The 144,179-nt window shown below is 38.2% G+C and overlaps 3 protein-coding genes and 1 long non-coding RNA gene across 9 annotated transcripts; 2 read left to right on the plus strand and 2 right to left on the minus strand.

Annotated features, from left to right (window-relative positions):
• Positions 1-9,648: 9,648 nt before the first annotated feature.
• On the minus strand, positions 9,649-81,809 carry AP3S1 (adaptor related protein complex 3 subunit sigma 1). Of its 6 annotated transcripts, XM_033181499.1 has the most exons (7): positions 81,346-81,621; positions 51,760-51,851; positions 48,476-48,587; positions 28,956-29,027; positions 21,030-21,137; positions 17,199-17,239; positions 11,602-11,650 (listed from the first exon to the last, which is right to left on the minus strand). In XM_033181499.1, the coding sequence occupies exons 1-6, from the start codon at positions 81,412-81,414 to the stop codon at positions 17,204-17,206; spliced, it is 489 nt and encodes a 162-aa protein (XP_033037390.1). In that variant the 5' UTR covers positions 81,415-81,621; the 3' UTR covers positions 11,602-11,650; positions 17,199-17,203. The 6 variants fall into 6 exon arrangements, with proteins under 6 accessions (XP_033037385.1, XP_033037388.1, XP_033037386.1 ...); XM_033181494.1 differs by lacking the exons at positions 11,602-11,650; positions 17,199-17,239 and adding an exon at positions 9,649-10,369 and having other exon boundaries at positions 81,346-81,809; XM_033181495.1 differs by lacking the exon at positions 17,199-17,239 and having other exon boundaries at positions 10,376-11,650.
• Positions 81,748-92,307, plus strand: ATG12 (autophagy related 12). Its single transcript, XM_033181501.1, is given in 5 exon segments — positions 81,748-81,839; positions 81,841-82,063; positions 85,699-85,835; positions 90,708-90,770; positions 91,811-92,307. Coding segments are annotated over 5 exon segments (564 nt in total). The 5' UTR covers positions 81,748-81,758; the 3' UTR covers positions 91,871-92,307.
• Positions 91,332-103,924, minus strand: LOC117065996. The gene is made up of 3 exons (XR_004430129.1): positions 103,841-103,924; positions 101,897-102,020; positions 91,332-91,426 (listed from the first exon to the last, which is right to left on the minus strand). It is a non-coding gene; the product is annotated as an uncharacterized LOC117065996 (long non-coding RNA).
• A 144-nt stretch (positions 103,925-104,068) lies between these two features.
• Positions 104,069-116,179, plus strand: CDO1 (cysteine dioxygenase type 1). The gene is made up of 5 exons (XM_033181493.1): positions 104,069-104,786; positions 107,718-107,795; positions 109,647-109,801; positions 114,396-114,565; positions 115,447-116,179. Exons 1-5 carry the CDS (start codon positions 104,617-104,619, stop codon positions 115,474-115,476), a joined length of 603 nt encoding a protein of 200 aa, XP_033037384.1. The 5' UTR covers positions 104,069-104,616; the 3' UTR covers positions 115,477-116,179.
• The last annotated feature ends 28,000 nt before the right edge of the window (positions 116,180-144,179 follow it).

Genomic DNA, 144,179 nt, shown 5'->3' on the forward strand with positions numbered 1-144,179 from the left:
AGATTCCACTTAGTATTCCTTTCTACTATATCTCTTATCCCACAGACTAGGGAACCACTGTAAGGTTTTACCAAACACTCATACCAGTTAGATATATTCGAGGATAAGGAGAATATCATAACCATGAGGTAGACCTGTAGACTCAATATAAACTAGACCTGGGCCAGGACTGAATGTATTACCTAGCCCTCATATGTTCCCAGTGTAATGGGGGAAGGGGCGATGACGAGGCTTGGTCCCTGGGAATCAATGGCAGCTTGGAAACTGTGCCCAGTAATTCCTAAAACATTGGGTTTTCCATTACCCAGTGCACAGTTACCCAAGTAAGTCCCTTTAGGGGAAGCCCTGGGAAAATAATTAGCTTGCGCATTTGGGTGGTAGTGCAGGGCCCTTCCTCCTGGAGATGTAGCATTTCTGGTAATCAATGAGTTCTGGATCTGAGAACTGGCTCAGAACCAGACACTAGAAAAGAGTTCATGACTTTTTATTGCAGCAGCTGCTCTCAGCCTCCTGATGATCCATTCTTGATTTCTTTTGGTTGTACAGAGCAGGCAATGTCTTTACTGGCTGCCCATCTATCTTACATCTACTGAAGCCATGTTCCATTAAACATCTCTATAGCAAACTACAGACCATAACACATGACTGACACTCTGACCTTGCAATTCATTAAGATAACTTATCCACTTTGCTCCCAGCAGCGAAGTGCACAACCTGACCTCTGTTATTTCAGGATCCCATCATCCCTAGTATTATCAGGGCACCCAGTTCTGTAACATTTCCCACCCTCAAACCCGGCCTTCAGAGGACAGCCACTTCTGAGCTTCAGAATGATGCTGATGCCCCTTTAAATAGTACGTTCTTTATTGTTTTGGTAAATAGTCACCTCTGGGCCTTCCTGCCTTACACAGCATATTCACTGTAGCACACATACCTCTCTGAGCCTTTTGATCCCTTGGCTGCATTGGTAGTTCTGGTTATACTTCACTTAGCTGGGCCAAACTAAGTGGCTCAGGCTTTCTCCAAGCTTCCCAAAATTACCCTAGCCACGGGTTAGCACTGTCTTCCCAGAGTATTATATCTTTTATCATTGGAAAGTGCTTAAATATAAATAACCTCTCATCCAACTTTATGTTCCTTCCCCATTGACCCAGAGCCCTCAGGATCCAGGCCCACTTATACTCTTCCAGCTCCTCCAGGTTCGCTTTGACAAAGTTCTGCAGTCAAACTTGAGCCCTGGGGCTGCTCCTCAGCCTTTCCTGTCCTCCAGCTGCAGGAGATCAGAGTTCTCATATGCTGCCAAGGAGGCCCTCTGGCCTTCATACATGGCCTTACTTGGTGATTAATTACTGTCAGCATTTCTCTATACAGTGATTACCCAGGATAGCCATCCAATCCCATGCTCTTTATAATTACTGCTTCCCTTGGACTTCTCAAATGCCTGAAACATTGTATCAGGGTCTTCCCACTATCCCATCCCAACTCACCACCAGTGAAAGTTTCCACAATTATATTGTTATAGCATGCAAATGGTTTTACTGCCATCAGTAATAGGGTCCTCCATTGCCAGCCTGCCAATGCCGTTCCAGCTCCAAAATGTCATTTTAAAAATCTGCTTCTGGCCGGGCGTGGTGGTTCATGCCTGTAATCCCAGTACTTTGGGAGGCCAAGGTGGGTGGATCACCTGAGGTCGAGAGTTCGAGACTAGCTTGATCAACATGGTGAAATCCTGCCTCTACTGAAAATACAAAATTAGCTGGGCGTGGTGGCGCATGCCTGTAATCCCAGCTACTACGGAGGCTGCAGGATAATCACTTGAACTTGGGAGGCAGAGGTTAGGGTGAGCCGAGATCACGCCATTGCACTCCAGCCTGGGCAACAAGAGCAAAACTCCGTTTAAAAAAATTTGCTTCTTCAGACCATTCTTGGCAATAACTGCTTTGATGAGCTTCCCTGAGAAACAGACTGAGGTGGATTTATGTGCCCATTTACTAGAGTATGCCACTGGGATCAAAGTCTGTGAGAGTCTGAAGGAAGTAGGATAGAGCAGAGGAGGAGTTAAATTGCAGTGCAGTCACAATGAAGGCCTCAGCTGATCCCATGGGTAGCACTGGAGCTGATGGAATGGCCTTTCAGAGCTGTTGTGCCTTAGCCAAAGGTGCCAAGCTTTTAGTACTTGGATACGGGATGTCCTTGTGAGGAGCCATGGCTTTGAGTGAAGCAGTTCTTTCTAGCTGGTGGCAGTTCTCAGAGCAACTCAACTGAGTGCTCACTGCCAGCAGCTGAAGAAATGAGTGCCTCAGTCCTGACAGATGCGCGTAAGAGCATCCACTACAGGTGCCAACATACTTTCTCCTTAGTTTACCCCACGATCCACATACTCAGCCTCAGAAGAAAAAATATCACACACATGATGATTACTGAAAACAATTTAATTTTCAGGGGTGTGGACGGCAGGTATTTCGTGTTGTATTGTCAAGTGTTTTAGAGTTATGTGAAATCGTTCCCTCTGGATCATTATGCCACAACTCATGGCATAGTTCAACACATGTGCTCTGCTTTCAATTTTTAGAGGGTACATTTTCAAAATTTAAATTGTATGTTACTAAGTATGTAAAATATTTACATGGTTCCAAAACAAAGTACATTCAGACAAATCTAGATTCTATCCCCAACCTTCTGTCCTGTTTCTTCCCTCTTATACATTTAAAAAAATATGTACAGTTGGCCGGGCATGGTGGCTCATACCTGTAATCCCAGAACTTCAGGAGGCTGAGGTGGGTGGATTGCTTTGAGCTCAGGAATTCGAGACCAGTCTGGGCAACAAGGCGAAACTCCATCTCTACAAAAAATACAAAAATTAGCTGGGCATGGTGGCAGGCGCCTGAAGTCCCAGCTACTCAGGAGGCTGAGGTGGGAGGATTGCTTGAGCCTGGGAGGTAGAGGCTGCAGTGCGCTAAGATCATGCCACTTTACTCCAGCCTGAGTGACAGAGTGAGAACCTGTCTCCCCTCACCCCCCGCAAAAAGTATAGTTTATCTTTCCATGTAAAAAATATACAAAACATACATACTCATTCTCCCTTTTTCTTTATTGAAAGCACATTGTGATGGTTAATTTCATCGTTAACTTAAATGAGCCATGGGGTATCCAGATATTTCGCCAAACAGTTTTTCTGGGTGTTTCTGTTGAGTGTGTTTTTGGATGAGATTAAAATTTAAATTGGTGGACTGAGTAAAGCTGATTCCCCTCCCTAGTGTGGGTGAGCCGCACCCAATCAGTTGAAGGCCTGATTAGAACAAAAGGTCCGGCCTTCCTAATCCTTCCCAGAGTAAGAGATAATTCTTTCTTCTTCACTGCTTTTGAACTGGGGCACTGACATTTTCCTGGCTTTGGACAGGAACTGAAATAGTGGCTCTTCCTGAGTTTCCAGCCTGCTGGCCTTGACTGGGAATGCATCATCAGCGATTCTGGGTCTTCAGCTTGCTGACTCAACCTCAGATCTTGGGACTTGTCAACCTACTTAATCATGTGACCCAATTTCTTATATTTATAAGTTATATATATATATGTATGTATGTATATACATAACCTATAAAGAAGTATATATATTTCTATATATATCTTTTCTCTGGAGAGCCCTAATATGCATTCTATATGTACTCTCCTTCCTCTTTGCTTTTTTAACCTAACACTATATTCTAGGAATCACTTTGTAGCAATATAAAGAGATATTTCTCATTCCTTTTGGTAGCTCCATAGGACTCCATAATATGGATGTAATCTAGCTTTTCCATCAGTCTCCTTCTGACAGACATTTAAGTCATTCCAGTTGTTTGCTATTGCAACTAGTGTGGTAGTTACTACAATTTATTCAACTATTTCCACACTGGTGGGCATTTAATATATCTCCAGGTTATTTATTTATTTTTTTACTTTACAAAAAATTTCATATAATAAATGCCTTTCTATACAAATAAATCAAGAAGTGCTATATAGAGTTCCCAAATGAGGTCATGGGTTATGTGTGATATGTGTATTTTTAATTTTGTTAAATTTTTGCAGAACTTGACTTTTTAAAAAAAAGTAGTAGTACATTACATTCCCACTATCAAAATATGAGAGTTCACATTATCCCATTATCTTTTCTAGTACTGGATGTTGTCACCTCTGCTAGTTTTTGTCAATATGACAGGAGAAAATAAAATCTAATTGTTCATTTGCATTCCTTGACTACTAGTGAGGTTAAGTATCTCCACATATTTATTGGCCACTGAGATTTAGTTTCCTATGACTTGCCTATTTCTATCCTTAGCATATTATTAGATTGTCTTTTTCTAATTTGTGAGCCCTTGGTATATCAGAAATACCAACCTTCCTTTTCAAATTATACTAATTAGTATGCGGGCCCACAAAAAGTATCTTAAACCTTGCTATATACTATGGCAAGATAAAGCTCGCTCTTTTTGGGCATTCTACGTATGCTTAAAAGGCTGTGAAGTGAACTTCTAAAAGCTACAGTATCTGGTTTGTATTTATCCTGACATTCAATAAGCCTAGCTGTCTTAAAATATACATTTCTGAAAGGAAGAGCCTCCCTCTCACCTCAATTTTATTATATCAAACATTGAAGTTATTTTCAAGTAAAAAGCTATTTTCACTAATATAAAGATTGAAATTACAGTTGCCCCTTGAACACGGGTTTGAATTGCACAGATACACTTATACATGGGTTTTCTTCCACCTCTGCCACCCCTAAGACAGCAAGACTCCTCTCCTCCTCAGCCTGTTCAATATAAAGTCAATGAGGATGGAGATCTTTACCATGATCCACTTCCACTTAGTGAATAGTAAATATATTAATATATTTTCTCCTTCTTATGATTTTCTCAATGCTTTCTTTTCTCTAGATTATTATTGTAAGAATACAGTATATAATACATTTAACAAACAAAATATATGTTAATCAATTGCTTATGTTATTGGCAAGTCTCTGGTCCGGTAGGCCATTAGTTATTTTCGAGGAGTCAAAAGTACATGCAAATTTTAGGCTGTGTGGGGGTCAGTGCCCCTAATGCCCATGTTGTTCAAAGGTCAACTATCAATAAACTTACAAAATAATCAAGATAAATAATAATGTAAACCTACATTATATTTCTCAAATGTACTAAAATGTGTGTGTGTATTTATTTTGAGACGGAGTCTAGCTCTGTCGCCCAGGCTGGAGTACAGTAGCACGATCGTGGCTCACTGCAACCTCCACCTCCTGGGTTCATGAGATTCTCCTGCTTCAGCCTCTCAAATAGTTGGAATTGCAGACGTGTGCCACCACACCTGGCTAATTTTTTGCATTTTTGCTAGAGACGAGGTTTCACCACGTTGCCCAGGCTTGTCTCATATTCCTGACCTCAAGTGATCTGCCCCCGTTGGCCTCCCAAAGTGCTGAAATTACAAGCGTGAGCCACCCCACCTGGCCATGTTCTTTTTTAAAGAGCCATCTTTCCTTGAACTTTTCACTTTCCTGTTTCAATCTAGGCTAATTGCCCATTAGGTATGCCATAAAACTATGGTTCTAAGATTCACCAACATCCTGTGACTTTCCTTCATCTTTCTCCTGTGCTGTACATATTGGTTACTGGATCTCTTGATTTTTAAAAATAATGTATTCCTTTACTTTGGTGGTGCCAATCTTTCAGTAGCTTTCTGAGAAAGAGGGCATGAGAAATGCATCTTTTGAGACTTTGCATGTATGAAAACATACTCATTATAACTACATATATACCTGAATATTTGTCTGGCACACAATTTTGGGTTTAAATGATTTATCCTCAGAATTTTGAAGTCATTTCTTTCTCCTTGTCTTTTGGCTTCAAACGTTGATTCTTGATCCTCTGTGACTTGCTTTTTCCCTCCCTCGCCACAGATTTTAAAATCTTTTAGAATCACAGTGATGTCCCTTTGTGCTATAGTCTGAATGTGCGTGTCCCTCAAAATCTGTATGTTGTATCCTAATCTCCAATGCAATAGTACTAAGAAGTGGAACCTTTAGGATGTAATTAGGTCATAAGATTAGAGCCCTCATGAATGAGATTATATTGCCCTTATAAAAGAGGCCTGAGGGAGCTCATGTGCCCCTTCCCCATGTGAGAATGCAACAATAAAATGCCTTCTGTAAGAAATGCGCCTCACCAGGCACTGCTGGTGCCTTGATCTTGAATTTCCACCCTACAGAACTGTGAGATATAAATTTCTGTTGTTTATAAGCTACCTAGTCTATGATATTTTGTTATAGCAGCCAAAATGGACTACTAGACACTTGGTATGGTTCTTTTTTTCATTCATTGCTAGGCAGCCTAATGGGCCCTTCAATCTGAAAACTCATGCTCTTATGATCTAAGCAATCTTTAAAAAATTTTTTCAGGGGAAAATTTTCTTCCCTGTATCTTCTGTGTTGCTCCCATCCCTCCCCCTGAATTTCTACTGGTCACTTATGGAATTACCTGAAGTGATCCTTTAATTTTACCTTTTATTTTCCATCCATTTGTCTTTTTATTCTTTTTGGAAATCCTCCCAACTTTGTCTTCCAATCTTCCCATTAAATATTCAATTTTATAATATTTTATATTATATCCAAAAACTTCATTTAGTTCCTCAGATGTTCCTTTTTTTGCTCTTATTCTTGATCTTTTATTTCCCTGGGTGTCGCTCAGGCTGGGTTTCCTGAAAGCAGAGCCTGTGACAAAGGCTTATGCACAGAGAATTTTTGGGAAATGCACACCCAGGAAGGTGTACAGGATATGAACTAAACAGAGAAGGGAGAATTTTTTTTTTAAAAATGACATATTAGGGAGTTGGTTACTGCTCCAGGCAACTAGCCTTCAATCCCATGGGACTTACTGAGGACTACTTTTGAAATACTCTCAACTGTGTGCTAAGGTATAAAACAGAAGTATTTATTGCACTCACAGGAGTCAGAATGGTGTTAAATTTCCCTCATCTCCAAATTGTACATACATAAGTACCAAAAGGTTTCCTACATTTCAGCTGGGGTGAAGAGAACGTCCAAGGCAGGAAGTAGGTTATCGCTTGGGCCAAAAAACAAGGCAATATCCAGTTGTAGTTGAGCAAAGCTGGTCAAGACTATGAAGAATTAGTTACTACACCAGTGGTTGAAGTGGTGGGCCAAGAAGATTCTCAAGATAAGAGGTGTCTAATATAGTGGGGGATAAGTGATAACTTTTAATTTTAAAATGTTTTTTCTATTAGTTTATGTTGTTTGTTTTGGCCTCTACCTTTCACGTTAGAAGCTCTCCTCAAATGTTTGGTGATTTTTGGCTTTCTGCTCATGTGTGAGGCTCCTAAACACCTGACTGGAAGCTCTGGGTGCAAGGGAGAAGCTTTTCAACGAGGGGCGTTAGTGGAGGATGATACGGACGGTCCACATCAATGGGCAAGCTTAAAACATCATTAACTGTAGGTCTTTTCCCTTGGGCTAATCTCCCTAGGGAAGAATATGCTAGAATCTCCTGCTTGTGGACAGGGTAGAGTGTAAGCCTGGCTACTAACAGTCTAGGAGCTGAGACAAAGTAGGCTGAGTTCCCACCACTGAGAAGGTATTTGGGGTAATTTCCAGGCTCTTAGTTCAGGGGTGAATGAGAGACAATTGCTAAAGTCTGTGATATGGTGAAGGGGATCTGAGAGTCTACCTGCTTTGATATATACGACAATTTGATAACTGATAATTCTATCCAGTTTCATTAGTACCTCTACTTCCTTATGTCTTTCTGGATTCTGTGGTGCAAATCCACATGCTTTCATGATTATTCCACTGCTAACCTAAATTCCAGTTTTCTCAGGTTTGCTCAGTCATATACTACATATTCACAAGCTTTCTAGCTTCGAATATTTTGTAGCTGTTATCACCTGTCTGATCCTTTTTGTGCATTTGGGTCCTTTAACACAAACTCTTTACTGTCAGTCTAGTGTGGTTTGAAAGAGTACAAATGTGAGTAAGTGTTTAACAATGTATGTTTAACCAGAAGTTTCTGCCTTGTTACTTTCCAAAGTATCAAAAAGTTTAAAAGCTAATATCCCTTATTGTGTATTGCCCATGAATAAACATTATGAGAGACGGACAACAGGAACATTAAAAAGCTCACTTTCCCTCTTGCCCATTTTGCTATTGGCTCCTTGCTGTTTCTCAAACATCCCAAGCATGCCCCTGCCTCTGGGCCCTGCCATCTGTTACTTGCTAAGTGGATTTACTCTTGCTCCACAAGTTCCCATGATGCCTTCCCTACCTCCTTCAGGTTTTTGTTCAAATGTTACCTCATCGGAGATGCCTCCTCCTACCCATTCTATAAATCACAGCAACAGCCCAACTCCTACCCCGCAACCCTACTACTCCCTATCTTTTACCCAGGTTTACTTTTCTCCATGGCACTTATCACCTCCTGACATATCATACATTTATTGTTGCACCCCACACGGATATAAGTTCCAACAGAATCTAGTTTGTTCCCTGCTCTATCCTAGTGCCCAGAACAATGCCTGGCACATAGCTAATGTTCAGTAAGTATTTGCTGCAGGAAAGAAAAGAGGGAGGGAGGGAAGATGAGAGAATGGAGGGGGAGGAAGGATGGTTGGTTGTTGGGGCATTGTATGTGATAGAATATAATGGGAGATAAAACACGTTTGACTGTTTTTTGAAGTTAAAGTATGGCCCAGAGGTTTCCTTACTTTTGGCATATCCTAACCAAACCAACACTTAACCTTCCCATAATTTGTTTCCCCCAAAACAAAGAGAAAAGGAAAAGGGTGGGGTGGTGGTGAGGGGAGGAGGTACTGCTAGGCACTCTGTGTTACTGCATATTGCTCCATAAAGACAGGGACTTGGGGGCACACAGTAAACACTTAATAAACATTGTCAAATGACTAAAGACCAGGTATCTCCTGAAATGTGCCACTTTGCATAACCTTTCTCTAGGACTTTTGCATATTTCTGAGCTGATGGCAATCCCAATAATCACAGATTAAATTTCCTGTTATCGTAACACGCTGGAGAGCTTAGAGACAGATTAATTTTATTTAGAAAAAATAAAGTAACTTTTCTTATATCTTAGGGTTCTTGGAGTAAAATTCATACATGCTACAAGTTTATGGAGTGTTTCAAAGAGAACATTTGAGGAAGGAGAACTAGAACTGTAAGGAAAACTTTAGTCTAACTGGAAAAGTAACCTCACTCACAGTTCATGGAAGACCAAATAAAATGTGGGCCAATTATGAGAAACTAGAATAAGTGAGTGTTAGGACTTAAGAAAACATTTGTTTAACTTTACTTTAGGATGAAACAGACAAGTAGAGCCCCAAGGGTTTTTGTATTCAAAATCAATTAGGTATTTGCTGAAATTATTTACCATCTGGGCAAGAAGGAACAAGAGGCAAGGCTTAAAGCTATTTGTATAAAAAAGATTTTACATTTTCTCAATATACATTTTAGAAAGACTGTCGCCTCCCACTCCAGATCTCATCTTGCACAATATGCATAAGACAGACTGCTCCTGGTTTGTGAAATAATTTTCAGAATAATTTACTGAGTTTCTGAATATTAAAAACATAAGTATAAAATAAATCGACATTAACAGCTGCTTAATAGTGATAAAATATACTTTTATTTACTTTGTTGAGTCAGAGAGTTGTAAAAAAAATTATTGCTAAAGTAGATATCAGGCAAAAACAGAAAGGTGCTTTAGAAGTCCAGTTACCTTGGAGTTTATTTAAACTAAGAGAAAAAAGTCATAATGTTTTCATGCAATACATACTTGGTTCTTTAAATAACAATTGTGTGACAAATAGCAGAAGGAATTGGGGAATGCTGCACTTGTGATCCATACAAAACACCAACATTTTAGGTTGTACATAATTAAAGAAATATCTGAAATACTTTTTAAAACACTGTAGTAGCTAATACATAGAGGCATGCCGTGGGTGGGCACAGGAATGCAGTTTAGAAAAGAAAAAAAAAATCACATAGGAACTACTCAATTTCTTTAAAATCACTGAGCAAGAAAAGCAACATTGAACTTTCATACTGATTTTACACAACTTCTATACAGTACCTTGACTTAAATCCAAGAGCAAAAGTTAAGACTCTCCTCCTCTATTTTTGGTAAACAACTGCATGGTAAACTTAGATGACTCTTCCCCCTGGATTTTACCTGGGAGTGGCCTTTTTACATTTTTATTTAAAAGAGGGCAGGTTTGGCACTTTTATACTGATGTCACCAATGTTAATATTTCTTGGGATCTCAGGAAGATTCATATTCTTTACAGCTGATACAGCACGGGCTGGAGCTCCCGCTAAGCCAGCCTGTATACAGAAGCAAATAAAAGAAAAAGAAAATGTACAACTCAGGTGTAGCTCATCATAAAACACTTACAATGGAAGACAATGATAAAAGATTTTCATATAACAAGCTTAGGGACCAGATGGTAGTTTGAATTGGTATGGAATGGTTACTTTGAAATACTAATCTATAAAGAGAAAACAGTGACACATTAAAAAATACAGTGAACACATGCAATGGTAACAATGTAAAGATTTAAATACAAATTAATGGGCACTACCACACAATATTCACACAATAAGACCTAAATCTTCACTTGTATCTTGATTTAACTGACATATAGCATGAAGCATGATTTACATTAGTTTCCTTATTAAATATCTCTTGCAACGATCATGATATACTTTCTTTTGCTTTTAAAATGGCATTTATTGTCAATATATGCTGTGAAATAAAAATTGTAAGTAATAGATCGTGCTTGTTTAATTTCTTTTCTTAGGGATAAACCCTTAAAACATTTTAAAACAATAAAATTAGTTTTTTAAATTGTGGGGGCTCTTTTAAACTTTTCTAAGAAAGTTCTAGAACATTCAAAAAATAGGCTTTTAAGGAAAGTCTCAATCCAAAGAATATAGTTCTGCTTAAAGATGAAACTACAAGAAGAGGATCATTCCAACCCTTTGATGCATTAGTAAAAATATAATGATTAAAAATATTTTGTCATATAGCATAGATTGAGCAACATATATTCAGCTTACAGTTCACAAATTTAGAGAAAGAAGAGCATAAAAGCAAGAGGTAGTAAATATAAATAAATGAATTCTAAAATTTCCAGTAAGTACCATTAGTGCATAATACTTGGCTTTCCTATTAGTAGGAACATTTATAATTTGTGAAATAATTTTAAAAGAAAATATGCTTACAAATAAAAGAAAAATTTATATATATCATTTTTCTCACCTACATTAACAGCCTTCATATTTAAGGTTTAATTTATATACCAATTACATTTCATTAATTTTTATTCAGGCTATATAATAAAGCAAAGTCAACAAAGACATCTGAGTTCAGTGGCATCATTTTGTACAAAAATAGACAACAAAAACGAATCTTCCACTTTGATTAGATTCTATATAAGGCAATGTCCATCAAATTAGAAACACTAGCTTTAAGGTCCCTTTTCATAATTTTAGTTTTCTTTTCTTATGTAATCCTACCTTTGTTAATTAAAATAAAAATAATAATAAAGCTGTTACCTGAGAAAAATCTTGACTGATACAAAATAGGCCAGTGTAAACTATTTGCTAAATAAAGGATACAAACATTGTTAAGCAATGAAATAAAAGCCATGGATTATCAATTCAGAATTGGAAATAATAGAAAAATTAGTAGAATAGTATTAATAATAAGTATATTCTACACAGGCAATAAGGGTCATACAAATGAATAACTCCATACCCAACTAAATACTGAATAGGGCTGGAGAATTTTTATAATTTAATGGATGTTAGTTATTTTTGATGTACAACTAAAAATGTGATTGACCTCTATACTTATACCTACCTGAAGCAATGAAGTTTTTGTTATCCCCCTTCCTTCCTGCTCCCCCAAAGATGTTGGAGATACAACTAAATAATAATTAAGGCAGCATGTGTCATATTCGAAAGGGTCTTTCATTTGACTCCATTCCAAGTTAAAGGTCTAGCTACCAAAACTGAGAGTGGGTTGGGATCAAAGAAGAATCGAATTCAAAGAGGTTTCCCATCTTTTGGCTTTGTTTTACCAGGAAGTATGTTGACTACTAAGGAAGAAAAATTTACAAAATTGCAGACATCCTGGAGGTAGTATCATTTTTTAGACAGGAGGATTTTGTAATTTTTCTAGTTAAAAGACCAATTTGCCACTGTTTTCACTTTGGAATTTCCATAAAGAAGACAAATGATGAATTGACTATAGAAAAATATTGACAAAATATTTGAGCATAAATATTTAAAAAGGCATTAATTATTAAGGGATTTTACTATTGCAAGAGAAATTCTGTGTATCTGTGTATTTTACTGGACACTATGGTTTACACTTATAAATAGTAAACATAATTTTTTCAGTATTAAATGTACATGAAGCTCTCTTTTCCATAATATCCTGTACCATGAACAGCTAAAGCAAAAAAAAAAAAAATTAAAAAAAATTAAAAAACGCATCCTGTTAAATTTCATTAGACTGACTTGTATCTTTGTGACCAAAGATGGTGTCGACTGTTGGCTGCTAACGAGAATACATAAAGTCAATACAGCAATTGATTTAAATAGCATATTTGTGCTTAATATGTAAAATCAAAAGAAGTTTCTAAGTACAACAAACTACAATTCTTCTAAACATAAGCAGCAAGCCATAGACATGCAAAAGATGGGAACTATTCAGAACACGCAAATGAATTAGGAGAATCAAATTATTTCTCAAGCATGTTCAATACTTTTGTGTAGTATGCCATGAATTTAAATGGTAGGAAATTTTAAAATTGTAATATGTACTTTAAGTTTTAATTAAACTAACATTTTAAAAAGAAATCATTACTATGCAAAATATAAAATGTGAAGAAAATATGATAATGACAATCGATCAATAAGTAGATGTTTAAACCAGCTAGCAATGTTTATATATGAAAATTTAGGGCAAAAAAAGACTTTATGTCACTCAGTCAACACCAGAATGGCTATAAAACAAATTTCATTTTCAGACATTCATGAAAGTGATGCCTGAAAACATTTTTATTAAAACATAAAGTAATTTTCCATTAGGGGATCAGTTTGCTGACACAGAGGTATGAAGTAATTTTCATCTTGGTTAAGATTTTTTTTCTAGTAAGATACATTCAAAGCAACAAAGTAACTTTTACTAACACTTAACTTTTCAATGCTAAAACTTACAGAAATTAAGTTTACCTGACTTGTTAGCAGTACAGTAGTCCCCGCTTACCTGCAATTTCACTTTCCATGGTTTCATTTACCCGTGGTTAACTGTGGTCTGAAAATAGGTGTGTACAGTACAATATTGTGATAGAGAGAGGACTTACTCACATAACTTTTTTTTTTTTTTTTTTAGAGACAGGGTCTGACTCTGTCACCCAGGGTGGAGTGAGTGATGCAAATCATGGCTCACTGCAGCCTTGAACTCCTGGGCTCAAGTGATCTTCCCACCTGTCTCCTGAATAGTTAGAACTATAAGTGTGTTCCCCCATGCCTAGCTAATGTAAAATATATACATATCTTTTTGTAGAGACGGGGTCTCGCTGTGTTGCCCAGACTGGCTCAAACTCCTGGCCTCAAGTAAATCTCCTGCCTTGGCCCCTTAAAGTGTTGGTATTATAGGCGTGAGCCAGTGCACCTGGCCTCACATGACTTTTATTACATTATACTCTTATAACTGTTCTCTTTTATTATTAGTTGTTAATCTCTTACTGTGCCTATTTTAAAAATTAAATTTTATCGTATGTATGTATGTATAGGAAAAAACATAGCATGTATGAGGTTCAGTAGTATCTACAGTTTCAGGCATCCATTGGGTGTGTTGGAATGTATCCAACACAGATAAGAGGGGATTACTGTAAATACATTTTTAAACGTAAAAGTAAGATATTTCTGACAGCACAACATAGTTCTTAAAGATTTAAGATTATATAGTTGACACACAGCAGAAATAAAAAGAATGAAATTCTACTAGAGAAATAACTTGTTTCCATCTATGTTATACTTGAGCACCACCATGGCAGGTAAAACTGCAGCGACTACACCAATAAAAACAAATATATGAATCCAAAGCAGTTAAGAATATGAACTGGATGAAAGAATGAAGTACAGTATATAAAAGAATGATCATGTTTTCTCTCCCATGAGATTAAATAAATTAACATAATTAAGAGAAAGAAAACAAAATGAAGTCTGCAAATATACCAAAATGAGGCCAAACAGATAGAGACTTATACAGACATACTCTTGGAAATTTCAAGCACTTGAATCACAAAGATAGTAATGGATGGATATGGTTTGTTTTTGATTTTGTTTTTAAATTGCCAGACCCAAAAATAAACAAAATATGTGCAAGCAAAACTGAAAAAGCAGCATTACTAAAATATATTTCAAAGACCCTGAAAGCTCCCTTTTCTTCATGCAATAAACAATCAACTTTCTTGAGGGGAAAAGGAAAGTAATAATCTTGTTATTTATTTCATAAAATATCATCCTACCATCTTAAAATGTCTTTTTTTTTTTCAAGTTTGAACTACAGCATAATAAGATGGTAGTTGGAACAATTTGTACATATTAAAACCTTTACCCACCCTTCCTGCTGGAAGTTGCTATATGCACATTCATAATTTTGACCTAACAGCAAAGTGAAAGAACACCAACATTAATAAACACAATATTAAATGGTTTCAGACTCCAAATCATTAACAAAATAATGGCAGATTTTGAAAGCATGTTTTTGAGCAAAAAAGACAATGTCAACAGTTTAAAAAATTTTTCAACATGAGGTAGAATAACTTTTAATCTGGGGATATATAATAGGCTTGTTCTTTGCTTTAATGGCAGTGCTTTAATATTGCAATTATAAACATTTAGATATGCTCATGACAATTCTCTAGTGAGTAATAACTATGGTGTTTTACAGTTTTAACAAAATTAGAATGTTCAAAAATTTAAAAAACCTTCCAAATTATTAGTCATTTTGTACGGATTATCTTCAATTATAGCTTTAACATCAAACATAGGATTTGCCTGCATGAAAAAAAGAGAGCAGACTAATGACTTTCATGGATTTATTATTACTAGTTTTGACCATGACATGTGACCTCAAGGGTTCTCACCATAATTTTTTACAAGTACAAGACAAATGTGTATGTCAAGGTAGAGAGGCAGAACCAACTGATGAGCTGACCGTCCAACATTGGTATTAAAATACCGAGCCACTTTTCTTAGTCTCTACTCTTTGAAAACAGAAATTTGATTTTTTTTTTTTTTTTTAAAGGCCCATTAACAGTTCTAGTAATGAAAGCTAATGGACCCAGGTGATTAGTGGTTCTTGGCTGGAAAATAGCAGTTTAACATACATTATATACTGTACCACAGAAACTGGCAATAATTTTGCCCACTGGTGAGAATGAGACTACTATGTATTCTCTATATGAGGGACAAAATAACATGGATAGAGGGACCAAAAAAGGTACCCCAGTTTTGTGATATAGCCCACAATCTCAAAATAAGATACTATAAAGCCACCTGTATGTTGCTACTTCTCAAACACATCCAGAGAGCAAGTAAAAATTTAGTGGCTAAAAGGCAATGCTTTGTGATATCACCACAATCATCAATTCTCGGTGTTTTTCTAATTAGTAAGGTGCATAATCTAACTTCATAAGTTTACGTATTTTTTTCTCCATAGGACTCAATAAATTACTTTCATTTTGAAATTTTCAATCAGAGACCTTATAAACATTTCTTTTTCTTACATAGTTTTACACAAAAGAGTTGCTCATCACCACATACATGGAACTTTTAAAAAAGTAATTCACACAGTTAATTTATGATGTGAAAAAATATACAGGAAATATCAGAAGAAAAATGAGTTTTGTAAAACTAGAGGTCTAGAGGCCGGGCGCGGTGGCTCAAGCCTGTAATCCCAGCACTTTGGGAGGCCGAGACGGGCGGATCACGAGGTCAGGAGATCGAGACCATCCTGGCTAACACGGTGAAACCCCGTCTCTACTAAAAATACAAAAACTAGCCGGGCGAGATGGCAGGCGCCTGTAGTCCCAGCTACTGGGGAGGCTGAGGCAGGAGAATGGCGTGAACCCGGGAGGCGGAGCTTGCAGTGAGCTGAGACCGGCCACTGCACTCCAGCCTGGGCGACAGAGCGAGACTCCGCCTCAAAAAAAAAAAAAAAACAAAACAAAAAAAAAAAAAAAAAACAAAAAAAAAAAAACTAGAGGTCTATTAAAAACATTTCCAATATTTGCCAATATGCTTTGCAAAAATATTCAGGGTTTTTTAATCAATACTAAAACATTAATGTATTTTTACTGATTCTGATTATGACATGTTTGGATGTCAGAAGGTTTGCTACAATGAAAACCCATTGTATTTTGGTCAATATATTTAATTCCATTTTTCGAGCATTCAAGTTTGAAATACAGTCAAGTTTTATAAGGTTTCTGATCTTATTTTCTGTTGGCCACTGTTAATATGCACCTGAGGGCCAAAACTGTAAAAGCAATTCTGTTAAGACTTTGGAACTGAAAACCATTTGAGGGAAAAAGTACTATTTAACAGTCACTATTCTAAGCCTTCACTGCTTCCCATTTTGTATGCAAAACTCTGAAGGTTCAGCTTTTGGTTTTTAAATTCACAGCTTCCAAAACCCAGCAGGCAATTTTAAGTTAGAATCCTAATTTAGAGATGGAAAAAAAACAAATCTGTGAGAGTTAAATTAAGATTGGTTCTGCTATATGATGCTCAAAATAAATTTTACGTTTTTATACACAAAGTAAATTGTCATTTCTGCAAATGCAATTTGTCAGTTAGATGACAACGTTTTAAAAAAATGTAAACTTTCCTTTTACAAGGCAGGCAGACAAAACAGAACAAACATGACATCAATGATATACTAGTAAAATACACTAAGTCCAATAAAAGATGAAGAAACTACAAGGAGAAACTAGAATGGAAAATAGGCTACAGGGACTATATGGGTTCATTAACACAAAGAATTTTTGAGTCTGGCCTAAATAATTAATTGCCTTTGACATCATTTTGCTTTCCCTTTGTTATAGCACATATTTCTGAAAGTCAGCAATACCTTGTCTACCTGTCCTGTCTGGGAGACTGAAAGATAAAGGTCTGTAAGAGAGAAGAATGGAAAGAGCTAGAAAGATCAGGATGTTCAGAAAAAAAGAGGACTGACTTTCAAAAAGTAGTGACTAAATTCAGACCCATTTATCCATCTTAAGAATAACATGAAATACATAAAAGCTAACAGATCTCCCCAACCCCACCCCTCTACCTCCACCCCCAGGGAGTCCTTTCATTCTTAGGCAGGTTCCTGAGTGCCTCTTATACTTCCCCCGAATCCCATCAACCTCCCAGCTTAAACCCTCCTCTCCCAATATTCCAATGTTACAGTAAACCATTTTTCTATCAAAACAGAAGAGATGGAAATACATTCAGAGTCTATCTTTGCTTCTCTCTTTCAGCATCTGGGAGAGCTTTGCTCCACCTGTCTAGGTATTGGGAATTAAACTGATTCATTTTTTTCCATTACCAGAAATGTACTAACTTTAGACCAACATAATAAAAGCTTTGATTTCTGACAAAGGCCCCTAGATAAATGCATGTTATGTTTAAAAAGCTGTTTCAATTATACCCAGAATGATTTTTAAAGATAAATGATGTTCCTAAAATATTACTTAAATGATGTAAAATATTGATAACCAGTTCTTTTCATCAATCATGACATTCTCGATTTTAAACGAGCCTTTTTTTGTGTTTGCTTTTGGGATGGAGTCTCACTCTGTCACCCAGGCTGGAGTGCAGCAGTGCAATCTCGGCTGACGGCAACCTCCGCCTCCCAGATTCGGGCGATTCTTGTGTCTCAGGCTCCAGAGCAACTGGGATTACAGGCAAGTACCACCATGCCCGGATAATTTTTTCTTTTTGTATTTTTAGTAGAGACGGGGTTTCACCATGTTTGCCAGGCTGGTCTCAAACTCCTGACCTCAGGTGATCTGCCTGCTTTGGCCTCCCAAAGTGCTGGGATTACAGGTGTGAGCCACTGTGCCCAGCCAAACAAGTCTTTAAGTTTGTGCTTATATAAAAAATTTTAACTGAAATTTAGTAAGAAGATTAGTAAAAATTTATACTTTGCTTTCAAGTAATTTTGGATTATTCTGCAGAGTAATATCTCTGGTAAATTTAACCAATTGAAGTAACATGGACATGAAACATATGAAAGCTTTTGACATTTCAATGTTTCTGGAATAAAGCTAGACATCGTTCAAACATACTTAAAATATATGAAAGTTACTGAAAAATTAGTCATCATACTTTTCAGTGCTGTTTTAAAAAGATGATCAGGACTAAATGGCCTCACTTTGATTTGAAATCCGATTTCATAACTAAAATATTACCAGACATTACATGTATAGAAAATATATAATTTTGTGGTTTATCTCCAATCAAACTTAAAACATACGTTCTTGTAAAAGACAAAAAAAAGAGAAACTAATTTGGTACCAGATAACAATTATGTATGATGCAAGATGATCAGGGAATGAAAAATAGAAGTAATCAGCAGTATTCTAAACTATTTTAAATAGCATTATTTCTGTGAATGGATTTTAAGTTACAGTATTCTTATAACTATTTCCACTGAAATGTAAATTACATTTTACTGCTCTTTATAGATAAGAAAAATTGCCTTATTAATGAAGTTTTATTCAACAATCAAAAAGCAAATACCCATTATGCAATAATTAGAGGTCCTTCATGGCTTTCGTCAATATAGCACATTAACCCATTTACGCTGGAGGTTGCAAACTTTTTTTTGTGAAAAATCAGACCTTGGGGATGACCTTGAACAGTAGGATACAAATAACTCCCACAAGCTTAGCATTCCAATAATGGAACACTAGGCATAACTGTGTTAAGTAGCAGAAGAAAAAGAAGGACCACCACCAATGAAAAGGAGTTAAGTACCTGGAAAGGTGAAAATTCCAGACAACTGGTCATATTTTTTATAGATGATTATACAGAATTCACACATTACTAGATACTCATTCATTATACCAGTTATTAAAGGACTGCATCACTGTTTGTCCCTTGGCATTTAAAATCTATAACCATACAGTTTTGCAAAGCAATGTTTAACAAATGACACATATTTTAAGTTCTTTTAAAACTTTAAAAGCAATAGCTCAGGGTTTACAGTAATCTTTTCTTTACTAAATAATATATTGCAAGTCAGTTATACTAAATTAAATTATGAGTCTTTTTCCTTGTCCCAAAACAAAATTTTCTCTATTAACCTAATTTATGTTTTCCACTTTCAAAAGCCAATATTTTAGAAATTGGCTATAGGACAAACAAAATATATAGTTACTTAAGAGAATCTTAGCTCTAAATCACCATTATAAACTTATTCTTTGGGAAACCAACAGGAATGGGAAATTGAGATAAAAATGCAAGACTATTTTAAATTTAAAAGAGAATATTGGAAAATGTTTTTATAAGAAAGCTTCAACTGTTTCTAGATTTCAAATTTATTCTTCATTCTGCATTTTCTTCAATTAAAATGGGCACAGAATTGAGTTAAACTGATCCTTTAAAACGTCAACAAGATAAATTTTTCAGAACTCACCTGTTGTAAATTAATGCCAGTGTATTTTTAATACCTTGATGTTTTCATAGTAATATTTACTTTAAATCAACAGAACATCTGAGCTTAACACTAATAATTATAAATAAAGTTTTTTTTTCCAATCTGAGTTATGACTGAAAATACCAAATGTAAGAGTATCCTCAAACCAGCTGGGTGGTGAATGAGATATCAAAAAATTATTGATTTTTTTTTTTTTGAGATGAAGTTTCACTCTGTCGCCCAGGAGTGCAGTGACGTGATCTTGGCTCACTGCAACCTCCATTTCCGGGGTTCAAGTGATTCTTGTGCCTCAGCCTCCCGAGCAGCTGGGATTACAGGTGCGCTCTACATACCCAGCTAATTTTTTTTTTGTAGAGACAGGGTTTCACCATGTTGGCCAGGCCAGTCTCGAACTCCTGACCTCAAGTGATAAAACTATTGATCTTTCTAAATCTCTGCTAGGGTAATAAACAACCCAAATAATGTGAACCCAGGCGGCTCAGCTACGGCACCTGCTACTGATATTCAGACTAGTGCTTGAGGGAAGAGTCACTAAAATCCTGAAGTAGGGTTTTATACAATGCTAAAGTGCTGGTTGTTCCTCATTTATCCAATCTAAGGTTGAATGTAACAGCAGAAAGTTAGCTAAGTATAACAAACCAATCCTATAGAATGCAATAAAAACCATGGATATATATGTACCAATGTCTAAAATATGTGACTTAACTAACTTGTCAGTGAAATCTTAGGAAAAGATCTAGAATTAAAAGATTAAGGTATTGAATTTCTTTTTTGAATGTGAACTCAAACATGCTAGACATTTATTTATAACTTGAAACATTACTTACTTCCTTATAAGAATTCCATTTCCTGTCCTTGCCCTTTCCAGAAGTAGTTTTGTAACACAAAATTTATATATCTTTAAAATATTAGTTCCAAGACTTCCTTGATAATTACTGACTGATGTTTTACAAAGCAGATATTAGATTCCATTATTCAGATAATTCTTTTAAGCAATAAGATTTGGAAATGTGCTTATTACCCAAGGCAGCTATGACCGTGGCTAAAGAAGAATACACAAAGCTGTTTGGTAGATAATAGTCACAGAACCTTTAGCATACTAATATGTGTATATTCAATTTTTAAAAAACTGAATAAGCATAACTGCTGAACCTAAAGGGTGATACTGAAGGACAAACAGTGAAAGCTACAAATCATGCGTAATCTGTCATCATGCTTAGAACCTTTCTTAACTACAGCATTTTCCATTCTTACCTCAGATTTTTCCAGCTTATTTTGTGCATCAATTTGTGTAACAATCTCATTCATGTTTGTCTCCAATACCATTCCCCCCATCACCATTTCTGCAAGAATATTGTGAACCTAAAGGAAATAAAAGAACATATACCCATAAAGAAAATTGACTAAAAAGAAGTTTCATGATTCACTTTTTGTTTCAAACACCACTTCGTCTATATTAAATGTATGAGCGGTAAAAACAACTTGGAGTAAGGGCTCATAATCCACTTTCATCACTACTGTGAAGTCCTAGGCAGTTATATAATCCCCTTAAGTTAATAGGCTATAAAACATTAAGTTAATGAGCTTAATAGGCTATAAAACAAAAACAATAGTACTAGCTTCATAGGACTGTTGAAAGGAATAAGGTAATCCAATGCAGTACTCAAAACAAAGTAAATGACTAGCAAATATTAACTACCATTCTTATTATTATTATGTCAAATTTAATACTAAAATATGATTTATAAGGGTCTTTTATGCCAGATTCTTAGCCAACAATAATTAGGTTGTTATTTTACACTCATTGTACTTAATGAAGCTATGTAGTACAGTACTTCTAACAGGTTCTAGATTGGAAAAAGGTAGAATTTTTAAATTGTGGGTACTTTTAATAGTGCTTTTACCCCCAAATCCTCTACACATGTAATACTCAGATTTCTTCTCATAAATACATCTTATAATGACTAAAAATGGTGTCTTCTGTTGCGGAGTAAAAATATAACTTCATGTCTTTTCATAAGGTATTATTGGATCAAAAAAATCAACAATTCAGAGCTGAATTACATTTCACAGAAGAATCTACTCTGCTCTATATATATTTTAAAATAATGTGGTAAGGTTAGAAATGGAGACTCCAAAATTAGATAAGCATGAATACTGACTCTTCCACTTATTACTTGTGGCCCTTGAGCAGTTACTTCAGCTCTCTGAGTCTGTTACCTTATTTACAAAACAGAGACAGAAATAATATAGGCACCTCATAGAATTACCATAGCAATTACATAAATAACTCATGTAAGTGCTTAGCACAGAACTACTAAGTATTATAAGGTAATTTATTTTTTTTCAACAAATTCTTTTTAGGAGTTAAATACATATTATTTGATTTAAATTTCTTTGTAAGATTCCATGCAAATTTACTCATAATTTTAAAAATATCGCTGGAGGCTGGGTATGGTGGCTCACACCTGTAATCCCAACACTTTGGGAGGCTGAGGTGGACGGATCACTGGCAATATGGTAAAACCCTGTCTTTACAGAAAATGCAGAAAATTAGCATAGTGCCTCGCGTCTGTACTTCCGGTTACTCGGAAGGCTGACCCAGGAGGACTGCCTGAGCCTGGGAAGCGAAGGGTGCAGTGAGCCAAAATCGCAGCACTGCACTCCAGCCTGGGCAACAGAGTGAGACCCTGTCTCAAAAAAAAAAAAAAAAAAATCATCATTATTTACTATTTTTCATTTTGGAAATATGGACACCTCATGCACAAATTTTGAAGACAAATTTACATAAATTACTTTTCCTAGCCAACTAAACCAAACCAGACATCACAGTGTTTTGAAAACTACCGTAACTTAAAAAAAAAGTAGAATATAGGCAAATGACTAAAAGTTCATACAGAAACTTATGTATGAACAACAACAGTCTCTACCACACTCTGCATCCATTATTAGGTCCCTTTATCCAAAGCTAATCAGTCAGCTATATCTTAGGTATCCTAGAAAACTTGCTGTGCACATACTTGTTATACGTGTGTACATGCATATCTAATTTACACAAATGAGAACATATTATATACGTTAATTTTTGCAGTTCTGCAAGAAAATAAAGAATTGAAAGTTAGAGTCAGGAAAGAATGAGAAATTAAGTTAGGAAAACCATAAAAGAGACTGGTGACAAATGAAACTGTATTGGTAAGAGCAAACGAACAAAAATATAAAAATTTAAAACAGTGAATCAACATTAATTATTAGACATATATTTGTATAATGAGATCTCTCACTGATCTCTGTCAGAGAAGCAAGTTGCAAATATGGAAAATGAGAAAGCCAGAAGAAATTCTATAGTATTGTACTAGATTCTGAGGTATTAAGAAGTGGTCAATGATTTTTAATATACATATCAAGATCGAGAAACAGCTGTGTGTGTATACACACTTCTATTTCCCAGTTCAGTTCACTAAGAACCAGGAGTCATGTCACCCCAGCAACAATGAGCAAACACAGTGCCCAAATCGTCATTTCTAAACATCATTCTCCACTGAAAGAAGCCAGGATTCCTTGGAGAAATGGCTGACTTAAGGGCTGGAGCAGAAAATATATAAGATGCTCTGTTCACTGAAAAGGCCAAGAAACAATGAGCAGCTTCATAATTATGAGCACCTCTAGACTGTGGTTACTATATACTATCTCCAGCACAAAGGAATCAGGGCTCCTACAAAGATGGGCAGCTTGAACATAAAAGAAAATAATGTCTGCAGTTGACTTAAAGCAAATACATTAAAATTTTTATGTCATAGGATACTAAAAAACTTAAATGATCTTTTTTGGTAGATATTAGAAAAGCAACCAGTTATGAAAATTGGTAAATATAAAAAAAAAACACTCTAGAATTTATCTGGCCTTTCCTATATAAGCTGTGCCTTTTATTTAAATCCATCTTTGTCTTCAATGAATTATTTCATTCGGCCGGGCGCGGTGGCTCAAGCCTGTAATCCCAGCACTTTGGGAGGCCGAGACGGGCGGATCACGAGGTCAGGAGATCGAGACCATCCTGGCTAACATGGTGAAACCCCGTCTCTACTAAAAAATACAAAAAAAAAACTAGCCGGGCGACGTGGCGGGCGCCTGTAGTCCCAGCTGCTTGGGAGGCTGAGGCAGGAGAATGGCGTAAACCCAGGAGGCGGAGCTTGCAGTGAGCTGAGACCCGGCCACTGCACTCCAGCCTGGGCGGCAGAGCGAGACTCCGTCTCAAAAAAAAAAAAAAAAAAAAAAAAAGAATTATTTCATTCAATGTGTACTTTTAGGGTACTGAATATTATTTCTACCTTTAATTATACTTTCTCTTTTCTCCCAATATTTCTTAGTTCGATCTAATTTTATTACACTATTCTCTTCCTTTTAAATATGAGACTCTACTGTTTATACTTCCCATTAATAAATATCTCTCCCTCTTAAATGACTTTATTATTATTTATAAAACAAATATCAAGTCTTTCTAGATCACTGAGACCTTGTTTTCCTACTAAAATACTTTAATTATTCCTCATTCTTTTTTCTCTCAACTGGATATGACCCTCCAAGTACTTGTATAATACATGTTAAATGCATCCTTCAAAGTCTCTTATCTTCTTCATATTTTCTATATTTCAGTCTTATGCTTTGAGATTATTTCCTACACTTGATCTTCTACCTTTAATTCAAGCCTCAATTGTGACCCCCGTCTTTAAAACTTTTCAGTCTGAAAAACTCTTTTCAAGCTCAAGAAGACTTTTCCAAATCTTAAGTACTTTTTAAATCATTTTAAAATTTCAAGTGAGGCCAGGTAGTGGCTCACATCTGCAATCCCAATGCTTTGGGAGGCCAAGGCAGGAGGATCACTTGAGGCCAGGAGTTCAAGACCAGCCTGGGTAACATAGCAAGACCCCAGTCATACCAAAATAAATAAATTTTAAAATAATAAAATCTCAAGTGTTACTCTATCTTCTCCAGTACTTCTTTTCCATGGAGCGTAATTTCTGATTGTTCAATGTGTCCATCTCTCTTGTTCAGATGGCAGTGCTTTTTTTCCTATTGGCTTACTGTGCTCAGGGCTGGCCTCCAAGATGTTATTAATGACTAGCTCCTTTATTTGGTGAAAGTAAAAGGAGTTTCTCATTCTGTGCCTGTGGTTAAAGACCAGGCTATCAAAATCCTCAAGAGGGACCAGGTTGGAGGAAAACACTCTGCTCTTAAGTCTTCATTCTCTCAGCCTCAAGGGTAGGAAAGACACTTGGCCCTCCAATCAGATCTCTACACTAATCACTTGTGGAGGCAAGTGGGGGAATGCAGAGAGGAGAACAGAGTATATTAATAGCTGTCATTATCAAAGTCATACATCCTCCAAATCAAGCCCTGCACAGAATCTTTAGCTGTCTCATTTTGCCTTGGATTTGGATGCTTTGTTCCAATACGGGCAACAACACGGGGCCACCCAATTGAACTCATACCATACAGGAAATGGGCAGATAACTCAGCAGCTCCTCCCAGCAACTCCACAATAAACATGTAGTCTAAGTAAGAAACAAACTGAATTATTCATATTTTAGGATTTTAGGGGTAATACACAGCATAACTTAGCTGCACGTGATAAAGGGTCTGACTCCATTTTTGATGTTTCTCTGCTCACAGCCTTCAAGTTCTACTAGTCCCCATTCCTCTTCTGCTTCTTATCTGGGCAAGCTGTTAAGGTCTGGGTGCTCCTTCCTTTACACTAGTGGAAAGTTCAGACTAGCTAAGACCTGGCCCACATGCAGAAATCCTCACCCCATTCCCACCACCAAACCACCAGAAAACCCAAGCCCGGTGTTGTTCTCTGCTTTCTCCAGAAAGCCTCATTATGTGATAAATAAACCTTTTCCAAACCTCTTAGGGCACCTGTGACATTGTTAGTCTCTACATCCAAACCAATTGTGAGTAGGGGCGGGTCTGTCCCACTGCTTCAGGGTGACCACACTAGCCTATGTGATTGATACAGCTATTAGCATGTAAAGATTTATAAAAAGAAACTGGTAACAACCACAATAAAAGAAAATGTGTGACAGTGGTTTATAGGTTGGACGGCTGGCCACATGGAAACTTATATTTGAGGCTAGGAAGTTACTGATGCATGTTTGTAGTGGCAAAATATTTGGTACAATTATCATCTGTGATACCTTGAAAAGCAGATAAATTTACCCAATGAAAACTTTTTTTCTCTCTGACATAGAAACTAACAATGTTCTGGATAGTGGCAGCTCTGTTACCATGGATCCCAAAATGACAGCATGTGGAATACGATAAAAATACTGTGTGAATAGGAAATAACCCTTTTTTGTTTCAAGGGGTTAACATTTTCATGTTTGCTACTGCAGCATAAATTAACTCATCCTGACTGATAACAAAAGGGGTATTCTCTATAACTTTCTCTTTTCATCTACTCAGTTGTGACCCAGAAGCAGTCTGAGGGTTGTGTGCAAACCTCTCTGTCTTGCCTTTAAGAAAATGTGAGCCGTGACTGGGCGTGGTGGCTCACGCCTGTAATCCCAGCACTTTGGGAGGCTGAGGCAGGTGGATCACGAGGTCAGGAAATCAAGACCATCCTGACTAACACTGTGAAATCCCATCTCTACTAAAACAAAAAACAAAAAAATTAGCCAGGTGTGGTGGTGGGTGCCTGTAGTCCCAGCTACTCGGGAGGCTGAGGCAGGAGAATGGCGTGAACCTGGGAGGTGGAGCTTGCAGTGAGCTGAGATCGCGCCACTGCACTCCAACCTGGGCGACAGACTGGAAAGTCCAGAGAGGCTTAAAAGTTGAAATTTAAAAATAAATATATATTTTTTAAGTTGAAAATAATTTTCATCAAAGTGCTGAAAGCAAAGTTAGCATTGTCTTGGAGAATAGAAAGGAAATACTTATTTGATCTCTGACTCTTGGTATCCTAAAACTTTTGTCTCCTTGCCTTGAAAAAATAAAACAAGATCTTAGCCCAGAGAAAAGAGAGACAGTTAATTTTGGCAGGTTCTAAAATAGTGATATAGTGTTGTGTAAAATGAACAGGGTACACAAAATACATATTGTATGATTCCATCTTCATTGTTTTAAAGATGTATTTGTTTAAAGATTATTTGTTTTAAAGATGTAAAATCAAGAAATATATATTTTCTAAAATGTTAACACTAGGCAATCTCTGGGATAGGGATGATTTTCACATATTTTTCTCATCTGTATTTTCTGATTTTTCTAAAATGAATGCATACTAATGAGAAATAAAAGTTTTAAAAACATTTTGTATCATGTATGGAAGTTGCAGATGAGTACAGCTTAATTTTCTTCAAAATTTTTATTCTCTTTCTCTAGTAAAAAAATACAAGAACCTTACTCTTACCACCACATTTCACAACAGAGTCCTCAATTTTCTTAAAAGATGGTAAATGTATTTATATAAGCTAATGATGACCTCTCAGCAGTCATTTTAAAACACAGCTTTCTAAAAATTTTAACCATGTACCAAAACATAAATTTTTTTCTTTTTTGAGACAGGGTCTCACTCCGTCACCCAGGCTGAAGTTCAGTGGCACAATCATGGCTCACTGCAGCCTCAACCTCCCCGGGCTCAGGTGATCCTCCCTCCTTAGCCTCCCAACCAGCTAGGACTACAGTCGCGTAACACCACACCTGGCTAATTTTTGTATTTTTTGTAGAGACTGGGTTTTGCCATTTTGCCCAGGATGGCCTTAAACTCCTGGGCTTAAGCAATCCTCTGGCCTCAGCCTCCCAAAGTACTGGGATTACAGACATGAGCACCTGCACCTGGTCTTCAAAACATAATTTTGAATATTGTGAACCCTAATGACTAAAAATAACAAGAGTCTTTTTAAGTGTGAAAAAGCATTAGACATAGTAATTAGAGAAAAACAGCAGAACACTAAAAACAGACTCATAAATATATCATGTTTAAGTACTCTGTCCAAAGTGAATTAATTTATAAAATCAAATCACTTGGTAAATGAGAGATATGATCTAGAATATTGGCTAAAGAGAAAAGTATTTTTTTGACATTCACAAATAATGAAATTCATTCCTTGTACTTTGATTGTGATGCTGGTTACATGTACTATACACACTTGTCAAATCTTAGTTTGGTAAGCTTAAACTTATTGACTTTTAACACCTGTAAATTATGCCTCAATAAAGCCAATTTTTAAAAATCACACTGCATTTTTTTTTTGCTAAAAATTTCAGACTATCTTATTCAATAGTTGAATCACTCATAAAGAATCTCTTAGATTATACAAACTTAATACAGAATAAAATCCGCACATAGTGCAAGTGGAATCTCTTCCTCCTAAGTTCCGTGTCACAAATATCTACCAATACTGGTAGAAATCTGTCATTCTTTCTCTCACCTCCAGCTTTCAATAAGCCATCAAATCCTATCACTTCTACCTTCTCCCAAACCTCATCTTAGTGTTTTACCTTCTTTCAAACCTCATGGTAGTGTCTTAGTCATTTCTTTCTGGACTACTGCAGTAAACTCTTAATTGACTTCCCCGTGTTTAATTTCTCAACCTATCAATCCAATCTCCATAACACAAGAAAAAATCATTCTATCAAAAAAATATACAAACAAAGCAATAATAATGTCAGTAAAAACCTGTTGAAAAACATTAAATTGCCTCACAATAAAGTTCAAAGGCATGGCATTAATGGTTCTTTTAAATTAGGCCTGTTGATCAATATCAGTCCCTCCTCACAAAAAGGCCTATATGTTGTATCTCTGCCAGTAGGACCATCCTCTCCTTTTCTATGTATGAAATATCTACTAATCCCTTAAAAATCCAGTTTAAATGTACATTCCCCCCTTCACAGTCTCCTAGGGAGAGGTAAGTGGTTCAGCTGTGTCCCCATTAACATCCTGTACATACTATTATTATTTGTTAATGCCATTGTTTCCGCCCTTAGATGTGGACTCCTCTAAGGAAGGAGCTGAATCTTCTCCACCAAGCACAAAGCCTGGCTCATAGTAAAAACAATTTATGAACTGAATAATAAAAGAATAAAATAAAAGAAAAAATAGAATTATTCATTAAAGCCACTTCTGCTATGACAATTATAAGTTAATGTTTTTTTAAAAAAGCTTAGATGTGACAATAGAAATAGTACCTTGTCTACATGGAAAATCAAATCCAGTTCACAGACATTTTCAAAACATTTGTCTAATGTTTCCACAAATACCTATGGAAAAAGAAAAACGGTTTTGAGAACTGTTTAAATTTATTCAAACCTGTTATCTATAAGGAAGGCAATTCTTAATTATGAACTAAAATTTTGTATTATACATTTATCTTTTTCAAACTAAAAATTGTATTAAATGCAAAAAAAGTAAAAAAAGAATAGAGTCCTAAAAATACCAAGTTTAACTACAGATAAACTACTTTTCAATACGTAAATATAGAAAACAAAGTAAACTTTTTTTGAAAACCACTAAAACTAGAAAGTCTTAGCACCATTTCTTACCAAATCACTTAAAAATACTCAACTAAGTCTCCTTATTTTGACATGAGTAGGGGAAGAAAGTTCATTAGGAAATATCTATCAAGAGAGGTGAGGCACAGTCCAACTCCCTACTATATCTAATGTAGCCAGTAACTTTTAATTATCAAATCAGTATAAAAGACCACTAAAAACTACTTATGGAAAAAGCACAGACTTTGGAATCAGACTTAACCTGGGTAGAAACTCTAAACTGAGTAACTTGTATGACCTCGTGTGGAAAAGAGTCATCTCAGCAAACTTGCATTGTTCAAACCTGCACATTCCCATAAATGGACTGTTTTCAGGACTAGCCCTTGGCCAGCTCCTGAGAACTAAGCTCCGACCTTTCAGAAAGTTGTCCGATTAGAGTGTTTTCGTGTGCTGGAGGTCTTGGGTCATGCTGTACCAGTATGAGCAGGTACTTTATGTTAATAATGTTGATTTACAGTGAATATAAGTTTTTTCTCTGAGGATCTGAAGCTTAAGTAGCCAAGGTCAGTCATGCAGGCATGACATACCTATGTGACTGACCCCCCAGGGTAAACTTCCCTGGTTGGGAATACTCTGTACACATTATCACATATTTTGGGGGAAATTAAACATGTCCTGTGTAACTCCAGTAGAAAGGAACACCTGACAGCTTGCAACTGGAGTCTTCCAGACTTCATCCCACGTGCCTTTGCTGACTTTACTTTGTATCCTTTCACTATAATAAACTATAGCATGAATATAGCAACTTCTGAGTCCAGTGCATCCCAGTAAATGATTGAGATGGTCTTGATGATTCCTGATGCAAACCTTCAAAAATCAGTCTCTTAAATTCCACACTGCATAGTTGTCACCAACTATTCGATTCCCATTTCTATTCTCACCACCCCTTTCAGTGGTAATTTCAAATAAAGTGACCATACAATTTATCATCCCAAACAGGGTAGTATTAAAAGTAAAAAGAAACAGCTATTAATACTAAATTATATAATAGGATGCAATATTATCATAATGTAATAACAGCCTGGAACAACAGCTATAAACCAGGACTATCCCTAGTTTATTGAAATGAATAGTCATCCCACTATTCACAGGTGATCTTATGGGGAAAGAAGTAAAATGTACACAAGAGGCTTCTTGCTATAGTTGCTCCTACATAGGGCACCTTTCTACACATCCACAATCCAAGGTTCCTTCCTGGCATCAATGTTAGATGGTTAAGTGGACATGTAACTACAGTTCATCCTTGAACAACATAGAGTTTGGGACTCCAACCCTCCAGGCAGCTGAAAATCCATGCATAACTTTGACTTCCCCAAATCTACTAATAGTTTACTGTGGATGGAAGCCTTACCAATGACATAGTTAATCAACACATATTTCATATTTCACAAAATATGTGAAATAACGTTTTCATGCCTGCTGGGGTACAACTTCATGACATTTCCCAAAAATTTCCTTTTCTTGCTGTTCAACGGTCTGTATGCTGGATCCACTTATCTTGAAATGCAAAGCAACCACAGCTGCAGATCTCAAGTTAAGGGACATACCAAGCGAGTCAACTTTTGCTGGTAATGTCAGGACATTCTCTGCTTCTTGGGGGCACTGTTACCACCACTAGTGGCACTTGGTATGGGAGTTACCATGGTGTTATTCAAGGATTACGATATTGAGTAAACATGATGGAAAATACCTAAGAACCAGGAGAGATTACTTTTTGCTCATGGGGACATAGCAATTAGCAGGACATAGCAATTTAAGCAGATACTCAAAACACTTGACCTCACCACAACGAGGTGACAACAAAATTATTATAGTTAATATATACAGTTAATTTTGTCTAGCTATAATTTATTTTAATTTCTGTGGGTACACAGTAGGTATATATATCTGTGGGGTACATGAGATGTTTTGATCTGTGGGGTACAGGCATGCAATGCACAATAATCACTTCAAGGAAAATGGGGTATCCATTCCCTCAAGCATTTATCCTTTGTGCTACAAACAATCCAATTATACATTTTTACTTATTTTTGAATGTACAATTCAATGATCATTGACTATAATCACCATATTGAGCTATCAAATAGTAGGTCTTATTCATTCTATTTTTTTGTATCCATTAATCATCTCCACCTTTCTCCAACCCCCCACTACCCTTCCAAGTCTCTAGTAACTATCCTTCTACTCTCTATGTCCATGACTTCAATTGTTTTGATTTTTAGATCCTAAAATTTTAAGTAAGAACATACGATATTTGTCTTTCTGTGTCTGGCTTCTTTCACTTAACATAATGATCTCCAGTTCTATCCATCCAATGTTGTTGCAAATGACAATATCATTCTTTTTGCTAGTACTCCATGTGTATTCATCTGCTGATGAACACTTAGGTTGCTTCCAAATCTTGGATATTCTACACAGAGCTGCAACAAATATGGGAGTGCAGACATCTCTCTGATATACTGATTTCTTTTCTTTTGAATATATACCCAGCAGTGAGCTGGATCCTATGGTAGCTCTATTTTTAGTTTTTTGAGGAACCTCCAAACTGCTCCCCATGGTGGTTGTGCTAATTTACGTTCTCACCAAGTGTACAAGGGTTCCCTTTTCTCCACAACCTTGCCAGCATTTATTATTGCCTGACTTTGCATATAAGACATTTTAACTGGGATGAGATGATATCTCACTGCAGTTTTGATTTACATTTCTCTGATGATCAATGATGTTGAGCACCTTTTCACGTGCCTGTTTGGCATTTGTATGTCTTCTTTCGAGAAATGTCTATTCAAATCTTTTGCCCATTTTTTGGTTGAATTATTAGGGTGCATGCAAGTCTGAAATCCAGTGGGGGAGTCAAATCTTAAAGCTCCAAAATGATCTCCTTTGACTCCATATCTTACACCCAGGTCACACTGACGCAAGAGGTGGGCTCCCACGGCCTTGGGCAGCTCCAACCCTGTGGCTTTGCAGGGTACAGCCTCCCTCCTGGCTGCTTTCACAGGCTGGTGTTGAGCGTCTACGGCTTTTCCAGGCACACAGTGCAAGCTGTCAGTGGATCTATCCTTCTGGGGTCTGGAGGATGATGGCCCTCTTCTCACAGCTCCACAAGGCAGTGCCCCAGTACGGACTCTGCGTGGGGGCTCTGACCCCACATTTCCCTTCCACACTGCCCTAGCAGAGGTTCTCCATGAGGGTCCCATCCATCTGTATCCTTTGTAATATTCTTTATAATTTATAATAAGTGGGTAAATGTGTTTCCCTGAGTTCTGTAAAGTGCTCTGGGAAATTAATCGAACTGAGGAGGGGAGTCACAAGAATCCCAATTCACCATCACTCAATCAGAAGTGCAGGTCACAACCTACTACTTGCAGCTGGCATCTGAAGTGGGGGCAGCCTTGTGGGACTGTGTCATGGGATCTGATACTATCCCCACGCAGACACTGTCAGCACTGAATTACAGGACACCTAGCAGGAGAACTGCTTGGTGTGTGGGGAACAAACTCCCACACATCTGGTGTCAGGTGTATTGTACTGAGTGACTGTGGGGGTAGAGGCGAAAAACCATCTTGTATTTTCCTTTTACAACAGGTCAGCCACAAGTGAGATTTTAGTTTAATTTTTTGGTAGGTAAAAAATTAGTATCATTTAGTATCCACCTAAACTCCCAACTTTATTTATTTCTCCTCAAGGCCTTGGTGACATGGTACCTGAAATGACTTTATTCATTCTAACTAATTCAGATACATTTTTCCTCTTTGATACAACAGACTCCTGTTATGAGGACTGAATGGGGTAATGCTGCTTGAACACAGGTAAGCAATGAACAAATATTAACTTTTCGGAGCAAGTCATAATAGGCGTGAAAAGAGGAAAATTCTCGCTGTTACCAGGGCAGTCCTGATGAAATAGCTGAGAAAGTTCTTTTTCTTACTGTTTTGCTTTAGACCCCTATTAATAGGCACATCTGCTTAAAGAAACTAGACAGCCTGGGATGATACCAGGGCTCTGGAAACAACTCAAGTGACTGGTGACATTTCCATTGAGAAAGAAGAAAATATTTACTTTGAAAATAGTCTTTAACTTAGAAATCATTTGAATATTTATTTAGAAAATCATAGTTAAAAGTTATGGAAAATAAAGCCATTGAAGTTCTACCCGCTGCTTAAATTTTTACTTAAGTGTAACATACACATAGAAAAGTACAAAAATCATAACATATAACATAAATTTTCTGTATAATCAACACTCAAATCATGTTTTAACATTACCAGCATTATAGAAGCCTTCTCAGAGTCCATCAGTTACTATCAACCATCAAAGGTAACCAATACCCTACTTTCTAACACTATGAATACATTTTATCTATGTCTGAACCATATTAAAATGAAATCATAGAATATATGCTCTTTTGTGAGTGGCTTCTTCATTGTTATCTTTGTGAGATTTATTCAGGTTATTACATAATACAACAGCTAATCATTCTTAGTTGTAGAGTATGCCATTGAATTAGAATATCACAATGTGTCCATTCTACTGGTGATATAAATTTGGGTTGTTTCCAGTATGGTGCCATTACAATTAGTACTGTTAGGAACATTTCTTACACATCTTTTGGTGAACATATATATATATATACACATAGCTACTGATTGTATACACGGAATAGAACTGCTAGGTCAAAGAGTCGCGTAGGTTAAGCTTTAGTATATAGTGCCAAATAGACTTTCAAAACAATTATGCACACTTAAGACTTTAAACAGCAGTATATGAGAGTTTCTGCAGTTCTATAGCCTTGTCACCACCTTATGTTACCCATCTTTTAACTGTACTCAAGGGTGTGTGGTGGTATATGATGATATTAATTTGTACTTCTCTGATATATGACTGTGTACCATTTCATCTGTATTACCCATTTAGATATCCATTTTCATAATGCCTGTTCAAGACTTCTGTTCATTTTCTATTGGTCTTTTTATCATTATTTTTTCTTAAACATGGTCTCACTATGTTGCCCAGGCTGGTCTCAAACTCCTGGGCTCAAGCAATCTTTCTACCCCAGACGCCTGAGTAGCTGGGATTAAAGTGGTCTGTGTTTTCTTATTGATGTATAGGAATTCTTTATATATTCTAGCTACAGTCTTTTGTCGTATGTATTATAAATATCTTTGCCAGTTCTGTGGCTTGCCTTTTCATTCCAAGAGCAGAAATTTTCCATTCCAATAAAATCCAATTTTTCAGTGTTTTTCCTTATAGTTAATATTGTTTTATGTCCACTTTAAGGAATCTTGGCCTACAGCAAGGTCAGGAAAGGGATTCACTCAGAAGAAAACAAAAGCTTTATTATTTTACTCTTCAAGTTTGGACCAAATTTATCTGAAATTGATTTCTGTGTATGATGTGGAGTGGTCTTACTCGATTTTAAATCATTATTAGATTTACTAATCAGAATACAATTTCCAGTATGCCTTTATTTTTTCTTTCTTAATTTTTCTAATTCCATTGATTACCTATATGTTGCAGTCATCCTTTTTTAACTGTTAGAAGACCATCCTGGTAAAAATGCTGTCTAAATAGTTCCCCTTCACTTACATGTATTTATAAAAGATCAGCAGAACCTACTAAATGTGCAGATTATATTGGGCAAAAAAGAAAAAAAAAGTTTGTGATAGCATTAAGTGTGCCTCTGGTAAACTAGGGAGTGGTAAAAAATATGGGTTGCCTATACAGGCAGTACAGTACTGTGTTGAGGATACATGCTTTGAAACCAGGAAGACACACGTGGCTTCAAATCCCTGCTCTGTGGCCTTAAGTATCATTTAACTCCTTTAAATCTCAGAACTATCAGATAGAGACAAAAGTACCTACTTTTCTGGATTATCATAAAAATTGAGTTAAACAATTTAGAGGGCCCAGCACAGTTCCAAAGACCCATTTAATAAATGGCAGCCGGAATTATTTATCTGGCTGTTCAAATTATGTGATAATTATAAAATTAAAATAGAAATAGAAAATTGTAATTCTGCTGATAAATACTGATATAAAACGAAGATAACTACATGCCACAACCAAGACACTGTGATTTGTTAACTTAGAAAGGAAAAATGCTGTCCACATTTAATCCAGAACAATACCAAGTGTAAAAAAATGTGAATACTATAAAAAAAGTACACCCTGCAGCAAAATGTCATTTTTTATAACTGCATGTTCTTAATTTATGAAAAAAATCTTAAAATTTAAAGCACTCAGATACTATGTTCAGTTTTTAAAAATCAAAAACCTTCTTCAAAAGACTTTCTATTAATTTTCTTTTGATTTAGCAAAAATTATTCGATATAATTAGAAATCTAGAGCCCTAAGGTCCATACACACTGATGATCTGTTACATGGACAAGGCCAACAAAAAACAAATAAACGACCATCTGAAGTGAAGAAATTAGGGGGAAAAACTAGAGTCTTGATGGTTCTAACCATAACAACAACAAAATTGCTGTTGCATTATTATTTCACAAGGAGAAAGATAAAAGGAGCTAAGACCTAGAAGTGTCATAGTAAATAGCACCCTCTTGTGTCTCAATTTTAAAATGATAAAGTTTCAAGACAATTTCAATATAACAGGTATCTAACTACTACTGAGTAGCTATTCAGGTGCCAGGGATATAAAACCAAAGACCTAAACTCTGTCCTCAAGGAATTCAAAAGCTGGTGGGAGAAAAATTACTTCTAATTTACAAAAAAGAATAATATTTTGAATTGTCCTGCATTTTAATTACCTAGTATTCAAAAAATAAATACAAAAAATAAATAGATTCTGAAAAATGCCTCCTCCAAATATTAACAGTTCTCCTTTCCAATGCTATTCTAGTTATAAAACATTCTTGTGTTTTCTTTATCTTTACATTCAAGCCATAAACAGTGACCTACATATCCAGGCTACAAACAGTAACAGGTATCTATTATGTGGCAGCTTAGTACTGAGTACTCAAGAGCACAAACTTTAGCATGTGTATGCTCAAATTCTAGCTTTGCCTCTAACTCTGAGATCCAGGGCAAGTTATTTAACACTAAGCCTCAGTTTCTTATCTGAGCATAATAATGGTATCTATATCATAGAGTTGTTTTAGTGATTAAGTGAATAAATATAAAGGGCTTAAAACAATGTCTCACAAAAAACAATACACATTAGCTAGTATTATAATAACAAACACACGGAAAAATAAAAATGCACACAAGATAAAATAAAAATATCACAAATTACCCTTAAACAATACCACTTATTTGGCAGATCCCCTTTCAAGTTTCTAAGTCAAAAAAAATTTTGTTTCCCGGTTTAGAAATTTCTGTTAAAATTCAGGAGGAACAGATCCTGCTGTTTTGAACCTACAATTATAAATGAAATAAAAAAGGGTTACCCTGACATGTTATAAGATAGGAGAAGTCTTTAGTGCAAAAATAGGAGGCATAAATTTAAGGATACTAATATGCTGAAGCAAAAAAAATTTTTTTTCATCACCAGTAAGATGTTCTAGAGAGAAACATCTTGGTTTAACTCAAACCAATAACTAAAAAATACCATTACAAATACTGAATGTACCAACAGGTCTAGGGAAGGCAAACTGAACTTAAAATCAGATCATTTATCTTTGAAGAACAATTATGAATGTAGCCTAGGTACACTCTCCAATATGTACTACTGCATGTACTATTAAGAATCTTTAAAGTATGGTGTTTAAGATATGTAAATAGCACTTGACTCAACATATGACTGCATTCTGGACTGGATTTCTACTAAACCTCACTTGGACAATCACATGCCAGTGATGACAATGTTAGCAAAAATAGTCATTTAATGTGCATTTACTATGTACCATGCACTTAACACATAATGAACTCTTAATGTCAATATAGAGAAATTAAGAGTTGAAGAAAGGACCATCTATCTTCTGTATAACGTCATAATAATTCTGAAACAGTTTACATTAATGATTCTTTCTCTGTGGTTTATAGAAAGTTAAAGATAGTAACAGCTAGCATTTACTTGGTACAGTTGATCTTTGAACAACAGGGGGGTTGGGATGCTGACTCTCCACACAGTTGAAATATCTCTTTTTAATGCACACACCTACTCTGTGAGTTGGTGTTATTATTATTATCCCTGTTTTGTGGATGAGGAGAGTTAGGGTCAAAGAGGTTAAATAACTTGCCCAAAATTACATAGCTTGTATATGGCAGAGGTGAATGGTTTTAACCACTACAAGATAGTAGATAGCTTTAATTCACAGGTCTTTTCTAACAACCTCATGTCTGTAGGCAACGTGTTGAAACAAGTATACTTTACAGGTAAAAAAAAATTAAGGTCTATAAAGAATAAATAATTTGCTCAATATCATACTAACTTAGCATCAGCAGCCACGAATAAAATAATTCCTGAAAAGGTAGTCTAATGGTACTGTAATAATAACAAATGTTATATATGGAATTCCAGTTTAAATATACATTCTGACAACATGGTCAGAACGTATCTTTCTACACCTAAGAAAAGTTTAGCTGTTAGTTCTCAATTTTGTTGTTTTTTTTTTTTACTAGCTACAGCTGAACAAGACTGATGCTCTGATTACTGTTATATGTGGTACAGAAAACTATAACAGAAATTTGGAATTATTCAGTGAATTTATATGCCTCCATTATCAGCTTGGCATAATAAACTAATTAAGGGCAATATGACTGCTTATAAACAACTCAACCCAACATTAATATTTGATAAACTTTTATTCTCATCCTGTAAATATTTTAACACTTCCAACTTCCAATAACAATATGCTACAACAGAAAGGACTCCTTAAAAAGCTAGCTATTAACTCTCACATACATGGCCGTTAATATCACACTAAAATGGTATATATCAATAACAAAAAATGTCTACCCCTTTTTTCCAAACTTACAAGGAATTTTAAAAAAGAAACAAAAGAAAACAAAAACTGATCATTCATCTGGGTAGCTGGTGTAAATTCTGTGAAACACTGGTGTAAATTCAGTACTGGTGGGACAGTGTGTAAATTTCCTATCGGATTTACTAATAATGCCTTCTCCCAGATTTTATACAAGATACAAACTCATATTTGGGAAAACATAGGCATACCTTAGAGACACTAACTCTCTGTATTAAAATACATGCTTCCAGTTATATGAATGGTATCACTTTAATATTTAAAATATCAAAATTATAAGCATAGGTTTAATAGTTATATGCTGAGTTTTCTTGATCTGTTTTCTAAAAGAATATGCAAGACCAAGAGGTTTTGATGTAAACTCTCTTGGTTTATAATTTTCCACTTTTATTTTTTACATTAAAATTACCTTTCTCCAAACTAGAGGATGAACAAATTAAGAAAATCAGTTCTCTCTGAATAGCTATTTGATGAAACAGAAGCAGAAACAATAAGCTACTCACTTCCATCTTTGTTTATTCAACCAATATTTTTAAAGTGACTGACTCATGTATGCTCAGTACACTCCCTCTTCAGTATTTAACGAACTGTGGTAATTGAAGGGGAAAGATCACAACCAAAGAACTTCCAACATGTTCCTGGTAGTGACAGACATAGTACTTATAAGATGAATTACAGAAATCTTCTTTTTTTGTGACACAATACATCAGCATGAGGTAACTCAGGGGTATTGTAAAAACAGCTCTAGCCTACTCTAGTAATAGGAAAATGACAAAGTCCTCCTGAAATCTTTTCTTCTATATGTTACCTAATATCAAAACAAATGATCAACATGTGAAGCATGTCTAAAAAATTTTGCAAAACACAGAAGACAGTTTCCACTTTCCATGAGTACATGACAGAATTTACTTCAGATATGACATATTAATAGCATGTTTGTTCTTTGAAAACTCGCCATCTAATCCCCTTTGGAGACAGAACTACTTTCTCACAACAAGATCAACCACAGTATCAAAATAATAATCAATGGTGAGGACTTAATCTCAGGACACAAGCATAAAATACTTCCGATCTACCTCTAGGAAAACACACATTTGCTTTGGTCTTTCTTAATTGCAATATTTCTCTTAAATAAGAGACTAAATTTGAAATGGTACACTTTTTCCTGTTTTTCTTCCTATAATTCTAGTGGCTAGGCTCAGGTAAATAAAAACAGTGTTTTGGAACACAGTGTGCATGTCTACCACTCTCTTCAGTCATGGGTAACAGAGAAATAGAAAGCACAGTTCTGCATTAATTTTTTTTTTGTAAAAATATAATGCTCTCTTGACATAAGGATAAAATGAATTAACTACTCCCCTAGGTGGAATAAACTAAGAAATGTAAGAATAAACCAAGTTACAAGGCAATGCAATATATAGTCCTGATCAACCCTTCAATGTTATCAAAAGCAAGATTTGGCTACTTTTTCTTTGCTAGAAAAGCCTTGAGAAAGCAAAACAAAACTTAGCAGTGTTTCTCCAGTAGGCCCCAGGAGGAAAGTGAACCTATGCTCAAGGGATCTCGGGGCACCTTTCCTTCAAGCTCAAAATTTCCTTCAAGTCTCCACTTAGAGCTTTACATATTATTAAAATTTTGTATTCTACCTCATAATATATACATGTTTACTTTCATTTCCTCATTGCCGCCAATCTTCAAAACAAAGAAAAAACATATAGCAGGAACATGTACCACGATTACCTTGTGGCTTCATGTAACTTTGATACCTGGTTCCTCCCAAAAACCCAGTTTAAGAATTATAGATTTAAGAGTAATGTGGCAAATGAATAGATCCATTTATCATTTATCTCCTTTTTTATTTTATTAACAATGTTTTTATTTATATTTTTTTGAGACAGGGTCTCACTCTGTTACCTGGGGTGGAGTGAGTGGCACAATCTCGGCTCACTACAAGCCATTCTCTCTGGCTCCCGCCTCAGCCTCCCGAGTAGCCGGGACTACAGGTGCAGAACAGTATGCCTCGTTCATTTTTGTAGAGATGGGGTTTTGCCATGTTGCCCAGGCTGGTCTCGAACTCCTGGGCTCAAGTGATCTGCTCAGCTCAGCCTCCCAAAGTGCTAGGATTACAGGTGTGAACTACCACACCTGCCACAATATTCTTATTTTTAAAGCCTTAGCCACAGTGCTAAGAATTTATTACCTAAGTTGTCTGCTTGGGTTAATTTCTTGTCTATTCTGTAACACCAACTAGAGCTCAAACCATGCCTCCTTCTTGATAACTTCAAAAGCCAATTTTATCTGTGTACTGGGAAGCAAGGTGCTAAAAGTGCTAGATATTTTAGGAGAGAGGAGACTGTATGAGTAGTCATCTAGAGGTATGGGAGAGTAAATGGACCAGGGAAACAGAAAATGATTCTTGGGTAGCATAAAGGACTCACTGAGCTAAGGGATCATTAATTTAAAGTGAGACTGGTAAATATGGTTACTTTTTTTTTCCTCTAGGTATGTTCAAATGTATGGGTGTGGACAAGGAGTTAAGTGTACACAAGGCTGTATCACTATCATGACTACGAAATTTAAGCTGGATAAGGAAAGTAAGATCAGTAAAATCAGAGACTGAAAAAAAGATAGATTTTTAAAACCGAGGGTTCCATTAGGTCTAAACACCTCAAAACTGTGAAATCGAGATTATGGAGGGGTTACAGGTTAGACAAAGATAAAATATAGAAGTGGGTACATAGTGAGATGAAATGCAGGGCAAAATTTATCGGAAGAGAGGAGTTTCAGGTTTGAAGACACCAGGATATTAGAAGAATTATACATATGAACAATGGAATCACCGAGAATTACAAAACAAGCAGTAGTGGAATGAATGCCAGTAAACCAAGAACCACAATCTATTAGGAGACAATTTTCCATGGATCTTGTGTTTCTGCACACATTGTGAGCAGAGGCATGGACTGTCTTTGCTCTGGGCTATCTTTTTAAGCATGCTTGTATATCAAACAGCCCTGGAAAATAGACAGTGTCTTCTTCCACAGCCAAGGATAGGTTTCCTTACACTCTTGGAAGAGACAGTCTCTTCCTTCCAAACTAGGGCAGACAAGCTTAGTATCCATTATAAAAGATTCCAGTTCCCTAAGCTTGGTGTTCCTCATCTGTCATTTAATCCACGGTGTGTGCAGGTATCATCTGGACCTCTTCGTATCACCCTTTGGGAATTAGAGAATTTCTGCAAACAAATGCTGTCACTTTAGCTAAAGTTTTTGCTATTAGTAATAAGGTCCTTTGTCTCTGGCCCAGAAATCTCCTGTCTTCTGCCAGCATCCATGAAATTATGGCAGGTTAACTTCTTAGCTTACAAGTAAAGCAAATCTCAGACACTTTACAATTCTTAACAAAATCTCCACTGAATGAGAGATGGAGATGAGTGATGACTATAACTAAATGGATAGAAGGTGGTATAGTCTGATAACATAAGATAAAATTTGGAGGTGTTTGAGAAGAAAGAATGGTCTGGAAAATGCAACGAGAAGCTAAGAGTACACCTCCGGGTTCAAAGGCAGAAAGAAGCAGGAGAGAAAATGGCCACTACCTGAAAGGGTTGCAAGTAGTATCATCAGGAAGCAAGATTTAATTTAGAGCAAAATTAAAGTAATATTAACAGAAGAGGCTGAAGATAAAAAGAAATTTGCTGATGACTGACCTTGAGTTCCAGAGACTTTATGAAAGATTTCCAGGAAACAGGGAGAGGTAGGTTGTAGGGTTAGTTTTGGATACATGTGTTAAGAAACCCAGGAGTCTTGAGCTCCTTGCTGTAACTTACATGAGCAAGATAAAAGGTCATGATGAAATTAGTTATGATAGTTTTAATCAGATCAAATGTTTGCTTGTTTCTATGTCCTTTGACCACTTTTACCAACACAATATCTATTATGAAATGCTTTATTTCTTACTAACATCATTTTAGAAAATTTAGAACATATAAGTTTTTAAAAATTTAAATGCCAAACTGTTATTTAAGATAGTAAGAAGCGGGGCAGAGCAAGATGGCCGAATAGGAACAGCTCCAGTCTCCAACTCCCAGCGCGACCGACACAGAAGACTGGTGATTTCTGCATTTTCAACTGAGGTACTGGGGTCATCTCACTAGGGAGTGCCGGATAATCGATGCTGGTCAGCCGCTGCTGCCCGACCAGCGAGACCTGAAGCAGGGCGAGGCATCGTCTCACCTGGGAAGCACAAGGGGGAAGGAAATCCATTTTCCTAGCCAGGGGAACTGAGACACACAACACCTGGAAAATCGGGTAACTCCCATCCTAATACTGCGCTTTAAGCAAAGGGGCACACCAGGAGAATATATCCCACACCTGGCCGGGAGGGTCCCACGGCCACGGAGCCTCCCTCATTGCTAGCACAGCAGTCTGCGATCTAACCCAAAGGGCAGCAGCAAGGCTGGGGGAGGGGCGCCCGCCATTGCTGAGGCTTAAGTAGGTAAACAAAGCCGCTGGGAAGCTCGAACTGGGTGGAGCTCACAGCAGCTCAAGGAAGCCTGCCTGCCTCTGTAGATTCCACCTCTGGGGACAGGGCACAGCTAAACAACAACAACAACAAAAGCAGCAGAAACCTCTGCAGACGCAAACGACTCTGTCTGACAGCTTTGAAGAGAGCAGTGGATCTCCCAACACGGAGGCTGAGATCTGAGAACGGACAGACTGCCTGCTCAAGTGGGTCCCTGACCCCTGAGTAGCCTAACTGGGAGACATTCCCCACTAGGGGCAGTCTGACACCCCACACTGCACAGGGTGGAGTACACCTCTGAGAGGAAGCTTCCAAAGTAAGAATCAGACAGGTACACTCGCTGTTCAGCAATATTCAATCTTCTGCAACCTCTGCTGATGATACCCAGGCAAACAGGATCTGGAGTGGACCTCAAGCAATCTCCAACAGACCTGCAGCTGAGGGTCCTGACTGTTAGAAGGAAAACTATCAAACAGGAAGGACACCTACACCAAAACCCCATCAGTACATCACCATCATCAAAGACCAGAGGCAGATAAAACCATAAAGATGTGGAAAAAGCAGGGCAGAAAAGATGGAAATTCAAAAAATAAGAGCGCATCTCCCCCTGCAAAGGAGCGCAGCTAATCACCAGCAACGGATCAAAGCTGGACGGAGAATGACTTTGACGAGATGAGAGAAGAAGGCTTCAGTCCATCAAACTTCTCAGAGCTAAAGGAGGAATTACGTACCCAGCGCAAAGAAACTAAAAATCTTGAAAAAAAGAGTGGAAGAATTGATAGCTAGAATAATTCATGCAGAGAAGGCCATAAACGAAATGACAGAGATGAAAACCATGACACGAGAAATACGTGACAAATGCACAAGCTTCAGTAACTGACTCGATCAACTGGAAGAAAGAGTATCAGCGATTGAGGATCAAATGAATGAAATGAAGCGAGAAGAGAAACCAAAAGAAAAAAGAAGAAAAAGAAATGAACAAAGCCTGCAAGAAGTATGGGATTATGTAAAAAGACCAAATCTACGTCTGATTGGGGTGCCTGAAAGTGAGGGGGAAAATGGAACCAAGTTGGAAAACACTCTTCAGGATATCATCCAGGAGAATTTCCCCAACCTAGTAGGGCAGGCCAACATTCAAATTCAGGAAATACAGGGAACGCCACAAAGATACTCCTCGAGAAGAGCAACTCCAAGACACATAATTGCCAGATTCACCAAAGCTGAAATGAAGGAAAAAATCTTAAGGTCAGCCAGAGAGAAAGGTCGGGTTACCCACAAAGGGAAGCCCATCAGACTAACAGCAGATCTCTCGGCAGAAACTCTACAAGCCAGAAGAGAGTGGGAGCCAATATTCAACATTCTTAAAGAAAAGAATTTCAACCCAGAATTTCATATCCAGCCAAACTAAGTTTCATAAGTGAAGGAGAAATAAAATCCTTTACAGATAAGCAAATGCTTAGAGATTTTGTCACCACCAGGCCTGCCTTACAAGAGACCCCGAAGGAAGCACTAAACATGGAAAGGAACAACCGGTACCAGCCATTGCAAAAACAGGCCAAAATGTAAAGACCATCGAGGCTAGGAAGAAACTGCATCAACTAACGAGCAAAATAACCAGTTAATATCATAATGGCAGGATCAAGTTCACACATAACAATATTCACCTTAAATGTAAATGGACTAAATGCTCCAATTAAAAGACACAGACTGGCAAACTGGAGAAAGAGTCAAGACCCATCAGTTTGCTGTATTCAGGAGACCCATCTCACATGCAGAGACATACATAGGCTCAAAATAAAGGGATGGAGGAAGATCTACCAAGCAAATGAAGAACAAAAAAAAAGCAGGGGTTGCAATCCTAGTCTCTGATAAAACAGACTTTAAACCATCAAAGATCAAAAGAGACAAAGAAAGCCATTACATAATGGTAAAGGGATCAATTCAATAGGAAGAGCTAACTATGCTAAATATATATGCACCCAATACAGGAGTACCCAGATTCATAAAGCAAGTCCTTAGAGACTTACAAAGAGACTTAGACTCCTATACAATAATAATGGGAGACTTCAACACCCCACTGTCAACATTAGACAGATCAACGAGACAGAAAGTTAACAAGGATATCCAGGAATTGAACTCATCTCTGCAGCAGGCAGACCTAATAGACATCTATAGAACTCTCCACCCCAAATCAACAGAATACACATTCTTCTCAGCACCACATCGCACTTATTCCAAAATTGACCACATAATTGGAAGTAAAGCACTCCTCAGCAAATGTCAAAGAACAGAAATTATAACAAACTGTCTCTCAGACCACAGTGCAATCAAACTAGAACTCAGGACTAAGAAACTCAATCAAAACCGCTCAACTACATGGAAACTGAACAACCTGCTCCTGAATGACTACTGGGTACATAACGAAATGAAGGCAGAAATAAAGATGTTCTTTGAAACCAATGAGAACAAAGATACAACATACCAGAATCTCTGGGACACATTTAAAGCAGTGTGTAGAGGGAAATTTATAGCACTAAATGCCCACAAGAGAAAGCAGGAAAGATCTAAAATTGACACTCTAACATCACAATTAAAAAAACTAGAGAAGCAAGAACAAATACATTCAAAAGCTAGCAGAAGGCAAGAAATAACTAAGATCAGAGTAGAACTGAAGGAGATAGAGACACAAAAAACCCTCCAACAAATCAATGAATCCAGGAGTTGGTTTTTTGAAAAGATCAACAAAATTGACAGACCGCTAGCAAGACTAATAAAGAAAAGAGATAAGAATCAAATAGACGCAATAAAAAATGATAAAGGGGATATCACCACCAACCCCACAGAAATACAAACTACCATCAGAGAATATTATAAACACCTCTACGCAAATCAACTAGAAAATCTAGAAGAAATGGATAATTTCCTGGACACTTACACTCTTCCAAGACTAAACCAGGAAGAAGTTGAATCCCTGAATAGACCAATAGCAGGCTCTGAAATTGAGGCAATAATTAATAGCCTACCAACCAAAAAAGTCCGGGACCAGATGGATTCACAGCTGAATTATACCAGAGGTACAAGGAGGAGCTGGTACCATTCCTTCTGAAACTATTCCAATCAATAGAAAAAGAGGGAATCCTCCCTAACTCATTTTATGAGGCCAACATCATCCTGATACCAAAGCCTGGCAGAGACACATACACAAAAAAAGAGAATTTTAGACCAATATCCCTGATGAACATTGATGCAAAAATCCTCAATAAATACTGGCAAACCGGATTCAGCAGCACATCAAAAAGCTCATCCACCATGATCAAGTGGGCTTCATCCCTGGGATGCAAGGCTGGTTCAACATTCGCAAATCAATAAACGTAATCCAGCACATAAACAGAACCAAAGACAAGAACCACATGATTATCTCAATAGATGCAGAAAAGGCCTTTGACAAAATTCAACAGCCCTTCATGCTAAAAACGCTCAATAAATTCGGTATTGATGGAATGTACCTCAAAATAATAAGAGCAATTTATGACAAACCCACAGCCAATATCATACTGAATGGGCAAAAACTGGAAAAATTCCCTTTGAAAACTGGCACAAGACAGGGATGCCCTCTCTCACCACTCCTATTCAACACAGTGTTGGAAGTTCTGGCTAGGGCAATCAGGCAAGAGAAAGAAATCAAGGGTATTCAGTTAGGAAAAGAAGAAGTCAAATTGTCCCTGTTTGCAGATGACATGAGTGTATATTTAGAAAACCCCATTGTCTCAGCCCAAAATCTCCTTAAGCTGATAAGCAACTTCAGCAAAGTCTCAGGATACAAAATTAATGTGCAAAAATCACAAGCATTCTTATACACCAGTAACAGACAAACAGAGAGCCAAATCATGAATGAACTTCCATTCACAATTGCTTCAAAGAGAATAAAATACCTAGGAATCCAACTTACAAGGGATGTAAAGGACTTCTTCAAGGAGATCTACAAACCACTGCTCAGTGAAATAAAAGAGGACACAAACAAATGGAAGAACATACCATGCTCATGGATAGGAAGAATCAATATCGTGAAAATGGCCATACTGCCCAAGGTAATTTATAGATTCAATGCCATCCCCATCAAGCTACCAATGAGTTTCCTCACAGAATTGGAAAAAATGGCTTTAAAGTTCATATGGAACCAAAAAAGAGCCCGCATTGCCAAGACAATCCTAAGTCAAAAGGACAAAGCTGGAGGCGTCATGCTACCTGACTTCAAACTATACTACAAGGCTACAGTAACCAAAACAGCATGGTACTGGTACCAAAACAGAGATATAGACCAATGGAACAGAACAGAGTCCTCAGAAATAATACCACACATCTACAGCCATCTGATCTTTGACAAACCTGAGAGAAACAAGAAATGGGGAAAGGATTTCCTATTTAATAAATGGGGCTGGGAAAATTGGCTAGCCATAAGTAGAAAGCTGAAACTGGATCCTTTCCTTACTCCTTATACGAAAATTAATTTAAGATGGATTAGAGACTTCAATGTTAGACCTAATACCATCAAAACCCTAGAAGAAAACCTAGGTAGTACCATTCAGGACATAGGCATGGGCAAGGACTTCATGTCTAAAACACCAAAAGCAATGACAACAAAAGCCAAAATGGACAAATGGGATATAATTAAACTAAAGAGCTTCTGCACAGCAAAAGAAACTACCATCAGAGTGAACAGGCAACCTACAGAATGGGAGAACATTTTTGCAATCTACTCATCTGACAAAGGGCTAATACCCAGAATCCACAAAGAACTCAAACAAATTTACAAGAAAAAACAAACAACCCCATCAAAAAGTGGGCAAAGGATATGAACAGACATTTCTCAAAAGAAGACGTTCATACAGCCAAAAGACACATGAAAAAATGCTCATCATCACTGGCCATCAGAGAAATGCAAATCAAAACCACAATGAGATACCATCTCACACCAGTTAGAATGGCAATCATTAAAAAGTCAGGAAACAACAGGTGCCTGAGAGGATGTGGAGAAATAGGAACACTTTTACACTGTTGGTGGGATTGTAAACTAGTTCAACCATTATGGAAAACAGTATGGCGATTCCTCAAGGATCTAGAACTAGAAGTACCATATGACCCAGCCATCCCATTACTGGGTATATACCCAAAGGACCATAAATCATGCTGCTATAAAGACACATGCACACGTATGTTATTGAGGCACTATTCACAATAGCAAAGACTTGGAATCAACCCAAATGTCCATCAGTGACAGACTGGATTAAGAAAATGTGGCACATATACACCATGGAATACTATGCAGCCATAAAAAAGGATGAGTTTGTGTCCTTTGTAGGGACATGGATGCAGCTGGAATCCATCATTCTTAGCAAACTATCACAAGAACAGAAAACCAAACACCACATGTTCTCACTCATAGGTGGGAATTGAACAATGAGATCACTTGGACTTGGGAACATCACACACCGGGGTCTATCATGGGGAGGGGGAGGGGGGAGGGATTGCATTGGGAGTTATACCTGATGTAAATGACGAGTTGATGGGTGCAGCACACTAACATGGCACAAGTATACATATGTAACAAACCTGCACGTTATGCACATGTACCCTAGAACTTAAAGTATAATAATAATAAAAAAAAAAGATAGTAAGAAGCAAGTGTTAACTTACTTGAATTAGATCTAAAATGCCAAGTTCACTTTCTGAGGAATCCACACAGAAGACAAAATATAACGTTGCGTAATGTCTATAAATCAGTTTGTTGTCAGATCCTCCAATTAATCTAAATGACAAAAAAATTGTAATGTTATTGGAAAGAAAATGCAAAACATTTTCATTAGCTCAAGCAAAGTGACAATTTGTTTAAAAACCACTTGTCAAACGAAAGCATTCAATGGCAAAGCATTTAAGTGAACTTATTCAGAGACTAGGTAAATTAAGATGGCTGTTTTCTTCAGCAATATCAAGTAAAAGAAGCCAGTGCTTAATTTCAGTTCATTCATTCATTAAACCATTCTCTGAGTAACTACTGTGTGCCAGGCACTGGTAGTGGGGAAGGAGCAATAAACAAACACATCAGAACATCATCAGATAGTGGCAAGTGTTACACTGAGAATCAAAATACAATGATGATATATTGATGGGTTCCCTATTTCAGGCTGAATATTGAGCAAGAGTGACATTTAAGCTGAGATCTAATGATAAGGAGTTGGCTTGGAAAAAATTTAGAGAAGAGCATTTCAAGCTAAGGTAGTAAGTAATAAATGGCCATTTCATCTAGAACAAAGTATGTATATTCAGGGAAGAGAAAAAAGGCCAGTAGATAAGAAAAGATTAGTAAATGATAAAGTCAGAGAAATAGGCAGAAATTAGATCATGGGGCATTTGTAAGTGCTTACTAGATTTAACTCCATACGTCACAGTAAGTTACACAGCTTAAGACTGATTATCAACTAGAAAAAAAAGAAGAATGACACTTCTTAAGTTTTGGATAGATTCACCATCAAGATCTCTTCCAGAATTACATTGTTTTGAAATATAAATGCAAGAAAATTAAGCTAGGATACTAAATTCTTTAATGAAATATGTTTATTTATAATGACTGGAATTTTAGTATTTTAAAAATAATAATTTAGGAATCATTCCAAACATCTTATAATTTTCTAAATATAGTTTAGCTATTTCATAGTTAAGTTTGCAATAATGAATTCACCTTCTTAAAAGACCCCTAAACACTTAACATAATTTACAATCAAGGTTATATGTAATCAAAAGTAAACTAACATCTATCCCAACAGAATATAGGAAAATGGCATTTCTTTCTCTCTCTCTCTCTCTTTCTTTTTGAGACAGAGTTTCACTCTGTCACCCAGGCTGGAGTGCAGTGGCGCTATCTCAGCTCACTGCAGCCTCTGCCTCCTGGCTTCAAGCCACCAAAGTAGCTGGGATTACAAGCACGCACCACCACACCTGGCTGATTTTTGTACTTTTAGTAGAGATGGGGTTTCACCATGTTGCCCAGGCTGGTCTCGAACTCCTGAGCTTAGGAGATCTGCATGCCTAGGCCTCCCATAATGCTAGGATTACAGGTGTGAGCCACCATGCTCGGCCAGCATCTATTTTTCATACAGTAAAAATAATACTAAACTTATAAGTTCTGTAGAAACAACTTCTCAAGGTATATACTACTTCTATGTCCTCTAATAGCAAAAGCAGAAATGATCTTTGACAAGAATAAAAATTTCCTACTATCCTAGATACTCCTCTAGAGAAGATATTTAATTTAAAAATATCTACATGCAATTTAAAGATTCTGAGAGTGTATTTATAGACTGTGACTGCAATTGTTCCCTGAAAGAGGTAAAAAGAACACAAATAGGAGGCTTCACTTCATTCTGAATCAGCAATTTAGTGATTATCTTAAAACTTTTGCTTTACTTTAAAAGGAGAGCAAACTTCTGAAGAATATAAGTTTCAAAGAGGCCAATAATGCTATTAAAAGCAAGCAAAAATATTAACGTGGCAAGTATATATTTTGCCTTTAAAAATATAATTTTATCTTTAAGCTATAGTATAATACTGATAAAAATTCCTGTACAGAATGCAATACATCATATACAACCACAGGACTGAGAAATCCTGTTAGTTCAAATAACTCATTTTATAGAGGAGAAAACTGAGGCCCAAGAATTTAAGTGACCTGTCCAAGAAAATCAGCCTGTTAGTAACAAAACTAGGATTAAACTAGATGTGTAGCCTCATCTCTGCTGCAATATTTGCTTTCTATTTTTTGTAAGGTTAAAAAAGAACAATCACAATTTCAAGCCACAATTTCTATTTCAAATAGCACCCTAGTTAGATTAATCAGGTTCTTACTTCTAAATGCAGTACACTGTGCTGGGTGGTAAGTTTCCTAGGAGATAAGAAATCAAGAGGCTAGGATGAGAGGAAGTGACAGTAATGTCAAAGACAACTAAAGTTGAATAAATACAAGTAAAATTCAAAAACAGAGGCAGGTACACTTGTCTCAATTATTAAATTAGAAGCCCTGAGTTAACAGCAAAATTTTTAAGTATGTATTGGACATTTAAGGACAGCATGATATAACCTTTCAGGAAACCCAAGTTAAGTGTTCCACATGATAAAAAGTAACTTATGACCATGGATTCCCTGTTATCCAGAGTATTTCTCATCCATCACACACATAAAAATAACAAAAAATTCTAGGTTTCTCTGACTGATTCATGTTTGAGAACAAACTGTTTTCATGGAAGCTATTAGTTTAAAAGTATTTATTTGTAATATCTGTCAATATTCTTATTCATTTTAAAATAGAAAAATCAATTAGCTGATTTAGGTATATTTGAAAAACAGACTTCAGTCTTGTAATAGTGAAATAAAAAATGTAATCTAATTTTTATGCACATTCACACAAAGGAATACTCTGTAGTCATTAAAAAGAATAAGCTTGTCCTAGATGTGTTTATATGCAAAGCTTTTGAACATACTGAGAACCAGCAACATGCAAATGAGCGTACAAGTGTGATCTCACAAATAAAAATTTTAAGGTTGTATGTTAGTCAACACATATAACATACTTTATATGTTAGTCTATACAAACAATTTTCTAGAAGGATACACAAGAAATTGGGTAGAAGGACTAAGGTTGAGAGGTTCTTATTTTACATTTTATAGTTCCCTGTAATGTTGGAATTTTTACCATTAATATATTACCTTTATATAAAATTCCCTTTCAAAATTTTTAAGAGGAAAAAAAGATTTCATATCTTTAAAAAATAATTCTTTAAGTTAGATTTATAGCTAACATAGGTGGCAATTAATTCACCTAATCCAATTAATCAAAATTATAAAACTGTTACCATACACTGATTAAACAGTATATATTTTAATCATATAGTCAAAACTTAGAAATGTCTATGAAATGCTTTACTTACAATCCTCCTTCTAGGAAATTACAAACATTTTCATCTCTCTTAGATACCAAATGGAAAGTCTCCCTGATGATTTGCTGTTGTGTATCTTCACTCTGAGGAAGAATAATTCATATATATTAGGATGGAGGGTATGGGTTTAATAGCATTTTAAGAATTTTTAAAATCAAAGGTAGTAATATCTATCTGGGAAATCCATCTAAGAGAGGGGTCCTTGGAGAAGTGACTTAAATTACACCTTACAGAAGCAAAACCCAACATTTCTTGATGAAAAAGAAAAGAAAAAACCAAGTATTTATATTTACCACTATAATAAAAGTAACATATTTCTAAGTTTCAAAAACCAACAAGAAAAAATATTACATGAATTACATACACTGGTAGAAGGGAAAGTAGATGTTAGTCAAAGCTGATTATCTTACGAATGAGTAAACTGAATCAGAAAGGTAAAGTTATAAATAGCATAGCTAATCTATATTTGAATGGAGAAAAGAAATAGAACTATGGAGCTTCCAATTAAGTTTAACCTTTACTAAATACAGACTGAGGTAAGAGTCCATCCATCTTACTCATCTTTATATAAGCTGATCTAAAGCCAAGGATTGGCTCAATAAATATCTATTAAGCTGGACTAAGCAATTCATATTCCAGTAAGAGTCAGCGTCCTGACGGGCACAGTGTCTCATGCCTGTAATCCCAGCACTTTGAGAGGCCGAGGCGGGCGGATCACAAGGTCAGGAGATTGAGACCATCCTGGCCAACATGGTGAAACCCCATCTCTACTGAAAATACAAAAATAGCTGGGTGTGGTGGCGTGTGCCTGTAATCCCAGCTACTTGGGAGGCTGAGCAGGAGAATCGCTTGAACCCAGGAGGCAGAGATTACAGTGAGCTGAGATCGTGCCGCTGCACTCCAGCCTGGTGACAGAGTGAGAATCCATCTCAAACAAAACAAAACAAAACAAGAGTCAGCTTCCTAAACACTGCAATAGAAAACTGAACAAGAACATGAACACCAATTTCACAGGAAAGGATGTGAATGGTCCACAAAGAAATAAAAAGATACTAAACCTCAGCAGTAATTAAGTGAAATACAAATTAAAACGAGATAGCTCCACATGTACCATATCGGCAAAAGTATAAGAATATGATAGTATAAAATGTTGACAAAGATGTAGAGCCAAAGAAACTCTCATCTCACCAGTGGCAGGGTAAACATAACCAGCACTTTCTCGCCTAGATACTATTCTAAACCATATGAAACCAGTTTTTGAAGATCAAAAACAACTGAGCATTGGCAATTACACAGATAGTTGACCCTTGAACAATGTGGCGGTTAGGGATGCCAATCCCCCATGCATTTGGAAATCTACGTATAAGTTTTGATTCCCCAAAAATGTAACTCAGCTATACTTTTTCTCTTAAAAATCTGTCATCGTGACATTTTAAAAGTCAAACCTCTTTCTATAAGCAACAAACCATCCTTTGCTGGCATTAAATTCTCCAGCTTTAGATCCTTTACCTTCCTTATGCTTTATGTATCATATAATGACTTCACTTTTTCTCAAATCATATTCTACAGGTATGCCTTTCTTACAGCATTCCCGTGCCCACATAAGAGCTGGATTTTCAATACGAGATAAAAAGGGATTTTGCAAAAGGTGCAAAGTTTTCTCACACATTGGCATAGCTATAGCTACAGATTCATGAATATTCTTTTTTTTTTTTTTTTTTTTTAAATAGAGTCTCCCTCTGTTGCCCAGGTTGGATGGAGTGCACTGGTGCAATCTCGGTTCACTGCAACCCACCTCCAGGGTTCAAGCAATTCTCCTGTCTCAGCCTCCAGAGTAGCTGGGATTACAGGTGCCCGCCACCATGCCCAGCTAATTTTTGTATTTTTATTTCTATTTTATTTTATCAAGACAGAGTTTTTGCTCTGTTACCCAGGCTGGAGTGTAATGGCATGATCTCACTCACCGCAACCTCCACCTCCTGGGTTCAAGAGATTCTCCTGCCTCAGCCTCCAAAGTAGCTGGGATTACAGGCGCCCACCACCATGCCCAGCTAATTTCTGTATTTTTAGTAGAGACGAGGTTTCACCATGTTGGCCAGGCTGGTCTTGAACTTGACCTCAGGTGATCCACCCACCTCAGTCTCCCAAAGGGCTAGGATTACAGGTGTGAGCTACCGCGTCCAGCCATAATTTTTGTATTTGTAGTAGAAACGCTGTTTTGCCATGTTGGCCAGGCTGGTCTCGAACTCCTGACCTCAAGTCATCCGCCTGCCTTGGCCTCCCAAAGTGCTGGGATTACAAGCATGAGCCACTGTGCCTGGCCATGAATTTTATTTTCTTTATGATAGTCCTTTTGCTGGATTCATTTATCTTGAAATAGCGGGCAACCACAGCCACAGACTTCTATCTAAGGTACACATCAAGCAATTTAACTTTTTCTTGTAGTGTCATGACATTTCTCTGCTGCTTGGGAGCACTTCCAACATCACTAGTAGCACTTCAAGGTTTATGATATTACAACAAACATGACAATAAATTACACAGGAATTGGGAGAAAGCACTTTTTACTGTGATGTGCAATTTACTAAAGATACAAACTGCTCACCAGGAGATGATTAGCATCACACACCATTTTAAGCAGATTCTCAAAACACCTGAATTTACCACAACAGCAACAGAATGTTGGAATTACTACAGTAGAACAGTAAAAAGTACAGTTAATTTTATAGAGTTATAATTTAATACTGCATCTTTACATTTGTTTACAGTTCTCTCCACTGAGAGTAGCACCACTTACCGAGAGTAGCACCATGTCCAGTCTCTAAGTGTTTGCATAAATTTTGATACATTTTAACTTTTTATGATGGATTTGTATATATTTTATGGTAGTAAATGATAAAATAAGCTAGTATCTACTGTTTTATGCATTGATGACATACCTCCAAACTTAATTTTTTATATATATATTTTTTTTAGGCTATACAATTTGCAAGTTTTTTCAATTTGTCAAAAATCTCCAAAAAATTTCCCAATATACTTACTGAAAAAAACTGCGTGTAAGTGGAGCCTTGAAAGGGTCAACCGTACATAAAAAAATCTCTTAACCTCTGTACCAGGAGACAAACAGAAGAATGTTCATAAAAGCACTGTTTGTAATTAGAAAAGTTGAAAAGGACCCAAATGTCCACCAGTCACACAAGGATAAACTACGGAATGGAATTGTACAATGGAATCCTATAAAAAGTAAGTTAAAGAAAGAACCGAACCACACCCTTAAATATGAATGATTCTCAGTTGTGCACAGTGGTTCACACCTATAATCTCAGCACTCTGGGAGGCCGAGGGGGGATCATCACTTGAGCCCAGAAGTTCAAGATCAGCCTGGGCAACACAGCAAGACCCCATCTCAAAAAAAGAAAAGAAAAGAAAATTTTGGCCTGGTTCAGTGACTCACGTCTGCAATCCCAACACTTTGGGAGGCTAAGATGGGATGATCTCTTGAGTCTAGGAGTTTGAGACCAGCCTGGGCAACATGGCAAAAACCTGTCTCTACAACATATTACCCAGTCATGCTGTAGTCCCAGCTACTTGGGAGCATGTCTGTAGTCCCAGCTACTTGGGAGGCTGAGGTAGGAGGATTGCTTGAGCCTGGGAGGTAGAGATTACAGTGAGCCAAGATCATCCCACTACAATCCAGTCTGGATGACAGAGCAAGACCCTGCCTCAAAAAAATTTTTTTAAATAATAATTTTTAAAAATCCATTCACAATATTATCCCAAACAACACAAAATTAAAAAAAAAAAAACTTAGAAATAAATTTAACCAAAGATGTGTAAGCCATGTTACTTCCTTTCTTAAAGATCTCTAGCTTTTATCTGACCTAAATAAAAACTCCCTACCATGCCATAAGACGTTCTCCAATATCTAAGCCAGACTAATCCCTGAAGTTTCATCATCTCTTTCTTCTCCCCTATATAATCTGCTCCAGCCACACTGAACTTCTTACCATTCACCTTCTTCACATTTTCCCACTTCTGTCTGGGAACAACTTCCTCACTCCATTCTCCAGCAACACCCTTTCTAAGACGCAGCTAGAACATTACGACTTCAATGAAGTCTTTCCTGGCTCTTAATTAAAAGTAGTCCCTTCTTTCTCCATGCTTCCTTGGTATTGTTTCTATTCTTATCATACACTTATAACAATGTGCTCAAATTTCCTTTGTGGTAGTCTGAATTCTAACACCAGAACCTGAGCTTTGTATTTGAAATGCTCAGCAAAGTGGCTGATGTAGAGTAGCCAATAAAAGTGTACTGAATAAATAAATTTGTAATCTAGAAGATCCACATCCATTTATATTGCCCAAAATCTGGGTTACCTTACACACAAAAAAAGAGGCAATACAGTTAAGGCAGTATGGTATAGAAGTTAAAAGTGCAAGCTGTGTTCTAATTAAGATGGTAAATTAAACACACATCTGCATTTGTTGCCTGCCCATACCCCAGCTAAAACAATATTAAAGGGTTTTTTTTAGCAAAGGCATAAACACACAAGGATGAGGAGAATGGGAAAGGAAGACAAGAACAACAAAATCTTGAAAGTGTTTAAATAAGTGTTAAAGTATTCTCAGAAAATTTAATCCTAAATGGTGAGAGGGAAATCATAAAACTAACTCAATTTGTGTCACAAAATAGGCAAAAACTCATGAATTGGTGCTTTTACATATGTCTGGAAGTGAGGATGAAGACAGTAGTGTAAAATAAGGACTAAAAGTTTGTTTAAAAAGCAGAGGATCACTAAATTCCCACTACCATCCCCAAGAAACGTTCTTAATCTTATTACTAGGAATAGATCAAAGGGAGGGCCTTCGGAGAGCCAGTGGTATTGTGGTAGGCAGAAAAATGGCCCACCAAAAAATGACAACACCCTAATCCCCGGAACCTGTAAATATGTGGTTAACATGACAAATGCCTTTGCAGATGGGATTAAGGACTCTGAGATGAAGATATTATCCCAGATTATATAGGTGGGGCTAATTGCATGGCATGGTACTTTAAAATCTGAGAATCTTTCCTAGGCTGTGGTCAGAGGGAGATGTGACTACAGAAGAAGAATCAGAGATATGCTATGCAGCTGGCATGATGAACATGGAGAATGGAAGCCATAAGCAAGGAATGAGGGTGGCCTCTAGGAGCTGGAAAAGACAAGAACATAGATTGGCCCCTAGAGCCTTCAGAAAGGGATGCAGCTATACCAATACCTTGATTTTAGTCCAGTAAAACCCACATCTGACTTCTAACCCAAAGAACCATACAACGATAAGTTTGTGTTGTTTTAAGCCACTAAGTCTGTGGTAATTTGTTACAGTAACATAAAATAAATTCAGGGACCACACTGAAAACATGGGGATTATGTAAATGTACAGATACCACCAGATCCTGTCTAATCAGAGTTCTCAGAATCCCTAGCGCTAGGCCTTCTTCACCGTCTAGGCAGGAGACTGGAACATAACTCTGGAGGAACTCCAACTAGGTCTAAAGTTAATCATAATGGAGATACCAACTATGACAGAAAACTGTTAGCTGCTCACTAAAATCTAGTTCCCTCACTTTCAGGGCACACCATTTCACCCTCCCCTGAATTTAGGTGGAGCCATACAACACAGTTCTGGCCAGCAGAATGTGGCTGGTAGTCTGTGGTATGCCAGAACTGGCATGAAAGCCTATTGGGTGTATCTCTTTCTTCTGCATTTGGTGACATCATGTTGGTAGCTTGAAATTGGTCACGGTGAAGTATTTATACCACAAAGATCAGCAAATGCTATAAATCAGAGCTTTTTTCCTCCCAGATGATCAGGTTGTTAAAAATATACTATCCAAGCCTCACTCATGAAAATTCCTGCAAAATCTTCCATGCTAACTAGATGTAGAAGTTCCTTTGCCCCCTTCTCAAGAATGATTAAAAAAAAAAAAAAAGCCCACATGAAAGGTTCCAGTTGACCAAGAACACCAACGCTGGACTTTATGTAAGTGAGAAACAAACTTTTATTATGTTAAGTCACGAAGATTTGGGGAGTTGTAGTTACAACAATTCCAATTCCTACACGACTTAAATTGCCTAGCTTGATTACCTCAAGTAAAGATTGCATAGGCAACCTCTAATCATGGATTGAGAGCTTCCAATCAGCTTTCAGTACTCTATCCTTAGAAAGGAGCAGTCAATCAAGGATTACTGGACAGTTGAAGACAACTCTAATATAGGTGCAGCAAACCACCATGGCACGTGTATACCTATGTAACAAACCTTCCCATTCTGCACATGTATCCCAGAACTTAAACTATAATAAAAAATAAAAATTAAAAAAAAATTTGTTAAAGAAGTTAAACATAAAACAGGGGAAAAAGCAACTCAGAGGAAACAAACCAAGTAAAGAGAAGAAAAATTTAAAATATGTATCATTAATATGAGAGGTAAGAAAAGATAATACAACTATAAAGTAACAGTATACAATAAAAGAGTGAAATTCAGAAATAAAGAAGCTCATGGGAATTCAAAATATAAGGAGAAATTTTAAAAATTCAGTAGAAAACTGGAAAATAAAGTTGAGAAAATAGAGCCAAAGGGCACAAAGATAGCAAACGAAAGAGAAAGAATAAGAAATGTAGAAGAGTCCAGAGAAATTCAGAGAAACTGAAAAAAGGAGACTGAGAACAGTAAATGAAGAAATGTTTCCAGTACAGGACAAAAGTTTCTACAATCAAAGGACCCATCAAGTACCCAGCACAATAAATGAAAATAGACCCATGGCAAGGGTCTGTGAAACTATAGAAACTCTGTCCCCAAAACAGGAATCTATAACTTTTTGGAAGGTATAAATGATCACACATGAAAGAAAAGTAATCAGAATGCTTCAGACTTTTAGATAGCAACACTGGAAACAAAAAGGTAATGGAGCATATATCAAAGTTCTGAGAAAAAATTCAAACCTAAAATTTTATATGCAGTCAATCTGGAGTCATAAGAATTTTTGGGCATGCATGCCAGGTCACAAAAAATCTACTTCCCATGATCTTTTCTCAAGAAATTACTGGAGGGTATTACTGGCTCCTCCAATGGCAGGATAATAAACAAAGAAACGAAGCAATAGGAGGAAACACAGGAAACAAGCAAAACAAATCCCCTAAAATAATAAAGATCCCTGCATGACTGCCTTACAACCGGTCGGGATTGGTCCTAGTCAAAAGGCTCCAGAAGAGACTTAAAATTTAAGAACATAAAACAGGGGATGCTGGCAAGATGGCCGAATAGGAACAGCTCCAGTCTCCAACTCCCAGCGCGAGCGACACAGAAGACCGGTGATTTCTGCGTTTTCAACTGAGGTACTGGGGTCATCTCGCTAGGGAGTGCCGGACAATCGGTGCTGGTCAGCTGCTGCAGCCTGACCAGCGTGAGCTGAAGCAGGGCAAGGCATCGCCTCACCTGGAAGCGCAAGGGGGACGGAATCCCTTTTTCCTAGCCAGGGGAACTGAGACACACAACACCTGGAAAATCGGGTAACTCCCACCCCAATACTGCGCTTTAAGGAAACAGGCACACCAGGAGAATATATCCCACACCTGGCCGGGAGGGTCCCACGCCCACGGAGCCTCCCTCACTGCTAACACAGCCGTCTGCGGCGATCTATCCGCAAGGCAGCAGCGAGGCTGGGGGAGGGGCGCCCGCCATTGCTGAGGCTTAAGTAGGTAAACAAAGCCGCTGGGAAGCTCGAACTGGGTGGAGCTCACAGCAGCTCAAGGAAGCCTGCCTGTCTCTGTAGACTCTACCTCTGCGGACAGTGCACAGCTGCAGCCCATTAGGGGAAAGAGACGGGGGCGGTGCAGACACGAACGACTCTGTCTGACAGCTTTGGGGAGAGCCGTGGATCTCCTAACGCGGAGGTTGAGATCCGAGAATGGACAGACTGCCTGCTCAGGTGGGTCCCTGACCCCTGAGTAGCCTAGCTGGGAGACATCCCCCACTAGGGGGTCTGACACCCCACACCTCACAGGGTGGCGTCATCCCTGAGAGGAAACTTCCAAAGAAGAATCAGACAGGTACACTCGCTGTTCAGCAATATTCTATCTTCGGCAACTCTGCTGCTGATACCCAGGCAACAGGGTCTGGAGTGGACCTTAAGCAATCTCCAACAGACCAACAGACAGTCCTTCTGACTGTCAGACGGAAAACTATCAAACAGGAAGACACACCTATACCAAAACCCCATCCGTACGTCACCATCATCAAAGTCCAGAGACAGATAAAACCACAAAGATGGGGAGAAGCAGGGCAGAAAAGCTGGAAATTCAAAAAATAAGAGCGCATCTCCCCCTGCAAAGGAGCGCAGCCCATCGCCAGCAACGGATCAAAGCTGGTCAGAGAATGACTTTGACGAGATGAGAGAAGAAGGCTTCACTCCATCAAACCTCTCAGAGCTAAGGAGGAATTACGTACCCAGCGCAAAGAACTAAAATCTTGAAAAAAAAGTGGAAGAATGACAGCTAGATTAATTAATGCAGAGAAGATCATAAACGAAATGACAGAGATGAAAACCATGACACGAGAAATACGTGACAAATGCACAAGCTTCAGTAACCGACTCGATCAACTGGAAGAAAGAGTATCAGCGATTGAGGATCAAATGAATGAAATGAAGCGAGAAGAGAACCAAAAGAAAAAAGAAGAAAAAGAAATGAACAAAATCTGCAAGAAGTATGGGATTATGTAAAAAGACCAAATCTACGTCTGATTGGGGTGCCTGAAAGTGAGGGGAAAATGGAACCAAGTTGGAAAACACTCTTCAGGATATCATCCAGGAGAACTTCCCCAACCTAGTAGGGCAGGCCAACATTCAAATTCAGGAAACAGAGAACGCCACAAAGATACTCCTCCAGAAGAGCAACTCCAAGACACATAATTGCCAGATTCACCAAAGTTGAAATGAAGGAAAAAATCTTAAGGGCAGCCAGAGAGAAAGGTCGGGTTACCCACAGGGAAGCCCATCAGAATACAGCAGACCTCTCGGCAGAAACTCTACAAGCCAGAAGAGAGTGGGGGCCAATATTCAACGTTCTTAAAGAAAAGAATTTTCAACCCAGAATATCATATCCAGCCAAACTAAGCTTCATCAGTGAAGGAGAAATAAAATCCTTTACAGATAAGCAAATGCTTAGAGATTTTGTCACCACCAGGCCTGCCTTACAAGAGACCCTGAAGGAAGCCCTAAACATGGAAGGAACAAGCGGTACCAGCCATTGCAAAAACATGCCAAAATGTAAAGACCATCGAGGCTAGGAAGAAACTGCATCAACTAACGAGCAAATAACCAGTTAATATCATAATGACAGGATCAAGTTCACACATAACAATATTACCTTAATGTCAATGGACTAAATGCTCCAATTAAAAGACACAGACTGGCAAACTGGATCAAGGTCAAGACCCATCAGTCTGCTGTATTCAGGAGACCCATCTCACATGCAGAGACATACATAGGCTCAAAATAAAGGGATGGAGGAAGATCTACCAAGCAAATGGAGAACAAAAAAAAGCAGGGGTTGCAATCCTAGTCTCTGATAAAACAGACTTTAAACCATCAAAGATCAAAAGAGACAAAGAAGGCCATTACATCATGGTAAAGGGATCAATTCAACAGGAAGAGCTAACTCTCCTAAATATATATGCACCCAATACAGGAGCACCCAGATTCATAAAGCAAGTCCTTAGAGACCTACAAAGAGACTTAGACTCCCATACAATAATGGGAGACTTCAACACTCCACTGTCAACATTAGACAGATCAACGAGACAGAAAGTTAACAGGATATCCAGGAATTGAACTCATCTCTGCACCAAGCGGACCTAATAGACATCTATAGAACTCTCCACCCCAAATCAACAGAATATCATTCTTCTCAGCACACATCGCACTTATTCCAAATTGACCACATAATTGGAAGTAAAGCACTCCTCAGCAAATGTACAAGAACAGAAATTAAACAACTGTCTCTCAGACCACAGTGCAATCAAACTAGAACTCAGGACTAAGAAACTCAATCCAAACCGCTCAACTACATGGAAACTGAACAACCTGCTCCTGAATGACTACTGGGTACATAACGAAATGAAAGCAGAATAAAGATGTTCTTTGAAACCAATGAGAACAAAGATACAACATACCAGAATCTCTGGACACATTTAAGCAGTGTGTAGAGGGAAATTTATAGCACTAAATGCCACAAGAGAAAGCAGGAGAGATCTAAAATGGACACTCTAACATCACAATTAAAAGAACTAGAGAGGCAAGAGCAACACATTCAAAAGCTAGCAGAAGGCAAGAAATAACTAAGATCAGAGCAGAACTGAAGGAGATAGAGACACAAAAAACCCTCCAAAAAATCAATGAATCCAGGATTGGAAAAAAGATCAACAAAATTGACAGACCGCTAGCTAGACTAATAAAGAAGAAAAGAGAGAGGAATCAAATAGACGCAATAAAAAATGATAAAGGGGATATCACCACCGACCCCACAGAAATACAAACTACCATCAGAGAATACTATAAACACCTCTACGCAAATCAACTAGAAAATCTAGAAGAAATGGATAATTTCCTGGACACTTACACTCTCCAAGACTAAACCAGGAAGAAGTTGAATCCCTGAATAGACCAATAGCAGGCTCTGAAATTGAGGCAACAATTAATAGCCTACCCACCAAAAAAAGTCCAGGACCAGATGGATTCACAGCTGAATTCTACCAGAGGTACAAGGTGGAGCTGGTACCATTCCTTCTGAAACTATTTCAATCAATAGAAAAAGAGGGAATCCTCCCTAACTCTTTTTATGAGGCCAACATCATCCTGATACCAAAGCCTGGCAGAGACACAACAAAAAGAGAGAATTTTAGACAATATCCCTGATGAACATCGATGCAAAAATCCTCAATAAAATACTGGCAAACCGGATTCAGCAGCACATCAAAAAGCTTATCCACCATGATCAAGTGGCTTCATCCCTGGGATGCAAGGCTGGTTCAACATTCGCAAATCAATAAACATAATCCAGCATATAAACAGAACCAAAGACAGAACCACATGATTATCTCAATAGATGCAGAAAAGGCTTTTGACAAATTCACCAGCCCTTTATGCTAAAACGCTCAATAATTTGGTATTGATGGAACGTACCTCAAAATAATAAGAGCTATTTATGACAAACCCACAGCTAATATCATACTGAATGGGCAAAAAACTGGAAAAATTCCCTTGAAAAGTGGCACAAGACAGGGATGCCCTCTCTCACCACTCCTATTCAACATAGTGTTGGAAGTTCTGGCTAGGGCAATCAGGCAAGAGAAGAAATCAAGGGTATCCAGTTAGGAAAAGAAGAAGTCAAATTGTCCCTGTTTGCAGATGACATGATTGTATATTTAGAAAACCCCATTGTCTCAGCCCAAAATCTGCTTAAGCTGATAAGCAACTTCAGCAAAGTCTCAGGATACAAAATTAATGTGCAAAAATCACAAGCTTCTTATACACCAGTAACAGACAAGCAGAGAGCCAAATCAGGAATCAACTTCCATTCACAATTGCTTCAAAGAGAATCAAATACCTAGGAATCCAGCTTACAAGGGATGTAAAGGACCTCTTCAAGGAGAACTACAAACCACTGCTCAGTGAAATCAAAGAGGACACAAACAAATGGAAGAACATACCATGCTCATGGATAGGAAGAATCAATATCGTGAAAATGGCCATACTGCCCAAGGTGATTTATAGATTCAATGCCATCCCCATCAAGCTACCAATGACTTTCTTCACAGAATTGGAAAAAACGGCTTTAAAGTTCATATGGAACCAAAAAAGAGCCCGCATTGCCAAGACAATCCTAAGTCAAAAGGACAAAGCTGGAGGCGTCACGCTACCTGACTTCAAACTATACTACAAGGCTACAGTAACCAAAACAGCATGGTACTGGTACCACAACAGAGATATAGACCAATGGAACAGAACAGAGTCCTCAGAAATAATACCACACATCTACAGCCATCTGATCTTTGACAAACCTGAGAGAAACAAGAAATGGGGAAAGGATTCCCTATTTAATAAATGGTGCTGGGAAATTGGCTAGCCATAAGTAGAAAGCTGAAACTGGATCCTTTCCTTACCCCTTATACGAAAATTAATTCAAGATGGATTAGAGACTTAAATGTTAGACCTAATACCATAAAAACCCTAGAAGAAAATCTAGGTAGTACCATTCAGGACATAGGCATGGGCAAGGACTTCATGTCTAAAACACCAAAAGCAACGGCAGCAAAAGCAAAAATTGACACATGGGATCTAATTAAACTAAAGAGCTTTTGCACAGCCAAGAAACTACCATCAGAGTGAACAGGCAACCTACAGAATGGGAAAAAATTTTTGCAACCTACTCATCTGACAAAGGGCTAATATCCAGAATCTACCAGAACTCAAACAAATATACAAGAAAAAAGCAAACAACCCCATCAAAAAGTGGGGAAAGGATATGAACAGACATTTCTCAAAAAGACATCCATACAGCCAACAGACACATGAAAAATGCTCATCATCACTGGCCATCAGAGAAATGCAAATCAAAACCACAATGAGATACCATCTCACACCAGTTAGAATGGCAATCATTAAGAAGTCAGGAAACACAGGTGTTGGAGAGGATGTGGAGAAATAGGAACACTTTTACACTGTTGGTGGATTGTAAACTAGTTCAACCATTATGGAAAACAGTATGGCGATTCCTCAAGGATCTAGAACTAGATGTACCATATGACCCAGCCATCCCTACTGGGTATATACCCAAAGGATTATAAATTACTCTACTACAAAGACACATGCACACGTTTGTTTATTGCGGCACTATTCACAATAGCAAAGACTTGGAATCAACCCAAATGTCCATCTGTGACAGACTGATTAAGAAAATGTGGCACATATACACCATGGAATACTATGCAGCCATCAAAAAGGATGAGTTTGCGTCCTTTGTAGGGACATGGATGCAGCTGGAAACCATCATTCTTAGCAAACTATCACAAAGAAGAGAAACAAACCCGCATGTTCTCACTCATAGGTGGGAACTGAACAATGAGATCACTTGGACTCGGGAAGGGGAACATCACACACTGGGGCCTATCATGGGGAGGGGGGAGGAGGGAGGGATTGCATTGGGGAGTTATACATGATATAAACGTCATGCACATGTACCCTAGAACTTAAAGTAATAAAAAAAAAATAAAAAAAAAAAAAATAAAAAAAAAAAAAAAAAAAAAAAAAAAAACAAAACAAAACAAAGAAAGCATAAGATTTAGACAACTGGCAAAGATGTAAATTAGTGATAAGCGCATTAAACACTACATCAAAAGAAAAGACAATTACAACCTTTAAGGAAAATAAAATGTCAGGAAAGAAAAAACAGTACAGTTTACAACATGGCTTGGCTAAAGAAAGTGTTTACATAATAAATTAATGTAAACATCAAAACACTGATCTAACGAAAATTATGAAATAACTATGAGGGGACTGGGAATTAGTTATGGAGGAGAGAACAGCCAAATAATCAATTTTAATAGCAGAATAAATCACGTCTACAAATAAGTCAGGCAGTAAAACAAGTACATTATTTAGACACATGTACATAAACACTGAAAGCAGCTAAAAGTAGTTACTTGTGGAAAAGGAGAAATGAAGGAATGTTATTTTTCATAATAAACCTTATGAAACTATTAGATTCTTTAACCAATATGTATGTATTACTTGAAGAAACAAACTAAAAGAAGGGAAAGAGGAGAGTAAATAATCTGCAACCAGATATATGGGTTTATTCCTGGATGTACTCTTTGTTAACTGTGTGACTCTGAGTAAATTACTTACCCTTTCTGTGCCTGAGTTTTCCTCATTTGTAGCATAGAGAAACCAATAGTATCTACCTCATGGTGGTGTTGTGAGAACTGAGTTCATACACTTACTTTATACATATATGTACATACTCATAGAATGATATCTGGCACATAATAAGCATGCATTAACACTGACTTATTTTTAAGTACTACCTCTGGGCCTTATCTGAAAAGTCAGTTCTAGAATTCTAAGGACAATAAAATCTTATAGGAAGTTTTCTTTTAAGGAATGTTATCTTTCTGCATTATATTACTGCTTATCAAGGAAGAGGTCAACTGTGCTAACCTTTAACTATGTTTCATTATATTGACAGTGAAAGAATTTCTCATAGGAACTTCAACTGCTGCCATCTGGAATTTTCTTAGGATGCTGGCAATACTCAATGAAGAGAATCAGTAGGGTGGTTACCAGAGACTGGTGGTGGGAATAAAAGGAGGAATGGGGAAAGCAAAAATGTTGATCAAATGGTAGTTAGACTGGAGGAATAAGTTTTTGTGATCTACTGAACTGCATGGTGACTGCAGTTAATAATAATGTATATTTTAAAACTTCCAAAAGAATGTATTTTTAACATTCTCCCCACAAAGAAATAACAAGTTGGTGAGATGACAGATACGTTGCTGGGTGCGGTGGCTCACGTTTGTAATCCCAGCACTTTGGGAGGCCAAGGCCAAGGATCACTTGAAGCCAAGAATTTCATACCACCCTAGGCTACAAAGTGAGACTCCATCAAAACAAAACAAAACAAAATGTTTCAAAAACTTAGTTGAGCACGGTGGCGGGCACCTGTAGTCCTGGCTACCAAGGAGGCCGAGCCAAAAGGATCCCTTGAAGCCCTTGAAAAGGTTGAGGCTGCAGTGACCTAATGATCACACCACTGCCCGTCAGCCTGGGCATCAGTGCACTCCAGCCTGGGAGACAGAGCAAGATGATATTACTTAAAAAAAAAAAAAAAGAAGATGCTGGATATATTAACCAGTTTGATTGAATTCTTTTATAATGTATACATAGATCAAAACATCACACTGTACCCCATTAATACGCACAATTATTATGTCAATTAAAAATGAATTTAAAAAATAGGAAAGAATGCCTTAAAATTTTAATCAAACATCCAAAGGCTAAGCTAAACTTAAATAAGTATCTGCTGACATAAAACTATTTCCCTTATTTAACTTAACAGCTTTCATTAAGGAGCCTAGAACTTACTTCAGGCTGATCAGATTTCCTAACAGTATAGTTTCACAACAGAAGTCAAGAGACCTATATTTCAGTTGGTCACAACTCCTAGATTACATCAGTCTAAAGATGACTACAGTTACAAAAAGGCAAAAACTTTTATTATTTTAATATTTAATGCATTAATGAAAAACAAAAATAAACTTTAAAAAATCAGAAACCCACTAATAATATTTTCTGTTTTCCTACGTTTCCCTCCTGTCCTTATGCATATATCACAAAGGCAACTTTAAAACTTCCCTCTAATCATATCAATGTCATTATCCTCATCATTCTTTTAAAAATTTAGAAAAGTATTTTCTTAAAATGCATTCGTTCACTCTGATAGATGTTAAAATATACAGGATTACCAAGATCAAAGACAAACAGCGTATGATCTAATACAAGAAGTAAAACATAAGATATCATTATTTTGAACTTACAGTTTTGTATTTTGCCTTTTTTATATTTCAAAAAAAGAAACAATTCCTCATAATCAATTGGGCGCAGCGGCTCACGCCTATCATCCCAGCACTTTGGGAGGCCAAGGTGGGAGGATCACTTGAGGCCAGGAGTTCCAGACAAGCCTGGGCAACATGGTGAAACTCCATCTCTACAAAAAAATACAAAAATTAGCTGGGCATGATGATGCGTGCCTGTAGTCCCAGTTACTCAGGAGGGTGAGGTAGGAGGATCGCCTGAGCCCAGAGAGATCAAGGCTGCAAGTGAGCTGTGATCATACCACTGGACTCCAGCCTAGGTGGCTGTGAGGTCCTGGTTGAATAAAAATATTAAAATAGGACTGGGCACGGTGGCTCACGCCGTAATCCCTGCACTTTGGGAGGCCAAGGCAAAAAGACCATTTGAGGTCAGGAGTACAAGACTGCCCTGATCAACATGGTGAAACCCCGTCTCTACTAAAAATACAAAAAAAGTGGCCAGGCATGGTGGTGTATGCCTGTAGTCCCAGCTACTCAGGAGACTGAGGCAGGAGAATCGCTTGAACCTGGGAGGTGGAGGCTGCAGTGAGCTGAGATTGCACCACTGCACTCCAGCCTGGGTTACAGAGAGAAACTCCATCTCAAAAACACACACACACACACACACACACACACACACACACACACATCTATATATATAGAGAGAAAATAACTCTTCATAATAAAAGGTGCAGGGCAATTTCTGACATAATAGTAGCACAAATAACATACTGTAAGAAGTCAAGAGGAACAATGATTTTGAGCAGCAATATTGTCATCTTCAAAGAAAAGTGACAGATACTGAGGAAGGGCCTTCAAGAATAGGTAGAATTCAAAAATAAAGAGAATGGGGAGTATGAAGTTACACGAAGGGCAGAAGTAAAAATGTGGACAAAATCACAGAATCAAGAAAATATATGAAGAATAATAAGTTTATGTTGCACTTAAAAAAAAGAGATGTCTGAGGACAAAGCCTCAGAGCACTCCAAACATTTAGGAATCATGAAAAAGAGAAGACCCTAGCAAAGAAAATTCAGTTAGTGTGTTTTCTGCCAATGCCTCTCCTAAGTGAGAAGTCTGGATGGAGACTCTGTGTACATGGGCAGGCCTAACTTCAGCCAGAGTGTGCAAAGAACCAGCAATCAGGATGGCAGGATTCTTAAATCCCAAACAAGAAGAGACTAGGGCACTACAATAGTAACTTAATTAGAACTCTCCAAGATATCTCATTAAATTTCTTCAGAGAAGAATTCTCTCATATTTTCTCTTATAATGTACAAAAAATGCTTAGCACACACAAAAAAGTACTAAACAAATGGCAGGTATGATTAACGCCCTAAACCACCATCAACCATTCTGCTTTGGTTTGAATGTATCCCCCAAAGTTCATGTGTTGGAAATTTAATCTCCAATACAACAGTGTTAAAAGGTAAGACCTTTAAAAGGTGGTAAGGTCATGAGGGCTCTGCTCTCATGAATGAATGAAGGTCATTATTACAGGAGTGGGTTTGTTATCAAAGCGAGTTTGCGCCCACATTTGCCCACATGTGCACACCATGTGATGCCTTCCACCATGTTATGATGTACCAGGAAGGCCCTCACCACATATGGCTCCCTGACCTTGGACTTCCCAGCCTCCAGAACTGTGAACCAAATAAATTTCTGTTCACTATAAATTACCCAGTCTCAAGTATTCTGTTATAGAAGCACAAAATGAACTAAAACACATATTAAAATGTTTCACAGTTTCAGGGGCAAACATTCTATTACTGAAATAACAAAAAGCTGAGAAGGTGACAGACTGAGTTTGAAATATTTAGAGAGTCAACCATGGTGGCAGCTGGAAGGTCTAAGAACGCCAAGAACAAGATAAAATCTGGGAGGAAAACTTGGGGTAAAGTACCAAGACAATTCAATAGGGAGAGAATAACCAACAAATGGTGCTCAAACAACTAAATATCCACATGTAAAAGAATGAAAGTGGATCCCCACCTCATACCATACACAAAACTAACCTGACATGAACCACTGACCTAGGTATAAGAATTAAGGCTACTAAACTCTTGAAAGGAAAAATGGTTACAAGATTTTGACCTTGGAGTAGGCAAAGATTTTTGAGATAGGATACCAAAAGCTCAAGTGAAGAAAAAAGAGATAAGCTAGATGATATCAAAATTCAAAACCACTGTGCTGTAAGTGACAGCAGCAAGAAAGTAAAAAGACAACCTATGGAATGGGAGGAGATACGTGCACAACATACACCTGATAAAGGATTTGCACTTAGAGTATATTAAGAACTCCTACAAGTCAATAATAAAATGACAACTCAACTTAAAAACAGGCAAAGGATTTGAATATATATTCCTTTCAAAGATATATGTAAATGGACGATAATCACATGAAGAGATGTTCAACATCATCTGTCATCGGGAAAATGTAAGTGAAAATCACAATGAGATACTACTTGATACCCATCAGGACAGCTAGAATAAAAATGACTGACAATAAGAATAGTTGGTTAGGACATGAAGAAACTGGAGCCCTCAGACATTGTTGGTGGGAAGGCACAATGGTACAGTCACTTTAGAATATAGTCTGGCATTTTTCCAAATAATTAAACATATTCTTACCATATGATTTGGCAATTTTACTCCCAATTACATACCCAAGAGAAATGAGAACATATAGTCACACAAAAATTCCTACATGAATGCTCATAGCATCATTACTCATAGTAACCAAAAAGTGGAAACAACCCAAATGTCCACCAATTGATCAATGAACAAACAAGATGCAGTGCATATATACCTCTCCATACTAAAATATCATTTGGCTATAAAAAGTAATGAAATATTAATATATGCAACAACATAGGCGAACCCTGAAAGCATCATGTTAAGTAAAAGAAGCGGCCGGGCGCGGTGGCTCAAGCCTGTAATCCCAGCACTTTGGGAGGCCGAGACGGGCGGATCACGAGGTCAGGAGATCGAGACCATCCTGGCTAACACGGTGAAACCCCGTCTCTACTAAAAAAATACAAAAAATTAGCCGGGCGAGATGGCGGGCGCCTGTAGTCCCAGCTACTCGGGAGGCTGAGGCAGGAGAATGGCGTGAACCCGGGAGGCGGAGCTTGCAGTGAGCTGAGATCCGGCCACTGCACTCCAGCCTGGGCGACGGAGCGAGACTCCGTCTCAAAAAAAAAAAAAAAAAGTAAAAGAAGCCAATCACAAGACTGTAATACTTCATGATTCCATTTATATAAAATGTTCAGAATAGAAAAATCTATGGAAACAAAACAGATTAGTGGTTGCCAGGGATGGTGGGGAGTGGGGATTGAAGAGTGACTGCTAATAGGTACTATATTTCATTTAGTTTGATAAAAATGTTCTAAACTTAGATTGTGGCGATGGTTGCACACCATGATATAATTCTAGAAGCCACTGAGATGTTTTTTAAAAAGGTTGGCTAATTCTCAGAGAAAAAGAAAAAAGCTGAGGCAACTTCTATAGCCATACTTTCTCCTATAAAAGTCTTCTTACAGAACTTTTCTGTGGAAGAGTGGGACTTTGCATTTTATAATAGGCAGCAAGGTCATTCTAAAACAGGGCCCACATACTCTGGTTTCTCTTCAGATCTTATAAACCTTTTGCCTTTTACCAAAACAGGGCCCATATAATTTAAACATTGGGGTTTTTGGAAAATAAAATAAAAGAGATCATTCATTCTGAGAAAATACAAAGAGTATTTGAGAACAATCTCTGGTGTGTTCTATGGTCCTATGACTAACTACATGATCTTTCAATTAGAAGTAGGAAGTAACAAGCAGTAATAAAAGTAATCATTATTATTTACACAACAATTACTAAGTCTTTCTATTTCAGGTTCTGCAACCATTCTCTTATTTAATCTCATCAAAAAACCTTACTCAAAATTGAAGTCCACATTGGTTATAGTATACTATACAATGTACTATTATATAGTAATTAAAAAATCATTTTCTGGGTATGATACCAAAAACAAGCACTAGCAACAACAACAACAGCAACAACAACAAAACCCGTAAGTTAAATCTCATTAAAATGTTGTATCAAAGGACACTATCAACAGAGTAAAAAGGCACAGAATTAGAGAAAATATTTGCAAATCATATATACAATAGGAGACTGATATCTAGAATATATTTTTAAAACTCCTACAACTAAACAATAAAAGCAAACAACTGAATATTAAAATGGGCAAAAGACTCAAATAGATATTTTTCCAAAGATACACAAATGGCCAATAAACACATGAAAGGATCCGCAACAGCACTAGTCACCAAAGAAATGCAAATCAAAACCATAACGAGATATCACTTCATAAACATTTAGGATGGCTATTTTCAAAAAACACAAAGTCACGTGGATGTAGAGAAGCTAAACCCTTTGTGCATTGCTGGTGGGAATGTAAAACGGTGCAGCCGCTGTGGAAAATGATGTGGCGCTTCCCCAGAAAAAAGCAAAGCATAAAACCACCATATCATCTAACAATTCCACTTCTAGGTATGTACCTAGAAAAAGTAAAAGCAGGAACTCAAACAGGTATCTGTACATCTATGTTCACAGCAGCATTATTCAGAATAGCCAAACGATGAAGCAACTTAAGTTTCCACTGACAAACGGATCCACAAAATACGGCATTGAGAAAGAAACTTTTATCTGAGGAATGTAAGTCCTTTTAAATGATCTGGCCCAGAAAGGCTTCCAAATGTGACAGCAATCACATCCTACTTCCCTCCTTTGAGCTATGATAAATATTTATCTATTGAAACTGCTTTATACTGCCACAAATAACTAGAAAATAACCTAATAATGCTACACCACACATTATAACCAACTCCCTGTATCTCAACAATGTTAGTCAATCATTAACCAACGTTGTAGCTATAAACTAGTGAGAATTCTTGACAGACAACTTAGTATCATCCCACTCCATGTCCCCTTTATTTAATGCCTGACTCTCCCAGGCAACTGTTCTCATTTTGGCTCAAGTAAACTCTTTGAATACTATTTTGTGCTTGAGCCTCTTCCTTTTAGGTCGATGGTATGTACACACATACAATGAAATATTATTGCATCTTAACAATTAAGGAAGTTTTGATACACGCTACACAACATGAGCGAACTTCGAAGACATACTGAAAGAAAAGCCAGTTTCAAAAAGACAAAAATTCCATGATGCCTCCTATATGAGGTTCTTATAGCAGTCAAATTCATAGAGACACAAAGTAGAATGGTGTTTGCCAGGTACTAGGAGAAGGGGACAATGGGAAGTTAGTGTTTAATGTGTAAGGAGTTTCTTCTGGGAAAGATTAAGTTCTACAGATGGATGGTGGTGATACAACAATGTGAATATACTTCATGCCACAAAACTGTACACTTGGAACTGTTAAAATGATAAATTTTATGTTATATATTTTTACTACAATAAAGTTCATTTTATAACCCTTTCATATCACACTAAGATATATTAATGACAGGAAATAGCAGGATATGTATGCGGTAGAATCAACCGGTACTCTTCCTCAGTAAGTACAAGGTAATCGAAACAATTCGGTGAGTCTGGAATATTAAAAGATAGTCCTTTCCTCCTGAGTAACAAAGAGAACTGTGACTGACAGTAAGTGATTCTTGTAATTACATCAGGATTGCAAGAGTGCAAAAATGTAAATGCTTTTTGGCACAATAGAGGTGGGTCCAGTGGGCTTCACATAAACTCTATTCACATATAATGAAGACAATAAGCTAAGAAAAAAAATCATTTTCCTCTTGAGTTGTGTTACTTTACAGGTGACTTAGGAAAGCTTGATCACAGGTCTCATTGATAGAGAGGCTGCACAGAACTGGAGCACTCATATTTTTTGTTTCTTTTGCTTTTTGGTTTTTGTTTTTTCTTTTTCAGGAGACAGGGGTCCTGCTATGGTTGCCTAGCATGGCCTCAACTCCTGGGCTCAAGCAATCTTCCCACCTTAGCCTCCCAAGTAGCTGGGACTATAGGCACACACCATGCCTGGTTTTGATGCACTGACTTTTATCTTCATTCACTGGCCTAGCAACCCCATCTTTTCAGAGCCTAACAATAACTGGGTAGAGAAGAAAGTAACTAATCAGAGGAGAGCCTCACGGCCCCTTCTGCAGAGGCACAGTTCAAATGGCAAAATACAAGTATGATTTGAAGAGGAGTATCTCCTCTTGTGGAGAACATGCTGGGCATGATGTCATCAAACTGAATGATGTCAAGAAGGGGCATGGTGTGGCATACAGGAATGATCTGTCCCCATCATTCTCTTTAGCTTCATCTCCTGTCTCTCTTCCCTGTGTTTTCTCAGCTTGCCTTCTTGCTTTTCCTGAACACATCAAGTGTGGTCCCATTTGAGGGACACTGCACCTCTTTCTGCCTGAAACATTCTTTTCTTTGCTGTTCTCATAATTCTCCCTCTCTTATCTCATTCAGTTTTCCTCTCAAATGTCAGGTCATCAAAGAGGTATTCCCAATGACCCTATCTAATATAGGCTCTCCTCCGTCAAGCTTTATTCCCTTATACTGTTTCGTTTTTCTTCGGACTAATTACAATCTTAAATAATTTATTGCCTATCTCCTATCACCAGAATGTAAACTCACAGGGCAAGGGTGACATCTGTCTTACTCATCACTGTATTACTAGTGCTTACAATAGGGCCATACAAACAACAAATAAATACTTGAAAGAATATGGACAGGACAAGAGAAGAGTGTAATGGAGAGACAGATCAGCAAGTATCCAGAAAGCTCACTCCTCTTCCCAGAGGCCTATCTCTAGAAGGCCTAGTCAGAGGCCTAACTCTACAGGTGCTTCCTCCACTTGGAGTCTTAAGAAAACAGTTGGTAGCTAGAATTGTTCTTTTTTCACCTCAGTATCCTTCTAAGAGTTGCCTGATTCTTCAGCAAAGAATTCTAACTATATTGTAGTTCAAAGGATTTGATGAGAGGAAAGCTGAAAAGGCAGGATGGGTGAGGAAAGAATGTGTTTAGTTAGCCTAATGTGAGAGTTTTATATAACAAGAGGTTGGAAGGGGACTGGGCCCTCTAGATGGTAACATCTTGAATTATAAACAGCAGTGACAAAATCCATAATCCCCAGGTACAAAGAAGACTCTAAGTACTAAAGGCAAGAATGAACTCTTGACTTTCAAACAAAAATAAGCGAAGATTTCCCTTTAGAATGAAAAAGACAAGGACACTGATAACCGCAGGTTACATAGGTAAGTTTAATTGTATACAAAAGATATACACACATTTCTTAAAACATGCAAATTATTAATATGCTATTAACATATATTGTGTTTTTTAAATTTTAACAATAGAGTGGCTGAACATTAACATACTCAGTTACCTTAAAGCCACAATGTTTAATAAATCCACCATCAGCTTCAAAGCATTTATTTGTGTTATTAATGTCTAAAAGGTATATCCTATTCACTGAGACATTCTGAAAGGAAAAATAAAAACTGGGGGAAATACACTAAGTGTTAATAATTACCTGTGTGTGGTAAAATCAAGAATGACCTTAGTGGCCTTAATACTTAATTTGCCACATAGTCACAAAAAAGAAAGTTACTTAAAATTGAAAACAACTTTGCTAAAGAATATAATATAGGTACGTTATGTAAGGCCTTCTTTTAGAAAAGCCATGAAATGACCTATAACATTGCACTGTTTATAACACTTACCTCAAAACTAAAAATCATTTTAACTTTGGACACTTTATTTCCTCCTTTACAATTAAATATTCAAAAGGTTTCACCTTAATTTTTAAAAAGCAAGTTTTCCAGCATACTTCATATAAAAACTGTGACCGTATCAGCATTTGGGTTTTTCGAGGACACTTTGATATAAGGAAAACCTGAAATTAAGACCTATTGTGACACATGTTCAGTATTGCATATTACAAGGAACCATTCCTGGTATTAATAACCTCAGAAGCAATCTAAAATTACAGAAAACTGATATATATTAAAAGCTAATAAAGAGGGAATAGTGGTGATAGATATGTTAATTAGCTTGATTTACCCATTTCACAATATATACATATACAAAAAGGAAAGTACACTGTAAATATGTGTAATTTTTTTGTCATCTGTACCTTAACAAAAAAATGTTTTTTTTAACTTTTTGAGACTGAGTCTCCTCTGGCACCCAGGCTGGAGTGCAATGGTGCAGTCTCAGCTCACTGCAGCCTCAACCTCCGGAGCTCAAGCAATCCGCTCACCTCAGTCACCTAAGTAGCTAGGACTATAGTTGTGTGCTAATACGACTCGCTAATTTTTGTATTTGTTGCATAGAGACAGGGTTTTGCCACGTTGCCTAGGCTGGTCTTGAACTTCAGAGCTCAAATGATCCTCCCACCTAGGCCTCCCAACATGCTGGGATTACAGGCATGATCCGCCATGCCCGGCCATAAAAATAAATATTTTTTTAAAAGTTTAGAAGAGGAAATAGCAGACCCTTGTTTGCCTCCCACCATCTACTCCTTTCTTTAATCTTTCCAACAGAATATCCATTTCATTCCCGTTTTCACTCTCATCTTCAGCTCCAATCCAAGGTTAGATCTTGATTAGGGTAAGCTATTAATATTATTGGTCTTGGGTGGGTCTAAGCAGAATGAAGAAAAAGACGCAGTCCAGGACTGCAGAAACAGATAGTTGTCTCTTTCTGAATTGAACTGATTACCACCAATTTCAAGGAGAAAAACAGGCTTTGGAAATAGTAATTTTGTGATGAGTAAAGCAGAGAAAGAAAAAGAAACTGGATCTACAAAAAGTCATCGATTTGCTGAATCATTTAAGTTCGGAATCGGTCTACTACTCCGCACTTCCTACAATGCACCTAACGTAGTTCTTTCTAAGCATTTGAGTTTGGAATCGGTCTACTACTCCGCAATTCCTACAACGTACCTAACGTAGTTCTTTCTAAGCATTTGAGTTTGGAATCGGTCTACTACTCCGCAATTCCTACAACGTACCTAACGTAGTTCTTTCTAAGCATTTGAGTTTGGAATCGGTCTACTACTCCGCAATTCCTACAATGCACCTAACGTAGTTCTTTCTAAGCATTTGAGTTTGGAATCGGTCTACTACTCCGCACTTCCTACAATGTACCTAACGTAGTTCTTTCTAAGCATTTGAGTCAGGCTACATAAAACCCAATTTATGTAGACAAATGCATTATAACTAATATGGAAGGAAATCAAATCGTATGGAATTTTCTTCTTAACAAAAAGCTGAAATGCCATGTGTTAATACGTGTTAACACCCTCATACTCAGCAGTGTTGATAATTCTATCTTGATCACAGACTTAAGTTTAATTATCCCATCTGCCACAATGTCTTAATAGTGACTAAAAAAAGACATCAGTGAACATGGATGAATCTTTTTAAGGGACATTTTTAAAAGAAAAAATAAGTTATCTATACTTTCAACACTTTGTATTTTTATGTTAAAATTTTAAAAGAAAAACGGGAAAGAAGAATCTTAGAGTTTCTCCTAAGGCTTGCATTTGGTTAACAGTTTAATTAAATATAGTTTATTAAAAAACTGAGGCAACTCATATAGGTTAACTTGAAACTTTTCCGGCTTGTACTTCATGTATGTGTGGTGTGTACGCACATGCATACATACACACAGTATTTTATATCTGCAGAAACAACTAAGATAATCCACACAAAAGAAAGACATTTCCACTTTATAAAAGCAATTCACAGGCCAGGCATGGCGGCTCAGATCTTTATCCCAGCACTTGGGGAGGCCAAATGTGGAGGACTGCTTGAGGCCAGGAGGTTAAGACCAGCCTAGGCAACCTAGTGAGACCTTTTCTCTATAAAAAAAATGTTTTTAAAGTAATTCACCAGAGGATACATTATGGAATCATAACCCAAGAGATTTTTTTGTTTGATAGCTATGTAAAAATATATTTGGTTTATAAGATACATCTCATTAGTTATTTACAGTAATGCACAAATACTGTCAGGCAAGTATTACAAGACTACAGGTTACTGTTGCCAAGTCGCGGAGGCTAAGCATCAACTTAAAAAGACAAACGAAGAAAAACATTTGAATTTGTGCAGTCATAGACCAAGGATATAGACGGCAAAAACAAAAAGGGAGGCATTCTGAGTACAGACTTGAATTTTTTTTTTTTTTTTTTTTTTTGAGACAGAGTCTCGCTCTGTCACCCAGGCTGGAATGCAATGGCACGATCTCGGCTCACTGTAGCCTCTACCTCCCCAGGTTCAAGCAATTCTCCTACCTCAGCCTCCCGAGTGGCTGCAATTACAGGCGTGCCCTATCATGCCTGGCTAATTTTTGTATTTTTAGTAGAGACGGGGTTTCACCATGTTGGCCAGACTGGTCTTGAACTCCTGACCTCAGGCGATCCGCCTGCCTCAGCCTCCCAAAGTGCTGAGATTACAGGCATGAGCCAAGGCACCTAGCCCACACTTGAATTCGTAATGCCTAACTCTAGCAGAATGAACCAAAACTTCCGTTTAACAGGTGTGCGACTTCATATTTCTCACATATAACAGCTTGGAGCCACAATCGAATCTAACAATCTATTACAGCATGAAATGGAAATGTGCACTGTTAAAGGGCAGAGATGAATATATAAGTTGTTATATTATGAGGGAGATAAATGAGGAATGAAAATGCAATGCAGTAGGATAAACTTGTTGGCCAAGGGTTAAACATTTTTCAAATTGCTTAGTGTTAAACCATTACTGTTGGACTCAAACCTCAGCATCCTGCCAGCATATGGAATCATTAGCTCAGTCACATCCCTAGATACTGTTTAATAAATTAAACTCAAAATTTTTGTTCATATTGGACATACACTTCTTAGAGACCTCTTAAAACAGAAACAGCTGAGTAAGAGGTATTCCATCATTACTTTTATGCTAAAGGCAGAAATTCGTAAAACCTCTAGTTAGTGAAGGACTACATTTTAGAAGACAGACGGAAACTCAGGAAGTCAATTCTAATCCAAACTCTATCCCAAGCTAGGAGATTCTAAATAAATGCATTTAGCAAAGAGTTAGTTTTCTGTGTTCAAGCCTCAGTGTTGACTGCTAAGAATGACACAAATTTATCTAAAATCTGATACGTTCCTTCAAGTATTCTATAGGATGGCTGCCACAAGGAATACAGGCTGTGAACGAGAACATTGTGCCATAACAAAGATAAAAAATAAAATCCTAAAAACCAAGAGGAGCCTTTGAGCAAGATCAAAGGCTTCACCGACTGTTTAGGTGATGTTTGTGCTGGGCCTAGAACAAGGGGTTGAATTTGTACACGTGGCAATGGAAAGGAAGGACGTTCCAGGCAGCAAGAATAGAATGATGCCCTACACAGACACTTTCAACTCATGTTCCCTTACACAGTCTGCTCCCGCTATGTAGAAGTTCCTGGAGTTCTTCCAACAGGCACTCTCTTCAGGGTTTTTGCAGTTGCTGCTCCTTCCACCTGGGATGCTCTTCCCCCAGATATCTGCAAGGCTGCCTTTCTTACCTCCTTCAAGTCTTTGCTCAAATGCCACCTTCTCAGTGAGAACTTACCAGACTACCCTATTTTAAACTGTCATCCTCTCAGTCTCTAAGACTCTTCCGTGCTTTATTTTTTTTCCACAGCACTTAATATTATCTGACATGCTATAATATAGCCTACGTTTCTCACGCAAGGGCGAAAGTTATCTGTTCATCTTCAGATTTTAAAACTGTTTCTGCATATGGTAGGCATGAATTAAATATCCGTTGACAAACTGATGGAATGAACGAATGAAAAAAAATAACTGCCCTCAAAAAGGTCATGGTCTGGTGGAGGAAGCAAATATATAAACAAATAATCTTAAATTATTCCCGAAAGACAAAAAAAACACACTCAGCAAAACCCAACCTACAGAAACCTAATACACAGAAACAACTTTTCATACTCCACTTATACATGGCCCGTGACCACCAGATTCTTCTTTATATATCTTCCAGCCCTCTGCCCTCAGTGGCACTGTCACTCATACAACGGCCAAAAATGCCACCACAGCTGCCACTGCCGCCAGAACTGCCTCTTCCCACATTAACCGTCACTGCTACCTAGTGAGTGATGGTAAACAATACTTCTGTTCCCACTTTTGGACAAGGGAAAGGCAGATTCCTGAGTTTCTAAATTAAATGCATTTTTCAGTAGATAGTTACATTCTACACTACACGAATAGTATACACTGATTATATGGATTAGCCAGGAAACCCAGTTTCGAATATTGCTTAAATTTACATATGGAAAAATAATTTTTTGAATTGTTTTACTATTGCAACATACCTTTTTTACACTGCAAATGGATGACACTGGCAAAATGGTTATGAAAAAGATTCCTTCAATAAAGGCCGGTACTATATTTTAACAAACAGGTAAAGTTAATGGCATTTTTTTCACTCAGGAGGATCAACTAGAATTTAAGCTGGGTTACAGAATGATGTAGAATTTTTAAACAGACCATCAGTATTTAAGTTATAGTAAATTAAAACCACACAGGAGTAGCAGAAAATATTCTTTATAGCTAGCAAAAGCAAAACAACGGAAAAAAAATGAAGAATAAGCTCAAGATTTCTCACTTCAACTAACACCTTCACAGACTGCATTATCATTTTAGGCAAACTGACATTTTCACATTTACTTTGTAATGGCAAGATTGATTTCCATCTGGGACTTATCTGCATAAAAGTGTTAGCCTTGGCACAATTTCAAAATTGAATTGAAAGCTCATTTCTGGCTATAAGCAAAGTGCCACAATACCACACAACAGTTATACCTCACATTAATCCGACCACTGGGAACCCAATTTTACGTGTTTCAGCTAGTGAATTTTGCGCTCAGATGAGCACACACCTCTATAAAACCCTTCCTCGATCATCAATAAATCACTTATCTCTACTACCTTAATGCCTCCTGCACTTGTCCATACTAAACAATATTCACACATCTAAAAGAGAAGTTCTACAAATGCTACTATTCTTCATAAATAGAAAAAAACTATAAACGATGGCAAATTCCCATATGTGGAAAAATGCCAAACCAGAAGCTGAAATCATAACTTTTAGGTATAGAACCACAGTTCCAATCAGTCAACTACAAACGTCGCTGGTTACTTCGAGGGTAAATAATTTGCAGCCAGCTGCTAAAAGGCCTGATAAAAATATTAGGTCCTCACGTATCTTCCTCTTTAATAAGGAGACAACTGAAAGTCACACTGGGCAGTCGGTCACGTATCGAAACATACAGGAGAGAGACTGTACAGAGCGTGCAGTTATCAAACGCAGGAAGCCAAAGTTCCTGCCCTATGAGATGATTACAGTGAAAACCAGTAGCCCATCTGGCCAAAGGACAGAAAGAAGTCCACTTGGAAAGGCTGGGAGCCGGGGGAGGGGGGCGAGAAGAACGAGTTCCGCCCCGTCTTCCTCCTCCCGGGCTAACTGCAGCCGCGGGCGGCACAAGGCAGTCGCGCGGGATTGGCTCTTGGGGCCGGGGCGCAGGGCTGCGGGGCGCGGGTGGGCTGCCGCTGCCCGATCGGCGAGGGCCTCGCCCGCGCAGCCGGGAAGGCACGCAGCCCACCGACGGGCGGAGGAACCGCCCGGGCAAAGCCACGTCGATGGCTGACCGCGCGGCAGGGAGGTGGGCACCCCGTCCACACCCACCGGGAGGCTGACAGCCGGCGAGAGCCAGGCGGCCAGGACGGGAGAAGGGCCGCAGCGCGCCGGAGGGGGTCGCTCTGAGGAAGCCGCGCTGGGCGCTGCCCGTCGCCAACGACTCCCCCTCGCCCGATCAGCAGCAGCTGGATACTCACGTAGGGTTGGTAGAACTTGGAGAGCCGCGGCTTCCCGTGGTTGTTGAAGATTAGGATCGCCTTGATCATGGCTGTGCCGGGCCGACCGGGTGGGCGCTGGGGGCCAGGGCGGGGGCGGGCGCACGATCCTCGCCTGCTAATCTCGCCGGCGATCCTTCCCCACCCGCCCCCTCCCGTACGCACCCGCGCGCGCTCCCGAGTCGCCGGGCGGGGCCCGAGGGGCGGGGCCTGGGCGGGGCAGGCCCTGAGGAAAGCGGAAACATTTCTAGGTCCGAGCCAGCGAGCGGTCTAAGAGGGGAGTGTGCGCGTTCGACCCAGCACGGAGCCCACCTCTCCTTTCCTGAGGTCTGTAGTCGCGGAGAAACGCATGTTGCGTTATTAACGTTCAGAGGTCTGCCACAGCTTCGATTTGAATGACTAGCCAGGAACACCAAGTTTCACTGTGGAATTGGGTTCCCCTACTCCGGCGCCTCCTTAGCGACGCTCTCTGGAGAAAAAGCACACCCGCTGCACGCGCTCAATCGCTACTTCCGCTCTCCAGTCTCTCCAAGCAAGATGGCGGAGGAGCCGCAGTCTCTGTTGCAGCTTCCTCCCTCAAGTGCTGCTGGAGGGGAAGGACTTACGGAGGTCTCCCCAGAAACAACCACCCCGGAGCCCCCGTCTTCCGCTGCAGTTTCCCCGGGAACAGAGGAACCTGCTGGCGACACCAAGAAAAAAAGTAACTGAATTTATTTCCGGGCAGAGAGGCGGGAGGTTCAGATTGCATGCGACTGGGGGTGGCGACCAGTAAAGAAGCAAAATTTAGAGGAGCTCCCGTCCTAGACCTGCATTTTGACCAGTCATCAGAAGAAGTGTACTTTTTGATTTTTAAGGCTTTTGAGTTGAGTGTCAAAATACTATCTCTGTCGGAGTAGGTCCTGATACTTGGCTGCCACACCCCTTTTTATATTGTATTCTTTGAGTTGGCCAGACTGCGAGCTCTTTGAAGAAGGGAGGGAGCTGAGTGGGGGTTCTCGGTAATTCCAGGTACTTAACACAAGAGCTAATTATTTTAATAATGTTTTACGGTGGTAGGGATGGTCACTGGCAAAGCCTGGATTAGCATTCACGCCTTCTGACTTACTCGCTTTTTTGGTTTTTTTCCCCCTCTCAGATGGTTGTGAATTCGCTCCTTAAACCAAAAACCAAATTTTTAACGCAAAATGAAGACTGCTAAGGGAAAGCTAAAGGCATAGATGTTACCTTTTTAAGAAACACATTTTGGAAGCTTTTTGAGTTACTTCATTGCTTGAACCAGCTATCCTCAACCCTTTATTGTTTGAGATGTTTTCCTTTGTAAAAGAGATTGCCAAGGTTACGTGTTCGAAAGCACTCTGTAGAGTTACAGTTGCCTATGAGAAAAGCAGCATATAAGCACCCTCGATTCAGAGAGGCTGATTTTGTCCTTAGACAAGTTTTCCGCGTTCAGTGTTAAGATGACAGTGGTCTCTGGCTGGGCGCGGTGGCTCAGGCCTGTAATCCCAGCACTTTGGGAGGCCGAGGCGGGTGGATCACCTGAGGTCAAGAGTTCGAGACCAGCCTGGCCAACATGGTGAGACTCTGTCTCTACTAAAAATATAAAAATTAGCTGGGAGTGGTGGCGCGCGCCTGTAATCCCAGCTACTCGGGAGGCTGAAGCAGGAGAGTCGCTTGAGCCGGCGCGGCGGAGGTGGCAGTGAGCGGAGGTCGCGCCATTGCACTCCAGCCTAGACAACAAGAGCAAACTCCACCCCCCCCCCCCAAAAAAAGACATTGGTCTCATTGCCTTTTCTTCAACTTCTGCTACTGTGCATTCTCTCCCAGGACTGCCCCCCCCCCTTTAAGTCAGACTCCCATTTTCACGTGATGCACTGTGATTATTTCCATGGATAGCCGCTAAAAAAGAATTCCGCAGGTTTTACAGTTTTTTGTTCCATTTTTTCTTCCAATATACATAGGCAAGAGCGGACTTTCCGAGATTCGTTTTAAGGTCTAACAGTCTTAGTCAAAAGCTTATTACTTGACCCTGATGATAGCTGTGTAAAACAGAAGCAAAAAAAAAAAAAAAAAAAGTGGCTTACAATCTAAATATTGCCCGAGGGCATATTTTCTTGGTCTGAACAGTATTTTTTGCAAGTTGAACTGTCATTTAAGGATCAGATTTTTATCTTCTGGCTCTTGTTAGCATTTGAGTTTGCCTCTCCAATATAAAACTTTCTATTCCTAACCTATTTCTAATTATTCCTACCTTGAGGTTGTCATCATTTGTTGAGGATAATCTGATGAAAGCAGCTTAACTGTTTTGTATCCTCAGCCTTTGTTTTAATCTACAGAAGAAAGATTGTTGAAACAGACCAAGGTTTTGGCACCGGCGGTATGTTAGGTTACCTGGGGAGTAAGTGTTTTCCTAGTTGATTCTAATGTCCGGGGTTCAAAATTACAGGCAAATCACCTTTAAAATTAAAAAGAGAGGGCAACTGTAATTAAATTATTTTCCTTCTCTAGTTTCTCACTGTCTTACACTTCTTCCTTAGGTAGCATAACTCATGATATTTTCTGCTTCACTTTCTGGAAATGTTTAATTGCGTTAATCGATTTACTGATAGCCCCAGGGGATTGAGGGAGCAGTGAAGGGAGGTATGAAAGATAGGATAACTAAAATCCCATGTTATCTCCAAATACATTCCTATTCCCGAGATAACTGGGCCTTAGGATAATTAGTTCTTTAGTAGGAAGATAAAATGTGCATGCATCATGTGTTCTAGATGCCTTCATTCCAGGGGTAAACTTGAATAAATTGACTCTGATCTTTCCGCCCCAGCATTTAATACCAAAAGAATGGAGCAAGAAGGGTGTAGTAGAATAGAGTTAACTTAAGGGGGCAGCAATACACTATTTTGCTTTCAAAGTGTGTTGCTTTTTGACTGCAGATGTGTGTTTTTTTTGTTGTTGTTTGTTTTTTTTTTTTTTTTTTTTTGAGAGGATGTCTCAGTGTGTCACCCAGGCTGGAGTGCAGTGGCGCATCTCGGCTCACTGCAACCTCCGCATCCCGGGTTCAAGTGATTCCCCTGTCTCAGCCTCCCAAGTAGCTGCGATTACAGGCATGCACCACTACCCCTGGCTAATTTTTTGTATTTTTAGTAGGGACGGGGTTTCACCATGTTGGCCAGGCTAGTCTTGAACAAGAAGTTGGAAGGGGACTGGGCCCTCTTGAACTCCTGACCTCAAGTGATCCTCCTTCCTTGACCTCCCAAAGTGCTGAGATTACTGGCGTGAGCCACCGCGCCTGGCCAGATGTTTGTTTGTTTGTTGTTTTTTAGCAAATAACTTTATTCAAGAGACAGATTTATAGGGTTTGGGTTTGCATATCTGTGTTTTGGATCATTGAAACCTTAAGATTTCTCTTTCTGCAACTTCTTTTTGGCCTTTGGTTTTTCTATTATTGTTAATAACTTACTGCTTTCCTTTATTGAAAAGTTTATTACAGAAAATTTGGTAGTTACAAAAAGCATAAGTAAAACCAAGTAACCATTGCCTACAATGTCACTAATGAGAAATAACGTTTTGGTGCATATTCTTCCATATTTATGTTAGTGTGTTTTTGATGGTTTTTAATGCATTTGAGATATTATACATGCTGTTGGAGAGATTAAATATCCACATATATACCCAGCAAATGGCAGAGCCAGGATTTGAACCTCAGGCAGTTTAAAGTGTATGCTGTTTACTACATTCCAGTTAATCAGTCACCTCCAAATACCGTTTGGATATTTAGGTTTACCAGTGTTTCATATAAAAATAAATGCTTAAATGGAGGTGAAATCTTTTTAAGTGAATTTTTACACATCTCATATTTTCTTAGGCTAGATTCCTAGAAGTACTGTTGAATCAAAGTATACCTTTATTGGGATCTGTATTACCATATTGCATTCCACAAAGAGTGTACCATTTTACATTCTCAAAAGTAGTATCATCTACACTGGTAATTATTCTAATTTTAAGTCGTTTGGTGGGTGAAAAGGGACATGACATTATTTTACTTTGCTTTTTGTGAACTTAAATATTGTTTTTGTATTGATCATTTGTATTTCTTCTCTTCGGAATTGCCTGTTAAGATAAAATGCATTTTAAAAATTAGTCCTGTTGGGAGAACTTCGTAGGATCAAGAAAAAAATTATGGAAAAGAATCTAACATTTTTATACCTCTCACATATCTTCAGTATCATAAATACATAAGATGGATGTAGATTAAATATTTCTGATTTCTAAGTCTTTTATATTCCATTCTCTTTAGATGTTTCCATGTAATTGTCAGTAAATTTTATTGTTTTACAGTTGACATTTTGCTAAAGGCTGTGGGAGATACTCCTATTATGAAAACAAAGAAGTGGGCAGTAGAGCGAACCCGAACCATCCAAGGACTCATTGACTTCATCAAAAAGTTTCTTAAACTTGTGGCCTCAGAACAGTTGGTATGAAACCAATGGTGACGTTTTCCTACAAAAATTTGCAGTAGTTCCTAGGCAACGATGAATTAACTGTTGTTTATAGAAATGCATATGGAGCCACATATGTTGCTTTTGTTATGCCCTTTTATCCCTTTATTTTTATTTATTCGTTTTCTTTGAGACAGTCTCGCTCTGTTGCCCAGGCTGGAGTGCGGTGACTCACTGCAACCTTCTCCTGGTTCAAGCGATTCTCCTGCTTCAGCCACCCGAGTACAGGATTACAGGAGTGCACCACCACATCGGGCTAATTTTTGTGTTTTGAGTAGAGACTGGGCCACCTCAGAAGTGCTAGAATTACATGAGTGTGCCACTGTGCCCTGCCTTATCTCTTGTTAGTGGAGTTTATGTAGTTTATCAAAGGATTCTCTGGGGAATTCTGAAATGAAATGTTTTAGATTTACAATGTGAACCAGTTTATTTATGTATTTATTGCCTCCTGTATTGTTTTCCTCAGAAAGTCACTGAATACCCGTGCAGAAAAATCTATCGTAGAGCATTACAGTATCTGTACATTACTACAAAAGTTTTGGATTTTTTTCAATTTGTTTTGATAGCAGTTACTTTTTTCCTGTTTTTCTCGAGGTAAGCAATGTATCTTTGCCAGATATTGTGAGAGAACTAAGAAATACTTCATGTTACGGTACACATTAAGCACTTCACGGGGCAGCTGTAGTAAAGGTTCATTCTTTAAATGCCACTGCATTTTAACTTGGCATTTGACTACAGAAATTTAAATGTCTACATGTATTTGGCATATTGTTTTTTATATATACAGTTTATATCAGACACCTTTATCTACAAATAGATCACAATCTTGGATAGTATTAACTCAGATAGCATGAGTGAATAGGTAGTTGAAGAATCGTATGTATTTTTTAAATAAAATCAGGAATTTTTGTGTGGGGGCGCTGGGGGAAATATTTGCTTCTGAACACAGGCGTGTGCATGGGTAAAGCAAGTGAACTATCATTAAAGCAGGACATGTTGGAATTTCTTTTTGTCAGGGAGGAGCAAAAAACTGACTCTGATCTAGGAGTTTGGCTGCAAGTGCTCTCACAAAGGTGAAGCTAAATGGAAAGGTCAGGGGAATGAGGACATACATTTGAGAGAAATGAGCAGAGGCTATGTATTTACTAAAGAAGCAACATGAAGAGTTGGTAAAAATAAATGTACTGACTAATGCATTAGTTTGAAATACATGGAGATTAAAAGAAGATGAAATGATACTGTGTTCTCTGTTAAGAGTCTTGAAATTTTGTATTGCCTATATTCGTTCAGTAACCTGAAAGGACTGGATTGATACCAATACATAGTAGGTTGAACCACATAAAATTGCCATCATTCAACCATTCTACCCTATGTAAACAATTTCATAAAGGTTAAATTAATGCCTCTGTAGTGAATATGATTATCCTTTCCCATTTAAGCAATAGGAAACATAAAAACTTATTTTGTCATTTTCCTAGATTAAACTAAAACTGATATCTTCTGAGTTTTATCTAGCAAAATGGATGTTAAAGGAAAAAAAGTAATGCTAGGCATTCTGGGAAGATAGTGGTACCAGAAGGCATGCATGAATCTCTCTGAATTCTCACAAAACTTAGTCAACTAGATAGCAAAACCAAAAACCCATGATTAGTATTTGTAACAAAACTAGGTGATAAGATATCCTCATAAGCCCCAAAACACATGTTGGTGGGGGCAAACCACCAGCAACCACAGGACCTGCATGGTATCAGCATCTGTGCTGAAAGAAGCAGTAAGAAACAGGGTTGGCATCTGACAGCACTGAGACAAGAAGAACCTCAAAAGCGCTAATAGATCCTGACTGAGAAGCAAAGTGAGCCAATTTGAGAATACAAGCTGACTGAGAGGAGTTTTGCCCTCTCCTGTAGCACATGATAATGTATTTGCACTAAGGAGGACTTGAAGGGCTCAAGCAATCTCAAAATAGACCCAGGAGGGCTCCAGGACCCCATACTGAGGAGAAATTTTCGGAAGTGAAATGAAAATTGAAAAGGGTAGGGACGTGAGAAAGGAAGGAAAGAGAAAGACCAGATCAAAATGGAGGGGAACAGAACTTAGCTCAAAGCAGGCCTCCATCGTTTTGAACAGTATACAAAAAACAACAGGGGGAGCTCTGTGAAGTTAGAAAAACTACCCTAATTCACCTCATTCTAAAAATTGAGGAAAACTAATTTCACATAGAAACAATAACAAGGTCAAATTCCGTACAGTGTTACAAGAAAAAAGAGATGCGGAAAAGAACAACATCCCTAGAGACGATGAAATCAAGCCAGAAAAATATGCCTATAAGACAAGTCGAAAACTGGAACCTTGTATTTCAAAACGAGCTAAAAACAAGAAGATGGTATAAGACATGAAAGAAAAACAATCATCAGCATTAGTGAAACTAAGAAATGAAGTGACAGAGCTCAGGAAAAGAATTAGAAATAAAAGGAAATTATTTCAGAAATGGAGACTAAAGTAGGAGGAACGTAAACAATGGATAATGGGTTAAGAAAAATAGATGAAAAAAATTTAAAAGTGAGTCAGCCTTTGGACAAGCGTCTGAAGAAAAAAAACAGAGCAAGGGAACAGAAAAAATACTGTAAAAATGTCATTTAAGAGATTTAAAAATACATATTGAAAAAACATCCCAAGTACCTGAGAGTATCAACCCAGAATAATGAACACCAGGATGCATTCTGTTAAAATTACTGGACTTGAAATCATTTGGAAATGTAGGGTTAGGAAAGAAGGCATGACTTAGAAAATTAGGCTGTCATCAAACTTTGACAGCAAAGATACTTAAGGAAAAAGTGAAATCAGGCTTTCATATCCTGCATAACTGACTTAATTAGGGCACAAACTATTAGCAGAAAATGCTATTCCAATGAATCCATGAGGAATCTACCAGACAGAGAGCTTTATAACCAGAATAACTAGAGACATCAATTTAAAGACTGCTGATTTAAAGGTAAAAAGAAAAGCTGATTTAAAGGCAAAGTAATTAATAAAACTAATTCTGTCTGCCCAAGTTCTTATAGTTTGGAAATAATATTTCCATGGAATTTTACTTTCACAAACCTGGAGTAACTACATCTACTTTAAAGGAACAAATTATAAGCCACTTAGCGTTTCTACAGTGGAATTGATGATGTTAACCTGTTACTTATATAGAGCTTTATCTCTTTTAAACGAACTGAATTGCTTTTTAAAATTTCCAGTTAACACCTGTTAAAAAAATCACATTGAATTCCTTCAGTTGGTTCTCTGCTTCATCTAGTCTGCTGTTTTCTGTGAACACCACACCATCTTACTCTTTGTCTCCTTTGCCTACGAAGTCCTAATTACTACTTTCTTCACCTGGTTAAATCCTGCTTATTTCCCACAAAGCCATCCCTGACCCTTTTGCTAGGCTAGACTAGTGTACATTTCTGTATGCTACATACTTCATTAGATGTACTTTTCTCGCCCATATTTATTCATGTGTGTCTGCCTGTCCTATAGATAGATTATAAGCTCATTGAGGGAAGAGGTCACATTAATCTTCATAGTTCCATGTACAATTCTCAGCACATCATCGACACTGATAAACTAAGCTGTTATTGAGAGCCCTTCCCCTCATTTATAACGTACAAGAGTAAAATCTGGATTTGCTTATAAATTGTCAGGCACTGAACACAAATTCTATTTATATTACAAAAAATTCACATTAAAATGCACATTGTTTTCTGTTACAGTTCTGAAATTTTTGTGCCAGAACTCTACTCAGCCGTAACCACGAATTGATATTTCAGCATGAACTATTTAAAGATAATTTAACAATAACATCTCTTGAGTACATACACCAGGCACTGATACTTAGTGCATTATCTCATTTTGTCTTTCCCAGTAGACCCAAGAAGTATAGTTACTATTATTTTCCATATCTTACAAATAAAGAGGATGAGAGATTATTTGTATTTAAAGCCAGGATGCAAGCCCAGATGTGTCTTATTAGAGCCTGTACACTTAATCACCACACTACATTGGCTAAGAGAGATGCGAGCAATATTGATTGTTCATGGTTAGTGATCAAAATAGTGTCTGTCAACCAACTATTCTGATACTTTTTTTTTTGTAATACTAAGTTTAATCCAGGACATTTTAGTCCCAAATTTGGATATTAAAGGAAAACTAAATTTGTTACCTGCATATAATGTTTTGTTTTCCAAAAAGAAAATTATTAGAAGGCACTTGGACACTGTGACTTTTTTTAAGTACTAGAAATATTTTAGTAAAAACAGACTAAACTGAAACATTGAGCAGCGAATCCTTTAAAGAGCAAGGTTATAAGGTTTTAATTTTGTTGCTTTTTTCCTGGTTCATTTGCCTGTAAGTGACTTTATAAAAAACCTAAGTATATATGTCATACATTTACCCAAGGAAAGTGCACAAACTACCTTGAATATTAGACATACTGATTTTTGACTCTGTGTGTGTAATTTTCTTAGGGGAAATTATTTATGGGTAAGTGGGGATATTTTTATGATAATGTAATTTCTTGAATAGCCAGCCCTTCAAAAGCTATTTGTAAAAAATATTTAAAAGTTTCTTAGTTATAAAAAGTTAGGAACCACTGTTCTAGGAACTGGAGTTGTGTTATTTTTATTCCTCTGGAGGAAAAATGAGATCTTCATAAAGATCTCTTTAAATTGACTAGAAAAGTTAGGAGTAGAGCTTTCTTCAGTTGTGAAAACAATACGAAATAGCTAGCTGATTGGAATGCAGAAAAATGCAGATTAATCAGGATACCCTTAAACATCTCTGTTTTTCTCTCCTTTCTTGTAGTTTATTTATGTGAATCAGTCCTTTGCTCCTTCCCCAGACCAAGAAGTTGGAACTCTGTATGAGGTAAAAAAAAAAAAAAAAAAAATTATTGCTTTTTTTTCTTAATGGAGTATGCACATCTGTATAATATGTATATTGTGTAGTATTGTTAATTCACATTTTTATTTCAAGAGATGGCATGCCATTTTTTTTTTTTTTTTTTTTTTTTTGAGACCGAGTCTCGCTCTGTTGCCCAAGCTGGAGTGCAGTGGCATGATCTCGGCTCACTGCAACCTCCGCCTCCGGGGTTCAGGTGATTCTCCTGTCTTGCCCTCCCAAGTAGCTGGGACTACAGGTGTGTGCCACCACACCTGGCTGATTTTTTTTTTTTTATTTTTAGTAGAGACAGGGTTTCACCATGTTTGCCAGGGTGGTCTCGATCTGTAGACCTTGTGAGATCCACTCACCTTGGCCTCCCAAAGTGCTGGGATTACAGGCGTGAGCCACCGCGCCCATCCATCATGCCATTCTTAATTGTCTGGGATAGAAGAAAAGATGACTTTCTTGTTCTGTTATCTAACATCTTGATCATAGTAAGATCTTAATAAATTATACAGTGATTGAAGAACCAAGGAATAAATTATATTTCAAAGTCATCTTTGTAATTCTTAGAAAGTAAGGCTTTTTCTTTATGGTTGATTTCTTCTGCATTGTTCTTATAATCTGTTATCTAAATCTGCCTACAAGAAATTGAAAAAACAGCGTAAGAATGACTTTGTTCAACATCTTACAGTGTCATTGCAAGAGTAATTAGAGTACACCTAGTAGCACCACTACTAGAAAACAGCTGAAATTACATACATTGTGGTTGGAGATGTAGAGAAAGGACAAGATTAAAATACATAAGCTCATTCATGCCTAAGATGCTTAAAGGACAGATTTTATTAAACACCGGATTATTAATATGTGTCTGATAGAAACAGGCATCCTTTGAAAGAGATAGCCTGTAACATAGGTAACGTAATGTACATGTGTGGATATTTATGATACATGTGGCATTTATTTTCTTAGTTTCATCTAAGAATAATAAAGATTGAGTTTGATTTATTGCCTTTTTTTTGTAGTGTTTTGGCAGTGATGGTAAACTGGTTTTACATTACTGCAAGTCTCAAGCATGGGGATGAACCACAAAGAAAATCAACTTGCTACATAAGATGGATTTTCACAGAAGAGACAGCTCTGAAAAGTTTTGCTGCTTGTGGCAAGAGACTTAACAGATGTGATCTATTCAGTATGTGTTTATGTTTATGCATAAGAAAACATCCATAGCATGAATGGACTCAAAAAAAATGTGATTTGTATTAATACACCAATCATCATAAAAGATGGTCATTATAGTACACCCATTGCTCCTACTTGTTACTATTATTGCTGCAGATCTGCCTCCAAGGTTGAAAAGGAGACTAAGACTGTATAAGCATCTTCATTGCCAGTTCTCAAAATGACTGAAATTGTTTTCATGATAAAAGTTAATATACTAAAAGGTTCCTTTTTTTTTAATGTTTACATTTATGTCTGTGTTTACCTTCTTAAATATAGTCACATTGACCTGCTGGCTGAATACCTCAAAGAGTCCAGTAGAGGGCAGCTCACCAGGCAGAAAAGATTAGGCACTTTGGTTTCACATCTTTGCTGAGGAGTAATAAGGGAAACGGGAGTTTTTGCTAATTTTTAGCTAATATCTAGCCAGGAGAGCAAGCACGTTGGACAGACTGAAAGACTGTAATTTTAGACAATACACATGGTTATATTATAATACAAATTCTGGACAAATAAGTCATATACCTGTTTTCAGTACTATCATTTAAGGATTCTTGAGTCCCAATCACCTAACTGTGGTGTTATTCTGTCATTTATAGAAAGCATTCCAGATCAGCCATGGTGGCTTACACCTGTAATCCCAGCACTTTGGAAGGCCGAGGTGTGGGGATTGTGTGAGGCCACAAGTTTGAGACCAGCCTGGATAACAAGGCAATTTCCCCAACTCTACAAAAAAATAAAAATTAAAAAAAAAATTACTAAGCTGCAGAGGCAAGAGGATCCCCTGAGCCTGGGAGTTCAAGGGTATAGTGAGTCATGATTGTACCATGGCATTCCTGCTGGGCAACAGAGTGAGACCCCATCTCAAAAAAAAAAAAAGGCATTCTAGTAAATCAAATGGAATGTGAATGGAATTTCAAAACAGGATCTAAGATGGTATGTAGTAGAATTCCAAGTAATATCATTTTAAAGTTAGATAAGTTGAGTATGGAAAAGATGTGTTCTCTAGTTTTGTCCGCTTCAGTTTACTGAAGGAATTTTTTTATTTTTTTCTAAGAGAAGGAGTTTTGCTCGTCGCCCAGGCTGGACTGTAATGGCGCAATCTCGGCTCATTGCAACCTCTGCCTCCTGGGTTCAAGTGATTCTCCTGCCTCAGCCTTCTGAGTAGCTGGGATTACAGGCGCCTGCCACCACGCCTGCCTAATTTTTTGTTATTTTTAGTGGAGACGGGGTTTCACCATTTTGGCCAGGCTGGTCTCGAATTCCTGACTGACCTCAGGTGATCCACCCACGTTGGCCTCCCAAAGTGCTGGGATTATAGGCGTGAGCCACCCTGTCGGGCCTGGACTTTGTTCTTTTTCAAATCATATTTAATTATTTCTTGATCTTAACTCAAAGAATCATTCTGTGCTAAATTTGCAACATGAAGCAATAATTAAGCCTGGATCTGATAAGTTATTGGGTGACTAGAACCTAAAACACAATTTATTTTTAATGTAGACTCTCAAGTCTTATTAAACTTGGGGGGAAAATTGAACATTCAGGTGATATTTTAAGTTTTCTTTGTGACTAAATAGATGTCAATAATGTCATGCTTTATTTTACTGTACATAGATGACCCATGGCACACAAAGTATATGCATAATATTACAATTTTGTACTTACACCTTTAAAAGTATGCCAGAGACTTCATAATGAATTCACCATATTTAATGAATAAGGCAAATTAATGTTTTATCTGAAATCAAAATGAGATTGGATAGTTCCTGGAATCTGATTTCTATAAGTTTCAATCCTAAAGGGACCTTAAATATCTACTAGAAGTACAGTGTATTCCTCAGATTATATGACATTAGTCAACCAATTTAGTTGTAACACAAACTGGGAAAGTCTTAGGTGTTGAAGGAGTGTGAAAATAAAAATCTCATGCAGTTGCTACTTCATTTTCCAAGGATTATAATGTGCTGAGTAAACTCTTAGCACAAAGGAGGAAGCCAGCTACAGACCACATAATGAAAACTATTCAGAAAACAGTTCAGCAAATATTAGTATTTGAATACAGTTCAAGTCGTATTTATATAAATACTGTTTCCCTACATTATTTAACCCAAACTGGATTATTCACTGTTCTTTCAAGATGCCTTGTGTTTTCTGTTTTCTACTTCTGCTCGTGCAGTTTACTTACACTTTCACCCTTTAAAATCCTAACTCTTCTTCAAGGCCTGATTCGGATTTTAAAGGCTATCTGAATCATTCAAGGAAAAGATACCCTTTCATAAAAACACAGCAAACTACCACTATTACAGCACTTACTGCATACTGCCTCAGAGCCGTGTGCCCAGTTATTCTGGTTTTTATCTGGTACCCACACACACATAATACTACATTTCCTTATACATAAATAATTAGTAATGTAACACATTGAGTGAATGAAATTGTGATTTGCAAAGTATGACAGCTAAAAACAGGAAATTTTGTATAAAATTTTTGTACAGCAGAAGGTAATGGAAAATATTTGCAACATATGACAGTGCTTTTAGTGTCTTAAATATGTGAAGAATTCATTTCAATTGGTAAAAAAAAAAAAAAGACCAACTGAAAAATAGGTTAAACATACCAAATTTCGATTCAGAAAAAAAACAAATGGTCAATAAAACATGAAACACCTTGAACCCTATTGGTTACAAAAAATACAAATAAAAACAATGCTGATAAACATCAATAAAAATAACGTACATCTTGGTATTAGCAGAGTTGTGGGGAAATCCTGTCATATTTTGGTTGAACAGAATATGAGTTGGTATATCACTTTTAGGGGGAAATTTGGCAATATCAAAAACCTTGAAACGTAAGTATAAACTTCAGTTTGTTCATATAACCTTTCATTCACACACTGAATGCCTACTATGTCCTAAATATTGGAATAACACTAATAAAGCTCATAAGAGACTATAAAGTCCCTGTTCTTGAGTCACTTTCATGTTGACTAAAGGGGGTAGGACAGATTTTTCAGATTTGAATTTAAGTCTGGAATTTTTTAAAACTGAATTTTTAGAAATAATGGAAAGTAAGTAGAAATTTATTAGTTTACCCATGTTTCTGTATTTAATATTAATGAAAGATAAAACATGTATGTATGTGAGTAAAATCTTTAGAGGAATCTTTATAAATCAACTCCCATAGTTCCTTCTGTCATCGTAGCTGATATACACGAATCTAGGTTGATTACTTCTAGTGATAGACACAAAGGATGTTCTGTCCATTTTGAGATGGCTATTTGTTTCATAACTGTCTTTCTTACAACATGCCAAAATCTGCCTCCTTGCTTCCTTCAAGTATTTGTTCCCAGTTCTTTTATCTACATCTACAAAACATACTTTTCCCCTTTTCCTGCCCCACTTTTCCCAAGTCTTGTCTCAAAAATGATAAATCTGTCCCTCTAGATGCTTGGAATTTTGACTGTCTTCAAACCCAGTTTCAATCCATCAGCAAATCCTGACAGCTTTACTACCCAAAACAATCTACAGATTCAATGCAATTGCTATCAAAATACCAATGATATTCTTCACTGAAATAGGAAAAAAAAAGTCTAAAATTTGTATGGAACCACAAAAGACCCAGAACAGCCAAAGCCATCCTGAGCAAAAATAGCAAAGCCGGAGGCATTGCATTACTGGGCCTCAAATTATATACTGCAAAGCTATAGTAACCAAAACAGCACGATAGAAGCATAAAAACAAGACACAGACCAATGGAACAGAACAGAGAACCCAGAAGTAAATCCATGTATTTACTTGCAGTCAACTCTTGACACACTAAGAACATACATTGGGGAAAGGACAGTCCCTGCTATAATTAATAAATGGTGCAGGCAAAACTGAGTATGTGAATGCAGAAGAATGAAATTAGACCCCATTCTGTCACCATATACAAAAATCAGAATAGATTAAAGACTTAAATGTAAGACCTGAAATTATGAAGAGAAAATTGGGGGAACCAAAAGTTTGGGCTGGTCAAAGATTTCTTGTAAGACCTCAGAAACACAACCTATGTGAAAATGAGCAAATGAGATCACATCAAGCTAAAAAGCTTCTGCACAGCAGAGGAAACAAAGTGAAGAAATATACTACAGAATGGGCAAAAATATTTGCGAACTACTCATCTGACAAGGAATTAAAAACTAGAATATATAAAGAACTTAATAGCCAAAAAAAAAATACAATTAAAAATAGGCAAAAGATCTGAATAGATGTTTCTTAAAAGAAGATATCAAAGTGAGCAACAGGTATATGAAAAAATGCTCAACATCACGAATCACCAGGGAAATGGAAATCAAAACTAAATAAGATAGCACACCCCAGTTTAAATGTTTTTTATCCAAAAGACAGGCAATAATGGATGCTGGTGAGGATGTGGAGAAAGGAGAATACTTGTACACTGTTGATGGGAATGTAAATTACTAAAACCACTAAGGAGAACAGTATGACGTTTCCTCCAAAAACGAATAGAACTACTCTAATCCAGCATTCTCACTGCTGGTTGTAAACCCAAAGGTAAGGAGATCAGTATATCGAGATACCTGATTGCAGCAGTACTCACAATAGCCAGGATATATAATCAACCTCAGAGTACATGCATGGATGAATGGAGAAAGTGTACATGATGGCATATTCAGCCTTAAAAAAGAATGTAATCCTGTTATTTGCAACATGGAACTGGAGGATATTATGATGTTAAGTGAAACAAGGCAGGGACAGAAAGACAAATAGCACACATTCTCATATGTGGGAGCATAAAAAAAAATGCTTTTAGGATTGACTGGCAAGATGGCCGAATAGGAACAGCTCCAGTCTGCAGCTCCCAGTGAGACCAATGCAGAAGTGGGTAATTTCTGCATTTCCAACTGAGGTATCCTGTTCATCTGATTGGGACTGGGTAGGCAATGGGTGCAGCCCACAGAGGGCGAGCAGAAGCAGGGTGGGGCATCGCCTCATGCAGGAGGTGCGAGGAGCAGGGGAGCCTACCTTTCCCAGCCAAAGGAGGCTGTGAGGGACTGTGCTATCTGGCCCAGATACCACACTTCCCCTGGTTTCAGAAATCCACAGACCAAGAGATTCCCTCGTGTGCCTACACCATCAGGGCTCTGGGTTTCAAACACAAAACTGGGTGGCTGTTCAGGCGGACACCGAGCTAGCTGCAGGAGTTCTTTTCACACACTGATAGCCGAGTCGATCAGTGGAAGAAAGGATATCAGAGACTGAAGATCAACTTACTGAAATGAGGCATGAAGGAAAGATTAGGGAAAAAAGATTGAAAAGGAACAAAGCCTCCAAGAAATATAGGACTATGTGAAAAGACCAAACCTATGATTGACTGGTGTCCCTGAAAGTGATGGGGAGAATGTAACCAAGTTGGAAAACCCTCTCCAGGATATTATCCAGGAGAACTTCCCCAACCTAGCAAGACAGGCCAACATTCAAATTCAGGAAATACAGAGACCACCACAAACATACTCTTTGAGAAGAGCAACCCCAAGACAGATAATCGTCAGATTCTCCAAAGTTGAAATGAAGGAAAACTGTTAAGGGCAACAGAGAGAAAGGTTAGGTAACCTACAAAGGGAAGCCATCAGACTTAACAGTGGATCTCTGCAGAAACCCTGTAAGCCAGAAGAGAGTGGAAGTCAATATTAAACATTCTTAAAGAAAAGAATTTTCAACCCAGAATTTCATATCCAGCCAAACCTCCGTAAGTGAAGGAGAAATAAAATCCTTTACAGAGAAGCAAATGCTGAAGGACTTTTGTCACCACCAGGCCTGCCTTACAAGAGCTCCTGAAGGAAGCACAAAATATGGAAAGAAAAAACCAGTACCAGCCACTGCAAAAACATACCAAAATATAAACACCAATGACACTATGAAGAAATTGCATCAACGAATGTGCAAAATAAGCAGCTAGCATCATGATGACAGCTGGTTAATACATAGGACTTTGCACTTTTTTATTCACACATAAGAATATTAACCTTAAATGTAAATGGGCTAAATGCCCCAATTAAAAGACACACCCTGGCAAATTGGATAAAGACCCATCAGTGTGCTGTATTCAGGAGACCCATCTTCCATGCGAAGACACACATAGGCTCAAAACAATGGGATGGAGAAATATTTACCAGGCAAATGGAAAACCAAAAAAAAGCAGGGATTGCAATCCTAGTCTCTGATAAAACAGACTTTAAACCAACAAAGTTCAAAAAAGACAGAAGGGCATTATATCATGGTAAAGGGATCAATGCAACAAGAAGAGCTAATTATTCTAAATATATGTGCACCCAATACAGAAGCACCCAGATTCATAAAACAAGTTCTTGGAGACGTACAAAGTGACTTAGACTGTCACATAATAATAGTGGGAGACTTTAAACACACACTGTCAATATTAGATCAAGGAGACAGAAGATTACAAGGATATTCAGGACTTGAATTCAATGTGCAAAAATCTCAAGCATTCCTGTACACCAATAAAGACAAGCAGATAGCCAAATCGTGAGTGAACTCCCATTCACAATTGCTACAAAGAAAATAAAATACCTGGCCGGGTGCGGTGGCTCATGCCTGTAATCCCAACACTTTAGGAGGCCGAGGTGGGCAGATCACGAGGTCAGGAGATAGAAACCATCCTGGCTAACATGGTGAAACCCCGTCTCTACTAAAAATACAAAAAAAAAAAAAATTAGCCAGGCGTGGTGGTAGGCACCTGTATTCCCAGCTACTCAGTAGGCTGAGGCAGGAGAATGGCGTGAACTTGGGAGGCAGAGCTTGCAGTGTGAGCCAAGATCACACCACTGCACACCAGCCTGGGCAACAGAATGAGGCTCCGTCTTAAAAAAATAAAATACCTAGGAATACAACTTACAAGGGACATGAAGGGCCTTCAAGGAGAACTACAAACCACTGCTCAAGGAGATAAGAGAGAACACAGACAAATTGAAAAAATTCCGTGCTCATGGATAGGAAGAATCAATATCATGAAAATGGCCATATTACCCAAAGTAATTTATAGATTCAGTGCTATTCCTATCAAGCTACTATTGACTTTCTTCACATAATAACCCCATTAAAATGTAAGCCCTCAGAGGGCAGTGGCTTAGTTTTGTTAGCAGTGTCTGGCATATAGTACATGCTTTTTAAAATATGTTGGATAGTTCCCTTCTCTGTATATCTATCACCATGTCAATGTCTGTCTGAAAATGTGACAGTCATTGATTGCCCTGGGCAATTCAGAGTACAGTAGAGCTACCTCTCTAGATCTAGGTATTCTACTTATGTTAACAGAGTCTATAATGTCAACTTTTTTAGATGACTATAGTTAGGTTACAATATGCAACTGTTGGGAAGAATTCAGATGTCCTTTGCAAAGAAACAACCTGAAAAAAGTCTTTTCTGGATTTGAAATCACAACCCTAGGATCCTTAAAGAGGAATGAGGAACTAGATGAGTTACTCTAGCCAATATGTTTTTACTAACTTCATTTATGCATACACTTAAGAAATATTTCTATTTGTGCCTAACCTGCACAAAATACTGTGCACTAGGCACTGGTGGTGATATAAAAATAAAATGTAAGAGGAGCCTATCTTAAAGGTTCTCACTGTCAAAGTGATCCACGTAAGTAATTGCAACACATGCTGAGAAATGGTAAGTGCCATAAGAAAGATAGTGATTGTTCCGTTGTTCAGGAGGAGGAGAGATGGCTCATTTGACAGGAAAGTAAAAGCTGGATCTTAAAATAAGATTGGGACATGTTGAAATGGCTGGCTAGGATTCAAGCAGAAGGAAAAGCTTAAGCAAAACAATGGATTTGGTAAGCACATTCAATTTGGCTGAAAGATATATTCATAAAGAAAAATAATAAAGGGCAAAATATCAAGAAAGGTAGTTTATAGCCAAAATATGAAAAAAAATTAATGCCAGGCTAATAAGACCTATTGTATAGGAAAGTTAGAGTTATTGGAAGAATGTGACCAGGAAACAACATCATCAGTTCTGTGCTTTAGGCTAATTAATCAAGTGATTGTGAATAAAGGATACATATGGGAGAAAGCTGGAACCAAGGAATCCAGTTCAGAGGCCAGTGCCATAATCCAGCCAAAATCGAATAGAGGTTTGAATAGTGGAATAGCAGTAAGAATGCAAAGTAGGGAAAATGATAAGAGATACAAAACTTGGCAATTGGTTGAATGGGCTCTGGATAATGATGCAAGGAAGGAGTAGGCAGCAATGGATGAGGTTTTTGAGCCTGGGTGCCTCATTGCAGAAATAGAACCTTTAGGAGTTTGGGAGAGCATTCTTGAGAGGAGTTTCACACATACTGCATCTGAGGTGGGAAGAGGTGCTGGAGATGGCAGTCTGCATGTAAAACTAAGGGAATGTGGGAGGCATCCACATACAGACGATCAATGAAATCCTGGGTGTGGGGGAAGGGAGGGAGTTGAGAGAAGAAACAATAAAAATGTGTCAATATCACTATATTAATAAAGTTCCTTGAGGTCTTTGAAGGTCAAGAGGAGGAGACAGATGGACATAAAGATGGCAACAATAGACACTGGGGACAACTAGAGGGAGGATGGGGGAGAGCGAGGGTTGAAACTGTTGGATACTATGCTCAGTACCTAGGTGACAATAACATTCATACCAGAAACCTCAGCATCACACAATATACCCAGGTAACCTGCACATGTAACCCCTGAATCTAAAAAGTTGAAAAGAGGGTAGCTACGCACAGTAGCTCACGCCTATAATCTCAACACTTCAGGAGGCTGAGGCAGGAAGTCACTTAAGCCTAGTAGTTCAAGCCCAGCCTGTGCAACATAACAAGACATAACATAACATAACAAGCTAATCTATTAAAAAATTAAAACTTAGCCAAGTGTGGTGGTGCACGCTTGTAGTCCCTGCCACTCAGGAGGTGTAGGCAGTAGGCTTGCTTGAGCTCAGGTGTTGAAAGCTGCAATGAGCCAATGGCTCCACTCAGGGTCCAGCCTCAGTGACAGAGCAAGACCTTTGTCCAAACAAACAGAGACAAGTTACAGACTGGGAGAAAATATATACCAATCACACATCTGACTTGTTTCTAGAATATATAATAAACTTAAATCTCAACAATAATATAATTTTTTAAATGGACAAAATACTTGGATATTTCATCAAAAATTATTTACAAATAATTAATCACATAAAGATATGCTCAACATCATTAGTCATTATGAAAGACAGGACTAGCTCTATTTCCTAGGCCGACTAAGAATTCCTAAGCCTAGCTGGGAAAGGTGACTGCAATTACCTTTAAACACGGGGCTTGTAACTCAGCTCACACCCAACCAATCAGGTAGTAAAGAGGGCTCACTAAAATACAAATTAGGCTAAAGCAGGAGGTAAAGAAATAGTCAAATCATATATCGCCTGAGAGCACCAGGGAGGGACAATGATCAGGATATAAACCCAGACATTCAAGCAGGGAGTGGCATCCCTCTTTGGGCGCCCTCCCATTGTATGGGAGCTCTGTTTGCACTCTATTAAATCTTGCAACTGCACATTCTTCTGGTCTGTGTTTGTTATGGCTCAAGTTGAGCTTTCGCTTGCTGTCCACCACTGCTGTTTGCCACCATCACAGACCCGCCACTGACTTCCACCCCTCCAGATCAGGCAGGGTGTCTGCTGCTTTTCTGATCCACTGAGGCACCCACTGCCAATCCCAATTGGACTAAAGGCTCGCCATTGTTCCTGCACTGCTAAGTGCCCCAGTTCCTCCTAATTAAGCTGAACACTAGTCGCTGGGTTCCATGGTTCTCTTCCGTGACCCACGGCTTCTAATAGAGCTATAATACTCACCGCATCACCCAAGGTTTCATTCCTTGGAATCTGTGAGGCCAAGAACCCCAAGTCAGAGAACAAAAGGCTTGTTGCCATCTTGGGAATGGCCGGCCACCATCTTGGGAGCTCTAAGAACAAAGACCTGCCCGTAATAATTAGAGATATAGAAAATGAACAACACAATGCGATATCAGCACACCCCTATTTGACCAAAATTGGTAAAACTGACAATACCTGGTGAGGATGCAGGGCAACTAGAACTCATACATTGCTGTTGAGAATGCGAAATGGCACAGACCCTTTGCAAATTAGTTTGTCAATTTCTTGCAAAGTTAAACATGCACTGACTAAATGGCCCAGCAATCTCACTCCTAGGTATTTACTCAGGTGAAATGAAAATTTGTATTCACCCAAAAAGACATTTGTTGAATAAATTAATGAATGAATAATAAACGAGTGGAGCTTTCATAATGTAAAATGACTAGATAATATCTAAAATTGCTGAAACAAACCAACAAAAAAGCCTATTTTTGGAAAAAGGAAGTAACGACCACAAGGAGTAGTTAGAAGAGTTGAGAGACTGACTCTTTACGTACAGGACAGATAGTCGGGAATGGTTAAAAGGGCCTGCTGCTTTTCATTGACCTTCCAGTACTACTGATTTTTTTTAACTATGTGAATATATTACTTTCATAAAAATTTAAAAAGAAAAAGAGGAGTCAGAGAAAGAAAATGAAATTGTCAGAAAAATTTAGAAGTTGTATCAACTGAAATGTAGAAAAGATAAATTGTGCTTATATATATATATTTTTGTTCATTCCAAATATTTATGGATTACACTAGCTGAAATGAAGTAATTAAGAGACTCAGTAGAAAACATTGCCAAGAATAAAAAACAATTTGTGTAAACAATGAAAAGTTTACAGGTTACTCTGTCACAAAATACTTTGTTAATTCACTACCCGGCAGCAACACACATTACCAAAGCTGGCTTCTGGAATGCTGTCTACCTATAGCCATTTTTGAACAATAGGTGATTGAGCTTTTAACAACACTGTTAGAATATAATGTAGCGAGTTTTACCAGAGATGTTTAAGACTACCTGGCACAAGTCAATTTCATTGTCTACATGTATATACACGAGGGAGGGCGATCACAGTCTAGAAAAAAAACAGGTCTTCAGAAGTCTAGAACTTCAATAACCTTAAATCCAAATTATTCCCTGGGTCCATCTATAACGAGAAGAAAGAAATCTACACTTGCATTTCCTCGTCTTTAACATCTTTCTCATTTAAATGCTACTTTACTTGATTTGTGTTGTTCCCACCGTGTTAGGTGCTATGCGTGATGTAGAAACGCGTTTCCTTATGTGTGTGCCAGCAGGCTCCTTCAAGCACATGCTTGAGAGATTCAAATATAATTAGAGCCTCTGAAATAATTGCGTCCGAGCCCCATCCCCTCAGAAAAAGCCCCCTTTTACACCATCAAATGAAATACCAGATTCTTTGCACTGGAATTTTTTTTTTTTTTTGAAACGGAGTCTTGCTCTGTGCACTGGATTTTTTTTTTTTAAAGAAAATATTTGATTTTAAAATCAAAGAGTTCTTGGTTTTCCATCATTTCTCTACTCGTCTTACTAGAGACCCGAGTCTCCTTTGCCAAAATGTATTTCAGTACACATTTCAAAAAATATGTGTGTGTACTTAAATATATTTTGGCTCTCTATATATATTCTTTTTTAAAAAGAAAATATTTGATTTTAAAATCAAAGAGTTCTTGGTTTTCCGTCGTTTCACTAATTGTCTTACTAGAGACCCGAGTCTCCTTTGTCAAAATATATTTCACTACACATTTCAAAAAATATGTGTGTGTATACTTAAATATATTTTGACAGAATGTGTGTGTGTGTGTGTGTGTGTGTGTATACACACACATATATATATGTCTTCGACTTATTTCCACCTAGCCTGGGGCATATTCTAGATAGTTTCAATGGACAAAACAGGCGCTGCCCGGCCTAGGAGTGGAATCCATCCTCAGTCTTCGCAGGCTCCTCACAATTCTCCATTTGGAAGAAATGTCCCTCTCCTTCCCTTTTCTTTTCCTTCTTGACTCCGCGTCCGCCCCCGCGGCCATCTCCGCCGACCCTTTTTGTCTACGTCCCAGCGTCGCGAACCACAGCGGCGGAGGTGGAGCGGGGAGAGGCTAAAACGCGCCGCAAAAGTGGGGGAGAGAATGCGCGGAGCCCACGCGAGCCTTGGGACGCTGGAGACAACGGGGCTCTTGGGAAGGCGCGGAGCCCGGGGAAGCGGGGCATGCGCGCGTGGAAGGTGTCGGCAGGGTCTCCCCGCCTCCGCCCTCTTTCTTGGGTGGCTCTCCGCCTCCTCCACCCTCCGAGGGCCGTTGGTACATTCCTAGTGGCTCCAAGCGCTTAAAAGGGGCCCGGGAGGGTGAACCCCAGAGATCTGAACCTGATGTATGTGTGGCCGCGTCTGCCACGGGCCCGGATCCACTGCGCGGCCAGCGGCGTGGGGGTGGGTCTCTTGCTGTCCTTGCGGCGACACCCTTGCGTTCGGCCCTCGAGCGCTGGGTCTGTGCGTGGGTCTGCGCGTGGGTCTGCGCGTGGGTCTGCTTAGCGGTCTGGCGAGCGGTCGGGCTCCCTCGCCCCCGGCTCCTGGTTTCGCTCGGCTCCACCGCAGCGCAGCAGCGAGACGCGCACACCGCCGGCTCCGCACCAGATGGAGCAGACCGCGGTGCTGAAGCCACGGACCCTGGCCGACCTGATCCGCATCCTGCACCGGCTCTTCGCCGGCGATGAGGTCAATGTAGAGGAGGTGCAGGCCATCATGGAAGCCTACGAGAGCGACCCCACCGAGTGGGCGATGTACGCCAAGTTCGACCAGTACAGGTGAGCGCGCTGCAGCCTCCATGCCGGGCGGCGCCCACTCGCCTGGTCTGCGGGGGCATGGACGTGGGGGACGCAGCCCAGGGTGACCGGCTCGGGAGGCTCCGGCCGCGCTGCGCCCGCCGCTCGCCCCCTCGCTGGCGAGCCGCGGGGCTGGCACGACTGGCTTGGGGCTCCGCGGCCGCAGCGCAGGCGGAAGGTGGATCATACTGGCCTTGCTGGCCTCGGGCCGGGGACTGCGGGCAGGCGCTGGGAAGGGAGGCCGCCGCGCGCCTGCGAGACTTTCTGTTCTCTTCTCTCCCGCAAACCCCTCTGCTTCTAAACTGCCAGTCCTCCTGCCCCTGGCCTCGGGAGCGATGCCCACACTCCCAAGCCATCGTCAGCCCCCGGCGCGGAGATGCGGAGAGACCGCACTCGGGTTCGGGCCCGCCTGGCGCCTTAAGGAACTGTCTGGCGGTACTAGCAGAGGGGGCTCCCAGGAGAGCACCACATCAGCCGTCGGTAGAAGTGGGTGATGATAAAGAAGACAAGTCACCACGTCAGTTCTCCATCACTGCGCCTTCTGTCGCCTGCAATCGGGCACCTTACAGCGGGCGTTTTTACTCATGTAAAAGAGCGTCTTGTGGCCGTCACCTGCCACTACGCAATTTCTGCTGTTCCCTTTCCCAGACCAGCTTCCCCGACTGCGGGTTTATTCAAACCACTGCCAGGTTTCGCAAATTGAATATTCGACCGTCGTTTTTTTTCAGCCCCCAAACGATCTGATTACTCTTATCCTTGGTTCTGAGTATCCGCAATGTAAATTAAAGACTCCTACTTCCCACATGTATTTGAGTGACGTGCCCTGGTGAGCTGACTTTTTTGCAGCCCCTGCTTGGCTTGGTGATTAAGTGGAATCTCTCGACCAGTCCTCCGGGGCCAGAGGTAAAATTTAATCACCCCGAAGTGTGAGAGGTTCTACTTTTTCTGAGCAGCCAGCCCATCAGTCTTTATGGTTTTTTTGGGTTTAAGGTTGGGAGAAAGGGGTGAGTGAAAGAAAATAAGGAAAGAAGTAAGTTTGTTTTTCTTGGGAACAGGTTCTTTTAGTCACTGTTGAACAGGTAGGATGTTTGGTAAAGTTTTGTTGGCATGGGCGGTTTCAACTGTATTTTAGGATTTGAAATAGAAAAAGTGAAGCCCACTAAGGATCCCATTTTTCATATACAAGTGACTTGAGGAAATTCCTTTGGCTCCTGTCAGCTTAGTTCATGGTAGAGCGCTTCTGTAGCGGCGAAAGCTACCAGAGAGTCTAGCTTTTCAATTTTCTTGCATTTGCTCCAGGTAATTGAAGATTTGTTATCGGACAGATACTCTTCCAGTTACTTGACACATATGAAGAATGGTAGGCAATGAAGAGGTTGAAAAACTTGCACAAGGTCTTCTATTGAGTAGCAAGGTTAGCATTATTGTTCCAGAGCCTACACTCTAAACCACTATTAAACCAGGACAGGTTGTAACCGTTTTTAATCTTTAATCTTTAGAACAAGTGTATTTTCAAGGACCTTGAAGTAGTCTTGATTGACAAACTCGAAACCTTTTGAAGGGCAACCAGTCGGGTTGATTGGTCTTTTCACAGATATCTGAAGTACAGCTCATTAACATAATGGATGTAGTCCTGAGTGGGCAGTTGGGGGAAGACAGGAGATGGGAGAGAAGTCAATTCTACAGTATTTTTTGCATTAAATAAATGCCTAGCTCTGTGAAGGATTCTGTTCTCTGACTTCGTGAGGGCCAGTGCAGAAGAATCAAGACACAGTATGCTCCAGGGTGGGCCAGGCTGTGAATTCTTTGAAAGAAGCCTTAGAGAAGCAAGAAAGATTATCCTAAGACTTGTGAGTTCCTTCTGCAGGAACTCAGTTTACTGTGAATTGAAGGTTTTGTGCACAACTTCTTGTTAGGTCATAAAGAGCTACAAAGAAGAGAAAACTGAGGCTAAAAAGCACTTAATAGGATCGTGCTCTTTGGGCACCTGGGGGTGGGGAGGAATGGGACAGGAAGGGGATTGCTAGACAAGGGTTAACTGATGACCAAGGGAACAAAAACTCCACAAAAATGGAGTAAAGACCCCTTTTCTTTAACGTGACAGCCTAAATGAATGTCATAATTATGAAACTTTGCTAACTAGATGCTGTCAACAGTACACCTTGGACCAATAGAAACGCTGATGTTGATTTTGCTTTTTTCCTGGTGCTACCGTTATGGTCGTGGTTTGCAGTTTGGTGGTGGTGGTGGTGGTGGTGGTGATGGTTGGTTGTGGTATGTGTGTCTGTGTGTATGTGTTTGCCAGTTACTGGTTTCTCCTAATTGTAAGAGGTTTAGAGTCTTATTTACTTCACTAATGTAGTCTTCTTTGTTCTGGTACTTAGATCAACCCCCACAGAAGACTTTTCGTTATACGGGCTTTTGAATGTGGTTTGTGTCTAGGTTTTAGTGAAACTAAGAATTCTAGAACAGCTATTTAATGAAATCTTGTTTCTCAAGTCCTGATTTAGCTACAGGCAGAAAAAGAAAAAAGAAGAAAAAAAATACAATAGCAACATTCTTGCCTGAACCAGTAATGCACTTTGGAAATACTTTTCTCTGAGAAACTTACTCCAGCAGTTTGAGGCCGTCACATTGAGAAACATGCAATTTCAGTTTTTTTCCTGTTATTTTTCCCGTGCCATTAATTAAAACTGAGCAGCTACCTCTGTAAATGCAGCAGTTCAAAATTAACTGTGAAAAAGGATTTTTCATTTATGTTGGATTTCTAATTAGAAAACTGCATGCAACATTGCTTAGAGGGGGAAATGTTAACATTTGTGAATAAATGGTACTTGGTGACACACTTACTTTTTCCAGTGCTTGTTTCAGCAACCAAATTAAAACTTCTGAATATACTGGGTTTTTTTTTAGGTATACCCGAAATCTTGTGGATCAAGGAAATGGAAAATTTAATCTGATGATTCTCTGTTGGGGTGAAGGACATGGCAGGTAAAATAACTATTCATTCACAGATATTTATTACCGCATGTTTTCTAGCATATGAAAAGTATAGTACCAGGCTAGCCACAGGCCTTACAAGTACTAACAAATCTCTTTTTTTGTTTATTTATTTATTTTTTTTGAGACGGAGTTTCGCTCTTGTTGCCCAGGCTGGAGTGCAATGGCACCATCTCGGCTCACTGCAACCTCACCTCCCGGGTTCAAGTGATTCTCCTGCCTCAGCCTCCCGAGTAGCTGGGATTACAGTCATGCGCCACCCTGCCTGGCTAATTTTGTATTTTTAGTAGAAACGGGGGTTTCACTATGCTGGTTAGGCTGGTCTCGAACTCCTGACTTCAGGTGATCCACCCACCTCGACATCCCAAAGTGCTGGGAATACAGGTATAAGCCACCACACCCGGCCCTCATTTTCTAATTACTTGTTCATAATGTTCCCTAATCCCAACAAAAATTCTCATGAGAGTTAGCACAGGGCATTCACGCATACACCACACATATTAAAAGCAGCCCCCAAAATGAAGAGTAGATCAAAGAAGGTAAGTAACCCCCTTAAGTTAACCATACTCTGTTTTCTGTGGAGTTAAATTTTATGTGAAATTGTGTTTACACTTGACATTTGTGGTGTTTGAGGTATGTAAACAATCGTGGGACCAAAGACCAAAGGATGGAGAAGCTAGAAAAGCATTGCAAATTCAGAAAATTGCTTTCTACTTCAAGTTAATTATTCAGTTTCTTTACTGAAAAGGCAATTTATACTGTTTTCTTGAAACTTAGCTCCTTAATTTGTCTTTAGTTTCACGTTTGACAGTCTTATTATCAACTAAGTATTACTATCTTTCTCAGTCTTTTGAGAATGGTAAAAGCAATAATTTAGATCCATTTTTATGAAAGGAAACATGAATTTATAAGTGTTTAGAAAGTTAGGTCTATAGAGTGCATTTATTTACTCATATGAAATGAAGTGTTTCCATTCATTCTGTCAATATTTTTGAAAGCACACTATGTCCAGAGTGGGACTAGGCTCTGTGGATTTAGGAAACAAATTCTTTTTATGGTTCATATATAGATTAATAAAATTCATTGTATGAAATGAATACCCAAAATGTATATAGACACATATATTTTAATTAACCTTGTAACCACGACTGCCTCATATAGTTAAATACTATTTACTCTAAGATTGCATAAATAAATCCTTTGTTTCCTCAAATGCAATTAACTTTCTCCCACCAATGTTGGAAGGTAATCACAGGTAGAGCACTCGAAATTGACACAGTGTTAACATTTTCTGTACAGTATAACTTTAGGATGGTAATACACATACAGATACCTTCTCTCCTTACAGCTCCCCAAAGGAAGGAGAAAAGAGAAAAGCCTTGGGGAAAAAAGCATTAAATGTTAAGTGGATCTTCTCAATGTGGTACAATTACCATGGATGATTGTCTTAATCCTTTCTAAAATTTCTCTAATGTACTTTCATAATCAAATTCTAGCCCAGTTTAAGTGAGTTGTCTGTATTTGAGGGAAGATAAAATGTTGCTGGTTTTGTGTTTCTATTATCAAAGTACTATAACAAAGTTAATAAAACTGTTCTTTAGTAGGGATATGCATCAAAATTGTACTTTTTATATGAATTGATATAGATGACATATTATTACTTTACCCTGAACATTGTTGAACTGTAAATTGATAACATTTTAAAAATTCAACTGAAATGGATTTTGGCTGGGGAGATGGCTTATTGATGGTGTGTAGGTGTCAGTTCTGGGAAGACTGTTAACTGCAGGTCTGGATACTAGACCATCTACTGAGTTCGATTGTCATTTTGTGTACATGTAGCAGTATTCATGATCATACCAACTCCCACTGCTTTCTGAAGATGCTACAGGGAAATCTAAAGGAGACATTATTTGCCTGGCCTGACAAAAAATCCAATGAGATGGTCAAGAAGTCTGAAAGAGTCTTGAGGGAAAACCAGTGTGCCTACATCAATGGTAACATCTTATTCTTTTTCTAAGGGCAAGTGGGAAGAACCATGACCTTTTGTCTGAAATATTGGTTACTTACACTTTTTATGCAGTAAAACCTGGATCATGAGTCATGATTTAAAATACTTTGGAAATTACTTAAACATAGCAGGTTTTGTTTTTTAACAAAACCTGCACCTGGGTTGGAATCACTTATTGAAAACATATGCATGCAGATTAGTATCCACTGAAAAGTCATTTACTTGCCAAGACAAGACAGTTAAAATAAAATATGAATTTACTTCAGTGGAGTCTTTCAACAAAAGAGATCAAGTTGGAAACATTAGCTTTGTGTTAGAGAATAGAACAAAATGTTCTGTAACTAATTAAGAATTCTAGCTAGTCTCTGTTTTTCTAAAATACGTATAGCATACCTAAAAAATATCATCCAGGGAAATTTTACAAAGCACATTATTGGCTAGTGATTTATACATATCTTACCAAGATTTCATTATCTTTTCTAAATGAGATATGGGATAGCCAAATACTTTTCAAGAGAGGCAGTGATTAACTTCCATATTCCTAAAAGGAATAGTAACTTTCCAAAAAGCTCATGAAAATGTATATGTGACAGATAGTTTTTTATTCCCATTTACATATGAAGTTGCCAGTACATAGGAAGATAAAATAATTTGTCCAAGGTCACTGAGCTTCTAAGTGGCAACCAGAATTTGAACCTAAGCAATTTGATCCAAAAACCTATGCTCTTACTCAGCATGTACCCCACCTATATAAAGTATTATAGAGTTTTGGGGGACTTTTTTAAGCAAAGCTAGTTCTTTTTTTTCATAAATCTCACTGGCCTCGATATTTGGCCTGTATGCAAGTTACTTGCAAAGGTCAGATGGTATGGGAAGTTTTCCCTCGTTCACATAACACAAGGATGTGAGTTTCCTATGTGGCAGGAAGCTCTGATTCATTTACCCAAATAATGTGAGGGTTGCTATCTATAAGGCACACCAGATTTCCAAGAACAATGTCTGTTGTCTGTATATTCACAATAAAGCCACACACCTTTCAGAATAATTACTTCCAGCTGGAGTCAGAGTGCTTGTGAAAACAGGTTAGATCTTTAAGAATACGTAAGCTTTTTCAAGGGTCTTCAATGCAAAATCCTATAGAATCCAAACAGATAAGGAAGTGATATACATCAGGGATAAAGCTGTGGTGAGGCCTGGTATGAACTGGAGTATACAAGCCTCATACTAAGGTGACGGCAGTGGCCACCCAGCTCCAGTGAGATCAGCCTGGTTTCTTTCTCCATAGAAGTTGGAAATTCTGTGTTTTATATGAAATTCTGCCAATCAGTAAAATATTGGGTGGGATATGTTAATTATTCTGTAGACTAATTACCCCAATAACTTAAAAGCCACAAATTTTCAACCTCTGATTCTTACAGATGCAGGAGTAGGGGTGGAGATGAATAGTGATCAGGGGGAAGGATGTTTCAAGTACAAGGAAGAGCACAAGTGAAGGTACAATCGTGAAAAATGGAAACTATTCCAGCATTGGGGGAAGTAAAGAAAGAAGAATGGGTTTGGTCAGTGGATTAGCAGGAGAGTAAAGTGAGCTCACGGTATGGGCCTGCAAGACCAGCTAAAAGTAAGGACTTTGGTCAACGGAGTTGTAATTGGGAATATCTTGATTGATTTAGTAGCAGCATGCAACATAGGGTGGAGGAGAAGGGAGGACTGGCCAAGGAGACCTAGGTGCCTATTGTAATGGGCAAAAGGTTAACAGAGCCTGGACCTAACTGTCCTTCATAAATATCACCAAGAAAAGTCCAGTATTACTGTGACAGAGGGTACACCATGATCATAAAGGAAAAAGAAGCAAAGACCAAAAGATAATAATAATGCCTGGATTATTAATAGGAGCTTCTCTAAAGGATGGGTGACTTGTTTTTGCAGGGTCTTTGCTTGCAGGATTGTCAGCATGCATTAGATAATGCATGAACCTGCAGTGGTGAACATTTCTTCAAAACTGTGCTTAAGTCAGTATATTATGAACGCAACAAGCTACAGGATCAAAGAATTTGCAGATCTGAGAATTAGGCCCCAGTTTCAGAAATAAGAAAAATGAAAGATCCTAGAAGGTGTGACTTGTTCTAAGATAGCTTCGCTAATTAGCTAGAAGTAGAACTTAAGTCTTCTGGTTCTATGCTTCATTCTTTATGATTTGCACTCATGGAGCTAGATCATGAAGAAAGCACAAAGCCACATGGGTTGCCTACATTAGTTACACTAAATTCATTACTTGATTAATCCCTGAAACTTTCTTGTAACTATATAAGTTTATTAACATTTTTAATTGAGTCTTTCATCTTGATTTTTTGTTTTGTGTGTGGTGTGTGTGTGTGTGTGTGTTTTAAAAAATCTTCTTGAGGCTCTCTCTCCCAGGGCCTCTTGACTGCTTCAGCACAGATTGGTTGATCTCTAGGCCCGGGGTGAGCTGTGATCCTGAGATTCCTTACAATGTAAGGCTTGCATCCTCTCAAGCTTTCCCTTTGCTGTTTCCTGTGGCTGGATCCCCTCTTTCCTGATCTCATGATTTTTTTTCATTCTTGGTTGATGCCCTTGTTTTGGTGGAGCATATGCTCCAATGGCCTCACAAGAAAGGATTCTTGGAAGGTAAATTTTTAAGACCCCATATATTTAAAAATCTCTGTATTCAACCCTTACAACTTGATTGATAATTTAGCTACGTATGGATTATCACCTGGTAAACATCTTCCCTCATAACCATGAGGGTAATTCCTTTGTCTTTTAGTTTCTAGTGTTCTTATCAGAAGGCTAGTGCTGGCCAGGTGTGGTGACTCACACCTCTAATCCCAGCACTTTGGGAGGCTAAGATGGAAGAATTGCTTGGGCCCAGGAGTTCAAGAACAGTGTGGGCAACATGTTGAAACCCCATCTTTACCAAAGACACAAAAATTAGCAGGGCGTGGTGGCAGGTGCCTGTAGTCCCAGCTACTTGGGAAGCTGAGTGAGAGGATCACTTGAGACTGGGAGGTGGAGCCTGCAGTGAGCCAAGAGCCCACTGCTTTACTTCAGCCTGGACAGCAGAATGAGACCCTGTCTTTTTTTTTTTTTTTTAAACAAAAACAAAACAAAAATCTGGTGCCATTCTAATTCTTGAATCTTTCTATGAAACCTTTTTTTTCTTTCTAGAAACTTTTGGGACCTTCTCTTTTGGTGCCTTCTTTCTATCCCCAGTATTCTGAAATTTCACAGTGATGTATCTTGTTTGATGACTCATTCATTGTGCTGGGTACTCAGTGGGTTTTTAAATCTGGGAATTCATGTCCTTCACCTCAGGAAAACATTCACAGGTTATTTCTTTGAATTTTTTAAAAAATTTTGTTTCTGAAACTCCTATTTAGATATTAAACTTCTTGAACGGTTCCTTATTTTTTTTCTCTCTCTTTTCTATTTTCTGTCTTTGTCCTTTTGTTCTTTGAGTCTTCCTCAGCATTTCCTGCCAACTCTTTTCTGGTTTCTGTTTCTTCAACCTCTTTTTGTATTATGGTCCCTTTTATGGTATTTTATTTCTGGGAAAATGTTAATGATAGGCTTTTGAGCACTTCCCCTGAGTAGTCTGTTGCAGGTTACTTTTTTGTTTGCTCTGACCTCTGTCTCTCATACTAGAGGCCTTGCTCAAATGTCTGGTGACCTTGGCGATTTGCTAATGTTTAAAAACCAAGAACAAAAAAACTAATTGGTAACCCTGAACATGAGTGGAGCTTGTCAACTGGATTTCACTTTTTGATAGTCTAGCAGAGCCTTTTCCTTCAGGAACTTCCAGTGACAATATCTTTAAAGCTTTTTTCTTGAGCCAATCAGATTCTCTGAGAAGCTGCTTCCTATCTTCTGCCTGGAAAGAAAAATCTTGTCTGGCAGCATTCTTGCAGCTAGGTGATGACTAAAGCAGGAATTTGTACCATCCAGTATGGAAGCTTTTGTTTAATTCATCTGTTTTTCACCTGATTGCCATCAGTCTCAAGTTGATCTCTTACACCTAGAGACTAGATCTTAGTCTGCTGCTGAAAAGAAAGAAGAGAGAGAATTGGTAAAAGGGTTTTGAGACTCTACTTCTTAAACAGGCTTTAAACCAGTTCTTCTATCTACAGCCCTATCTTTACCCTCATTTCCGGAAGTACCTGGTGCTGTCAATTCCTGTGCTGTTCGGAGTTTCAAGATATAAATCAGGTTATTTCTTGACTTTCCCCATGGATGGCTAAGGCTTTAGCTTTCTCTGCTCTGTAAAGCTATCCATCTTACTTTCCAAGCTTTCAAATTTTTGTTAGTGTTTTCTCTTTTCCTATTTTGTTTTTGTATATTGATGTCTTTTTAATTTTTTACTGCCATTGGAGAGGGTTTTCAGGAAGGAGCAGAGGCTAATGCATGCATGTTACTTACTATCTTTTAAGTACAAGTTCAATTCTAATATCTATTCCATTTGCATCACAATTGATTCATGATCTCAGATGACTCACAGAAATTTTACCTACAGCTGTTGTCTAGGCTCCTTTATCTATTTCTCCCTCTTGGATATTGTTTAGATTCCATTGGCTTACATCGAGTAGAGAACATCAGCCATACGGAACTCGCTGTGAGCCTTCACTTGTACAGTCCACCTTTTGATACGTGCCATGCCTTTGATCAAAGAACAGGACATAAAAGCAAAGTCACCATGACATTCCATAGTAAATTTGGAATCAGAACTCCATATGTGAGTATGATTTCTTCTAGGTTTAAATGCTTTGTAGGTTGGCACTATTACACTATATGTATGCAAAGAATGAGATGAGTCTTAACTCATGGGTAAGGCCCAATATATCTTGATTGTTTTATTTAACTTTAGAGACTATCTCTTCAATTTATTTTTAGAAACTTACTATGTTAGATCCAAAGATTATTTGAGAAACTTCAAAATGTGTGCTTAAAATGTTTTCATTTACTTGGGAAATAAGAGTGAAATCTATTATTTGATATAACTCTTACTACCATGACTTACTATTCATAGGTCTAATTTGCTGGGCCAACAGGAATAAGTTGCATAGTCAACTTTTGTGAAGATTATTCTGATGATATAACTAAAGAAAATTGTCTGTTTTGTTTGCCAAGGTTGCTTATTCTTAGAGTTGTTATGCCATTTATACCACAAATAAGAATAAACTATACTAACAGATTCCTCCTTGAGAAACAAGCATTTCCTCCTAAAAATAAAAAGGCAACCAACACTAATATAGCAGGGCAGTCTTCTACCTCTGAAATAAGTTTGTCATTTAGAGGAATAGTCTATATTTAATTATCAGAATATCCAGAAATAGACAATGTGTGAAAATGGAGACCAAAACCATCCTTAGGAGTCTTAGTGAAAGCACAGCCTCTGAGGGAAGCCAGGGCAGAATTTTCTCATTATTGCCCCACTTCATCTTTATCTTCCACATTCCAAACCCTAAGAGATATTCTTATTGCAGGAAAAACAACAAGGCTCCCTTGCCCTTGCTGAGTTTTCATACAGTGCTACAAAAGCAGAACTATTTAGAACGAGCTAAAATGTCTTTTGTGAAGATTCTTACACAGTTTTATTTTTTTCACTTTTTTCAGGCAACTTCGGGCTCATTGGAGAACAATTAAGGAGCACCAAACCCTCTGAGGTTTTACTTTAAGCCTCGCTGTCTGTTTGCCTTGGACAAAAAGGCTACCTGCCATGTGCTATCCAGTAATGTACTTAAATAAGCCAATACTTAGATCTACTGTAAGGCAGATGCTAATTATAAGGCATTAAGTAAGCAAGTAGTGCCCTCAGCTACTGCAGAAGAAAAGTCCCACTAAGGAAAAGAAAGTCTTGTGATTTTTAAAGGCAAGTTTTCACATGCTCTCCTAGTTCTATCCTCTGATTCCATTGAATCCATACTAGGAGTGTCAGTGAGGGTTTTCATAGCTTTTGGAAATACTTTGGTCTCTGAACTGTAATTAGCAAGAAGTAAAAACAGAAACCTCAAACATCAAATGCTTGCTTTGTTACCTGGAGGACTAAACGTAGATGTCTTTAGTATACTTTGTATGTTCTTAATATTGGAAGATAATTTTGTGAATCTGTAGATTTCATTTTTTCAGTCTTACCTTACGAATCTCTTTTCTATGAATAATAGAGAGGAACTGACAGCACTCTGCCGTTGGGTAATGAAAGGAAGTGGAGAGTATTTAGAAAAGTACATGCTCCCCAAACCACAACAAACCAAAACATAAACTCACGTCTGTGTCCCATGGTCATAGTCAAAAGATTTTGTACGGCTAAAATTGCAAAATAATTTTAATAAAGTGGATTTGAACACAATTTGAAGTTGCCTTTCTGCTTAACATGATACAAACTTCCCATGAATCAGTTTCTTAGATTTAGATGTACAAAAGCACTGTGACAAATGCTTTTATGATGTAAGAATATGAGAGAGCCAAAAAACATTCCAAAACAACTTACCTTTTTGGACTTAATTAATATCTTCACTAATTGGTCAGAGACACCAACCTGAGAGCCTCTGGCTATAGTGTGGCTCAGACATGGTCAGTTTTGCCTGAAAATTGTGTGTCTATACATGTATGTGTTTAAATATGGATTGGTTTTCAACATCTAAAAACTGGAGATTTCGTAGAAGTTGAGGGATTCTAGCTGCTCAGAATTTGAATTATCTAGAACACTTGGTCTGCACTGCATTTTTATTGGTATTAGTTGGCTAGGCTAGGGTTTGCCTCTTAAATGGGCCGGCCCTCCAATCTGCTGCAGTCCCAAACTCACCTATTTCCATTATTTGTTACCTGCAAAGCCTGCATATGCATTCAAGTTTGCTCTTCCTGCTCTAAGCAACTTTTTTAGGAATATCTGTCATAATCTTAGAGCTTATTAATTCTGGGAATTTAGTTAGCAAAGTCCTTTAAAAATAGTTTCTGTGTAGCTCATTGGTTACATTGTTTATATATCTCATATTAGTATTTATATGTTAGCTTCCTCTCATCCTTTAGAAAGATTAACACTTATTGAATGCTTACTATATATTAGGTATTGTTATAAGTTGTTTGAGCCTACTAACAATTCTGAAAAGTAACCTTAATGAATTGGTGTATTTCTGCTGCTGTATGTAGCACATTATCACAAACTTAGTGGGTTAAAGTAATGCAGATGTATTATTCTATAGCCCTGCAGAAGTCTGTTGCACAGCACTAGAATCAGTATTATAAGGGCTGCACTCCTTTCTGTAGGCTGGGCAGTATCTGTTTTCTTGTTTTGTGGATTTCTTTTTCCCTCAGCTCCTAAAGACTGTCCAGTATTCCTTGACTTGAACATCCTTCCTCCATCTTCAAAGCCAGCAATGGTAGATTTAGTCCTTCTATGTCTCATTTACTTCCCTTTTCCACTTTGAGGAACTGGACAATGTCTCCATCTCAAGATTGTATCCTTAATCACATCTGAGAAGTTGTTTTGTTTTTGGCCACGTGAAATAACATTTCTAGGTTCTGAGTATTAGATATCAGTGCCTTTGGAAGACCATTCTTCTGATCACAGAGTTACATCCCATTACAATATCAACTCAGAAATCCAAAAAGCTTGTCTATATATCATTCTCTAAATTAGGTGTGAGGGAGGCTCTTACCATCCATCCTAGGACACAATTCCTCTCTCTATATACACATATTCAGCACGGTTAAGAAACTTGCCAAAAGGTATCTAGCCAAGGTATTACAGAGCTAGGATTGAAGCCAGGATTTGATCTCAAGCAGTCATCCTCTAAAATTCATTCTCTTTATATTTAGGCCTTTTAACGTAAAAGAAGGCTGGGCCATTTCTCTTTTTTTTTTTTTTTTTTTTTTGTATCCCATTATAACAAAAAGCAAAATTATGGTATAGTTACATGTTTTATACATATACATAAGTGCTTAATAGCACCTTTAACACATATAAATGATATAATACCCTGTGTATGACAGTGATGGTCAAATGTAAATGTGAAGAACTTTGTGAATGTGAGGCTCATTATCGATGGCCCCACCACCCTCCCTGCCTCTGTAATTGGCCTGCTCCCTCCAGTCCATAACAACATTTATGCAGGAGCCAATGTACTGCTTCTCCCAGAACTTACTGTTTGCTTGGGTCACTGGGGTGTTTGCACATAAGCAAGGCAGTGATGGCATCAAGGTCTCAAGAGGATTTTGTAGGAGTGAGAAGGAATATTGAGGGCTGGAATCATACTGTTTATACTAAAGTGTAGGTGGGATGTAAAAGGGAGTGGAGACCTGAGGGTAGAAGAGGAGTAGCCCTAAAATGAGGAGACATTTAAAATGAGGTGGAGACAGGTGGCCAAGCACCCCATAGCACTCAGTACCTCCCATCTCACCTGCAGCTGGAGCTTGGCACTGTGGCTCCGTCTGCCTAGAATGTCCTTTCTCAGTTCTTTACGTGGCTGGCTCATTCTTGCCCATCAGGTTTCAGCTCAGATGCCTTCTGCCCAGAGAGGAATTTCCCAGTCACACTTATCTAACAATGAGATCTCTAGGCTACTCTGAAGCACTTACAGTTATCTGAAAGTGTCCCTTCTTTTTTCACTCCTTTATTGTCTAAATCCTAGTAATAGGATGCAACCCCCATAAGAGGAAAGACATTAAGACATTGTGTTATTTACTACTTTATATCCTGAGTGTTTGGACTGTACCTGACACATAGGAAGTGTTCAGTATTTATGAAATGAGTGAAAAAATCCTCAACTTCCTTACATGGTAATCTTGTACTAACACACATGGATGCTTTGGTGTTTTCTGTGTGCCACCAAATCAAATGTGCAATGTTATTGTTATTAAGGATGGAAATTCTAAGGGTCATTTTCTTAAGCCACAGACTTCTTTTGTAAAGCCAATTCAGAGACTTATCTTGGCGTGGATTCATGAATCATGTACTCACACAATCTTATTGATGAACAAAACGTTTTTACATCTGTTCCAAGGGAGGGGACAGAATTAATTATCCTATTTAACAATGGTACTTAGCCTTTTTAAAAATTATTTTTATGGACCACTTTGAAAATTTCTGAATACTAAAGAACTTATCTCCCAAAAGGGAACACACAACAAATTTGCATACAATTTCAGAAAAGATTCATGGACTCTGAAGGCCTCTAGGGCCCCTCTTCAGAAGGTCTGCCATATATGAACCAAGGTTTGTGGGAAATGGTGGCTATTTGACTTCATTTTCTGAGATTAAGAGGGTATTAGCATGCTGGGCCACTAGTTAACCTTTAAAGGTTGCAATGAGTTATCTAAGGTTTCTAGGAAACACCAGGCATGAGTTACCTTGTCCAAGGCACGTCCACACATTTCACAAGATCTGTTCTCTTTTTTCTAAAGACATGAAGGACATTTCAAACTTTCACAACTTTACGTATCCAGCTGATAAATGTTTTCTTTAGAAAACAAAAGTATGTGGGAGAATGGTATAAGCCAGACACAGAACAAATACTGTATGATTCCATTTGTACAAGGTAGCTAGAATAGGCAAATTCATCAGAAGTAGAACAGAGGTTACCAGGGGCCTGGAGGGAGGGAGAATGGGGAGTTATTGTTTAATGGCTAAAGAGTTTTTGGTGAGAATGCTAAAAATTTGGTGGGTATAGATAGTGGTGATGGGTACACAGCACTCTGAATCTATTTAATGCCACTGAATTGCACATTTACAAATGATTAAAAGAACTATATTTTCCCACAATAAAAATTACTTCTGTAAAAAGTACTTGTGGGAAAAGGTGTGTTCATGTGTGTATGTATCAGCATAGGTGAGATACACTGATCATAGCAAATACTAAAATGCTAAAATGTGATAAACCATTTTATGAAAAACATAATGTAAGAAGTCTCCTTCCTAACCCCAAGCACTTCGTTTCCCTCCCTAAAGGTAGCCAATATTATCACTTTCTTGTGTTTCCTCATTTATTTTTTCCCATTTTTTATACACAGGGTAGCATTCTGAAGTCAATGTTGGGAAATTATAAGGAGATCTTTCCATATCAGGATACAAACAGCTTCTTTATTCTTTTGTACTGACAGCTGTATGCTATCCCATTGGATGAATGTACCATAGTTCCATTAACTAGCCCTCTACTGATGGAGTTTTCGGTAATTTCCAGCCTTTTATAATTACAAGCAATTCTGCAATGATAACTGTGTGCATAATGTCATTTCACAAATATCAGTTGACATATTTATTTATTGCAAAACAAGCAAGATAATAGGGCCCAGGAAATGAGGTAACAGCAGAAAGTCATAGCCAGCTGCCCTACTTGAAGGCGTCCCTTTAGTGCACAGCCTCGGCTCCCTGTCTTGACTCTTCAATTCAGCCATTTCCACTCTGTTCACTGGCCTGCTGTATTCATGTGAAGCTGCAAAGCTGTCAGAAGTTTGACACTCATGGAGAGAGTATATACACAACCAAGAAAGCTCTAGGGCCCCTGTTAGTAAGAAAAGTCACGATCTAGTCATGGTCAATTTAGGATTCAGCCCCACTCTCAATAAGAGAGTTGAGGCATTCCTGATGTTTGTTTTTGTTTTTTTGTTTTTTTAAATCACTGAGCTTTCTGTGCAGTTGAAGGAGATGTAACAGCTTTCTGGGCTGTTTGAAAATATGCCTCACATGGCCGGGCGTGGTGGCTCACACCTGTAATCCCAGCACTTTGGGAGGCCGAGGCGGGCAGATCACGAGGTCAGGAGATCGAGACCATCCTGGCTAACACGGTGAAACCCCGTCTCTACTAAAAAATACAAAAAACGAGCCGGGCCAGGTGGCGGGCGCCTGTAGTCCCAGCTACTCGGGAGGCTGAGGCAGGAGAATGGCATGAACCCGGGAGGCGGAGCTTGCAGTGAGCTGAGATCGCCCCACTGCACTCCAGCCTGGGCGACAGAGCGAGACTTGTCTCAAAAAAAGAAAAGAAAAGAAAATATGCCTCACCTGTTGCTTACTGAGGGGCATTTGGTGAATTTTTTGAATAATTCACACAGAGACATCCACTGTGAGAGACTGACTCTCCCTCAGTAATCTGAGGGACATTCTTATACGAGCTCAAGGAAGTGGTTATCTACTTAAAATACCTGTATCTAACTATCCACATACTAGAGTGCTATATGTAACGTTTGCCTAAAAGCATCACCAGACCAGTTCCTTGCTCACGAGGGATAGACATATTACATAACTAGAAAGCAAATTAATGCAAATAAAGGTCGATTAGCCGTCGATGCCAAGATCCCTGCTAGGCATGTCATAGCATAAAGAAAGACTGTCATTGCAACAGGTGACTGCACGGCACCTTTCAGTGAAAGCTGTATGATTATAATGAGTGAAACAAGTGTTTCGATAAGTGAAGAAACTGAAGCAGAGGAGCTAACCAATGGATCTGAGCAATGTTGTGCTGATACAGGCTCATGCAGTCCTGTTAGAGCTGATATTCGGGGATTTTGCAAGCAAACTGGTAGGTTGAAATTGACTATAATGATAGAATTTCTACTGTGGAAATTCGACAAAGCTACAAATTAGGGTATTTTTATTCCCTCAGAGAAGCTTTTGTTAAACTTGTGCCAGCACACTGTTATAGCTGAGGTTATTCAACCAATTCAGAGTAAAGACAAGATTTGCTTGAGCAATTTAAATATACTCTTTTAGGTTGGGCAAGGTGGCTTTCACCTGTAATACCAGCACTTTGGGAGGCCAAAGTGGTGGATCACCTGAAGTCAGGAGTTCAAGACCAGACCAGCCTCGAGATGGCAAAACCCCTTCTCTACTAAAAATACAAAAATTAGCTGGGTGTGCTGTAATATGCGTGTAATCCCAGTTACTCGGGAGGCTGAGGCAGGGGGATCACTTGAACTCAGGAGACAAAGGTTGCACTGAGCCCAGATCGTGCCTGACACTGCACTCCAACCTAGGCAACAGAGTGAGACTCCATCTCAAAAAAAAAAAAATTACATATATATATATACTTTTTTATCCTTTCATTTGTACTGGACTTCTAAATTTTAAAATCTCTTTTGTATATATATTTGTTATTGTCACTTAAGTAGATATTGTATCTCCCTGCTCCATTTCAGCAATGAGAACACTTAGCCACACGTACATGAAATGTTTTGCCCAAGGACACACAGCTTCATAATGGAAAAAACAAAAGAGATATCAATTCTGCCCCGAACATTGGACCTTTGACAAAAAAGAAAAACTATTAAGCAGGGACAAAGTAAACTGTGGCCAACGTGATTGCGATTCTGATTTTCCCGTTTGATATCTGTCAACTGGTTTCTGACCTCATAGTTTACAAAATATTTTCATGAGATACTCAGGCCCAATGGAATAGAGAGTAGTTTTGTTTTTCCTGAATAGATTCAACTAATGATGTGTCACAGCGGAGGCTGAGACCTGGCTGTGCTTTATTCCTACTTATTTGACAGGGCATAGGTTATCAACTTTGGGGACAATGTTCATAGCTATACTCCATGGCACCAGACCAGTATTCCAGGTTGTTTCAGTTAGGGCTTGCTCAGTTGCAAGTGACAAAATGTGACCCAAACTGACCTGAACAAAGCAAGCTCATGTTACTGTAAAGTCCAAGGGTAAGTAATCAGGGAAGTGTGTGCCAAGGAGTTCAAACAGCTTATTAGGACTCTATCATGCTCTCCATATTTCCTGACCCTAAAGTCTGCCTTTGTGTGTTAAGATGACTCCCCAAACCTGCAGACTTATGACCCAAGCTCTCTATTTCAATTTTGGGAAGATAAGGGGTCATGTCTTCACAGTCTTTCCATAGGTATTGAAAGGAATTTAGCTTTATGGGTGCTGAGTGCATCAATGACTATCCCCGACCCATTCACTATGGCCAACAGGGTGTGATCTCTGACCTGGCCAGAGTCCAGTGTTGGCCTCTGGAGTCGAAGGTGGAACCAATTCCACCAAATCGTATTTGTTGAATGTATGAATAAAAGGATAAAATGAAGAATTATAGCAACCAAATGACCATCACCTTTTTACCCTTGATAACACTAATTTTTTTTTTTTTTCTTTTTTGAGACAGGCTCTCACTCTTTCTCACTCTTTTGCCCAGGCTGGAGTGCAGTGACAGGATCACAGCTCACTGAAGCCTCACCCTCCCAGGCTCAAGCAATCCTCCCGCTTCAGTTTCCAGAATAGCTGGGATCACATGCCACCAGGCCTGGCTATTTTTTTTTTTTTGTAAAGGTGGTGTCTTACCATGTTGCCCAGGCTGGCGTTGAACTCCTGGGTACAAGCCATCCTCCTGCCTCGGTCTCCCAAAGTACTGGGATTATAGGCATGAACCAACGCACCTGGCCATATAACACTACTTTTAAAACTGCAAGACTAGGTTGTTTCTTTCTCTTCTTTTACTGATGAAACTTACAAAAACATTCTCATCACCCCAAAGATAAAGCACTTTACAGATAGACTCATGAGGGAGCTCAAGGGAAAGCTCCAACATCTCAATATCCTCCATCAATCCCAACCCATGTCAAAACTCTTCCATCAGAATTACTGCCCTGTGTAACAAGAGACAGGTGGGATGTTTTTCAATGTCCTGAAATCCAGCTAAGGCCTGAGGTCAAACCCAAAAGATATCAAGTACCCCCACATTACAAAGAAAACTGACAAAAGTCACTAAGAGCTTGGGATCAGGCATTTTCCTTTGAGGACTTATTAGGTGTTGATGGAGCTTGCTCTCCCAGCAGCACCCCTACTCCTTCACCATCTTTGCATTGCCATGGTGAGTTACTGAAGTACCTCTCTTAATATTTATTTCTAAGTCTGTATGTACTGAGTCTGTTACAACTGTATTCTAGCTTCTGCTGTGATCTCACCCTACATAGCTCTAGCCCTGACCCTCAATCTACTTCCCTCTTCTCCTGTCCAATAGAGCCAGGTTTTGCAGTTAGATCTTAGCACCCCACAATCCCTCACAAACACACACCCCTTCCCCACCCCATACTCTGGACAAATAGCACTTTGCTACCTCACTGGTTCTGCTCTGCCTCCTTCTCCTTCTGCCTAAAATGCACTCTGCCCCAGTTCCCTGCCCTCTGGGGACATAGCAGCTCCTTTCCAAAGCCCAGCTCAAATATCAATTATTTCAGAAGTTGCCTCCGTGGGAGGTAATCTCTCTATCTTTGGGCTCCCATAGAATTTTATCTTCACTTTCTTATAGCACTTGCCACATTCTGCTCTGTTACAGGAATTAGTTTGTGTTTGCTCTGCTATGAGTTAATAGGTTCCTGAGGTACCAATTCTTGCATTGAGTTGTAGCAGGACAATTTTAAAATTAATTTCATTTTTTAAAATTAACAAGTAATAATTGTACACACTCTTAAGGTACATGGTAATATTTTGATACATATCTTGTATAGTGATCAGATCAAGGTAATTAGCATATCCATCATCTCAAACGTTATTTCTTTGTGTTGGAAACATCAATATCCTCCTTCTAGCTATTTGCAACTATATAATATTGTTAACTATAGTCATCCTACAGTGTTGTAGAACACTAGAACTTATCCCTTCTACGTTGCTGTTATTTTGTATCCTGCTTTTTAAAAACAATTAATTAATTTATTTATTTTTGAGACAAGGTCCTGCTCTGTCACTCAGGCTGGCATGCAGTGGTGCAGTTATAGCTCACTATAGCCTCCAACTCCTGGGCTCAAGTGATCCTCCCACCTTAGCCTCCCAAGTAGCTGGGGCTACAGGTGCACACCACCATACCTGGCTATTTTTTCTTTTTAATTTTTTTTGTGGCAATGGAGGTCTTACTATGCTGCCAGGCTGGTCTTAAACTCCTGGGCTCCAACAATCCTCCTGCCTCAGCTCCTCAGAGTGCTGAGATTACAGGTGTGAGCCATCACACTTGGCCTTACCTAAGGTATATTTAAAAGTCAAAAACCAAGTAACAGCAGTTACTGGAGATGGTATGCAGCTGACACATTCTGTTAAGTGCTACCCTGCCCTGCTTTGGTGTGAAGGCCACTGCTGGAGGGGACAGAGTATGCCATTGTCAAGTGTAAGAAACCACTAGGGGAGTTTCTAAAACTGCAGTTTCCTGGACTCACCTCCAGATAGTCCAATTCTGTGGGTCTAGGGTGAAGACCAGAAATACACACTTTTAACAACGTTCTCCAGAAATCTGGGGCATTCTGATGCTGAAGGTCTGCAGAGAATACTTGAAGAAATATCATGCTCATTACTATTATTGGGAGTTTCTTCTAGTATAATTTATGTGCCTAAATTATTTCTTAGTAATTTTTTGGAATTTTAATCTTTCTCCTTTGACTTTGTTTCCTACCCTGCACCAAACCTCTACAAGGAGCAGAAAGAACACTCAGCCAAGAGTCCTGAATTCTCACCTTGCTCTGTCATTAACTTGTACTGGGCTATTGGGCTTCTATTCTATTCTTCTTTGGGCCTCAGTTTCCTTATCATTCAATTAAAGGATTAAAAACAAAAACTGAGCTCCATAGAACCCTAGGATTCCCTAGATTTGCCCCAGACCCAAACACTTAGTGAGGGGTGAAGGATAGACTAAGTGATCTTGGATTAGGGCCTCCCAACCCTCCAACTCCTCTAGCAACCAAACCAGCCAGGCTTTGAAATTTTACGGTACATCTTGGGATTTCAATCATGGTTTTGCCTGCCTAATTACTTCCCTTTTTTTTAATCCACAGGATTTAAAGAGGTCTTTAAAGAATCCCTTTGATCTCTGCTGTGTCTAATTTCAGAAACTCTGGCACATGTCTTTTTTGTGTGATTTTTCCACTCCACATACGCCTAATCTGTGGTAGCCAATTTTATTAGTCTGGGGAGGAAAGAGTCCCTTCTGGGAAGCACATTGTATTAAGAGCCAGGAGCATGAGTGGGTGACATGGGCATTGTGACAATCAGTGCTACTGGGGAATCCACTCAAGAATCTTTTAAGCCAAATTGCCAGACAGGGACAGTGCTCCATCTATTTTGTTCTCAGTCTACCCCAGAGTAACCACTCCCCTGCCGTTTCACCCCCGTTAACAGTGATGTTCCTGATAAATGACTTCACAGTTGTGGTGTAGACAGAGACAACAGAGTGTTCAGAGAACACACAGAGCATTTAAAAGGTAGATTTCTGCTCTGAAAGGCAATGCAACCTCTCAGGACAAGATAATCCCTCTAAGTTATTTCTCTCTGTTCAAGAACAATGTGTTATCACCCTAGCAGGAAACCCCTGGGGCTGGGTAGCCACAATCAGCAAATAAGGGAGAGAGACATCCTCCCAGATTGGGCAGTGGTGGCTATGTGCAGGCACAGTAGTTGCCTGTTAACAGGAAAGGGTAAGACACCTGCTTCTCGGTGGGAGCAAAGTTCTTCCTTTGCCCAGAGGTTGAGGTACTGAAAGGACTCATGACTCCCATTAATTGAAGAATCAGGGGACACCCTTTCATGTGTATAAATAAGGAAAGTGCAGAACAAAGAAGCACCTGCCATCTCTGGACATGTTGGAAGACACAAATGGGACCTGTTCCAGATTGCCAGCATCATCATCTGCTGGGAAGCACTCTTCCCCCTTGTCAAACTCCTTCTTTACAAAACACGGCCTAGCAGACAAGAGCATTTATCTGAGCCTGGTCTAACTTGTCCCCACAGCCATCTTAATCATTTGTTGGCCAATAGGACATATATTATTATCACAGGCAGCCCCTAAGTTGGCTGTCACAATGTCACCAAATAAATAAATACAGAAAAATAAACAAATACCTACAGCTCATATATATATATATGCACATACACACATATATAACTTGCTGATATATAATTAAAATGTTTTTATCCACAATACAAGAAAATTTGCCCAAATGTCAGAGCACTCTATTAGGAAACTAAGCTTTGGGGTTAAATAAGTTGTAGAAAGTCTGCTTTGATTGATTTAATGAAATCAGTTCAGTAAATAAAATAATGTATTTATTCAATAGACATCTGTTGGTCCTTCTGAAGTGCTAGACCTTGTGTAAGGCGTTGTAGCAAATCTAAATAGAATACAGCCTCCATCCTGAAAAGGAGTATCTCTCTCTCACACACATGCACAGACACACACACACACACACGATAAGTACCAAACCAAAAAGAATAATGACAAATGTCATGAAAGAGATACGAACTGAGGACTATGGGACCTGAGAGTGGGAGATTTTCTGCCTGAAGGATGGCTTGGATCTTTACATTTAGGCCTGAGGAACAGGGTATTGTAGGGAGGTGGAGCATCTTAAGGTGGCCAAGGCTCACATACTTCTGTATCTCATCCATGTAAAGAGGCTTTACTAGTTTGGAAAGTTGTGAATCCAATTTGACGAGAGGGCATAGTGGGAGTGGAAGGCTGAGTGGAGAAGCAGTGGGCAAAGGCTGAAGACTTTGGGTTTCATTCTGTAAACAATGAAGAGAGATCCAGACATAATAGTGATGTGATCAGAGCTGGGCATTACGAAATTTTACCTGGTTCTTTGTGTAAGTTTGTTGGAAGGAGAGAACTGAAGACAAGAAAGTCATTTGAGAGGTCCCTGCAGGAGCTTTGACAGGGAGATCTAGACTAGGAGTTGACAGTGGAAATGGACAGAAAACAAGGAGACAGAGGAGCCACTGCAGAGGTAGGAGTCACAGGACCTGATTGTGGATTGGCTGGAGAGAGAAAGTGATCAAAGATTACTGTGAAATCTCCACCAGGCTCCAAGGAGAAGGGATCTTATACATTTGACCCAGAGAAGTCAGGAAGAAACATATCTTGGGGAGATAAAGTGAAGTTTGATTTTGGGCAGTGTCATGGGGAAATAGGATTTATGAACTGGTCTGATTTATACTAATTCTCTTATCAAACGGAATTGTGTTGTTACCCATAGCATGTGACCAGAAGGGACATGTGGGTGAGAAGGGGCAGGAAAAATAAATGCAGGCAATGACAGGATCCAAGACGCTTTACAGGGACAGCCTATTGTGCGCCAATGTCTCAGAGAACAAAATGCAGAATCACTAATTTGCTTGGGTAAATAGATTGTTATGAAGCAAATACAGCAGTCTTCTTAGGTACATTGTGGGAGGAATCATCATATATTTTTCTTTCAGAAAGAAGAATCCCCATGCAAATCATTAAATGTAGTTTTAATGTTTCATGAAAATCTAGTTCTGCTTATTTTGTTATTCGTTATCTTTCTCCAAGATACAAATACACCTGCATATGTTAATTCAGTCCTTGTTTGCAAGAACATCAAATTGTTTCCATCTACAATATTTTAAGGTAGACGCCATTAATCTGAGCTGTTAACTGCGTTTGAGTCTGATGCATCTTTCCATACCCATATCAGATAACAGCAGGAAACTGACGTAGTCCCAACTGGAAAAAAAAATTGTTTTTAATATATAGGTATCAATTTTAGTCTGGGAAAGTCAAACTCAACCTCATTTCTTCTAACTTCAAAATCCAAAATGCTTGGAATCAGAACTCTATTACTTAACAAAGTAATTTTCACATATTTCTTTCAGAATAGCCATGAAATTATCTCTTTTTACCTCTTTCACCCTGTCTTCACAAAATGTAAAGAAATCGATGAACACATTTATTTAAAGACATTTCAATGATTCAAATAAACAATAGTCCAAATAGCCAGTCTAGGTGGGAGGTGAGATTTTAGAACGATCCTGGGTCCTCTCAGCATGAGAGAGTAGCTTTGAAATTGCACAGCAAAGTCACATAGGGAAGAACTAATACAGGGATCAGGATGCTGAAACAAAAGCCTCTGGCTCACCAGCTCAGCCCGACCTGGTCCTCTGGGCCTCAGAGTATCTGAATAGGCTAGAGTAAGAAATAATAAATAATAATAAATATATCATTAGAGTAATAATAAAATAAAAATGACTATTGTAGCACAGCTACTTGTGCTAGGCACTGCACTGCATATTCACATATTATTTTACTTGATCTTCTCAACAATCTGTGAGAGAGCTGCTTTTATCCCCATTTTACAGATAAGGACACTCAAAGACTCAGAGCAAGCTGCAAAGGGGCAGATTTCCGTTTGGGACCAAGTTCTATCTGATTCCAAAGTTCGTGCTCCATGCATTCTGTTGCTTTGCCTCTCTAGCAGGTTTTTTCTCACAAATTTGATCAGGAGACCAGTAAAGCATCCTGTTTTCAGGCTGTGAAATTCAGATGCTAAGAGCCAGGAAACTGAGCCCTTAGGCATTAAACTTCCAGAGGCTCTTCCCAAATTCCCCTGGCTAGTGACTCTTATTTTAGAAGTTCTCATTTTTCTATCCCACTGGAGGTCATTTTCTAATTTCTCATAGTCCTAATAAATATTTTCTACTATTGAATAAAAACAAGATACCAAAGGGTTCTATTGCCCTCTGCTCATTCTTATCATGTTTTTGCTTCTTCAGTGACTAAATAAGAGCTTTCAAATGCTAAGCTTCCTTTACCTCCCACCTTTCTCCAATTCCTATTTACTGAGTTTTAGTTCTACACTACTATTAGATTTTTCTCTCATATGTCTTCAATTTTAAGACTTTATTTGGCATTGACATTAAAAATTCCTTATCTCTGTAGCACTATTTATTCATATTTACTGGTAGTTCCTCAAATGATTAAACATAGACTTGCTATATGACCCAGTAATTCCACCCCCAAGCAACAACCCAAATAGCAACAACCCAAATGTCCATCAACTGTAAATGGATAAGCAAAATGTGATACAGCCATACTATGGTATACTATTTGGCCACAAAAAGGAATGAAGTACTAACACTTGCTATACCTGGGCAACACAGCAAGACCTCATCTCTACAATTTTTCTTTAACTAGTTGAGTGTGGTGGTGCACACCTGTAGTCCTAGTTACTCAGGAGGCTAAGGTAAGAGGATTGTTTGAGCCCAGCAGCTCAAGGCTGCAATGAGCTATGATCACGTCACTGCACTCCAGTCTGAGCAACCAAGTGAGACCTTGTCTCAAAAAGAAACTTGCTATAGCATAGATTACTTTGAAAACATTATGCTAAATGTGAAAGAATCCAGTCACAGAAGACCACATTATATGGTTCTAGTTATACAAAATGTCTGGAATCAGCAAATCTCTAAACATAGAAAGTACATTAGCAGTGCATAAAGATGGGTGTATTAGTCTGTTTATATTGCTATAAAGGAATACCTGAGACTGGGTAATTTATAAAGAAAAGAGGTTTATTTTGGCTCATGATTCTGTAGGTTGTACAAAAAGCATGATGCCAGTATCTGCTTCTGGCGAGGGCCTCAGGAAGTTTTCACTCATGGCAGAAGGCGAAGATGGAGCAGGCATGTCACATGGTGAGAGAGGCAGCAGGGGGGTGGGGGTACCGCACTCTTAAACAACCAGCTCTCACATTAACTCAGAGTGAAAACTCATTCATTATCATGAGGACAACACTGAGCTGTTCATGAAGGATCTGCCCTCATAACCCGAACACTTCCCATTAGGCCCACCTCCAACATTAGAGGTCACATTTCAATATGAGATTTAGAGAGGACAAAACATCCCAGCCATATCATTTGACCCCCAGACCCCCAAGTCTCACGTTTTTCTCACACTGCAAAATATAATCATACCTTCCTAATGGTACCCAAAAGTCTTCACTCCAGTATCACTCAAAAATGCAAGGTCCAAAGTCTCATTTGAGACTCAAGGCAGGTTTCTTCTACTTATGAGTCTGTAAGATCAAAAACAGTTATTTACATCCAAGATACAATGGTGGAACAGGAATTGGGTAAATAATAGGGATCTGGGATATAAAGGATGGGGGACAACACCAAATAGCAAAAGGACACAGGTTTCTTTTTGAGATGGTGAAAATGTTCTGAAATTGACCGTGGCCATGGTTGTATCCATCTGAATATAATAAAAACCATTGAGTTGTACACTTCAAGTAAGTGGGTTATATGGTATGTTTATCTCTCAATAAAGCTGCTGAAAACTATGTTATTCTGAAAAAAAGAATAATATTGCTAATGATATTGCATAAGAACAACGATTAAAATAGCTCTAAGCCTGTATAACCAATAAAAGGCAAGCAATATTACTAAGTCTTATACAACAGGCAAAATTGTATATAAAGTGCCCCAATTTATTATAAACTATATATATAAAACTATATATATAAAACACGTAAAAATCAATCACTACTAAAACTTAAATTTGAGCTAAATATACAGTTGTAGTTTAGCAAATAATAAAGCAGAATGCCCAGTTAAATTTTACTTCTAGTTGCCTATATATATACATTTAGAGAAATAAAAAATATTACATAAGACATACTTTACTATGAAAAGTATTTGTTCTTTATCTGAAATAAATAACAAACATCTAAATTACATATCCATTTTTAAAATTTTATCCCCCTAATGACTCGGCTTTCCTTAACAGCTCTTTGTTTTGCAGAATTTACTTATAAAACTCCTTGTAGTTATAATCTATACTCCATTTCCATTTTAACATGTCATTTACAGTGGTCATATCCAACGAGTTTTATTCTTTTGTCCATTTGACATTTACCAATGACAAAATATGCTCATTATGAGCTGGAATACTAGGCATGTACTGGCCTAAAATTAAAATCCCAGGAAGTGCTCTTGAAATTTAATTTGTTGAAGAACATACCATCTTTGGTGACATAACTTGCTTTTCTGTTCTTGAGGATTATATTGCATCTTGATCAATGACTTTTTAAAATGTTGTCCAGTGTCATAAAAAAGCATTGCTATGACTTTTTATTCCCTTCCTCTTCAACTGTACACACGATGATTCCTCTTGTTCCTATGTCAAAGGTGTATTTAGTAGTATCTCTACAAAAGAACCAATTCTTCAAGGGATGGTGTCAATTTCAAAACATAGTTACAATCAGTGCCATAATAATGATCTAATCCAGTTGGAATTTCCTTTCTTGCTCAAAGTAATGTTGCCACTTTTAAAAACAACTTTTGTAGCCACTCTGGAGGCTGAGGCAGGCAGATGACTTGAGCTCCCAGGAGGCAGAGGTTGCAGTGAGCTGTGATTGCACCACTGCACTGTAGCCTGGGTGACACAGCAAGGCCGTGTCTCAAAAAAAGTAAATAAATAAAAACAAAATAAAATTAAACAACTTTGATAATTAAAGGAATACATTTTTCAAGTCATTCTCTAATGCATTTAATAATTTCCTTAAACAACTACTTCAGAAACAATGTTCTTTCAATTTGCATAATCCTCTTGCAAAAGTAATTGCAAAATATGAAAAAGAAATAAGTAGCCTTTATTTAATAAACTATTTAAATACTCAACAAGAATTTGGAGGAGTCTTTTCTTTGGAATTAAAGTATGATATCATACGGAGGATTCTCCCAAATACATTGGTTAAAGAGAGCCAATAGGTTCTGAATCTGATAGAAAAATGCTGTTTGTAAGTATAGTAAGTCCTCACCTTAGGTCCTCCATAGATTCTTAGAAACTGTGACTAAGTGAAATTTCCTAGAATGAAACTGATTCACCATAGGCTGATTGGTATAAACAAGAGTAAAGTTTCTATGGCATTCTGGTCACAAAAACATCATCGAACTTCTGAATAAAGATCCAAAACACTTCTAATACTAAACATTGAAATAAATGTGAACTATACATACTATTAGGAAAGATTAATACAAACAAGATAATTATTTACTCAATCGTTCCAGTTTAGAGTCAAGGGTGATCCCGCCCGCTCAGGGCATAGTTGGGAACCGACGTTGGCCAGGACACCAACCCACTGCAGGGTGCTGTCACACACACTCCTACTGTGACAATTTAGACAACTTTTTTTAAATTAACGTTACAAGGGAATGATGTTGAACAAAATGATGTTATTTGAGGACCTGCTGCATAAACGCTGAAGAGAAGAATTTCATAACGATGTCGTGACAATATCAGTAGAAGGAGCGTCATATGCTATTTGAACAGCATTATGCAGAATATGGGCAGGACAGCCAACCCTTCTATAGAATCATTCATGCTCTGCTTCAATTTTGACTACACATTTTCCGTACCTGTATGCATACATTGACACGGTCCCCACCAAAAGCTATACAACTTATCTCATGAATTTCTACCTCATTAATAAAGTCCACTAAAATTGTCCAAAGTGCCTGAAGTCTTCTCTGGAAGATTTTACTCACGATAGTCTTAAAAACAATCCTTTTTCACGAGGAAAATATTGCACAAGAAATAGGAAATTTTTTTCTGATCATGATTATTTTATTGCACTTGGCTATGCCACAAAAAGGTGAGGCATTAGATCTTTAATAATCTGTAGAATAAATGTAACTATTTTTTTTTATTATTGCTGTAGATTTTGTCCTGGCACTTAAATATTTGCTTGCAGTTTTGGAATCGAAAAATGCTCTGGTAACAGTACCTTCAAATAGTCATTTGAGCTTTAAGATTGATGAAGACATACACTAGGGAAAGGCCATTACAGTTTCTGTTGCCCAGGCTGGTCTCAAATTCCTAGTTCAAGAGTTCCTACTGCTTTGGCCTCCCCAAATGCTGGGATCACAGGCATGAGCCACATCTGGCCTATAGCTGACTTTTTTGTGTGTGCTGAATGAACAACTGCAATTACACAAAGAGCTTGAAGATAACTTATAAGACACAGTAAGAACTGTGCTTGTAAGACAGTCTGCTGGAGCAAAGCCAGAGTCGATCTTACATAGGTTTTGAGAATTCTGACATTCAGGGACTGGCGGGCTTTCAGAAGTGAAGTGCCTAGAGACGGAAGGATTTTCAGCTACCTGACTGTGGTCACTGGAGGAAGGCTGCTGTTGACTGGCGGACTCTGGAGCAGGGCTAATGGAGGGAGGCCCTTGCCTATTGGCTGTTATCTGTGAGTGTGGGGCATCTCAGATTACTGAGACTGATTGGCTTTCAGATGCTTTGGGCTCTTAACGATTTGCTCCATTTCAGAAGCTTGTAGGGAGGCTGTTTTCTGACTGATTGATGATGAGAAGCATGGCCATAGGAGTGAAGCTATGGCTGTTTGGCTGATTTTCAGAGCCTGTCTGTCGATACAAAGTCGTCTGGGAATGAACAATGCTTACTCATTTATGACTTGGAAATGTGGCCAAAAAAATAGTCTTTTACTTTCTGAAATATGAAAAATAAGTACTTTTCATTCTTAGTTTCCTCTTTCGGCCTTCTCTTAGCCAAATCTGCAGGAGAGACAATGAGGGATTGTCCAGATGTTTATTTCTAAAGGTATAATTTTTAGCTGGTGTTGCTATTTAAGTAATTTAAGCACTAATTATGGGTGCAGAAAAATAGTGCTAGTTGCTGAATTTTTCTAATTTATTGGGGGAAAAAGCCGAATACAGGGCATTTAATGTGTTCTGACAAAGTCATTACAGGACACCGGATATGCCCTGTACGCAAAGAATGCCTGGCAACCCTACCAAATACAACATTCTAGTTGCCACAAACATTAAACGTTTTGTGTAACAGTAATAAGATTTTCTTTGTAAAGTGTTTTTAAAAATATCGTTTGAATGACCTTGGTTTCTCTAAAAACATCAAATTAAATTGGGCTTATTCCTTTTTTCTGTCTCTCATTTATTCTCCTCAAATTACATAGAAATCTTGAAGATCTATTCTGCCAAGAGGCACTTAGTTTTTCTTTTATTCATTGTGTTGCCAATGATGGTAATAATTTCCCACTAAAAAATTCTTAAAATAAGGTCTGGTTTACCATATAACCCTTTTGCATTTGCTTACCTTTTTTGCTTTATTCAAAGCTGTAATTCCACCTTCCCTCTGTGAGATCAATTAACATTACCGGGAATGTGGTTAAGGGCTAGTTTTGCCTTTTTAAAACAACAAGTAGAAAATTTCATATTTCTTTAGATGTATCTTAATACAATTTGCAAATCATAAAGCAAAAGTTTTTTTTTTTTTTTTTTTTTTTTTTTTGAGACGGAGTCTCGCTCTGTGCCCCAGGCTGGAGTGCAGTGGCACAATCTTGGCTCACTGCAAGCTCCGCCTCCCGGGTTCACACCATTCTCCTGCCTCAGCCTCCTGAGTAGCTGGACTACAGGCGCCCGCCGCCGCGCCCGGCTAATGTTTTGTATTTTTAGTAGAGACGGGGTTTCACCGGGTTAGCCAGGATGGTCTCGATCTCCTGACCTCGTGATCCGCCCGTCTCGGCCTCCCAAAGTGCTGGGATTACAGGCGTGAGCCACCGCACCGGGCCAAGCAAAAGTATTTTTAAGGGGGCTTTAAGAAATCTCTCACAGGTCTCTTAAGAGAGATCAAATATAGTTAAAATACTGAGAAACGTTCTGGATACATCAGCCTGTCCCGTTTCTGTTGGGTGCACAAAGCAGTGGGCAGCAGCTGTTTGACACCCTAGATGAGGCCTGGGGATAAAATGACAAAGCAGTGCCACCACGTGGCTGTCAGCCTCCAAGGTGGGTGGGAAAACGTCTCACTCAAAAGACAATGGTTGGAATACCTCCTCTTGGCCACAAGTCCCATCCCACCCTACATCAGAAGTTATACATCTTTTATCTGTTTATGTCCCTGGAGGCAAGCTGTAGTCAACTGCAGCAGAATCCTCAGACCTGTATATACAGAACCACAGATACAAAGATAAGAACATGACTACCAATCACCAAACATTTGAGGAACACTGTGAAAGTGAGGCACCAAGCTCAACAAACAAGCAAACTCCAACAGGGTAAATAGAACAAGCAGAAAGACTCCAAAATAGTTGTAATTAATACCCTCAGTGTAATAGAAGAGGCACATTGCATATTCATATGTAACAAGATAAGCAATTAGAAAAATTATTATATAATTTTGGGGGTTTTTGGTCATTATTTTTTGATCACAGAAACTGTAAAAGCTCGGTAAATAACCCTAATGTAAAAATGGACAAATGTAAACATTAATTAGAAGATCTAGATGAAGAATGTTCTCATAATCTAGCACAATCCAGAAGTTCTGGTGTCCACCTCAGAGGAGGAGGGGAAGGGAGGGAGATGAGAGGGAGGGAAGGAACCAGGGAGTGAGAGAGATCAGAGGTAATGGAAAGAAGAAAAGAAAGAAAGAAAGAAAGAAAAAGAGAGAAAGGAAGGAAGGAAAAAAGGGAGGGAGAAAGGAAGAGAGGCAAGAAGGAAGGAAGAAAAAGGAAGACAGATTTCCCACATCTGAAGAAAGACAAGAGTCTTCGAATGAAGGGCCCCAAGGATAAGGACCCCAAAAGGCCCTAATGGGTAGGATTTTTGAAAAGCACCCATTAGACACATTCAAATTGTATTCACTATCCATGGATAAAGAGAAAATCCTAAAAGCATCCAGTAAGAAAAAAATCATGATACCTCCAAAGAAACAAAAATCAGATTAACTTTGGATTTCTCATCATTAGCTCTGAATGTGAGAAGACAATGGAGTAATATCTTTGAAATCCTGGAAGACAATTTTGAGCTTAAAATTTTTTGAAAAGGTAGATTAGCACGAATTCAATTATTTCAGTACAATTACAACATCTTTTGTCATGCAGGTATTCAAAGGTTCACCACCCACAGATTTTTTTTTTTTTTTTCTGAAAGGATTACTCAAGAATATAATCCAGTAACACAGAAAATGAATCTAAAAGAGAAAATGTTTAGCTTACAGAAGCAATAATAAGTCAAGAAATTGCTAAAGCATATAGTTATGTCTAAATAACCACTCATGCATAATGTAAAAAAAAAAAAAAAACTAATAGCAATCTAGAAATAAAATCAAAGGCCATTTCAACTAGAAGATATGAAGAATTCAGAAGTAAGTGAAAATATGCTAAAATTTTTGTTTTGTGTAGCTTGACAAAAAAATACAGATTATATCTAGACACAGATAGGTAAACAGAATTTTTTAGGTGAATTGCAACTTTCAGGGTAACCAAAAAAAAATGGATGTAGGACTTGTAACTTTCAAATAAATAAGAAAAGAGTGGGCAAAAAAATTAATGCGACAAAAGAAAAGAGAGAAAAAAAGAAAATGATAAAAAGAAAACAGTAAAAATGAGACAAGAATAAGAAAAGCCATATCAGATTGACAATTATAGAAATTGGTTATATTTCCCCATTAAAAGACAGATGCTGAGTAGGAAAAAAGAAAAAATCCAGCTACATGCTATTTTGTAAGAGATATAAAGAAAAAAAGAGAAAAAAAAGTACAAGAAAATACTAAACATATGAACAAACCATTACTATTAATTATTAATGGACAGAATCATTCAATGGGACAAAATAAATATTTCATATTGGTGAAAGATATAATCCACCAAAATTATAAAACAATGTAGCTTCATAATATATAAAGGAAAAATGGATAGATAACAGAGGATTTGACAAATCCACAGTGGTAACATATTTTAATGCTCTTTTCTTGGGTCAGAGAGAGAAAAATTATTAAAGCTATAAAAGATTTGAATAAACCAGTTGTAAACTTGACCACAGGTAATTTGCATTCTTTTCAAATACATGTGGGGTATTTATAAAAATTTAACATGTATTAAGCCTCAAAGGGAAATCTCATTTTCTAACCACAATGTAATAAGAACAGAAATTAACAAAAAAAAAAGATAGTCAAAAATAAAAACAACAAAACAGTAAACTTGAAAGTTAAAAAAGTAAAAAAAAAAAAACTTTTCTAAGTAATCTTGGGTTAAAGTAGAAATAAAAACAAATATTTGCAATGGGTTACAAATCAATGTTAATAACACATGTTAATAACACATGTTATCAAACTTGTGGGATTAGACTACTGAGAAAAAATTATGAAAACTGTGTCAGACATAGTGTGACGAGACAGCAATCTCTGATTCTCTTCAATCTGCCTTTTCCTCATTATTGTGGAGAGTCTTTTTTGAAAAATATTGCACAGTAATGATACTATGAAGTTGTGAAAGATGGGTTTTAGAAATGAGAGAGAGAGGGCATGTTTACCTTTTAGGCATGAAGAATGTGTGGGTCTCATGCAGGAGTGTCCCATCTTCTGGCTTCCCTGGGCCACATTGGAAGAAGAATTGTCTTGAGCCACGCAGGAAATACACTAACACTAAAGATAGCCGATAAGCTTTAAAAATTCGCAAAAAAAAAACCTCATAATATGTTAAGAAAGCTTACAGATTTGTGTTGGGCTGCATTCAAAGCCCTCCTGGGCTACATGCGGGCTGTGGGCCTTGGGTTGAACAAGCTTGGTCTAGAGCAAAGCGATTTTACCAGTCTTGGCTTTGAGGGGCTAACCGGAGTTGCTGAGCTTGGGCAAGTGCTAAGTGCTTTGGCTCCTTGTAGAATGTCCTGCAAGCTTTCAGGATATGGGAGTCTTAGAGATGGAAGGATTAAGGAAGATCAAGAGAAGAGGAGACTCATGGGGAGGATTTTGTATGGACTAAAAAGCAACTCAATGAGGAGAAATATTTTCCGGAATGGCCTCCTCTGCATTCCAAGCTGTTTATGATCAGCTGTGAGTAAGATTACATTCTTTCTGGTTATGTCCTCTACCCATAAATTTTTCCAGATATTGCAGGGCATGAAGGGAAGGATATAGAAGAAAGAACTGAAAATAACAAACTAAGTATATCACTCAGGTGATGCTAAAAATAACAAACCCAAAGAAGTCTGGGCGTGATGTCTCATGCCTGTAATCACTTTGGGATGCCAAGGCAGGGGGATCCCTTGAGCCCAGGAGTTTAAGATCAGCCTGGGAAACATGGCAAAAACTGCAAAACCTGGTCTGTACAAAAAAGACAAAAATTAGCTGGGTGTGGTGGCATGGGCCTGTAGTCCCAACTACTTGGGAGGCTGAGGTGGGAGGATCTCTTGAGCCTAGGAGTTCGAGGCTGCAGTAAGCCAAGATCACGTCACTGCACTCCAGCCTGGGTGACAGACTGAGACCCTGTCTCAAAAAAAAAAAAAAAAAAGAATTAAAAGGAAAAAATAAGATCCTTCTGTAGCTTGTGCAATAAATCTTTCTTTCTCTCCATACGTATGTTTATGTGTGTGTGTGCGCATGTGTGTGTTTATTTACATATATACATAAAATCTCCTTCTAGCTCTGTTCTCTGGTAGAATCCTAACCAAAACATCTGTTCACTATGTGATAAGCACTAAATATTCAAAAATAAACACAATAAAGATAGAATTTACAGTTTAATATTGAGAGAACAATAAATAGACAGGTACTTTGCAAGTTGTGGTATGGGCTAAGAAGGAAAATAAACAGGTGTTATTGCGAGGAAATTATAGGAGGGGACTTAATTTAGATTGGGTGGCCAGGGACCTCTCTAGGTAGATGACATATAGGCTAAGATGTGGGAAGGCACCAACTTCTAAAAAAATGTAAGGATAAGGGGGTTCCATGTGGAGGGAATAATACATGCAAAGGTCTTGATTCTGATGAGTGCTTGACATGTTCTTGGAACTTCCAGAATACTAAAGTATGTCCTAATCTCTCCCTTGAATACCTGACTCTATACCTAATTATCTACTTGACATATCCACATTTATTTGTATAATTCAGTTTTTTGTCTGTCTCCCATCCACTAAAATGAAAGTTCCATAAAGCAGGGATTTTGCCTGTTTTGTTTCCCTGATCTGTCTTAGAGTGTTGAAAAGTTCCTGGTACTTGGTAGGTCCTCATCAATATTGAATGAATGAATGAACAGTTAGGAATAATTGCAGGAGCCCAGGCATAAGATGATAGTGGCTTGGCTAAAGCGAAGGTGGTAGAGATAGAAACAGGTCAACAAGTTTGAGTTATATTTTGGAGTTCAGCACTAGTACGTAGATGAGAAATGGAGTATATAAAGAAAAGGAAGATATTTAGAGTGACTCATGGGTTTCCAGCTTGAACAGCTAAGTGGATGGTTGTGCGTTTAATAGAAATGGGACAGCCTATAGGGTAAACATATTGATATTTCCAGGACCTAGCCTACAAGCTTTGTGACTATTTGATAAATTAATTAATGAAATGGTGAATTTAATCACTGTAATTGTGTTTAGGCAAAGAACAACTACCTTAATGTGTTTTTCTTTTATACATTTTAATGATATCTTTAGCTACTTCTAGAAGTTTTTTTTTTTTTAATGCCAGAAGGTAAATATATTAGTAGTAGAATGAAGAACTATGTTTGGATGACTTAAGGGACCTTTGGCTATAGTGAAATCTGGAGGACAGGAAAACCCCTTATGCTATAGCAATAACTGACGTTCTTGGTGCAATAACCATAGAATGGACCTGTGTGTATCACAAGAATCGGGTTTCCCTTTTCTTGATCTATTTCTCTATTTTAAGTCAGATACTTTTACTTCAAATTTTAAAATTTCATCTTACTGAAATGCTTTAGTCTTGTAAAATATCCAAGATATTTTTTGCTTTGGAATGGTTTTTCTCAAATAATGAGGCACAGATTATTATTATCTGGGGAATAGAGCCCCTGAAGTGAGAACTTGCTAAAAAGTGCATGCTAGGCCAAACTTAGGGAATCAGCAACTTTGGGTGTAGAAGCCAAATCAGCATTTTAACTATGCCTCCTAAATGATTCTTAAGCACACCAAAAGGTGAGAACCACTGCTATAGGAGTATAAAAATACATACACTTTTAGAATAAAAATCCAAAACATAGTTTAATTTTATTTCTTTTTTTGTTTTTTTAAGATAAATTTGTGACGCTCAAAACCAGCACTTCTGAAAGTATGGACAAGGGGATGCTTAGGGATGCCCCCGAAGTCCTTTCGGTAGAGTCCACAAGATCAAAACTGCTTTTGTAATAATACTGAAATGTTATTTGACTTTTCTATTCATTTTCTCATGAATGTGCAGTGGAATTTTCCAGAGGCGAAATGACAAACGCTATCATAACAAACCAAATGCAGAAGCAGATAGGAGGACCTCGCCTTCTTCTATTAAGCATACATTGAAGAGATTCTCAGAAGTATAAAAACACCACTCCTCTCATTACCTTTATTATTCTAGAAAATATAGCTATTTTTCATTAAAAGGGGTTAGCATTTAATGAATCTGTTATTATTTTAAAATAAATAAATATTTTTAGAAATTACATAATTTTAGTTTCCATTTTTACAGTGAATATCAATAGATATGATCCACATAAACAAAAGCTCTTTGGGATGTTCCAGAAGTTTTAAGAGGGTAAAAGAGTCCTGAGTCCAAAAGTTTGATTTGTCCTAGATTTGTTTTCCTCTCTACAATAATCCTAAGGGATCTTAGTGGAACTCTTTTCTGGTCCCTGATCAGCTGCACATTCTGAATCCTTGCGGTTTATGACCAAACAACTGGTTGACCAGGTGAGCAAATACAATATTGAGACTTTGGTGAAGCCCTTTTTCTATTCTAGAGTAAACAGTGATGGTTTCCATGAAGATTAAGTAAAAAACTAGAAAAACAGGCTCTTCAGAATTTCATTCATGTAGCCAAGTCTTGACAACACCAAAAAAGGAGCAGATAGGGTATTATTAAAACAAGGATGTTTTAGGCATGTGTAATATGACACAGTAAAAACAGCATTGTCCTTGAAGTAAGCTTTCTTGAGTAAATCAACCCTCTCTGGGCCTCAGTTTTTTTCATACAGGGTTTATATTGGAATCTAACATTTATTCATTCATACATACATGTATTCTTTCTTTCTTTTATTCAACAGATATTTATTAAGTATATTCTTAGCTTCAGATACATTGTTAAAGACTGGAAAAATAGAGGTAAATGATCTGATGTCTGACCCTGAGGTGTTCATAGTCTACAGGAAGCTAAATCTATTTAAAATTTATTTAAATTTACTCTAAAATAGGTCTCCAGTTCTACAACATTTTCTCTATTTCTCTATTTCGCTATGTTTAATATTTCTTCATAGCACTCATCATGACCTGATGTCTTATGGATGTATGTATTTACTTTGGGGAGAGGGTACTAATTGTCTCAGTAAACTATACATTCCAGGAGGGAAGGGTTTTTGTCTTGCTAGTTTTTTCCTGATACATGGTTGACACTCGGTAGGAATTTTTTGAGTAGATGAAAGAAAATAAGGGAAAAAAGGAGGGATAAATATATATACAGAAGTCCAGGCATAAGATGATAGTGGCTTGGCTAAAGTGAATATACAGGGGAAAGAGAGAGGAAAAAAGGAAAGAAAAGGAAAAAGAGAAAGAAAATACTTAGGAAAACAAATCAATATATTTATTGAGTAAAGAAGGATGAACGGAAGTTAGGTGAAGTATTAGAGAGCTGGAAAGAGCGTTCCATGCAGAAGGAGGTGCATGTACAAAGACTAAAACTGTAGAATATCATGGGACTGTAAGTTGTTCAATACAGAGAGTTGAAATGTGTGATCAGTAGTGCAGGGAGAGGGAAAGAAGAGATGGGGAGCTGTAATGTTCTGTGAATCTATGAAGGAAAGGATATGAAGGAGTGAGCAGCTTTGTGCATGCTTCTACTTCATGGTCTAAGCAATGTGGACTTCTCTGTGGACTGGTCAGATGGACATATAGTTTTAGTGTGGGAAAGCTTTTAGTTATTATCCAACAGTGTTGATGATAGAATTATTGTGATTACAGTTAATGTATACTGAGTTCCTGGTAAGTGAAAATAATTAACATGTATTTTCTCATTTTCAAACAACCTCATGAGGTAGAGACTATTATTAATTCCTATTTCATAGATGAGGACATTGGTGTGCAGAGGGGTTATGGGTATTGCCCAAAGTCAGTGGCAAAGTGGTAGCCAGTCTCAAGAAGACCATCAATGATCTTTACCTCCTGATATTCTTGCCCATGTGCAGTATACTCCCATAATGAAAGCAGAGCTGGTCTGCATGTGCTATGAAATATGGTGGAAATGATGGTGTGTGACTTCAGAGGTCAGATCACAAAAAACATTTCAGCTTCAACCTTGACCTTTTGAATTGCTCACTCTGAGGGAATCTCAGGGGCTGGCCTAAGGTGGCTTTTCTTTTTCTAGGCAGGGTAATTTGTCTGGGGTCAGGAATTAAAGGTAGAGTAAGGAATGGAAAGACACTCTTGGAGTTTGTGATAAGAATCCTGATGCGGAGGAGGTAGTAGTAGGCTTCTATTTTTCTAGAGAAGCAGCTGATTTCACTTTAGGGGCCCAACAGCCCTGTATGAGCTCTGGGGAATGATGGAGAAGGAACTGTGTTCACAGTGTGGCATAAAGTGAACTGAACGGAAAACCACTTGGAAAACGGGAGTTTCCTCCCAGGAACTTTAGGCTTTGGACTTCCGGAGTTGTATGAGATGAGACTGTTAATTATTTATTTATTATGTATTTGAGATGAGACTATTAATTAATAGGACATTGGAGGATTTGGGAAGACGTGGGGTTGCCTTTGCAAAGTCACCTAATGTGTGTCTGACTTACAGTAAATATCTACATAGGCTTGTTGGATGTGAATCTGTTCATTTAGCCTATATTTTAGATATCAGTTCAAACAAAAGCTTATCTAGGATATAAGTCAAAATTTTCAATTCTTTCTTTTTAAAATCTCTCAATTTTTACAGTAAAGATTTAGTTGAACTAAAGATTCAGAAGGAACAAACGTGTAGACCATCTGGTTTGTGTGAAGCACTGTGCTAGGTACTTTTACATGCACTGTCACCTGCTCCTCCTTGCAGCAATCCTCTCCATATGGGTTTGCTTTGCTCGTTTAGCCCAAATAGAAGCCCCACGTGGCTTCTGCCTAGCCTTCCTCTGCTGGTCACAGTTGGGGAAGTTCTGCCGCTGAGGAGGAGCCAATTACCTGGCTCTGAGCCTGTGTTTCATAGTCTCACTGTCACAAGGCTGCTGGGTAAGAACCACTTTTTTTCTGATCTGTGTTGATTTGCACTTCTCCTCAGTAACTATATTTATGCTTAAAATAGTTAATGCTCTCCATTTAGCCCACCTCTTTCTTCTTATGGAGCTGTAGTACACATTAATCTCACCTGACTACATCTCATTTAAGGGAGAGCATGGGAGAAAGTTTTGTAGTTGAGAAACTGAAATAAAGGGGGACTAATACCAGATTATAATTATGTCTTACAGTTTTCAATTTTTAAAAATGCCCCAGACCAGTGTTTCTTCAATCTGGGAGCTACATGAACCTTGTAAAGGGAAAAAATTCATGAAGTCTCAAAACTATGTCTACTTACTTGAGTGGGAAAAATCCGACTTTACGGAACAAAAGCCTTATTCTACAAGCAAAGTTTTTCCAAGATG

Source organism: Trachypithecus francoisi, unplaced genomic scaffold, assembly GCF_009764315.1.
Source record: "Trachypithecus francoisi isolate TF-2019V2 unplaced genomic scaffold, Tfra_2.0 Lachesis_group2, whole genome shotgun sequence".
Classification (NCBI taxonomy): Eukaryota; Metazoa; Chordata; class Mammalia; order Primates; family Cercopithecidae; genus Trachypithecus; species Trachypithecus francoisi.

Bases quoted from the DNA above. Each gene is read 5' to 3' on its own strand.
- AP3S1 (XM_033181494.1), bottom strand. From the start codon at position 81,414: ATGATCAAGGCGATCCTAATCTTCAACAACCACGGGAAGCCGCGGCTC. The intron at 48,588-51,759 runs GTAAGTAAAGCA...TTTGTCATTTAG, and splicing joins AATTTCCTAGAAGGAGGATT to ATTAATTGGAGGATCTGACA. The intron at 29,028-48,475 runs GTAAGTTAACAC...CTTTTTCCATAG, and splicing joins GCATTTTAGATCTAATTCAA to GTATTTGTGGAAACATTAGA.
- CDO1 (XM_033181493.1), top strand. From the start codon at position 104,617: ATGGAGCAGACCGCGGTGCTGAAGCCACGGACCCTGGCCGACCTGATC. The intron at 107,796-109,646 runs GTAAAATAACTA...GTGTACATGTAG, and splicing joins TGGGGTGAAGGACATGGCAG to CAGTATTCATGATCATACCA. The intron at 114,566-115,446 runs GTGAGTATGATT...CACTTTTTTCAG, and splicing joins TTGGAATCAGAACTCCATAT to GCAACTTCGGGCTCATTGGA.